Source organism: Scyliorhinus torazame, chromosome 5 (genome assembly GCF_047496885.1).
Source record: "Scyliorhinus torazame isolate Kashiwa2021f chromosome 5, sScyTor2.1, whole genome shotgun sequence".
Classification (NCBI taxonomy): Eukaryota; Metazoa; Chordata; class Chondrichthyes; order Carcharhiniformes; family Scyliorhinidae; genus Scyliorhinus; species Scyliorhinus torazame.
Genome location: NC_092711.1, coordinates 119,601,173 through 119,722,800, shown reverse-complemented (window position 1 = coordinate 119,722,800; position 121,628 = coordinate 119,601,173). Strand labels below are relative to the sequence as shown.

The window sequence follows — 121,628 nt, the reverse complement described above, 5'->3', positions numbered from 1 at the left end:
TCAAAATTCTTGAAGGATTTCTTTGTTTCAACAATTAATGCTCACGCAACAGTGTTGAAGATTCACGTTTATACAGTATTAATTTCTGAAATAAAGATCGAGTCACATGTTAGAGTTTAACATGGCTTCTTTGACCTTCTTACTTCCAACGGTGAAGATCGACAAGTGATTGATTTTAAAAACTAAATCTTATGACAGAAGCACATCCAGAGTTTCTCACATTACAACAGTGACTACATTTCAAAAGTACTTCACTGAATGTAAAATGCTTCAGGAGATCCTGTGGTCATGAAAGGTGCTACAGAAATGTAATTTATTTTTAGAAAAGTCCCCAAACTTGGATAGATCACACTCGGTATAAACATAAGAAACATAAGAACTAGGAGCAGGAGTAGGCCATCTGGCCCCTCCGCCATTCAATGAGATAATGGCTGGTCTTTTGTGGACTCAGCTCCACTTTCCGGCCTGAACACCAAAACCCTTAATCACTTTATTCTTCAAAAAACGATCTATCTTTATCTTAAAAACATTTAAAGAAGGAGCCTCAACTGCTTCACTGGGCAAGGAATTCCAGAGTCACAACTCTTTGGGTGAAGAAGTTCCTCCTAAACTCAGTCCTAAATCTACTTCCCCTTATTTTGAGGCTATGCCCCCTAGTTCCGCTATCACCCACCAGTGGAAACAACCTGCCCGCAACTATCCTATCTATTCCCTTCATAATTTTATATGTTTCTATAAGATCCCCGATATGCTGATGAATATCAGGAATAAAGTCGGTGCCTTTGTGATTTTGTGTAACAACAATGTGTTTCATTCCATTTCCAAGTCCCCTGTGAAAATCCAAACACAGTATATCGGGAAATTATGTGTTTCAAAATGAGCTGTTGTGATTTATAGAAACATAGGAAGTAAAAGCAGGTGTAGGCCATTCGGCCCTTCAAGCCTGCTCTGTGAACATGGCTGATCATCCAACCCAATAGCTTCATCCCGCCACTTGCTGGATGAAGACATTTCTCTTCATCTTAGAACATAAGAACATAAGAACTGGGAGCAGGAGTAGACCATCTGGCCCCGCGAGCCTGCTCCACCATTCAATGAGATCGTGGCTGATCTTTTGTGGACTCAGCTCCACTTTCCGGCCCGAACACCATAACCCTTAATCCCTTTATTCTTCAAAAAACTATCTATCTTTATCTTAAAAACATTTAATGAAGGAGCCGCTACTGCTTCACTGGGCAAGGAATTCCATAGATTCACAACCCTTTGGGTGAAGAAGTTCCTCCTAAACTCACTGCTAAATCTACTTCCCCTTATTTTGAGGCTATGCCCCCTAGTTCTGCTTTCACCCGCCAGTGGAAACAACCTGCCCGCATCTATCCTATCTATTCCCTTCATAATCTTATATGTTTCTATAAGATCCTCCCTCATCCTTCTAAATTCCAACGAGTACAGTCCCAGTCTACTCAACCTCTCCTCGTAATCCAACCCCTTCAGCTCTGGGATTAACCTAGTGAATCTCCTCTGCACACCCTCCAGTGCCAGTACGTCCTTTCTCAAGTAAGGAGACCAAAACTGAACACAATACTCCAGGTGTGGCCTCACTAACACCTTATACAATTGCAGCAGAACCTCCCTAGTCTTAAACTCCATCCCTCTAGCAATGAAGGACAAAATTCCATTTGCCTTCTTAATCACCTGTTGCACCTGTAAACCAATTTTTTGCGACTCATGCACTAGCACACCCAGGTCTCTCTGCACAGCAGCATGTTTTAATAGTTTATCATTTAAATAATAATCCCTTTTGCTGTTATTCCTACCAAAATGGATAACCTCACATCTGTCAACATTGTATTCCATCTGCCAGACCCTAGCCCATTCACTTAGCCTATCCAAATCCCTCTGCAGACTTCCAGTATCCTCTGCACTTTTTGCTTTACCACTTTTCTTAGTGTCGTCTGCAAACTTGGACACATTGCCCTTGGTCCCCAACTCCAAATCATCTATGTAAATTGTGAACAGTTGTGGGCCCAACACTGATCCCTGAGGGACACCACTTGCTACTGATTGCCAACCAGAGAAACACCCATTAATCCCCACTCTTTGCTTTCTATTAAGTAACCAATCCTCTATCCATGCTCCTACTTTCCCCTTAATGCCATGCACCTTTATCTTATGCAACAACCTTTTGTGTGGCACCTTGTCAAAGGCTTTCTGGAAATCCAGATATACCACATCCATTGGCTCCCCGTTATCTACCGCACTGTTAATGTCTTCAAAAAATTCCACTAAATTAGTTAGGCACGACCTGCCCTTTATGAACCCATGCTGCGTCTGCCCAATGGGACAATTTCCATCCAGATGCCTCGCTATTTCTTCCTTGATGATAGATTCCAGCATCTTCCCTACTACCGAAGTTAAGCTCACTGGCCTATAATTACCCGCTTTCTGCCTACCTCCTTTTTTAAACAGTGGTGTCACGTTTGCTGATTTCCAATCCGCCGGGACCACCCCAGAGTCTAGTGAATTTTGGTAAATTATCACTAGTGCATTTGCAATTTCCCTAGCCATCTCTTTTAGCACTCTGGGATGCATTCCATCAGGTCCAGGAGACTTGTCTACCTTTAGCCCCATTAGCTTGCCCATCACTACCTCCTTGGTGATAACAATCCTCTCAAGGTCCTCACCTGTCATAGCCTCATTTCCATCAGTCACTGGCATGTTATTTGTGTCTTCCACTGTGAAGACCGACCCAAAAAACCTGTTCAGTTCCTCAGCCATTTCCTCATCTCCCATTATTAAATCTCCCTTCTCATCCTCTAAAGGACCAATAGTTACCTTAGCCACTCTTTTTTGTTTTATGTATTTGTAGAAACTTTTACTATCTGTTTTTATATTCTGAGCAAGTTTACTCTCATAATCTATCTTACTCTTCTTTATAGCTTTTTTAGTAGCTTTCTGTTGCCCCCTAAAGATTTCCCAGTCCTCTAGTCTCCCACTGATCTTTGCTACTTTGTATGTTTTTTCCTTCAATTTGATACTCTCCCTTATTTCCTTAGATATCCACGGTCGATTTTCCCTCTTTTTACCGTCCTTCGTTTTTGTTGGTAAAAGGTTTACCCCATATCCTTAGACTATGACCCTGGGTGTGGTCACTCTCACCATCGGGGATATCCTTCCTGCATCTACCCTGTCTAGTCCTGTTAGAATTCTATCGATATATATGAGATCCCCCTCATTCTTCTGAACTACAGCGAATACAATTGTAACCAACACAACTCTTATATATCAGTCTCGCCATCTCAGGAATCAGTTGGTTCACCTTCTCTGCACTGACTCGAAAGCAAGAACATTCTTCCTCAGATAAAGAGATCAAAACTGCACACAATATTCCAGATTTATCCTCACCAAGGCCCTGTGCAATTGCAGCAAGACAAAACTGCTTCTGTACTCGAATCTTCTCTCTATGAAGGCCAACATGCCATTTGCCTTCTTTACCGCCTGCTGCACCTGCATGCTTACCTTCAGTGACTGGTGTGTGAATACACATGTCCCACTCCACATTCCGTCTCTCAATTTATAACCATTCATTTAATCATCTTCCTGCCCAGGGCAGCACGGTGGCACAGTGGTTAGCACTGCTGTCTTGTGGCGCTGAGGTCCCAGATTCGATCCCGGCTCTGGGTCACTGTCCGTGTGGAATTTGCACATTCTCCCCGTGTTTGTGTGGGTTTCACCCCCACAACCCAAAGATGTGCAGGCTAGGTGGATTGGCCATGCTAAATTGCCCCTTAATTGGAAAATTATAAAATGAATTGGGTACTCTCAATTTTTCAATAAATAAATAAATAAATTCCTTCCTTCCTATTTTTGTTATCAAAGCGGATAAGATAACATTTATCCAAATTATACTGTACCTGCCATGCATTTTCCCACTCACTCAGCTTGTCCAAATCACACATGAAGCATCTCTGTAACCTCCTCACAGCTCACCCTCCCACCAAGCTTTGTGTCATCTGCAAATTTGGAGCTGTTGAATTTAGTTTCCTCATCTAAATCATTAATATACATTGTAAATAGATGTGGTCCCAGCAGCAATCCCTGCAGTACCCCATCAGTCACTGCCCACAGGTCAGAAAATGACCCGTTAATTCCTACTCTTTGTTTCCTGTCTGCCAATCAGTTTTCTATCCATCTCAGTAACTACCCCTAATCCCATTCACTTTAATATTACACATTATTATTATATTGTTATTATTAATCTCTTAAGTGGCACTTTTTCAAAAGCCTTCTGAAAGTCCAAATAAACCACATCCACTGGCTTCCCCTCTTTAACTCTACTAGTTACATCCTCGAAGAATTCCAGTCAATTTGTCAAGCATAATTTCCTTTTCATAAATCCATGCTGACTCTGTCCGATTCTACCACTGTTTTCCAAGTGCTACAATATTGGGATTATAGAATTCCGACAGTGCAGAAGGAAGCCATTCAGCCCATCGAGTCTGCACCGACCCTTTGAAAGAGCACCCTGCCTAGTTCCACTCACTCGTCCACCTTGCTCTGTCTCCGTAACTCCATAACCTAACCTACACATCCCTGGACACTAAGTGGCAATTTAGCATGCCCGATCCGCCGAACCGCACAGCTTTGGTCTGTGGGAGGAGACCAGAGCACCCGGAGGAAACCCATGCAGACACAGGGAGAACGCACAAACTGCACACAGACAGTGACCCAAGGCCGGAATTGAACTGGGATCCCTGGCTCTGTGAGGTAGCAGAGCTAACCACTGTGCCACCTTGCTGCTCCTCGGCTCATCCCAGCAGCTTGAAAATGGTGCAGGATTCAAATTAAACTATACTTTCAAAAGTGACCTGGACAGATTCTGAAAAAGAATATAAATTTGAAGAGTGATGAATTGTTTGTCCCAAGAGCCAGCATGGGAACGATGGGTGAAATGGCCTCCTTCTGTGCTCTCCAAGTTTCGTTTACCTTTAAAGCACGTGGGAAATAGCTGGAACCTCCTTCCTACAAGGGGACTAGAAGCAGAGATGATGTCTCCCAAAGGAAATTGGATGGGCACTTGAGGGAAATAAACTGACAGAGATACAGGAATAGAACTGGGCAATGGTTTAGCGGCAATGGTCTCAATGGGCCAAATGGCCCCATTCCTGACCCTAATTCCTGTCTGAACCAAAGAGAGAATTTTTTTTTTTTTTTAAATGTTTTATTGAAATTTTTTTCCCAAACAACAATTTTTCCCCTCTTACAAAGCAAACGCAACAATAACAATACAGAAATTGAGAAATTTCAGCTGCTCCAGTCTCTCTGAATAACTGAAGTCCCTCATCCCTGGTGCCATTCTCGTAAATCTCCTCTGCACCGTCTCCATTACCATAGAATTAACAGTGCAGAAGGAGGCCATTCGGCCCATCGAGTCTACACCGGCTCTTGGAAAGAGCACCCTACCCAAGCCCACACCACCCTATCCCCATAACCCAGTAACCCCACTCAACCAACACTAAGGGCAATTTTGGACACGAAGGGCAATTTAGCATGGCCAATCCACCTAACCTGCACATCTTTGGACTGTGGGAGGAAACCGGAGCACCCGGAGGAAACCCACGCACACACGGGGAGAACGTGCAGACTCCCCACAGACAGTGACCCAGCCGGGAATCGAACCTGGGACCCTGGAGCTGTGAAGCAATTGCGCTAACCACTATGCTACCGTGCTGCCCCCGTGCTGTCTCTGAGAACTTCACATCTTTCCGAAAGTGTGGGGCCCACATATAGGGCTCCATTCTAGAGGGATAGAATTGTAAAGCAGGGAGGTTATGTTCAACTTGTTTAGAACCAGGGTTAGACTGCACTGGGAGCACTGTCAACATTTGTGATCTCCATTTAGAAAAAGGAAATCGAGGCACTGGAGAAGGTGCAACAAAGATTCACAAGAATAATACCAGAACTGAGAGCATTTCACCTTCAGGAAAGACTGGGGCTGCTTTTCTCTAGAAAAGAGAAGACTGAAGGGTGACCGGATGGAAGTCTTCAAAATTATGAAGGGATTCAATAATCCAATAGGGATTTGATGAGAAACCTCTTTACCCAGCGAGTGGTGAGAATGTGGAACTCGCTACCACATCGAGTGGTTGAGGTGAACAGCATGAATACATTGAAGGGAAAGCTAGATACATACATGAGGGAGAAAGGAATAGAAGGAGATGCTGATGGGGGAGATGAAGAGGGGTGGGTGGAGGCTCATGTGGAGCATAAATACTGACACAGACCAATTGAGCCGACTGGCCTGGCCCTGTGTTGTAGACTCAATGGAACAGAGACAAATGTATTTATTTTGGATCTACCTGTAGTGGGGGGGAAACAATATTTACTATCCAGGATAAAATAAATGTCCTTCATTAGCTTCTGTGGATCATTTCAGTGGAAATGTGCTCTCCCAGGCTCAAAGAACATCAGCCCACTGGAAGCAAAGTCATGAGACCAGCCAGCAGAACGAAACCCTCCAATCCTCCCACTTCACCAAGTATCTGAATGAACATGGTTCAATCTTGGATGTGATTAACAGCAGCAATAACAGCAGAATCCAACCCCTGTCATCACTGGTGAACTCTCTGGTGGCTCGACAGGTGGGCTGAGTCACCGATGATGCCATCACAGATCAATGTGGTATCAGTGAGCACTGCACTCTCAAAGTGGTTGCTCGATTGTTGGGTGGCAAGGACCATGGATCCCTTACTCGAGCTGGTGCCTCAACAGACAGAATGACTGAGTGAATCCCTTCCCACACTCAGAACAAGTGATGGGTCTCTCCGCAGTGTGAACACGCTGGTGTGTTCGCAGGGCTGATGCTGTTCAGAACCTCTTTGGACAGTGAAAGCAGCTGAACGGCCTCTACTCAGTGTGGATGCATTGGTGGACCATCAGGCCAGCAGAGCTTATAAAGTTACTCCCACAATAAGAGCATTTAAAGGGTTTCTTGTTGGTGTGTCTGCCCCGGTGTCTCAGCAGGTTCAATGACTGAGTGAATCATGTTCCACACACAGAGAAGGTGAACCTTCTTCCCCCAGTGTGAACTGGCTGGTGTCTCAGCAGGTTGGATAACTGAGTGAATCCCTACCCACACTCAGCACAGGTGAACGGCCTCACCCCCGTATGACCTCTCTGGTGTTTCCAAAGAGCTGATAAATCACTGAATACCTTCCCACACTTAGAATAGGTAAAAGGCCTCTCTCTGGTATCAACTCCTTGATGGTTTTGCAGGATGGATAACAGTGAATCCCTTCCTGCACTCAGAACAGGTAAATGGGTGTCTCACCGGTGTGACTACAGTGATGAATCTCCAGCTCACTTGGGCATCTGAATCCTTTCTCACAGTCCCCACAGTGCCTCAATGGGTTTCTCAATGGTGTGGGTGATCCTGAGGCTCTACAGATTTGATGATCAGTTGAAGCCTCGTCCACACAAGGAACACAGGGTACGATCTCTCCCCGCTGTGAATGGTGTGATTATTTTTTTTCAGGCTGTGTGCTCTTTCCACACTCTCACTCAGTTTTGTGTGTCTCGGTGCTTTTCCAGTCACACTAATGTTCAAAATATTTTCCCACAGACAGTATATTCTCTTTCCACATTCACAGGCCAATGTTATTCAGGTCCTGATGAATGGAGTGACTGTTAATTCTTGCTGAATTTCTCATCTGTAAATCCTACCCACGGTAGCACAATGTATGCGCTGTTGCTTCACAGCACCAGGGTCCCAAGTTTGATTCTCGGCTTGGGTCACTGCCTGTGCAGAGTCTGCACGTTTCCCTGAGTCCGTGTGGGTTTCCTCCGGGTGCTCCGGTTTCCTCCCAGAAGACCCAAACGACATGCTGTTAGGTAATTTGGACATTCTAAATTCTCCCTCTGTGTAGCCGGACAGGCGCCAGAATGTGGCGACCAGGGCATTTTTACAATAACTTCATTGCAGTGTTAATGTAAGCCTATTTGTGACAATAAAGATTATTATTACCCTTGTAATATCCTGTAAAAGGAATTAACAAAAGTCATCAGTCAGCCCCTGATCGAACTTCAGAACACTAGGTGCTATGTAACGTTTTTTCCTTTCTCGTTCCCTGAAAGCTGTAAATCTCCGTCCCCCACACTCTCCCTTCTCCCTGGGATGAAATCCAAACACATCTCACCACTTCTTTCCTCCACTCCCAGTTCTCTCCCTCCCTCTCCAGGGGTTCAGTTCACCAGCTCCTGTCTGCAGACTGAAAATAAAATGACTCGAATTGGGGACAGTAAGAAGTCTCACGACACCAGGTTAAAGTCCAACAGGTTTGTTTTGAATCACTAGCTTTTGGAGAACTGCTCCTTCCTCTAAGTGGGGGGTTGGGGCCTCCAGCGGATGTTTCTAAATCCTCCCCGCCCACCTGCCAGGGTTTCATAGAACATGTCGATTTCGGCGTGAGAACAGCTGGTGAGTCAGTTTCAGCGGGAGCATTGCGGAAGTGGTTGCTGGGAGGTAAGTCTGTCCTTTAAAAGCACTTGTCTTTGCAGGGGCAGGCCAGTCGATTTCGGCGTGAGAACAGCTGGTGAGTCAGTTTCAGCGGGAGCATTGCGGAAGTGGTTGCTGGGAGGTAAGTCTGTCCTTTAAAAGCACTTGTCTTTGCAGGGGCAGGCCAGTCGATTTCGGCGGGAGTGGAGCTGGCTGGTTAGTCAATTTCAGCAGGAGCTGAGAATTTTTTCTTTTTTTCGTTGGAGAGAAGAAGGTTAAGAGGAGACTTAATAGAGGCATACAAAATGATCATGGGGTTGGATAGGGTGGACAGTGAGAGCCTTCTCCCGCGGATGGATATGGCTGGCAGGAGGGGACATAACTTTAAACTGAGGGGTAATAGATATAGGACAGAGGTCAGAGGTAGGTTCTTTACGCAAAGAGTAGTGAGGCCGTGGAATGCCCTACCTGCTACAGTAGTGAACTCGCCAACATTGAGGGCATTTAAAAGTTTATTGGATAAACATATGGATGATAATGGCATAGTGTAGGTTAGATGGCTTTTGTTTCGGTGCAACATCGTGGGCCGAAGGGCCTGTACTGCGCTGTATTGTTCTATGTTCTATGTTCTATAGAAAAATACAGTGCAGAACAGGCCCTTCGGCCCACGATGTTGTGCCTAACCTTTGTCCTAGATTAATCATTGATTATCATAGAATTTACAATGCAGAAGGAGGCCATTCGGCCCATCGAGTCTGCACCGGCTCTTGGAAAGAGCACCCTGCTCAAGGTCAACACCTCCACCCTATCCCCATAACCCAGTAACCCCACTATTAGCGTGGCGAAAACGACGGTCCTGAGACAAGGTGTAGCATTCCACCATTAATCACACTAAATAAGACCCGAATGGAAGTGGTTACCAAATTCTGCTACCTCGGTTTCACGGTGATCGGCAGCCTGCTCCTTTTTTTTTTAAAACCATTTTATTATGGTATTTGTAATTTTATAATAATGAGAAAACCAAAAAATGCAAATCCAAATATATAAATGTAGTCCATAAATCATCTCCATCCCTAACAAGCTCCTCATACCCTTAACAAAAGATAACCTAACAACCCCCCCCCACTTAGATTTTTGCCTCTGCTGATAGTTAATTTTCCCCAAAGAGGTCGACAAACGGCTGCCACCTCTGGACGAACCCTAGCATTGACCCTCTTAAGGCGAACTTGATTTTCTCAAGACTGAGAAACCCAGTCATGTCACTAATTCAGGTCTCTGATTTTTGGGGGCTTCGGGTCCCTCCACATTAATAGTATCCGTCTCCGGACTACCAGGGAGGCAAAGGCCAAGACGTCAGCCTCTCTCGCCCCCCGGACCTTCCGACACTCCAAAGATTACCACCTCTGGACTCGGCACCACCTGTGTTTTGAGTATCATGGACATGACCTCAGTGAAACCCTGCCAAAATCCTCAAAGCTTCGGGCCTGCCCAAAACATATGGACATGATTTTCTGCCCCCCCCCCCCCCCCCAAAAAAAAAACTTGCTCATCTGGGCCACCGTCATGTGTGCCCGGTGAACTACCTTAAATTGTATCAGGCTAAACCTAGCACATGATGAGGATGTGTCAACTCTGCTTAAGGCATCCACCCACAGACCCACCTCTATCTCTCCCTCTAGCTCATATTCCCACTTGTCCTTTAGCTTCTTGATCTGATTTGATTTATTATTGTCACATGTATTAGTATACAGTAGGGGGGGGGGGAGAGGTTTACTTTATTTTTGTTTATGTTATTTACACTGGAAGGGTCTGAGGGGGTGTATACACCTGTTGTCTTAAGTCGGGGTGTTAATGTAAATTTATTATTTAGGTACGGGGGGAGGGGTTTGGGGGGTTGCTTTTTTAGATTGTGTTTTGTACTTAACCCTGTTGGGTTCTTTTTTCTTTCTCATTTTGTTATTGATATTTTATGAAAACCTTTAATAAAAATTATTTTTTTTTAAAAATGTATTAGTATACAGTGAAATGTATTGTTTCTTGCCTGCTGTACAAACAATGCATACCATACATATGGAAGGAAGGAGAGGCTGCAGAATATAATGTTACAGTTATAGCAAGATGTAGAGAAAAGATCAACATAATACGAGGTAGGTCCATTCAAAAGTCTGATGGCAGTAGGGAAGTCGAGTCGGTTGGTACGTGACCTCAAACTTTGGTCTCTTTTTCCTGACGGAAGAAGGTGGAAGAGAGTATATCCGGGGTGCGTGGGGTCCTTAATTATGCTGGCTGCCTTTCCAAGGCAGCGGGAATTATAAAGTCAATGGATGGGAGGCTGCTTTGCGTGATGGACTGGGCTACATTCAGGACCCTTTGAAATTTCCTGCTGTCTTGGGCAGAGCAGGCTCCATACCAAGCTGCGATACAACCAGAAATAATGCTTTCTATGGTGCATCTGTAGAAGTTGGTGAGCGTCATTGGTGACATGCCAAATTTCCTTAGTCTTCTGAGAAAGTAGTCGCTGGCGGGCTTTCTTAACTATAGTGTCGGCATGGGGGACCAGGACAGGTTGCTGGTGATCTGTACACCTAAAAACTTGAAGCTCTCAACCCTTTCTACTTCGTTTCCACTGAAGTAGACAGGGGCATGTTCTCCACTGCACTTCCTGAGGTCGATGACAATCTCCTTCGCTTTGTTGACATCTGAATTTCCTTCGACTCCACAAGCTCTTTGTAGATATCTGATACCTTCCCCTCTCCCACCCCGATCTGGAAACTACCCTGTCCTATATCCCCCGTGGTGGTAGGAGCGGAAAGGTCGAAACCTGCCTTATCAGAAAATCCCGTACCTACAGATACCTGAATCCATTCCCTGTTGGCAGTTCAAATTTCTCCTCTAAATCCTTCAAACAGGGGAAAGCTCCCATCTATGAATAGATCCCCATTCCTCTCAATCCCTGCTCTCTGCCATCTCCGAAACCAACCCCCCATCTAGCCTCCCCGGAACAAACAGATGATTGTTACAGATCAGGCCCCAGACCGATGCTCCCTCCACTCTCATATGTTTCCTCCACTGCCCCCAGACTCTCAGGGTCGCCACCGAGCCGGCGAGAATGGCAGAGGAGCCATTATCAATGCCCCTAGACTAGTGTCTTGCATGATGCCGCCTCTACTCACTCCCACACCTTATTACCCACATTACCCACTTCCGAATCATGGCAATATTTGCCACCCAGTAATATTGCTGACGTTCGGCAGCGCCAACCCACCCTCCCCCTGCCTATGCTCCAGCAACACTTTCTTGACTCGTGGGGTTTTACCCGCCCACACAAAGCCCCAAATCACCTTATTCACCCGTTTAAAGAAGGCCCGCGGGATAAAGATGGGGAGGCACAGGAAATCAAACAGAACTTTCGGGAGGACCGTCATTTTCTCGGTGTGTACCCTCGCCGCCAGTGACAGCGGGAGCATGTCCCACCTTCTAAAGTCCTCCTTCATTTGCTCTACTAGCCGGTTCAGATTTAACTTGCGTAATGTCTCCCATTCCTGTGCCACCTGGATTCCCAGATAGTGAAAGCTCCCTCCCACCACTCTAAACGGCAGCTCGCCCAGTCTCCTCTCCTGCCCCCTCGTCTGGATCGCAAACATCTCTTTTCCCCATATTCAATTTATACCCCGAAAACCAAATTCGCCTTGGATCCGTATAATCTCCCCCATCCCCCCTAACGGGTCGGAAATATACAGGAGCAGGTCGTCGGCATAAAGCGAGACCGTGTTCCTCGCCCCCCCCCCCCGCCCCCCCCCCCCCCTTCCCCGGACCAACCCTTTCCAGTGCCCAGATGCACTTTAACGCCAATGGCTCTATGGCCAGAGCAAACAACAGCGGGTAGAGGGGACACCATTGCCCCCTCTCTCAGAGGGCATCATATTAACATTTAAGAGTTTTCTCACATTGGCCATAAGTTGCCTGCCCTTCACAAACCCCATCTGGTCTTCCCCTATCACCTCGGAGACACACTCCTCTATCCTCGAGGCCAATATTCTGGCCAACAGTTTGGCATCCACATTCAATAGGGAGATTGGGCTATATGAACCGCACAGCTCAGGGTCCTTCTCCTGCTTCAGATTCGAGGCCTGCAACATTGTTGGGGGAAGGGCACCCCGCTCCCTTGCCTCATTAAATGTCCTCAAAAGCAGCGAGCCCAGCATCTTCGAGAACGTCTTATAAAATTCCACTGGGTAGCCGTTCGGTCCCGGGGCCTTACCCGATGCCTGGACTCCAGCCCCTCTACTATTTCTCCAATTCCAATCGGGACTCCCAACCCCTCCACCAGTCCTTCCTCCACCTTCGGGAACTCCAACTCACCCAGAAACTGCCTCATCCTCTCTACCCCAGCTGGGAATTCCGGCTCATATAGCCTGCTATAAAACTCCTTAAACACCCCGTTCAGCCCTGCTGGGTGCAAGACCACGTTCCCACCTCTGTCCTTCACTCTTCCCATCTCCCTGGCAGCCTCCCTTTTCCACAACTCATGCGCTAGCATCGTACTAGCCTTCTCACCATACTAATATACTGCCCCTCTCACCTTCAAAGAACAAAGAACAAAGTACAGCACAGGAACAGGTCCTTCGGCCCTCCAAGCCCATGCCGACCATGCTGCCCGACTAAACTACAATCTTCAAAATCTTCCTCAGTTGCTCCACCGCCTTCCATGTAGATAACAGCCCAAACTCCATCTGTAGCTTCTGCCGCTCCTTCAATAACTCCGCCTCCGGGGCCTCCGAATATCTCCTGTCCACCTGGAGTATTTCCCCAACCAACCTATCCATCTCTGCTCGCACCACCTTTTCCCAAACGGTCCGTATCAAGATTAACTCCCCCCTAACCACTGCCTTCAGCGCTTCCCAAACCGTTGCTGCCGAGACTTATCCAGCATCATTTATTTCCAAATAGTTCTGGATGGACTCCCTCACCCACCCGCACACCCCCTCATCCGCTAACAGTCCCACATCCAACCTCCATTGCGGGCGCTGCCCTCTCTCCTTACTCACCCGTAAATCCACCCAATGTGGGGCATGGTCCGATACAGCAATCGTCGAATATTCGATATCAATCACCCCCGCCAGCCTAACCTGCACATTTTTGGGTTCTGGGGGCGAAACACACGCAGACACGGGGACAATGTGCAAATTCCACACAGACAGTGACCCAGAGCCGGGATCGAACCTGGGAGCTCAGTGCCGTGAGGCAGCTGTGCTAACCACTAGGTCACCGTGCTGCCTAGTGCTCCTCACAATTCCTGTTGGAGGTGAGGATGGAAGAGTATGAGAGTGAAAGTACTTCAAAAGGAACTAACTTGTGTCAGAGATATTAAAAAGTTTCAACACTGCACATTTAACACAAATCTAATTTATTTGACTTTTAGCCAGAATATTAGCCCCTGTAAATGGGCTGGTGTTTGTTATCAGCAGAAAGAGACCCAAATGAACATGGTTCAGTCCTGAACATGAGGAACAGCAAAATCCAATCACTGTGGTTACTTGTGGCCTTGTTGGTGTCTCAGCAGGTGGGATGAAGTGGTGAATCCCTTCCCACACTTGGTGCAGACGAATGGCCTCTCCCCAGTGTGAATTCGCTGGTGACTTTGCAAGTGAGATGACAGAGTGAATCCCTTCCCACACTCGGAGCAGGTGAATGGCCTCTCCCCAGTGTGAATTCGCCGATGCCTCTGCAGGTCAGATGATCGAGTGAATCCCTTCCCACACTTGGCGCAAGTGAATGACCTCTCCCCAGTGTGAATTTGCTGATGTTCAGTGAGGTAATATGCTTGTATGAACCCAGTCCCACAGTGAGAGCACCTGAACGGTCTCTCGTCAGTGTGAACACGTTGATGGCAAATCAGATCCCCAGAACCTTTAAAGCACTTCCTACAGTCTGGACATTGAAATGGTCTCTCATCAGTGTGAACCTGTTGGTGTCTCAGCAGGTGGGCTGAAACAGTAAATCCTTTCCCACACTCTGAGCAGGTGAATGGTCTCTCCCTGGAGTGAACTCGCTGGTGTGTGGACAAAGTGAATGACTGAGTGAATCCCTTCCCACACTTGGAGCAGGTGAATGGTCTCTCCCCAGTGTGACTGCATCGATGAGTTTCCAGCTGGGATGGGGAAGTGAATCCTTTCCCACAGTCCCCACATTTCCAAGGTTTCTCCCCAGTGTGACTGCATTTGTGTCTTGTGAGGCCTGATGATCGACTGAATCCTTGTCCACACACACAACACGTGTACGATTTCTCCCCACTGTGAACGATGCTTTTTCCTTCCATGTTCAAAATCTCAGGATATTCAGGATATGATAAATTGAGGACGCTGTCAGATTCTGATGTGATGTTTGGTTTGAGTTTCCGGACTTTGAAGCTTCTCCTTTGAACACCCTGTGAAACTGATTTAAAAACAGAAAATAGGGAGTGAGAGAGAACCCACAAAACACAAAGGCAGGTTGTGAAATTAAGCTGAATGAATCTGGTCATTTGTGGGGCAGGCACTCGGGAAAAGTGACCATGAAAAAGGCTGGATTGTTACAAAACCCAACTGGCCTCTTAGGGAGGAAAGAGAAAGAGGTGAAAAAGGATTTTGTATATCGGCAAGACATATTAAGAGTAGTTGGCAAAGCAAATTTGATCTTGAGCTTCGTAAACAGTAATATTGATACCGCGAAAGGGAAGCTTGGCTTCTGGTGGCACAGTGGTTATCATAGAATTTCATAGAATTTACAGTGCAGAAGGAGGCCATTCGGCCCATCGAGTCTGCACCGGCTCTTGGAAAGAGCACCCTACCCAAGGTCAACACCTCCACCCTATCCCCATAACCCAGTAACCCCACCCAACGCTAAGGGCAATTTTGGACACTAAGGGCAATTTATCATGGCCAATCCACCTAACCTGCACATCATTTGGACTGTGGGAGGAAACCGGAGCACCCGGAGGAAACCCACGCACACACGAGGAGGATGTGCAGACTCCGCACAGACAGTGACCCAAGCCGGAATCGAACCTGGGACCCTGGCGCTGTGAAGCAATTGTGCTATCCACAATGCTACCGTGCTGCCCGTTAGCACTGCTTCCTCACATCGCTAGGGACCTGTGTTCGATTCCGGCCTTGGGTGTATCTCTGTGTGGAGTTTGCATTTTCTCCCCGTGTCTGCGTGGGTTTCCTCTGGGTGCTCCGGTTTCCTCCCACAGTCTAAAGATGTGCAGGTTAGGTGGATTGGCCATGATAAATTGCCAATAAATGTCCAAAGGTTCGTTGGGATTACTGGGTTACGGGGACAGGGTGGAGGCGTGGGCTTAAGCTTAAGTAGCGTGCTCTTTCTAAGCACCGGTACAGACTCGATGGGCCAAATGGTCTCCCTCTGCCCTGTGAATTCTATAATACTGCACTGTAGGAATTCTATGAAGCTTTATAAAGGTCTGGTCACCACGCTTCAGGAAGGATGTGAAGGTGCAGAGGCGATTTACTAGAATGGTTTCAGCAAAGGAGGTTGAGGGGTGATTTGATTCAGGCACACAAGGTTATGCCAGGTTTCCATCAGGTGGACAAATAAACTCTGTTTCCATTCACTGATCGTACAAGCAGTCGGGACACAGATTTAATGTTTTGGTAAAACAAGGGGAGCAGCGAGGGAGATAGGGGGGGTGAGAGATGAGGAGGGAGAGATGGAGCGGGGAGCAGAGAGAGTGAATGGAGTGTTCAAGGCATTTTATGAAAGATTATATGAAGCTCAGCCCCCAGATGGGAAGGAGAGAATGATGTGCTTTCTGGATCAGCTGGAATTCCCTAAGGTGGAGGAGCAGGAGAGGGCGGGACTGGGAGCACAGATTGAGATGGAGGAAGTAGTGAAAGGGATTGGGAGCATGCAGGCGGGGAAGGCCCCGGGACCAGACGGATTCCCAGTTGAATTCTATAGGAAATATATGGACTTGCTGGCCCCGCTACTGATGAGAGCCTTTAATGAGGCGAGGGAAAGAGGGCAGCTGCCCCCGACTATGTCAAAGGCAACGATATCGCTCCTCCTAAAGAAGGAAAAAGACCCGCTGCAATGCGGGTCCTATAGGCTCATTTCCCTCCTGAATGTGGATGCTAAGATTCTGGCCAAGGTAATGGCAACGAGGATAGAGGATTGTGTCCCGGGGGTGGTTCATGAGGACCAAACTGGGTTTGTGAAGTGGAGACAGCTGAATACAAATATGCGGAGGCTGCTAGGGGTAATGATGATGCCCCCACCAGAGGTGGAAGCGGAGATAGTGGTGGCGATGGATGCCGAGAAAGCATTTGATAGAGTGGAGTGGGATTATTTGTGGGAGGTGCTGAGGAGATTTGGCTTTGGAGATGGGTATATCAGATGGGTACAGTTGCTGTATAGGGCCCCGATGGCGAGCGTGGTCACGAATGGACGGGGGTCTGATTATTTTCGGCTCCATAGAGGGACGAGGCAGGGATGTCCTCTGTCCCCGTTACTGTTTGCACTGGCGATTGAGCCCCTGGCCATAGCATTGAGGGGTTCCAGGAAGTGGAGGGGAGTACTCAGGGGAGGAGAAGAACACCGGGTATCTCTGTATGCGGATGATTTGTTGCTATATGTGGCGGACCCGGTGGAGGGGATGCCAGAGATAATGCGGATACTTGGGGAGTTTGGGGATTTTTCAGGGTATAAATTGAACATGGGGAAAAGTGAGTTGTTTGTGGTGCATCCAGGGGAGCAGAGCAGAGAAATAGAGGATTTACCGTTGAGGAAGGTAACAAGGGACTTTCGGTACTTGGGGATCCAGATAGCCAAGAATTGGGGTACATTACATAGGCTTAATTTAACGCGGTTGGTGGAACAGATGGAGGAGGACTTTAAGAGATGGGACATGGTGTCCCTATCACTGGCAGGTAGGGTGCAGGCAGTTAAAATGGTGGTCCTCCCGAGATTCCTTTTTGTGTTTCAGTGCCTCCTGGTGGTGGTCACGAAGGCTTTTTTCAAAAGAATTGAGAAGAGCGTTATGAGTTTTGTGTGGGCCGGGAAGACCCCGAGAGTGAGGAGGGGATTTTTGCAGCGCAGTAGGGACAGGGGGGGCTGGCACTACCGAGCCTAAGTGAGTACTACTGGGCCGCCAATATTTCAATGGTGTGTAAGTGGATGGGAGAAGAGGAGGGAGCGGCGTGGAAGAGATTGGAGAGGGCGTCCTGCAGGGGGACTAGCCTACAAGCTATGGTGACGGCACCGTTGCCGTTCTCACCGAAGAAATACACCACAAGCACGGTGGTGGTGGCTACATTGAAAGTTTGGGGGCAGTGGAGACGGCATAGGGGAAGGACGGGAGCCTCGGTGCGGTCCCCGATAAGAAATAACCATAGGTTTGTTCTGGGGAGAATGGATGGGGGATTTGGAGCATGGCAAAGAACAGGGGTAGCACAATTGAGAGATCTGTTCGTAGATGGGACGTTTGCGAGTCTGAGAGCGCTGATGGAAAAATATGGGTTGCCCCAAGGGAATGCATTTCGGTATATGCAACTGCGGGCTTTTGCGAGGCAACAGGTGAGGGAATTCCCGCCGCTCCCGACGCAGGAGGTGCAGGATAGAGTGATCTCAGAGACATGGGTGGGGGATGGTAAGGTGTCGGACATATATAGGGAAATGAAGGACGAAGGGGAGATCATGGTAGATGAGCTGAAAGGAAAATGGGAAGAAGAGCTGGGGGAGGAGATTGAGGAGGGGCTGTGGGCTGATGCCCTACGTAGGGTAAACTTATCGTCCTCGTGTGCCAGGCTAAGCCTGATACAATTTAAGGTGTTACACAGGGCGCATATGACTGGAGCACGGCTCAGTAAATTTTTTGGGATAGAGGGAAGGTGTGCGAGATGCTCGAGAAGCCCAGCGAATCACACCCACATGTCCTGGTCATGCCCGGCACTACAGGGGTTTTGGGTGGGGATGGCAAAGGTGCTTTCGAAGGTGGTGGGGGTCCAGGTCGAACCAAGCTGGGGGTTGGCTATATTTGGGGTTGCAGAGGAGCCGGGAGTGCAGGAGGCGAGAGAGGCTGATGTTTTGGCCTTTGCGTCCCTAGTAGCCCGGCGCAGGATATTGTTAATGTGGAAGGAAGCCAAACCCCCGGGTGTGGAGACCTGGTTAAACGACATGGCAGGGTTTATAAAGTCAGAACGGATTAAGTTCGTACTAAGGGGTTCGGCTCAAGGGTTCACCAGGCGGTGGCAACCGTTCGTCGACTACCTCACAGAATGATAGAGGGAATGGAAAAGAAGAAGACAACAGCAGCAACCCAGGGCGGGGGGTGGGGGGGGGGGGGGGGGGGGGGAGGAATCGGACGGACTCTCAGGGATGTTATTGTATATGTATAGACACTTGTTTTTGGTAATGTATATTGGACTGTTGGATTGTATCTTTGGAGAGTATTTATTTTTGACAAGGCAGTTGCCATTTAGTTTGTTTTTTGTTTCTGTTCATATATTATTTATTTATTTGTTTAAAACTGGCCACTGTTATTTATATTGCTTTATTGTTGTTTAAAAGAAACACTACGTACTGTTATGTTTGGCCAAAAAATAGAATAGTTTAAAATTGTTAATTAGCGGCACTGTGGTTGACACTGCTGCCTCACAGCGACAGAGACTCGGATTCGAATCATTGCTTGGGTGGCTGTCGTTGTGAAGTTTGCACAGTCTCCCTGTGTCTGCGTGGGTTTCTTCCGGTGCTCTGCAGTCCTCCCACAACCCAAATATCTGCAGGTTAGGTGAAAAAAAAAGTAAATCGCTTATTGTCACAAGTAGGCTTCAAATTAAGTTAGCGTGAAAAGCCCCTGGTCGCCACATTCCGGCGCCTGTTTGGGGAGGCTGGGACGGGAACTGAACCGTGCTGCTGGCCTGCCTTGGTCTGCTTTAAAAGCCAGCAATTTAGCCCTGTGCCAAACCAGCCCCAGGTGGGGTTATGGGGATAGGGTGTGGGTTTAGGCAGGATACTCTTTGAGAAGGTCAGCTTTACTGCACAGAGGGGTCTCGGCTACTCGGAGCGGAGGGTCTGCTCCTGATCTGTTTAAAACACCAATTTGTAGATCCAGATGGGTGAGCCCTGTGGGGGAGAATGTGGGGATTCCTCTGGCTGCTGGCCTCTCTTCCGTGGTCTTGTCCATGTTCAGGTGGCCCTGGTGTGGGACCACGAGGTGTCCACCAGGACGCTTGACACCTTCCACAGCTGTTGTTACCTCAGGGTGCAGAGTGTTTCTGAGACACTGAAAGCAACATTCTGGTTTAGTTAAAAAACTTTCCTTTGTTTTTTTCCAAATTTAGAGTATCCAATTCTTTTTTTTCCAATTAAGGAGAAATTTAGTGCGCCCAATCCACCTACCTTCCACATCTTTTTTGGGTTTAGGGGGTGAGACCCACGCAGACACGGGGAATATGTACAAACTCCACATGGACAGTGACCCGGGGCTGGGATCGATCCCCCGTCCTCAGTGCCATGAGGCAGCATTGTAAACCACCGTGCCCGAGCTTTATTTTGTTTTTGTTGGGATTTTGCTTTCTTTTACTTTGATTGGGCAGCGCGGTAGCACAGTGGTTAGCACAGTTACTTCAGAGGTCCAATGTCCCAGGTTTGATTCCAGGCTTGGTCACTGTCTGTGGAGTCTACACGTTCTCCCTGTCCAGAGACGTGCAGGTTAGACGGATTGGCCATGGAAAATTGCCCTTGGTGTCCAAAAAAGGTTAGGTGGGGTTATGGGGATAGGGTGGGGTGCACTTTCCAGGGGCCGGTGCAGACTTGGTGGGCCGAATGGCCTCCTCCTCCACTAAATTCTATGATATTTGGGGAAACGAGATGGAAGAATATTTCACAGTAATTAGAATTATTTGCTCTGAATTTCTAATCTTGAAGAAAGTGATACCGACACTGTCAACTCCTTTTACAGGGGATTGGAGGGCGAGGATTTGACACATTCATCAGAATCTCAATAGGATCAGCCTTTGAATGTGGAAGGAGAAATGTTTCTCTTCTGCCTGTGGGAAAGGATCTGAAACATCAGTGTGACTGGAAAAGCACCAAGACCTTCAGAACACACACCCGAGTGAGAGTGTCCCAGTGAACTGACTGTGGAAAGAGGTTTAACCAGTTACACAGCCTGAAAACACATCACACCGTTCACAGTGGGGAGAGACCGTACACGTGTTCTGTGTGTAGAGGAGGCTTCAATTGATTATCCAGCCTGTTTTTTTTTTCATTTGTTCATGGGATGTGGGCATCGCTGGTTGTGGAAGCATTTATTGCCCATCCCTGAGGGCATTTAAGAATCAACCACATTGCTATGGATCTGGAGTCATGTGTAGGCCAGATCTGAAGGACATCAGTGAACCAGATGGGTTTTTACAACAAATGATAATGATTTGATGGTCATCATTAGACTTTGAACTCCAGATCTTTATTGAATTCAAATTTTACCACCTGCTGCGGTGGGATTTGAACCTGGGTCCCCAGAGCTTTACCCTGGGTCTCTAGATTATTAGTCCAGTGACAATACCACTACGTCACTGCCTTGGTAACACAAGGACGCCGGCAGCATGGGGAAACCGTGGAAATGTGGGGACTGTGGGAAGGGATTCAGATCCCCATCAGGGCTGGAAATTCATCAACGTAGTCACACCAGGGAGAGGACTTTCAACTGCTCTGACTGGGAAAAGTTATAAGAATACTGGGGGTCTAATTATTCTTCAACGTGTTCACATGAGAGAGAAGCTGTTTACCTGCTTCACCTGTGGAAAGGAATTCACTTCAGCATCCAGCCTAATGACACACCAGCAAGTTCACACTGGCGAGAAACCGTACGTTTGCTCTCAGTGTGGGAAGAGCTTCCGGTCTTCATCTAACCTCACTGAACATCTACGGGTTCACACTGGGGAGAGACCATTCCAATGCTCTGAATGCGGGCAGAGATTCACTTGTTCTTCCCATCTCACTCATCACAAGCATGTCCACACTGGTGAGAGGCCATTTGTCTGCTCCGTGTGTGGGAAGAGATTTATTAGATCAACATTCCTTCTTAGTCACCAGCATGTTCACACTGAAGAGAAAGCATTCACCTGCACGGAGTGTGGGAAGAGTTTCACTCGTCCATCTAATCTTCAGAATCGCCAGCGAGTTCACACTGGAGAGAAACCCTTTACCTGCACTGAGTGTGGGAAGGGATTTGCTTTGAAATCGCAGCTTCGGACACATAAACTTGTTCACACTGATGAGAGACCATTTCAAAGTTCTGACTGTGAGAAGAGCTTTAAAAGCAGAAGGGAGTTGATGAACTACCAGCGAATCCATTCCAGGGAGAAGCCGTTCATCAGCCCCGCGTGTGATAGAGGATTCACTCAGCCATCCGCTCGTCTGAAACACCAGAGAGTTCACATGTGATTACAGGGATTGGACTCTGTTATTAAACCCAGAAATGAACCATCTTCATTCTGACAGTTCTGATTTATTTCCATTGATGTTAAACACCAGCCCAGTTAAAGGGATTGATAGAGTGGACATGAATTGCATTAAATGCACCGTGTTCACCTCGATGGGTGAGGATCTACGGAGGGTGGCGGAGGTGAACAAAGTGCTCAGGGCCAAGGTGCAGGACTTGGACAACAGGTCGAGAAGGCAAAATTTGAGAATTGTGGGCCTGCCCAAGGGGGTGGAGGGTCTGAGGATGACCAAGTACTTTGTGAGGGTGTTTAAGGAGTTCATAGGGGAGGGGGGAGATCCCTCCCGCTATGAGTTGGACAGGGCACATTGGTCGCTCAGGCCAAAGCCTAAGGTGAATGAGCCACCAAGGGCGAGTATATTCTGCTTTCACAGCCATCACGTGAAGGAGAGGGTTTTGAGCTGGGCGAAGCAGAGGTGAGATGTGGGAAGACGTTGGCACATGAATATACCAAGACCTGATGGCGGAGCTGCAGAGAAGGCGGGTGGCCTTTGGCGGGGAGAGGCGGCATTGTATGGCAGCGGAGTGAGATTCGGAGTGGTCTAACCTGCGAAGTTGAGAGTGACTCACAATTTGAGGGATTTTTATTTTGAGGCGGTGGAGGCCTTCGTTAAGGCTGAAGGACTGAGATGAGTTTTGGATTTGGTTGGTGGGGAAGGGGATAGAGTTTGTCTTATGGAGGGCTTTCTCTTTGATTGGGAGTTTTGTTTTCTGCATCTTGAATTGCGGGGGGAGGGGGAGGTTTTATTTCCATTTATTTGGGGTTTTGCTTTTTCTTGTTTCTTTCTGGGTGAGGTTCAGTATTGTTCTTTGGTTTAAGGAAGGTGGGTTTTTGGGCCTGCAAGAGGTTACTGAGGAAGGGGTGGGGAAGAGGGGTGGCTCTGGTGGGGGTCAGCACACTAGTTAACGAAGGTTGGCTAGTGAACATGAGTGGTATGGCAGGGGCCATGGCCGAGTAGATTTCGATGGAACTGGGAGGTGTGAATGGTGGGAGGAGGGGATCGATAGTGGGGGTGAGGTGTTTGCAAGAGAATGTGAATGGGGGGATTCTGGGTGGGGGGAGGGGTTTGATGGTAACAAAAGGGTAACGGATCAGGTGAGGTTTTGGAAGGGCTGGTGAGTCAGTTGTTTCATTCGGGGTTTGATAGTCGGGCTCGGTGGGGGGGGGGGGGGGGGGCGATATTGGTGGGGAAGGTGGTAAAGTTTCAGATGGAAAAGGTGGTGGCTGGTCGGGGGGGCAAGTATGTGATAGTGACGGGTGCATTGGAGGGGAGGATGGTGGTGCTGGCAAGTTAATATGGCCCCGATTGGGATGATGCGGGGTTTGTGAGGAGAGCGCTGGGTGCCATCCCGGATCTGGATGCCCATCAGCCAATAGTGGGGGGGGGTGGATTGCAACATAGTGTTGGAACCAAAGGTGGACAGGTCCCAGCCGCGCTCGCTGACTCAGCCGGGGGAGGGGGCGGGGTGGAACATAGTGCTGGAACCAAAGGTGGACAGGTCCCAGCCGCGCTCGCTGACCCAGCCGGGGGAGGGGGCGGGGTGGAACATAGTGCTGGAACCAAAGGTGGACAGGTCCCAGCCGTGCTCGCTGACCCAGCCGGGGGCGGGGGTGTGGAACATAGTGCTGGAACCAAAGGTGGACGGGTCCCAGCCGTGCTCGCTGACCCAGCCGGGGGTGGGGTGGAACATAGTGCTGGAACCAAAGGTGGACGGGTCCCAGCCGCGCTCGCTGACCCAGCCGGGGGCGGGGTGGAACATAGTGCTGGAACCAAAGGTGGACGGGTCCCAGCCGCGCTCGCTGACCCAGCCGGGGGAGGGGGCGGGGTGGAACATAGTGCTGGAACCAAAGGTGGACAGGTCCCAGCCGTGCTCGCTGACCCAGCCAGGGGCGGGGGTGTGGAACATAGTGCTGGAACCAAAGGTGGACGGGTCCCAGCCGCGCTCGCTGACCCAGCCGGGGGAGGGGGCGGGGTGGAACATAGTGCTGGAACCAAAGGTGGACGGGTCCCAGCCGTGCTCGCTGACCCAGCCGGGGGCGGGGGTGTGGAACATAGTGCTGGAACCAAAGGTGGACGGGTCCCACCCATGCTTGCTGACCCAGCCGGGAGTGGGGGGAATCGTTGGTTGGGCTCATGAAGGAGTTGGTGTTGGGCGGGGGGAGGGGGGGTTGACCCATGGAGGTTTTTACATTCGAGGGATCGGGAGTTTTCATTTTTCTTCCCGGTGCACAAGGTGTTTTTGAGAATTGCTGTTCGCTGGAAATGAGAGGTCGGAGTACTCGGCAATAGTGATCTCAGACCACGACCCACAGCACAGTGGGTAGCACAGTTGTTTCACAGCTCCGGGGTCCCAGGTTCGATTCCCGGCTTGGATCACTGTTTGTGCAGAGACTGCACGTTCTCCCTGTGTCTGCGTGGGTTTCCTGCGGGTGCTCCGGTTTCCTCCCACAAGTCCCGAAAGACGTGCTGTGAGGTAATTTGGACATTCTGAATTCTCCCTCTGTACCTGAACAGGTGCCGGAATGTGGCAACTAGGGGCTTTGCACAGTACCTTCATTGCAGTGTTAATGTAAGCTTACTTGTGACAATAAAGATTATTATTGCATTGGATGGATGTAGTTTTGGAGAAGGGGGAAACCCAGAGGCCAGGGTAGAGAATGGGTGAGGGGTTACTGGCAGACCAGAACTTCTGTGACAAGATAGGGGTGGTGATTGAGTATGTGTGGTTTAATTTCATAGGCAGGTCTCACGGTCGGTGGTCTGTGAGGCTCTGAAGGCAGTGGTGAGGGAGGAGGTAATCCCGTTTGAGGCCAAGGTGGAGAGGGAGGAACACCAATGACCGATAGAAGAGACTTTGGAGGTGGATGGGAGGTATGGGGGGGACCTGGACCCGGGTCTCCTGGCAGAGAGGAAGGAGTTGCAGACGAGGTTTGATCGATTGTCCACGGGGAAAGCGGTGCGTCAGTTGAGAAGCGCGAAGCAGGATTTCTATGAATACGGGGCGAAGGCAGGGTGTATGTTGGTAGGTTAGTAGGGAGGCTGTGGCGAGGGAGATAGTTTGGGCGTGGGACAAGTCGGGGGAGTTGGTGGTGGCTCGGGGACAGAATAATAAGGTGTTTGAGGAGTTCTTTGGGACCTGTGTAAGTCTGAGCCACCGCAGAAGGAGGGGGAGATGAGGGAGGTTTTGGGTGGACTAGAGTGTCTGAGGTTGGGGGAGATGGAGAAAGCAGGGCTGGAGGAGTTGGAAGAGGAGGTGAAGGTGATGATTGGGAGAATGCAGGCAGGGAAGGCGGTGGGGCCCAATGGGTTTCAGGTGTAATTTTATAAAAGATTTAAGGGTGGCTGGCGCCGTTGATGGTGGGAATGTTTGCGGACGCGATGGTTAAGGATGTCTTACTGCAATCAATGGGCAGGCCTCCATCTCGCTGTTGCTGAGAAGGAAAGGAGCCGGTGGAGTGTGGGTTCTACAGGCCCATATTTCTGCTGAATGTAGATGCCAAGACACTGGCAACGGTGTTGGCGTTAAGGTTGGAAGGGTGCCTCACAAAGGTGATTGGGGAGGTCAGACGGGGATCGCAAAGGGAAGACAGCTGTTCCCTAATGTAAGGAAGTTTTTAAACGTGGTGTTCTCTCTGGCAGAAGGGAGGGAGATGAGGTGCTAGATGCGGAGAAGGCTCAATCGAGTGGAGTGGAGTTATTTCATGATGGGATTGGGCTGAAGTTTGTGGCATGGGTGCAGCTGCTGTATAAGGAGCCAATGGCAAGCATGCACACCAATAGTATGAACTCTGGATATTTTGCGTTGCACCGGGGAATGAGGCAAGGATGCCCCATGTCCCTTCTTCTGTTTGTAATGGCTATAGAGCTCTTGTCCATTAAGCTGAGGGTTGTGGAGGGTGTCCTGTGCAGAAGATTTGTTGCAATATATTTCAGAGCCGAGCTCTTTGGTGGGGAGTATAATGAGGTTGCTCCAGAGATTTGGAACATTTTCAGGGTACAAATTGAATTTAGGGAATAGTGAGTATTTTGTGCTCTCACCTCTGGGGGTGGGAGACCTGCCATTTTGCCTGGCAGTGTCTCATTATTGGTATTTGGGGGTGCAGGTGGCCCGAGATTGGGCAGGCCGTCGGAAGGTTAACTTCACTAGTTTGGTGGGGAAGGTGAAGGCTGATTTGTTGAGGTGGGACAATCTCCCTGTCGTTGGCAGGCCAGGTGCAGGCAGTAAAGATGAATGTTTTTCCGCGATTCCTGTTTTTGTTTCAGTATCTGCCGGTCTTTTTGCCCAAAGCGTTTTTGACTGACGGGAGAAGACGGTGACGGGAGAAGACTGTGAGTCCAGTGGTGGTTGCCACGTTGCAGATCTGGAGGCAATTTAGACAGCATTTTTGGTTGGGAGTGATGCCAATCAGAGGGAATCATGGGTTTGAGCCGGGGAGGATGGATGCAAGGTTTCAAAGACGGGAAGAGAGTGAGATTAAGAAAATGAAGGATTTTTTGGGAGGGCGATTTGCGAGTTTGGAGGAATTGGGCGAGAGGTTTGGATATATGGCAGGTGGGGGACTTTGTGAGGGAGGTCTTCCCGACCTTCCTGATAGCGTCTGTTTCCTCGTTGCTGGAGGCGGTGCTGTCAGAGGAGGGTTGCCTTGGCAATTTACGGGAGGATCTTGGAGGAGAACTGGGTGCCCATGGAGGGGGTTAAGGCAAAGTGAGAAGAAGAGTTAGGGTGGTGGTGGAGGAGAGTCTGTGGTGCGAGGTGCTGTGGAGAGTAAATGCCTCGACTCTGTGTGCAAGGCCGGGGCTGATACAACTAAAGGTAGTGTACAGGGCGCACCTCACAACCCTGAGGTCTGTGATGAGCCGGCTGTTCGAAGGGGTGGAGCGTGCCTGTGAGCGATGTGGGAGGGCCCTACGAATCATGTTTGGGCAGCACGGTAGCATAGTGGTTAGTACAGTTGCTTCACAGCTCCAGGGTCCCAGGTTCAATTCCTGGCTGGGCCACTGTCTGTGTGGAGTCTGCACGTTCTCCACCTGTCTGCGTGGGTTTCCTCCGGGTGCTCCGGTTTCCTCCCACAATCCAAAGATGTACTGGTTAGGTGAATCAGCCATGCTAAATTGCCCTTAGTGTCCATAGATACGTGGGCTTGAGTAGGGAGCTCTTTATAAGGGCCGGTGCAGACTCGATGGGCCAAATGGCCTTCTTCTGCACTGTAAATTCTATGATCTATGATGTACGTATCTTTTGGGTTTGCTCGAAACTGGAAAGGTTTTGGAGGACTGTGTTCAGCACCATTTTGGTGGTTTTACATGCGGACATGGAGCCCGGTCCCCTGGACCCATATTTGGGGTTTGGGAACAGCTGGAGCTGCAGGTGGGTGCAGGGGCAGATGTTCTAACCTTCGCCTTGCTGGTTGCTCGCAGGCGGGTCTTGTTGGGGTGGAGGTCAGCTTCCCCACCCTGTGCCTCGGTGTGACGGGGGACCTGCTGAGGCTTCCGACCCTGGAAAAGGTGACGTTTGCTCTGAAAGGGCCGACTGATGGGTTCTACAATTGTTGGGGTTTGTTCATCATACATTTTTGGGAATCAGTTACCGTTGACTGTTGTGGGGTGGGGGTTTGTGGGGTTTTGTATTGTAAAACTGTTGAAAATTTGTTGAATAAAAGTATATATATTTTTTTAAATCACCACAGGAAATATAGAGAAATCTAGAATTCTGATCAGATTCTGGGAACATAAGGGCAGCACGGTGGCGCAGTGGGTTAGCCCTGTTGCCTCATGGCGCCGAGGTCCCAGGTTCGATCCCGGCCCCGGGTCACTGTCCGTGTGGAGTTTGCGCATTCTCCCTGTGTTTGCGTGGGTTTCGCCCCCACAATCCAAAGATGTGCAGGGTAGGTGGATTGAACACGCTAAAATTGCCCCTTAATTGGAAAAAAATTAATTGTGTACACTAAATTTTTAAAAAAAGATTCTGTGAACATATAAAACACTGAGATTGCTGAAGTTTGTGAGGCGAGGATATTAAGGGTAAGCGAATCAAGGGGAGCTGGATGGATTTAACAGAGTCAGACATCATCACACTGGAGCTTAATATCTGAGGTTGGGCTGATTCTGGTTTTGTTTTGAAGGTGGTGTCGGTTTCCTGTCCTGTCGATTATCTCCACACCCGTGGGTAATTTTCTGCAAGTGAGATACAGAGAGGAAAATGGGGAAGAGGGTTTGTGCAGTGACACATCCTTGTCTGATCCCAGTCTTCACCGAGATAGGGTCTGGGGTGTTTCCATTGATGAGGATCATGGCTTGCGTGTCATCATTGTGCAGGCGGAGGATGGAAGCCAATTTCTGAGGACAACCAAATTTGAGGTACATACTGAATAAAACATCACTTTTGGCAGTGTGAAGTGCTTTTATGAGGTAAAAAAGAAAGGCTAAGAACTGCGATTGGTGCTGTTCCTTGCATTTTTCTTAGGTTTGGCATGCAGTGTAGATCATGTCTTTGTTTCCTTGCGAAGGGAGAAAACCAAACTGACCTCCAAAGGAGCAGCTTGTTTTAGCGTCTGTTTTTCCAGAGGGTTGAAAACTCTCGACCATCTCACCAGAATGAGACATAGATTCAGGTGCTGATGGACATTCTGGTGCATCCTCAGCCACCGATAGTAATTATGTAAAATATCATGGACTCAAAAAGAGAAAAATGCCCTGTTTCGATCTATCAACAATAGATTCTTTTCTAAGCCATTAAAATGTGACCAAAGTGAAATTTAAACCATCCTTGTGCTAGAAAATCTCATCATGTAGGAAGAATGAGTCCTGCCTTGCTATGAGGGAAAGTCTTTCCAATAGTGTATGGCATCTTTGATCATAGTCACATCAGAGTCAGTGTCCTGACTAGTTTTTCAATGAGGTTTAGCTGGAGTCTGTCATACCGGTGGATCCCATTGAATCTCCTCCAGAGCAGTTTTCCTGGTGAGTCAATTTGCCTGGTTATTGCCATCACCCTCTTCACTAAATCCTGCTGATGTCCCTTCACCTTACAAATAGAAATATGCCCTGGACACTTACCAGCATAATCCGAAATCATTTATATATTGGAGTGGTGGGCGAGTGATTTCCTTTCTGCTGTGGAGAAGCTGTGTTTCTTTCTCCCAGAGAGGTAGGTTTTCACTGAGGAAGCTAGAACCAAAGCAGCTTTCGGAATACAGAATGAATCTGTCGGTAACTGTTTGAGGGGCTGTGACCACAACAATATCAGATTTCTGGGCTAATTATTATGGTTTGTATTTACTTTGGATACTACAACTGTTATGGTGAATCAAACACACAGCTCCAGTCTGATACTACCTTGTTCATAAAACCGAGACCTGATCACGTATACCCAGCCCAGTCTTACAGTGGTTTGGATTTAACAGGTCCATCGGACATGGCCTCTGACAAGTACATGGGAGTTTTTTATGCTGAAACATCCCAGTCAAGTGATAATTCTGAAGATTCAGGATATCAATGCCTTTTCTTTGTAATTCCACAATTCACCCAGTCTGAACACACAAATCCTCCCTTGGCCCTTTGTTACCGCAGGGCAAGAGTTATATCTGGGGAAAAGGCAATTATGATTCGATGAGGCAAGACTTAGGATGCGTCAGATGGAGAGGAAACCTGCAGGGGATGGGCACAATGGAAACGTGGAGCTTGTTTAAGGAACAGCTACTGTGTGTCCTTGATAAGTACGTACCTCAGGCAGGGAGGAAGTGGTCAAGCAAGGGAACCGTGGTTTACTAAGGCAGTCGAAACACTTGTCAAGAGGAAGAAGGAGGCTTATGTAAAGATGAGACATGAAGGTTCAGTAAGAGCGCTCGAGAGTTACAAGTTAGCTAGGAAGGACCTAAAGAGAGAGCTAAGAAGAGCCAGGAGGGGACATGAGAAGTCTTTGGCAGGTAGGATCAAGGATAACCCTAAAGCTTTCTATAGATATGTCAGGAATAAAAGAATGACTAGGGTAAGAGTAGGGCCAGTCAAGGACAGTAGTGGGAAGTTGTGCTTGGAGTCCGAGGAGATAGGAGAGGTGCTAAATGAATATTTTTCGTCAGTATTCACACAGGAAAAAGACAATGTTGTCGAGGAGAATACTGAGATTCAGGCTACTAAACTAGAAGGTCTTGAGGTTCATAAGGAGGAGGTGTTAACAATTCTGGAAAGGGTGAAAATAGATATGTCCCCTGGGCTGGATGGGATTTATCCTAGGATTCTCCGGGAAGCTAGGGGGGAGATTGCTGAGCCTTTGGCTTTGATCTTTAAGTCATCTTTGTCAAGAGGAATAGTGCCAGAAGACTGGAGGATAGCAAATGTTGTCCGCTTATTCAAGAAGGGGAGTAGAGACAACCCCGGTTACTATAGACCAGTGAGCCTTACTTCTGTTGTGGGCACAATCTTGGAAAGGTTTATAAGAGATAGGGTGTATAATCATCTGGAAAGAAATAATTTGATTAGACCTAGTCAACACGGTTCCGTGAAGGGTAGGTCGTGCCTCACAAACCTTATTGAGTTCTTGGAGAACGTGACCAAACAGGTGGATGAGGGTAAAGCAGTTGATGTGGTGTATATGGATTTCAGTAAAGCATTTGATAAGGTTCCCCACGGTAGGCTACTGCAGAAAATACGGAAGCATGGGATTCAGGGAGATTTAGCAGTTTGGATCAGAAATTGGCTAGCTGGAAGAAGACAAAGCGTGGTGGTTGATGGGAAGTGTTCACACTGGAGTCCAGTTACTAGTGGTGTACCACAAGGATCTGTTTTGGGGCCACTGCTGTTTGTCACTTTTATAAATGACCTGGAGGAGGGCGTAGAAGGATGGGTGAGTAAATTTGCAGATGACACTGAAGTCGGTGAAGTTGTGGACAGTGCAGAAGGATGTTACAAGTTACAGAGGGACATAGATAAGCTGCAGTGCTGGGCTGAGGTGGCAAATGGAGTTTAATGCAGAAAACTGTGAGGTGAGTACTTACTTTAAAAAGCCTTACCTGGTCCCGTGTCTGTTCTTTTCTGTTTTATTTGTTTTTATATAAGGCGGGAACCGGAAGTTCGACCAGCGGACCTCTGGGAAGTCCCCCCCCCCCCACCAACCAATAAATTCTGGTGGAGAGGAAACCCGAGACACTACACGTCTAGTGTCTCCCACCCGCCCTCCTCCTCTAACCTAATAATAAGACCCATTGGTGTAAGGTAAGTGCCATATTATATTATTATTATATTATTAGCATTGTGCAGGTCAAGGTTCGGAGGTGGAGGAGCAGTCTCTGTCAGCGAGAGAACCTGAGAACATCTAAGACACTCAGAAGGTAAGAAGGTAAGTAAGTGATTTTTACTTATTTTTACTTTTATACCTTTTTTTTCAAATTGTGTGTCGGGGGGAAACTGAAGTGACATCACAGAAAAGCTGTGGCCAGAGTGGCTGGTTGGGATTCTACCCTAAATTTAAAAAAAAATTGAGTATTTGGTAACTAATTAAACATAATAACTTAATTATAATTGAGAGGGATATCTAAGCCAGAGATCGGAGAGTACTATAGTTAGCTATCGCATTTCTATTAGAAATCTAGTGCTAGGAAACAGATAGTTGACAGTAACTTTGAATTTTTTTTAAAAATATTAAAAATAAAAGACAAACTTTAATTTTAATTTTAATTAATTGACGCAATGTCAGTTAGAGGGGTGCTGTGCTCTGACTGTGAGATGTGGCAGGTCCGGGAGGCTTCCAGCGTCCCGGATGGCTTCATCTGCAAAAAGTGCACCCAACTGGAGCTCCTCACAGACCGCATGGTTTGGTTGGAGCAGCAATTGGATGCACTTAGGAGCATGCAGGTGGCGGAAAGCGTCATAGATCGCAGTTATGTAAATGTGGTCACACCCAAGGTGCAGGCAGAGAAATGGGTGACCACCAGAAAGGGCAGACAGTCAGTGCAGGAATCCCCTGTGGTTGTCCCCCTCTCGAACAGATATACATACCCCTTTGGATACTGTCGGGGGGGATAGCCTATCAGGGGAAAACAGCAGCAGCCAGAGCAGTGGCACCACGGCTGGCTCTGATGTTCAGAAGGGAGGGCCAAAGCGCAAAAGAATAATAGTAATAGGGGACTCTATAGTCAGGGGCACAGATAGGCGCTTCTGTGGACGTGAAAGAGACTCCAGGATGGTATGTTGCCTCCCTGGTGCCAGGGTCCAGGATGTCTCCGAACGGGTAGAGGGCATCCTGAAGGGGGAGGGCAAACAGGCAGAGGTCGTTGTACATATTGGTACTAACGACATAGGCAGGAAGGGGCATGAGGTCCTGCAGCAGGAGTTCAGGGAGCTAGGCAGAAAGTTAAAAGACAGGACCTCGAGGGTTGTAATCTCGGGATTACTCCCTGTGCCACGTGCCAGTGAGGCTAGAAATAGGAAGATAGAGCAGATAAACACGTGGCTAAACAGCTGGTGTAGGAGGGAGGGTTTCCATTATCTGGACCACTGGGAGCTCTTCCGGGGCAGATGTGACCTGTATAAGAAGGACGGGTTGCATCTAAACCGGAGAGGCATAAATATCCTGGCCGCGAGGTTTGCTAGTGTCACACGGGAGGGTTTAAACTAGTATGGCAGGGGGGTGGGCACGGGAGCAATAGGTCAGAAGGTGAGAGCATTGAGGGAGAACTAGGGAATAGGGACAGTGTGGCTCTGAGGCAGAGCAGACGGGGAGAAGTTGCTGAACACAGCGGGTCTGGTGGCCTGAAGTGCATATGTTTTAATGCAAGGAGCATTACGGGTAAGACAGATGAACTTAGAGCTTGGATTAGTACTTGAAACTATGATGTTGTTGCCATTACAGAGACCTGGTTGAGGGAAGGGCAGGATTGGCAGCTAAACGTTCCAGGATTTAGATGTTTCAGGCGGGATAGAGGGGGATGTAAAAGGGGAGGTGGAGTTGCGCTACTTGTTCGGGAGAATATCACAGCTGTACTGCGAGAGGACACCTCAGAGGGCAGTGAGGCTATATGGGTAGAGATCAGGAATAAGAAGGGTGCAGTCACAATGTTGGGGGTATACTACAGGCCTCCCAACAGCCAGCGGGAGATAGAGGAGCAGATAGGTAGACAGATTTTGGAAAAGAGTAAAAACAACAGGGTTGTGGTGATGGGAGACTTCAACTTCCCCAATATTGACTGGGACTCACTTAGTGCCAGGGGCTTAGATGGGGCGGAGTTTGTAAGGAGCATCCAGGAGGGCTTCTTAAAACAATATGTAGACAGTCCAACTAGGGAAGGGGCGGTACTGGACCTGGTATTGGGGAATGAGCCCGGCCAGGTGGTAGATGTTTCAGTAGGGGAGCATTTCGGTAACAGTGACCACAATTCAGTAAGTTTTAAAGTACTGGTGGACAAGGATAAGAGTGGTCCGAGGATGAATGTGCTAAATTGGGGGAAGGCTAATTATAACAATATTAGGCGGGAACTGAAGAACATAGATTGGGGGCGGATGTTTGAGGGCAAATCAACATCTGACATGTGGGAGGCTTTCAAGTGGCAGTTGAAAGGAATACAGGACCGGCATGTTCCTGTGAGGAAGAAAGATAAATATGGCAATTTTCGGGAACCTTGGATGACGAGTGATATTGTAGGCCTCGTCAAAAAGAAAAAGGAGGCATTTGTCAGGGCTAAAAGGCTGGGAACAGACGAAGCCTGCGTGGAATATAAGGAAAGTAGGAAGGAACTTAAGCAAGGAGTCAGGAGGGCTAGAAGGGGTCACGAAAAGTCATTGGCAAATAGGGTTAAGGAAAATCCCAAGGCTTTTTACACGTACATAAAAAGCAAGAGGGTAGCCAGGGAAAGGGTTGGCCCACTGAAGGATAGGCAAGGGAATCTATGTGTGGAGCCAGAGGAAATGGGTGAGGTACTAAATGAATACTTTGCATCAGTATTCACCAAAGAGAAGGAATTGGTAGATGTTGAGTCTGGAGAAGGGGGTGTAGATAGTCTGGGTCACATTGTGATCCAAAAAGACGAGGTGTTGGGTGTCTTAAAAAATATTAAGGTAGATAAGTCCCCAGGGCCTGATGGGATCTACCCCAGAATACTGAAGGAGGCTGGAGAGGAAATTGCTGAGGCCTTGACAGAAATCTTTGGATCCTCGCTGTCTTCAGGGGATGTCCCGGAGGACTGGAGAATAGCCAATGTTGTTCCTCTGTTTAAGAAGGGTAGCAAGGATAATCCAGGGAACTACAGGCCAGTGAGCCTTACTTCAGTGGTAGGGAAATTACTGGAGAGAATTCTTCGAGACAGGATCTACTCCCATTTGGAAGCAAATGGACGTATTAGTGAGAGGCAGCACGGTTTTGTGAAGGGGAGGTCGTGTCTCACTAACTTGATAGAGTTTTTCGAGGAGGTCACTAAGATGATTGATGCAGGTAGGGCAGTAGATGTTGTCTATATGGACTTCAGTAAGGCCTTTGACAAGGTCCCTCAGGGTAGACTAGTACAAAAGGTGAAGTCACACGGGATCAGGGGTGAGCTGGCAAGGTGGATACAGAACTGGCTAGGCCATAGAAGGCAGAGAGTAGCAATGGAGGGATGCTTTTCTAATTGGAGGGCTGTGACCAGTGGTGTTCCACAGGGATCAGTGCTGGGACCTTTGCTCTTTGTAGTATATATAAATGATTTGGAGGAAAATGTAACTGGTCTGATTAGTAAGTTTGCAGACAACACAAAGGTTGGTGGAATTGCGGATAGCGATGAGGACTGTCGGAGGATACAGCAGGATTTAGATTGTCTGGAGACTTGGGCGGAGAGATGGCAGATGGAGTTTAATCCGGACAAATGTGAGGTAATGCATTTTGGAAGGTCTAATGCAGGTAGGGAATATACAGTGAATGGTAGAACCCTCAAGAGTATTGAAAGTCAAAGAGATCTAGGAGTACAGGTCCACAGGTCATTGAAAGGGGCAACACAGGTGGAGAAGGTAGTCAAGAAGGCATACGGCATGCTTGCCTTCATTGGACGGGGCATTGAGTATGAGAATTGGCAAGTCATGTTGCAGCTGTATAGAACCTTAGTTAGGCCACACTTGGAGTATAGTGTTCAATTCTGGTCGCCACACTACCAGAAGGATGTGGAGGCTTTAGAGAGGGTGCAGAAGAGATTTACCAGAATGTTGCCTGGTATGGAGGGCATTAGCTATGAGGAGCGATTGAATAAACTCGGTTTGTTCTCACTGGAATGAAGGAGGTTGAGGGGAGACCTGATAGAGGTATATAAAATTATGAGGGGCATAGACAGAGTGAATAGTCAGAGGCTTTTCCCCAGGGTAGAGGGGTCAATTGCTAGGGGGCATAGGTTTAAGGTGAGAGGGGCAAGGTTTAGAGTAGATGTACGAGGCAAGTTTTTTACGCAGAGGGTAGTGGGTGCCTGGAACTCGCTACCGGAGGAGGTAGTGGAAGCAGGGACGATAGGGACATTTAAGGGGCATCTTGACAAATATATGAATAGGATGGGAATAGAAGGATACGGACCCAGGAAGTGTAGAAGATTGTAGTTTAGTCGGGCAGCATGGTCGGCACGGGCTTGGAGGGCCGAAGGGCCTGTTCCTGTGCTGTACATTTCTTTGTTCTTTGTTCTTTGTGATTCATTTTGGAACGAAATACAGGAAGACAGAGTACTGGTCTAATGGTAAGATTCTTGGCAGTGTGGATGAGCAGAGAGATCTTGGTGTCCCTGTACATAGATCCCTGAAAGTTGCCACTCAGGTTGAGAGGGTTGTTAAGAAGGCGTACGGTGTGTTAGCTTTTATTGTTAGAGGGATTGAGTTTCGGAGCCATGAGGTCATGTTGCAGCTGTACAAAACTCTGGTGCGGCCGCATTTGGAGTATTGCGTGCAATTCTGGTCGCCGCATTATAGGAAGGATGTGGAAGCATTGGAAAGGGTGCAGAGGAGATTTACCAGAATGTTGCCTGGTATGGAGGGAAGATCTTATGAGGAAAGGCTGAGGGACTTGAGGCTGTTTTCATTAGCGAGAAGAAGGTTAAGAGGTGACTTAATTGAGGCATGCAAGATGATTAGAGGATTGGATAGGGTGGACAGTGAGAACCTTTTTCCTCAGATGGTGATATCTAGCACGAGGGGACATAGCTTTAAATTGAGGGGTGATAGATATAAGACAGATGTCAGAGGTAGGTTCTTTACTCAGAGAGTAGTAAGGGTGTGGAATGCCCTGCCTGCAACAGTAGTGGACTCGCCAACACTAGGGGTATTCAAATGGTCATTGGATAGACATATGGACGATAAGGGAATAGTGTAGATGGGCTTTAGAGTGGTTTCACAGGTCGGCGTAATATCGAGGGCCGAAGGGCCTGTACTGTGCTGTAATGTTCTATGTTCTAAAGTCACTGCAGTAGGTGGGGTCTGTAGACATATTCAATTAAACTCTATCAGGTTCTGACACTGCTAGCCGATACGATGAGCCAAATGGTTGCCCTCTGTGCATTATCATTCAAAAAACAATGAATATTCAGTATCATGGCCAGAGAGAGAAATTAGTAACGCTGCAATTGAACCCAGCCAGAGTTAGCACCGTCAGGGTAGAGAGAAGAAACAGTAGAAAAGCTTTAAAACCTCTACATGGACACACAGGAGAACTCTTGACAAATGTAACATAGATCATCAATTGATAATCATTTATGATTTTTGAAAATTAATTTAGGTCAAATGGCAAAATTGTTATTTTGTATTAGTTATTTGAGGTTTCAATGGTGCTGATATTACCCAACATCCATGGCGACTGTGAATGTGCCCTATTAACGCCACAGGAGCCCAGCGCGCATGCGCAGTGTTGAATCTGGAGCATGCGCACTGTCATCCTGCTCGAAGCTCTGCGAGTGCCGAAGGGGCTGTTTCCGCGGGTGAGCGGCGGTGGGACGGAGGGCGGAACGGAGCCGGGAACCGGGGGAAGGGGAGGGAGCGGAGGGTTCAGAAACACCCGGGCAAGGCCCTCGGCAGAAAGAGACCCTGCAGGCCCCGCGATTGCAACTGCGGGGCTTTTATCCAGATCAGGCCCAGTTTTATCGCTGCCATCTGCGTTCAGCTGGGAGCGAAGCGCATGCGCGGCTATCTTGGTGCCGTGACGGAAAGTAGGAGGAGCTTAAGGGTTCTGGTGACCAGGAGAGAAAATGTTTGACTCATTGATTGAATGGTCCGGGAGAACGGGCGCCCTCTTTTCAGGAGGGGGGGGGGGAATGCTGCAAAGCGCATGTGCGTCCATCCCAATAACAGAAGAATAAGATTATCATAATTATTGGCATTAAGAGGCCACTCGGACAATCGTGGCTCATTTGAACAGTGTCTTAACTCCATTTTCTTTCACAATGAATCTCCCTCACCTTTTACCCCCCCCTGCCGGTAAAAATGTGTATAACACAGCCTTGAATAAATTCAATGGGCACACTACTCACTCGGTAGAGAATTCCACCGGCTACTGGCCCTCTGAGACAAGCAATTTCTCCTCATCTCTGTTTTAGACACTCATTTTTAAACTTTTACATAGAATTTACAATACAGAAGGAGGCCATTCGGCCCATCGAGTCTGCACCGGCCCTTGGAAAGAGCACCCTACCCAATGTCAACACCTCCACCCTATCCCCATAACCCAGTAACCCCACCCAACACTAAGGGCAATATTGGACACTATGGGCAATTTATCATGGCCAAACCACCTAACCTGCACATCTTAGGACTGTGGGAGGAAACCGGAGCACCCGGAGGAAACCCACGCACACACGGGGAGGATGTGCAGACTCCGCACAGACTTCTTGCAGTTGCAGATTCCCTGTTGAGGAGAAACATCCTTTCAGCACCTGTCAAGCACCCTCAAATACTTTCAGCTGCTGTAAGATTACCTCTCATTTATCTAAAATACAGATCAGTATATGCGCACCCTGTCCAACGTTCTCTCATAAAACAAACCCCTTCATGCCAAGAATCAGCTGAGTGAACCTTGTCTGAACTGCTTCCAATGTAAGTATCCCATCTTAAGTAATCCTAGGCCAGGAAATGGGGAGAGAGTTTTATGAATTTATATCCTGGACTTTGGAAACTCCGTTTACAGGGAGATAGATGGGCAGGATTTACACACAGCCATCTGAGAGAAAGAAAAAATGTTAATCTCTGACCACAATTGACACATGACTCTTGTAATCTCATTTTACAGGGAGTTAGAAGATTTGAAGCCTGAATTTTCTCTGATTCCAGTGCTTCTGATATCTTTCCAGCTGCAGACTCCATAGGAGGTTTTACATTTGAAAACAGTGAAATTGTTCCAGAGTTGCGTATTATTGAGCATTCATCTATAATTTAGAGTTTTTAGTGTTGTGCTTTGTTATCTGTGCTCTGGTTTCAGGGCTCTGGGGCAGGTTTGTCTCCTTTACTGTGGATTTGAATTCATGTTCACCCATTGCTCTGTTTCAGCACTGCCCTCCCTCATCACCTCTCTGCCATTGTTTAACATCTGCCTCTAATAGGGTATTTATTTTAACCATGTTTGGCATTTTACTGTTATTTCTTCCAATGTGTCTGAATGAAGTTTTCACTGCTGCCCATCCCTTGGTTACGTGCTGCTGATTTACCATCTTTATCTTCCCATTGTCAGGAATTGTTTTTCCTGCACTCTTCTGTTCATCAGCTGATACTAACCATCAAATTCTGCTCCATATTTATTCCCTGTAATTGAAGATTTGAGATTATACCAGACAAGCCATGAACTTATTAAATGACGGAGCAGACTTGATGGGCTGAATGACCGTCTCCTGCTCCTATTTCTTGGGATATCACGATATCTCAGTCAAGATCAGGAAATGCTGAGTGTTGATCACCATGAATTAGCAGCTTCAGGCGAATAGGGAGGGTGTACATGGAGTAAGAATGGATGGACCAAGAGAGAGAGAGAGTGTGTGTTTGTACAGATACATGCGTGGAAATTTAGAGCTTTTGGGGAACGAGGGAGGAAAGCATGTTCCACAGCGACTAGAATTGTCTGTTCTGAATTTCTGAGCTGTACTGACAGTGATGACATTTGTAAACTCCTTTAACAGGAAATTCAAAGGGGAGGATTTGCAGTAAGAAATCTCAAACCAAACCAAACTTCACATCAAGATCTGACAGAGTCACTCGATTCGTTAGCACGGGGGAAACCATCGGCCATTTTACCATCAGTGTGACTGGAAAAGCACCAAGACACACCATGGGGAAACCGTGGAAATGTGAGGATTGTGGGAAGGAATTCATTTTCCCGTCTGAGCTGGAAACTCATCGACGCACTCACACCAGGGAGAGACTGTTCATTTGCTCTCAATGTGGGAAGGGATTTACTGCTTCATCCAACCTGCTGACACACCAGCGAGTTCGCACCGGGGAGACGCCATTCACCTGCTCAGTGTGTAGGGAAGGATTCATAGATTCATCCAGACGGCTGACACACCAGCGAGTTCACGCTGAGGAGAAGCCATTCACCTCAATGTGTGGGAAGGGATTTAGTAATTCATCCAACCTGCTCACACACCAGCGAGTTCACACCGCAGAGAGGCCATTCACCTGCTCAGTGTTTGAGAAGGGATTTACTGCTTCATCCAATCTGCTGACACACCAGCGAGTTCACACCGCAGAGAAGCAATTCACCTGCAAAGTGTGCAGGAAGAGATTTATTAATTCATCCAACTTGGTAACACACCAGCGAATTCACACTGGGGAGAAGCCGTTTACCTGCTCTGTGTGTCGGAAGAGATTTGTTAATTCGTCCAACTTGGTAACACACCAGCGACTTCACACGGGGGAGAGGCCATTCACCTGCTCTGTGTGTCGGAAGGGATTTGTTAATTCATCCAACCTGCAGACACACCAGCGACTTCACACTGGGGAGCGACCATTCACCTGCTCTGTGTGTGGGAAGGGATTTGTTAATTCATCCAACCTGCTGAGACACCAGCGAGTTCACACTAAGGAGAAGCCGTTTACCTGCTCCGTGTGTGGGAAAGGATTCAGCAGTACTTCCTACCTGCAGAAACACCAGCAAGTTCACAAGTAATGACAGGGGTTGGATTCTGCTGATTTCTGCTGCTCTTGATCACATTCAGGACTGAACCACGGTCATTCTGACAGTGGGTGAAGTGGGAGATCAGAAGGTTTCTCTGTGGGCTAGCCAGTCTTCCAATGTTCACTCCAGTGGGCTGATACTCTTTCAGCGAGAGCACTTTTCCACTGAAATGATGCACAGAAGCAGATGTAATACATTAATTTTATCCTGGACAGTACAAAGGAACATAAGAATGAGGAGAAGTACACAATTCGGCCCTACGAGCCTGCTCCGCTATTTAATCAGATCACGGCTGAACTCTTCCTGGTCTCAAATCCACCTCCTCACCTGTTCCCCATATCCTTTAATCCATTTTTAAAATCAGAAATATGTCTATCTTGAAACCATTTAATGACTCCAATTCCACCGCATATGGGTCAGCGAGTTCCACAAACTCACCCAGATCCCAATGTCTAACACATCTTGAATCTGCTTTCCATTTAGATAATTGTTCTTTCTATATTTTCAGCCTGAATGGATAACCTCACACTCATCTACATTAAACTCCATCTGCCAAATTTGGCCCAATATCCTAGACTATCTATATCCAACTGTAGAATCTCCAGGACCTGATAATCTTCATCCCAAACTACTTAAGGAAGTGGCTCTGGAAATAGGAGATCCAATGGTGGTCATTTTCCAAAATTCTTTGGACTCTGCAATTATTCCTACAGATTGGAGGATGGCGAATGTAACCCCGCTATTCAAAAAGGGAGGTAGAGAGAAAACGGGGAACTATAGACCAGTGAGCCTGACGTCAGTAGTAGGGAAGTTGCTGGAGTCCATTATCAAGGATTTCATAGCACAGCATTTGGAAAGCAGTGGTGTAATTGGACAAAGTCAGCATGGATTTACAAAAGGAAAATCATGTTTGACAAATCTACTGGAATTCTGTTGAAGATGTAACTATGAGAGTTGACAATGGAGAACCGGTGGATGTGGGTTATTCAGACTTTCAGAAGGATTTCAACAAGGTCTCTCAGAGCTGATTACTATGTAAAGTTAAGGTGCAAGGGGGCGGCATGGTGGCAGAGGGTTAGCACTGCTGCCTCATGCCGCCAAAGACCCAGGTTTGATCGCAGGGGAAGCAGATTGTTAGATGAGTGGATGCAAATTGAGAGAAGTGGATATTCAGCGAGACCTTGGTGTCCTCGTGCATCAGTCACTGAAAGTAAGTGCAGGTACAGCAGGCAGTAAAGAAGGCAAATGGTACGTTGGCCTTCATAGCGAGAGGATTTGAGTATAGGAATAGAGATGTTTTACTGCAATTGTACAGGGCATTGGTGGGCACACCTGGAGTATTGTGTGCAGATTTGGTGTCCTCATCTGCGGAAGGATGTTCTTGCTGTGGAGGGAGTGCAGTGAAGATTTACTAGGCTGATTCCTGGGATGGCAGGACTATGTCAGTTAGGATTATATTCATTTGAGATTAGAAGAGTGAGAGGAGATTTCATAGAAACTTAGAAAATTCTAACAGGATTAGGCAGAGTGATTCAAAGAGAATTTTTCCGATGGGGGAGTCCAGAATTAGGGGTCATAGTTTGAGGATAAGGGGTAAACCTTTTAGGACTGCGGTGAGGAGAAATTTATTTTCAGAGGCAGCACCGTAGCATTGTGGATAGCACAATTGCTTCACAGCTCCAGGGTCCCAGGTTCGATTCCGGCTTGGGTCACTGTCTGTGTGGAGTCTGCACATCCTCCCCGTGTATGCGTGGGTTTCCTCCGGGTGCTCCGGTTTCCTCCCGCAGTCCAAAGATGTGCAGGTTAGGTGGATTGGCCATGATAAATTGCCCTAAGTATCCAAAATTTCCCTTAGTGTTGGGTGGGGTTACTGGGTTATGGGGATAGGGTGGAGGTGTTGACCTTGGGTAGGGTGCTCTTTCCAAGAGCCGGTGCAGACTCGATGGGCCGAATGGCCTCCTTCTGCACTGTAAATTCTATGTTTATCTCTTCTTCTCCCAGAGAAGGGTGAATCTGTGTAACTCACTACCACAGAAAATATGGCCAAAATTGTGTGATTTCAAGACGGAATTAGATGTAGTTCTTGGGGCTAAAGTGGTCAAAGATATGGGGAAAGGCACAATCAGGGTATTGAATTTGATGTTCACCAATCGTCATAATGAATGACAGTGCAGGCTCAAATGGCCGAATGGCCTACTCCTATTTTCTATGTATGTGAGGTCATGCACTTCAGTAGGAGGAATCAAAAGGCAGATTATTGTCTAAATGGAGAGACTGCAAGTGAGTGACGGACAGCGGGATCGAGGTGTTCTAGTGGATGAATCACAAAAAGCTAGCAGGCAATCCAGAAAGTGGTTAAGACAGCCGGCGGACCTCCGGTGGAGTTTGTGATAGAGGGAGATGCACGTGGAGGCTCGCCGCTCGGAAATCGACGTGTAAAGCCCAACGATCTTTCGTAAAAATAAAAAAAACCTGACTACTCGACAGACAAATACACAAACTTCAAGATAATGCCGAGAAAGGAGAAGAATAGAAAAGAAACAGGCCACACTTACTCCTGGGATTCCGAGGCTTCACAGGACTCGGCGGGCTACAAGCTGGCGGGGGCGAGTCCTCCTTCTCCAACGCTGAAGACGCTGCCGACGGCTGATGACACCAGCCGTGTTGTAGCGGCTGAATTAGGAAAACCCCGTTAGGGTTTGGCAGAGGAGCTGAAGAAGTCAGTGGACGAATGTCTTGCTCATATGTCCGTGAAAATCATAAATATGAGCAAAATTCTAGAAGCACCTGGGTCCCAGTTTAAAAATATTGTGTTGTATTTGTAAAACCTCAGATACTTCCGACCAGTGTATTAGTCAAAGGTTTCACCCAGATCTTTATTATCGAGGCAAACAAAGGACAACACAACATAAAATCAAACCAACTTTATTAAACAACAATATTAACCCTTGCATTAACCAATAACATTTACCAAAGATTCCCAAGATTGGTTATACTACCAGTAAAGATGACTCCGGTTGAGCCGTGGGTTTGATTCTCTTGCTCTTTCAGGTCGGTCGTTGTGAAAGTGGGTCTCGCACGCTGCTTCCTTCCGCCTCTGGTCAGACGTCTCGATTGTCTCTGCGTGGAGTCTTCGCCGCTGGTGTGTTTTGGGACATCTACCTTTATCCTCCTCCCTCCCCACCTTTCCAGAAACATCTCTGGCTTCCGGCCAATGAGATCTCGAGAGGGTCCCCAACACCCAATGGGCTTCTTGATGTCTGCGTGACAGGACACCGGGGCCCGCCCCCAGGTGTCCATCTCCAGTGGTGATGCTGCACAGAACCTGTTCCATAAGCTAATGGCAGGGACTTTGGGTGTCCGAGAGTCTGGCTCGGTCTGGGCTACCCAAAACAAATCGGTGTGCATCAAAGGATTGATGATATCCTGATGTTTATTGACAGGGCATCTCCAGACATGATCTGGCAGTTTGTGGGTCGTGTATTTGACTTTGGCCAAGTCCGAATTCCCATCAGCCTGCCAGAAGTTTGGACTGTAGGTTAATTCCAGTGTTCAATTCTTTAATTTAAGGTATCCAATTTCATCGGGATCAAAACTAGGCCCTGTCAGGTTACCACAATGAACATTCCTGATACAATCACAGCGATCGGATTTCTTCATTTGAAACCAGTCTATCCTCAGTGGTGGAAATTAATAACAGTCTAAGGGCAAAGTTGAATGACTTAGAAAATCATTCGTGGAGGCAAAATACCCTGATCATGAGTCTGACTGAGGCGGTGGACCCCTTCGCGGAATACTTCACCAACATGATTTTGAAAATGATGGGTGAAAATGTGCTCTCCCTCCCCCTCGGAGCTAGATCATGCGCCTCGTTCATTGCGATCGACACCTCATGCTGGGGACCCCCGCTTGCGATTATTGTTCAGTTCTATAATTTTAAGAAGGAGGAACAGGTCCTTTGCTGGGCCAGAGAGCACCAGGAAGGCCTCTCCGTTCGGTTACAGCAGGACCTGAGCGCAGACCTGGTGAAGAAAAGGGCAGCCTTTAATGGAGTGACATCTGTTTTATATAAACGTTTCTTTGATTTGGCTTGATCTATCCAGCCACCTCTGTGTGTCGGGGAAAAGGAACAATTCTTCAACTCTCCTGAAGAGGCAAACTAATTCATTCAGAATCTCAATTTGAACTCTGTTTGATTCTCCTTATTGGTGTTATTCTGCGTTATGACGTTCAGGAGTTCTTACTGTGTCTGCATATATTAGAGTTACTCTGTGTTTTGAGGTTCAGGAGTTTTACATTGTATAAAATTTAGGGTATGAAGTTATTGTTGGGTTTTACACGTGTTGTACTTTTTCTTCACACTCTGGTTGCATTGTGAATTATATCCGTCTAAGAGTTTTTCTTTGAGTCTATGGTTGAGTGGAGAGCCTCCCAGCTCAGGATGAGATGAGCTGACGGGAGGTACAAAAGTGGTTCACAAAAGTGGTACAAAAGGAGTTCACAAACACGTTGTGAATAGGAGCTCAGAATATTGTTGTGGTTGGATTATGTTATGTAGAGATTTAGAGATAAGGGATTGTTGGGTAATATTACTAATGGGTGTTGTTGGGTAGGGAGGGATGGGGAGGGTGTTAGTTGTTTGACGGTGTCACTACTCTGTGTCTGTCTGGTCATTGGACTGGGCTTGGGCTGGATGGATCTCCTCACCTTTGGCATGTCAAGATCCCTTGCTTGATATTCTTCAGACGTTATGGCTGACCTGGGTGTTGGAATTAATGGGAGATCTCCACTTGGCCTTGTGACCTGGAATGTTTGGGGTCTAAATGGTCCAGTGAAGCAGACTGGGGTTTTTGCTCATCTTAACGGTCTAAACTCGGGTGTCGTATTTCTACAGGAAACCCACCTGTGTGTGAAGGACCAGATCAGGCTTCGCAGATATTGGGTGCAACAAGTCTTTCATTCAGGCTTTAATGATCGGGTTAGAAGCACAGCAATACTAATCCATAAATAGGACAATTTACCCCCTCTCGGATTATGGACGATCCCAATGGTCGCTGTATTATTGTCTGTGGTTCATTTGAAAATACTCCGGTGATTTTAGTAAACATTTCTGCTCCCAGCTGGGATGATCCGAATTTTGGAAACTCTTTGGTGAACCTCCTCCCTGACTTATATTCACATTGGATGATTCTAGGAGGTGATCTGAACTGTGCCTTGGGCCCGAAATTGGACCGTTCCATGTCTAAATCTCTGACCCCATCTGGGATGTCCAGGGCACGGCCCTCATTTATGGGATGGATTGGTGGAGGAGGGGGGTGGGGGTGGGTCCGTGGCCTTTTCTGCATCCAAACAGGAAAGAATTTTCCTTTTTTTCTCATGGTGACCGTGCCTATTCCCGAATTGTTGTTTTTATTGTTAAGTCCCTCCTCCCTTCAGCGGTGACAGCCGAATACTCGGCGATTGCCATCTCTGATCATGCCCCTCATTGTGTTGATTTTTGATTAGATTTTGGTCCTTCAAACACCCACCTTGGAGACGAGACGCCACTTTGATGTCTGATGATAAATTTTGTGAGCATTTGGCTGCTGCCATAACAGACTTTATTAAGCTCAACAAAACAGAGTCAATATCTCCTTCGACACTCTGGGAAACCCTAAAGGCCGTCATAAGGGGGGAGATTATCTCATATCAGGCTCACATCATGAAAACGGAGAGAATGGAACGACAAAGGCGGGTGGATTCCATTTTGGAAGTTGACCGTCAATACTCACTTGCCCCAATGCTGGATCGACTGAGTCACAGAACAAATTTACAGCTCCAATTTGAATTGATATCTAAAGATAAGGCCGTACATCAGTTGTGGCGTTCCAGGGCACCGTGTGTGAACATGGGGAGGAGGCGGGTTGACTTCCTGCACATCAACTCGAGGCAGACTGCCTCTCGAGAAACCCCCTTTTGTTCGGAACAAGAACTTGGTTTCAGCTCCTCTTCAGGTTAATGCGGCTTTCAGCTCGTATTACCCTGAGCTGTATGAGTGAGAGCATCTCCAAACACTTCAGATGTGAAGAGTTTTCTGGATGGTCGACACATCCCGACCATAGAGGAAGGCAGGGGTCGGGGATTGGACTCCCCATTATTCCCAGGAGAAACACTGAAATGTATTGGCGGCTGCAATCTGGCAGAAGGGACCCAGCAGAATGTGGGTCAAACCGACCCATTTCACTTCTTAACACAGATGTTTAACTGCTGGCTCAGGTCCTGGCTTCCCGAATGAAGCCCTGTCTCCCAGTTATAGTGGCTGAGGATCGGACAGGCTTTATTAAAGGCCAACAGTTGTCTGCCAATGTCCGACACCTTTTAAACATTGTCTTCTTCCCCATCACTACTCTGGGACCTGAAGTCATTGTATCTTTGGATGCAGAGAAAGTATTGGATAGGGTGGAATGGAACTACCTCGGGAGATTTTGGGGAGATTTGGTTTTGGCCCTAAATTTACCTCTTGTATTCCTCTGATGTACAATGTCCCTGAAGCCAACATCTGTACGAATACAGTATCTTCAGAATACGTTCCATGAGGCAGGGACACTAGACAGGGCTGTCCCCTTTCCCCGCTGCTCTTTGCATTTGCTATTGAGCCTCTGTCGATAGTGTTGAGGTCATCCGATGAGTGGAAGGGTATCTGCTGGGATGGAGTGGAGCACCAGGTATCTACTTCTACGCCGATGATCTACTTCTGTATATTTCAGCTCCGGACTCCTCAGTAGACAGTGAGGATACTCACAACATTCGGCACCTTGCTATCTACTGGGTTTCCTTTTTTATACAATATATAAGATTTTACGGTGGCCCGAGAACCTTGCCCACTGGCAGCAATATTTGGAGTCTCGGACTTACCGGCATTCCATTCGGGGGTTGGGGCGGACGTTCCCACCTTTGCTTCTTTGATAGTCAGGAGGCGAATATTGCTCAGTTAGAGATTTCCCACTCCATCTAAAGTATCCACGAGATTGGGGGAAATGATATCATTCCTATATCTGGAGAAGACCAATTATACCATTAGGGGCACAGTGGGGAGGTTCTACCAGAGGTGGCTGCCATTCATCTCAATCTTTAAAGAACTGGACACGGTCGAGGGTTAAGGGGGTTAGGGTAAAATGGGGATAGTTTGGTTGTTGCTATAAAGACCGATGTATATGTAGAAGACTTTTCTGAATCTTTACCTATATATTCTGTATACTTGTCTGTTGATATTGTTGTTATTGTTCATCTTTGGAAATTCAATAAATATATTTTTCAAAAACGAAGTACTTTGTATCTGTGCTCACCAGGGAGAAGGACATGAGGTCAGTGATAGGTGTGTGAACTCTCTTGAGAATGTCAATATATCAAAGGAGGAAGTGTTGAGTATCCTCAATTGCATTAAGGTAGACAAGTCCCCAGGGCCGGATGTGATCTATCCCAGGTTACTGCAGGAGGCAAGGGGAGAAATAGCTGGGGCCTTAACATATATCTTCACATTCTCTTTGGTCACAGGCGAGGTTCCAGAGGACTAGAGAATAGCCAATGTTGCTCCCTTGTTCAAGAAAGGAAGCAAGGAAAATCCAGCAAATGATAGGCTGCAGAGCCTGACATCAGTGATGGAGAAGCTTTTTGGAAAAGATACTGGGGAACAGGATATATGCACATTTGGACGAAAATGGATTATTTAGTGACAGGCAGCATTGTTTTAGAACATAGAACATACAGTGCAGAAGGAGGCCATTCGGCCCATCAAGTCTGCACCGACCCACTTAAGCCCTCACTTCCACCCTATCCCGGTAACCCAATCACCCCTCCTAACCTTTTTGAACACTAAGGGCAATTTAGCATGGAGAAACCACCTAACCCGCACATCTTTGGACTGTGGGAGGAAACCGGAGCACCCGGAGGAAACCCACGCAGACACTGGGAGAATGTGCAAACTCTGCACCAACAGTGACCCAGCTGGGAATCGAACCTGGGACCCTGGAGCTGTGAAGCAATTGTACTAACCACAATGCCACCGTGCTGCGAGTGAAGCATGTGCTGTGCGGGTCACTGTTCATTCATCATCACTGGGTGAATGACCTGTAACTCCAGCATTGTGGCAGCACCTTCACCACACAGACTGCAGCGGTTCAAGAAGGTCAAACATCATCTTCTCCACAGGTAATAGGGGATGGGGAATATTTGCTGCTGGTCTTGTTGGTGAAAGGACAGGGGAGTGGGAGGAGCTGATTGGCTCTGGCAGAGAGAGCCAGCACAGACAGGATGGGCTGAATGGCCTCAGTCTGTATTGTAACCATTCAATGATTCACTGATAAAGAAGCGACGCTGGAGACCAGGGAACAACCTCTGGAACCAATGGCCAACCTGATACAAAGCAGCTCTTCATTGACCTGGGAGCTGCGGCCCTGGTCGGTGTAAACGGGGGGAGGGGGAATCTGCTCAGTTTATTCCCGGGGTTTCCGGAGCCTCTCTGTCCGCCCGCCAGACCCTCCTCCCTGCTATCCCCCCCTTTACCCATTGTGGACCCGTCTGCCCATCACCCGCACTGCGCATGCTTCACTCACAGTCCAACCCCGCCCCTCATTCACTTCCATTGGTTGGGAGACCCGCCGATCCTGTCCTGTCCTCCAGTTATGCCCCCTCTATTTTTATTGGTCTGGAGCGGCCGCCAATCACTCCCTGAGCATTGTGACGGTTCGGGCTGTGCCCAGCGCATGCGCAGTTCAGGTTGTCGCTGACGGTGCGAGGAGCGGGGAAGAAACAATCGAGCAACTTTCAGGATTGGATCCGGTGGGTGGCTGGGGAACAATAGAAGCTGCGGAGTGAGCCGGGAGGCTTCATAAATACCCCGTGGAGGCTTCAACTCCCGAGTAAAATGTTAACGGTCCCGTCTTAAACAGCACCGAACAGAGTGAGAGCTGAGCGGTGACAGGCCCGGGTTACCGACCACCATCTTTACAGAGGACAAGGTGCCGCTGGGCGCATGCACTGCGAGACTGGACTGGTTGCCAACTCTCCCGGATTGACTGACTGGAGTCTCCAGAAATTTGATTTTATTCATTTGCGGGAATTACTGACCGGTCCATCATTTATTGTCCTTCCCTAATTTCCCTCAAACTGAGCAGCTTGCTCGGCCATCTCGGAGGGCATTTAAAGAGTCAACCACATTGCTGTGGTTTGGAATCGTGTCGGCCAGACCAGGTAAGGATGGCAGATTTTCTTTTCTGTTCGTTCACTGGATGTGGGTGTCGCTGGCTGGGCCAGCATTCACTGCCCAGCACTAATTGCCCTTGAACTGAGGGCATCTCAGAGAGCATTATAAGAGGCAGCCAGCTGACTGTGAATCTGGAGTCATATGTAGGCCAGACCAGGTAAGGTTGGAAGATTTCCTTCACTGAAGGACATCAGTGAACCAGATGGGTCTTTGCAACAATCGGCAATGGTTTCATGGTCATCAGTAAACTTTCAATGAATTCAAATTTTACCTTCTGCCTTGGTGAGATTCATACCTGGGTGTCTGGAAAATCATGAGGACAGTAAAAAAGATTTTGGGGACTCTGAAGAAAATAGTCGGCCCCTCGAGCCTGCTCCTTACACACAAACTAGGAGTCGCCACTCGAGCCTGCTCCTTACACACAAACTAGGAGTCGGTCCCTCGAGCCTGCTGCTTACACACAAACTAGGAGTCGCCACTCGAGCCTGCTCCTTACACACAAACTAGGAGTCAGCCCCTCGAGCCTGCTGCTTACACACAAACTAGGAGTCGCCACTCGAGCCTGCTCCTTACACACAAACTAGGAGTCGGCCCCTCGAGCCTGCTCCTTACATACAAACTAGGAGTCGGCCCCTCGAGCCTGCTCCTTACACACAAACTAAGAGTCGGCCCCTCGAGCCTGCTCCTTACACACAAACTAGGAGTCGGCCCCTCGAGCCTGCACCTTACACACAAACTAGGAGTCGACCCCTCGAGCCTGCTCCTTATACACAAACTAGGTGTCGCCACTCGAGCCTGCTCCTTACACACAAACTAGGAGTCGGCCCCTCGAGTCTGCTCCTTACACACAAACTAGGAGTCGGCCCCTCGAGCCTGCTCCTCACACACAAATTAGGAGTCGGCCCCTCGAGCCTGCTCCTTACACACAAACTAGGAGTCGCCACTCGAGGCTGCTCCTTACACACAAACTAGGAGTCGGCCCCTCGAGCCTGCTCCTTACACACAAACTAGGAGTCGGCCCCTCGAGCCTGCTCCTTACACACAAACTAGGAGTCTGCCCCTCGAGCCTGCTCCTTACACACAAACTAGGAGTTGGCCCCCTCGAGCCTGCTCCTTACACACAAACTAGGAGTCGGCCCCCTCGAGCCTGCTCCTTACACACAAACTAGGAGTCGGCCCCTCGAGTCTGCTCCTTACACACAAACTAGGAGTCGGCCCCCTCGAGCCTGCTCCTTACACACAAACTAGGAGTCGGCCCCTCGAGCCTCCTCCTTAATTACAAACTAGGAGTCGGCCCCTCGAGCCTGCTCTTTAATTACAAACTGGGAGTCAGCCCTCGAACCTGCTCCTTACACACAAACTAGGAGTCGGCCCCTCGAGCCTGCTCCTTACACACAAACTAGGAGTCGGCCCCTCGAGTCTGCTCCTTACACACAAACTAGGAGTCGGCCCCTCGAGCCTGCTCCTTAGACACAAACTAGGAGTCGGCCCCTCGAGCCTCCTCCTTAATTACAAACTAGGAGTCGGCCCCTCGAGTCTGCTCCTTACACACAAACTAGGAGTCGGCCCCTCGAGCCTGCTCCTCACACACAAATTAGGAGTCGGCCCCTCGAGCCTGCTCCTTACACACAAACTAGGAGTCGCCACTCGAGGCTGCTCCTTACACACAAACTAGGAGTCGGCCCCTCGAGCCTGCTCCTTACACACAAACTAGGAGTCGGCCCCTCGAGCCTGCTCCTTACACACAAACTAGGAGTCTGCCCCTCGAGCCTGCTCCTTACACACAAACTAGGAGTTGGCCCCCTCGAGCCTGCTCCTTACACACAAACTAGGAGTCGGCCACCTCGAGCCTGCTCCTTACACACAAACTAGGAGTCGGCCCCTCGAGTCTGCTCCTTACACACAAACTAGGAGTCGGCCCCCTCGAGCCTGCTCCTTACACACAAACTAGGAGTCGGCCCCTCGAGCCTCCTCCTTAATTACAAACTAGGAGTCGGCCCCTCGAGCCTGCTCTTTAATTACAAACTGGGAGTCAGCCCTCGAACCTGCTCCTTACACACAAACTAGGAGTCGGCCCCTCGAGCCTGCTCCTTACACACAAACTAGGAGTCGGCCCCTCGAGCCTCCTCCTTAATTACAAACTAGGAGTCGGCCCCTCGAGCCTGCTCTTTAATTACAAACTGGGAGTCAGCCCTCGAACCTGCTCCTTACACACAAACAAGGAGTCGGCCCCTCGAGCCGGTTCCTTACACACAAGTCGGCCCCTCGAGCCGGCTCCTTACACACAAACTAGGGGTCGGCCCCTCGGGCCTGCTCCATCATTCAATAATTTTAACCTCTACTCCACATTCCCTTTTAAAATAAATTTATAGTATCCAATTTTTTTTTTCCCGATTAAGGAGCAATTTAGCATGGCCAATCCACCTAACCTGCACACCTTTGGGTTGTGGGGGGTGAAACCCACACAGATATGGGGAGAATGGGCAAACTCCACATGGACAGTAACCCAAGGCCAGGATTCGAACCCGTGTCCTCAGCAGCGCAGTCCCAGTGCTAACCACTGTGCCATCATGCTGCCCAACGCCACATTCCTGGCTACCCCGATAACCTTTCACCCCCTTGCTTATCAAGAATCTATCCATCTCTGCCTTAAGAATATTCAAGGACTCAACCTCCACTGCGTTTTAAGGACGGAAGTTCCAAAGAATCCCTACAGTGCAGAAGGCGCCCATTCAGCCCATCAGGTCTGCACCAACCCTCTGAAAGAGCTCCCCAAACAGGCCCACCCCACCCCACCCTCATAACCCCACACAAGGTGCACATCCTTGGAGACAAGGGGGCAATTTAGCATGGCTAATTCACATCTTTGAACTGTGTGAAGAAACTGGAGCACCTCGAGGAAATCCACACAGACACAGGGAGAACTTGCAAACTCCACACAGTCACCCAGGGTCAGAATTATACCCGGGTCCCTGGTGCTGTGAGGCAGCAGTACTAAGCACTATGCCACCCCCTGTCTTACAACCCTCAAGTGAAAAAAAAAATCCTTATCTCCATCTGAAATGGGTGACCCCTTATTTTACAACAGTGACGCCTCGTTCTCGATTCTCCGACAAGAGGAAACATCCTCTCCACACCCACCCTGTCAAAACCCCTCAGGATCTTATATAGTTCAGTCCAGGTTGTACCCAAAAGTTTAAATCTGTGTCCATGATGCTTGTATGATCAGTGAATGGAAGCAGAGTTTCTTTGTCCACCCGATGGAAATCTGGCATAATCTTATGTACCTGAATCAAATCTCCCCTCAACCTCCTTTGCTGGAACCATTCTGGTAAATCTCCTCTGCACCTTCTCAAGAACCTTCACATCCTTCCTGAAGAGTGGTGACCAGAGCTTTATAAATATTCATAGAATAGAATTAGAAGCATAGAATTCCTACAGTGCAGAAGGAGGCCATTCGGCCCATCGAGTCAGCACCGATTCTCTAAAAGGGCACCCTGCCTAGGCCCACACCCCAACCCTGTCCCTTTAACCCCATAGCCCCACCGAACCTGCACATCCATGGACACTAAGGGGCAATTTATCAAGGCCAATCCACCTAACTTGCCATTCTTTAGACTGTGGGAGGAAACCTGAGCACAGGGTGGGAACCCACGCAGACATGGGGACAAAGTGCAAACTCCACAGACACACAGTCACCAAGGCTGGAATTGAACCCGGGTCCCTGGCACTGTGAGGCAGCAGTGCCAAACACTGTGCTGCCGGAAGCATAGCTTCTTTGTTTCGGTGTCAATATTTTATGTTTGTGAAGCTCAAGATCAAATTTGCTTTGCCAACTGCTCTCTTAATATATCTTACAGATATACAAAATCCCTCTTCACCTCTTTCTCTCTTCTCCCAAAGAGGCCAGTTGGGTTTTTACGACATAGAATATACAGTGCAGCAGGAGGCCATTCAGCCCATTGAGTCTGCACCGACCCACTTCAGCCCTCACTTCCACCCTATCCCCGTAACCCAATAACGCTCCAAACCTTTTTGGACACTAAGGGCAGTTTAGCATGGCCAATCCACCTAACCTGCACATCTTTGGACTGTGGGAGGAAAGCGGAGCACCCGGAGACAACTGACGCAGACACGGGGAGAACGTGCAGACTCCGCACAGACAGTGATCCAACGGGGAGTCGAACCTGGGACCCTGGCGCTGTGAAGCCACAATGGTAGCACTTGTGCAACCTTCCTGCCCAGCAATCCAGCAGTTTTCATGGTCATTTTTTCCCAGTGCCGGCCCCACAAATAACCAGATTCATTGACTCAATTTCACAACCTGCCTTTGTATTTATGTGGGTTCTCTCTCACTCCCTATTTTCTGTGCTCCAAAAGCTAGTGATTTGAAACAAACCTGTTGGACTTTAACCTGGTGTTGTAAGACTTCTTACTGTTCCCTATTTTCTGTTTTAAATCAGTTTCACAGGGTGTTCAAAGGGGAGGCTTCAAAGTCCGGAAACTCAAACCAAGCAACACATCAGGATCTGACAGTCCTCAATTTATCATAACCTGAATATCATGGGATTTTGAACATGGAAGGAAAAAGCATCGTTCACAGTGGGGAGAAACCATATTCGTGTTGTGTGTGTGGACGAGGATTCAGTCGATCATCAGGCCTCACAAGACACAAATGCAGTAAGACTGAGGAGAAACCATGGAAATGTTCGGACTGTGGGAAAGGATTCACTTGCCCATCCCAGCTGGAAACTCATCGACGCAGTAACACTGGAGAGAGACCATTCACCTGCTCCAAGTGTGGGAAGGGATTCACTCAGTCATCGGCCCTGTGGAAACACCAGCAGGTTCACACTGATGAGAGGCCGTTTCAATGTCCAGACTGCGGGAAGTGCTATAAACGTTCCGGGGAATTGATGCGGCATTTAACTGTTCACACTGACGGGAGACCGTTTAGGTGCTTTCACTGCGATACTGGGTTCAGACAATCATCTCACCTCACTGCACCTCAGCGAATTCACACTGGGGAGAGGCCATTCTCCTGTGCCAAGTGTGGGAAGGGATTCACTCAGTCGTCCGCCCTGCTGAGTCACCAGCGAGTTCACATTGGGGAGAGACCGTTCACCTGCTCCGAGTGTGGGAAGGGATTCACCGCTTCAATCTCCCTGCTGAGACACCAACGAGACCACAAGTAACGACAGTGATTAGATTTTGCTGTTCCTCACATTCAGGACTGAACCATGTCATTTGGGTCTATTTCTGCCGATAACAAACTCCAGCCCATTTATCGGAGCTAATGTACTGGCTAGAAGTCAAATAAATTAGATTTATGTTAAATGTGCAGTGTGTTGAAACTTTTTAATATCACTGACACATCTACAGGGCTAAAGTCAAATAAATTAGATTTGTTTTAAATACGCAGTGTGTTGAAACTTTTTAATATCTGTGACACTAGTTAGCTCCTTTTGAAGTCTTCTCGCTCTCCCCTGTCTCTTCCATCCTCATCTCCAACAAGAAGTGTGAGGAGCTTGTGGAGCTTCTTTGTGACTGAGATTGAGTAAATCCGATCAGGTGCCTCTGCTGCTTCCCTCCCTCCCACAAGCCTTTAATTTTTTTGATATTGAGTGGAGATCCCTTGGGGCGAGGGGTCTGGATGGTGAGGAATTTGTTAGTGTGTCCAAGATGGTTTTTTGGAGCAATATGTGGATAGTCCGACTGGAGAGGGGCCTGTATTGGACCTAGTACTAGGGATCGAGCCTGGCCATGTCATCAAAGTTGTAGTGGGGGAACATGTGGCGAACAGTGACCACAATTCCGTAAACTTTTGGATATTCATGGAAAAGGACGAGTGTTGTCCTTGGGTTAAGGTGCTAAATTGGGATCAGCCTAACTACAACCAGATTAGGCAGGATTTGGAGGCTGTTGTTTGGGAAAGGCTGTTTGAGGGTAAATCCACATTTGACATGTGGGAGTCTCTTCAGGAGCAGTTGATGGGCGTGCAGGACAGGCATGTGCCGGTAAAAAGGAAGGACCGGAAAGGCAGGATTCGGGAACCATGGATGACCAGGGAAATTGAGAATCTTGTCAAAATGAAAAAGATGCATATGTGAGGTACAGGCAGCTAAAAACAGATGAAGCACTTGAGGAATACAAGGCAAGTAGAAAACAGCTCAAGCAGGGAGTAAGGAGGGCAAAAAGGGTCACGAAATGTCCTTGGCAGACAGGATTATGTAGAATCCCAAGGCATTTATACATATATTAGGAACAAGAGGGTAGGTAGAGAAAGAGTTGGTCCATTCCAGGACAAAGGAGGGAAATTATGTGTAGAACCAGAGGAAGTAGGTGAGGTCCTTAATGAGTATTTTGCATCGGTATTCACAAAGGAGAGGGACACGTTGATTGGTGGTGTCTCACGGATGTGTAAACACTTTAGAACAGGTCATCATTACGATTGAGGAAGTGTTAGGTGTGTTAAAAAGCATTAAGGTGGACAAGTCCTCATGGCTAGATGGCATCTATCCCAGATTACTGAGGGAGACAAGAGATGAAATCTCTGGATCTCGAACATAAATCTTTGTGTCCTCATTGGTCACAGTGAGATCCCAGAGGATTGAAGGACAGCCAATGTTGCACCGTTATTTACGAAGGGTTGCTAGGATACTCCGGGTAATTATAGCCAGTGAGCTTGACGTCAGTGATAGTGAAATTGTTGGAAAAGATTCTCAGAGATAGGATCTATGGTCTTATTAGCGAGACAGCATGGTTTTGTGTGAGGGAGGTCATGTCTCACTAATTTGATTGAATTTTTTGAGGAGGTGTGTAGAAGCCAGGTATTTCGAATACAGCTAGTATAGGTAAAAGATAGCTGTTTAAGCATAAATATTAAGCCCCAGTTTTAAATACCCATTTATACAGCATAGTTCACTTTTACTGAGGTCCGTTGTTCTGGCAAATGCATATTTTCAAAGTCACTGTGACATTAAAACAGCACAGTTGCAAGACAATTTGACACTGCTTGTGCTAATTGTCAAGGACAAGGACTGAATACCATAGCAACATGAAGGCACCATTGTTCACAATGCAGATAACAGCTAAGTCAGAAAAGCTAATGTTGCACATTGAAGATGGACGGCTTGCCATCAAATCAAATGTGTTTGAGTCTAACCCAAACCAATTAGGATTATATTGGGGTGTGATTGGATGACTTGAGACAGATATGAAAGTGTATCACTAAAAGGTTTCCCCCTGCCATTTTAGTGTCTTTCTGTAGTGTCTTTGTGTTGTGTTGTCTTTCTGTTAGTTTAGTCAGTTTTGTCCTTAATAGTCTTTCTGTTAGTTTGTGAGTTGTCTTTTGGGGGTTCTGTCTTTGTGTTAGTCTGTGTCAGTGATATAGTGTACTTTTGACTTTGAGTTTGAGTTTAGCTGAAGATTAGCTCTCTCTCTCTTTTCATGTTTCATTGCCAAACTTTGACCTTTTAAAAGTTACTTTCGAGCTGTCTGCCTAAGCAAAAAAAGATAATGTCTGTAATTCTCTGAAAGCTTCGAATTGTCTACGAATTGCCTTTTAAATGACTTTCAAATTGTAATCAAGCAACTACAAATAAAACAATTATTTTTGGCACCTGAGAAGTTTTAACTGAAGTTTCTGCTGAGTCCCAGTATTCGCAAAGTGCTACTGTTAACCGAATAGCAGAGATGATATAAATTCCTTCAACTTTACAGTCGAATAATACTAGGAATCCATCAACTTGGCATAGTCCAGAAATATTACAAATCTTACAACTTGTCGTTGTGCGCCAGGACTTTGATTCATCAACTAAGCTTCCCCCAACTTGGTGTAGTTCGGCAGGTTAAGATCCCTTCAAATTAAAGATTTCAACAATTGGCGATACAGCCAGGAGTTAACATTCTTTCAAATACAGATTCTAACATTGGCATAGTCAGGCAGGAGGGGAGCAGTGCTGAATGACCTTCAGAGGCCCAGCTGACGACGGAAAGCTTCGAAGATAATCGGAGGAGATCCGGAAACTTCGGGAAGCTTCGGAGATAATCGGAGGAGGCCCAGAAGACAGCCGGAACCCACGGATAGACTAGGGTAAGAAATATCTTTTTCACCCATTAAAAGTCTTAAAGCTGCATCAATCAGTACTTTGACCCTTGAAAAGAACATTTTTTATAGACTGTGTTAAATAAATCAAGTGCCAGCCGTTGAGACTAACGTAGACGTGGCTGGAAGATTAGTCACTGCAGTAACTAAAATAAAACGGGACTAAAAAAAAAAAATAGTCACGGCAGTCAGCGATCAAGAAAATTTATGGCTGATCCAAATCAAAGTGTAGATTCAGAGCCTTTAGCAGGCAGAAAATTACTCCCCACTACATCCAAGGGGGGTGCTGGAATACCAGATGTTTCTGTTGAAGATATGTTGGGGGATTTTAGATCTTTCATTCGTAGACAATTTGGACTGTCTGAAGTTGCCACAAAAATTGAATCAAAATATAATATCCCCAAAGGACAGTGGTCCCTTGATAATGTCAAGAAGGCATGGGGTAAGACCACACGGTTAAATGGTGGAAGACGTATGAAATGGTCTTTTGCAGTAATGGTACAGCTCCAAAAACATCAAGAGACAATTGCAAAAACTAAATTTGATCATGAGTATAGGTCCACTAAAGACCAACTAATTGCAGTTGTTGAAGAATTGCAAGATGCAAAATCCAAACTTGAGCATTATGATGAAATTAAAACAGATTTGCAAAACAAAACCTCTGAACTCCAGCAGTTATCTTTTCAAATAACAGAATTCCAAAATCAAGTTTTTGAAGTGGAGTCAAAATACCAACAATTGCAATTGAAAACTGAGCGAATTGAACTTGAAAATTGCAAGTTAATGAAAGAAATATGTGTTATAGAAAGAGATATAAACAACGTAACTGAACACTGCAATTCTTTGACAAATAGGCTTTCTGTGCAGAAAATTGAACAAACTCAGAAAGCAGCCCAAGTACCCCACCTAGTGGCACAATCAGCAATTGCACAGCAAAAAAATAGAAGAAGATGGTGAAACTATCACTAAAAACATATTTGACCACCAATGGGTCCATGAACAGATTTATCCTTCGAAAATTGACGAATGGTCCAAAGATCTTCCACACCCTAAAAAGGGTGGTATGACCACATGGGATGGAATTCACAGATTACAAGCCATTTACAGTCTCCACCCATTTGATGGAGTACAAATTCTGACTATCATGCTAGGAACTCGTGTAATTTCAACCCTTAGAAATGAAGTAGAAGTTGCCCTTGGAGACAATTTGCAAAATTTAGAAGCTGGTTGGCTAGCAGTCAAGAATTGGCTATTAAAATTTCACCCCCCGAGGACCAATTGGTCTAAGATCACATCTTGCATTCAAAAAAATAATGAAGATATTCAGGATTTTGAGGAAAGATTTTTACATACTTGGATGGAATATTCAGGGATAACACTCGACCAGGAAAATGACACATGGGATGCAAGCACTTTAAATCCATTAAAAACGGCTTTTATAGCCGGTGTTAAACCTGATGTTTCTGCTGCCTTGAATTTGGTTTTACCAGCTTGGGCCACAGCTGGCACATACCGAGACATAGTTGACCGATGCATTCAGATAGATCGTGGTTTGCACAATCAGGCAACTTTTAACACTGCAGCTGCTCAAATGCAGCCTATTGCTCAAATCCAGCCCATGTTACCTGCTGCTCCAGCGGCGGCTGTTGCAGCACCTGCAGGAATATCAGCAGTAACTACAATTTCACCACCAGCGCCAGGGCAAACATGTACCCTTGCTCCATTAAAATCATGTAAGAAAATACCACAATGTCTTTTCTGTGGTAGAGTAGGACACTGGATGGCAAAATGCTATCAAAAACAACGGATGGATTTGAGAGATGATAATGAAGTAGACAATGTTCACTACAATACATTTCCACCTCGTGGTCAACGATGTAACACGTACCAACAAGACACACCCAGTATGGCTTCTGGTACTGGCTGAGCAACTACAACCATGGTTTGCTTTTACAGTTAATCAACAACAGTATCATAATAGCCCAACTGTTTACCACATGGCTTTACAGAATCATCTCAGGCAACTGCCTGTTCGGCCTTCCACCATTATCCAATATGAAGATGATGTTCTGATAACCTCCATCAATAAAGATGATCATGACAAAGACTTACGGGTAGTCTTGAACCACCTCAGTACTAACAGTCGCAAAGCTAGCTTTCACAAAGCACAAATTGCCCAGAAAGATGTTTACTTGGGACAGAAAATTTCCAAACGAAAAAGGGAACTTACTCAGAACAGAACGGCTGCCATCAAAGCAGCTAAAGAACCCTCAATGTATCGCTAAAAAGTTGCCAAGAACTGTCAACTTAAGAAAACTGTCATTATTCTGAACGTTGCTTTATTAATTTAAAGAAATTAACATATCTTGTTAGCTGTGTTTCCTTTAACAGAATCGACAAATTCATCTACAGAAAATCAAGATACAGCACAAGATTGGTTCAGTTATATATTTAATAAGTTATTGTATTTGATATTTTAAAATAAATGTTTAAAATTAGCCTGGAAATTAAAACTTCAAACAATGTGGAAGCTGTTTTTTTTTTTAAAAACCAACTCAAATCTATATTCGAAAAGAACAGATCGTTCAAAGACATTTGATAACGGGAATTTGGCAGCAATCCAACTTTTATTCCCAGTCCATTTGAGTGACAAAAAAAAAGTTTAGAGATGCGAATGGCAGCATTCCAAGCTATACGCCCCTTTTTTGTCTCTGTAAGAAAATTAACACTTTCAACAAGCTTTTGTGTATAATCCAGAGGATGTCAATTTTGATAATCATTTTACCATTTATTACTCGATCATATGTTCAACTTTTTATTGTATAATCATTTTATTTGTATGCATGAAGTTATTATTAATTGTTTATTGCTGAATTATGTAATCATGATATCAATTTTCAATCAGTATATCAATGTTAAGATCTGTAAAATGTTAACCGTAGTATTACAAAATCGAATGGCACTTGACTATGTGCTAGCTGAAAAAGGTGGCACCTGTGCCCTGATTGGTGCAGAGTGTTGCACTTTCATTCCCGATAACTCTAAAGAAGTTAAAGATTTGGCATTACATATCCAAAACAAAATCAAAAAACTTGATCCACCCCAATTTATCTCTCTCTGGGATAAAATTCGTGGGTGGTTTGGACACACTGGAATGTCCACAATAAGAATAATCCTATTCTCCTGTGTAGCTGTATTCATCATTTACATAACATACCAATGTGATCAAATTTGATTAATTTATTAATTATAATAATTATTTTGAAAATGCCTGTTGCAATGCTCAGTGTCCATTCTATTGTTTAAAACTGCAATGACAATATGAATGAGTTATTCTTTGCGCTTTTACCTATCCTATCGCAGTAATGATGTCTTTTATCTTATGGTGATATATCTCACTTAATTTTTCGATTTATCAAAGGGCCGACTGTAGAAGCCAGGTATTTCGAATACAACTCGTATAGGTAAAAGATAGCTGTTTAAGCATAAATATTAAGCCCCAGTTTTAAATACCCATTTATACAGCATAATTCACTTTTACTGAGGTCCGTTGTTCTGGCAAATGCATATTTTCAAAGTCACTGTGACATTAAAACAGCACAGTTGCAAGACAATTTGACACTGCATGTGCTAATTGTCAAGGACAAGGACTGAATACCATAGCAACATGAAGGCACCATTGTTCAGAATGCAGATAACAGCTAGGTCAGAAAAGCTAATGTTGCACATTGAAGATGGACGGCTTGCCATCAAATCAAATGTGTTTGAGTCTAACCCAAACCAATTAGGATTATATTGGGGTGTGATTGGATGACTTGAGACAGATATGAAAGTGTATCACTAAAAGGTTTCCGCCCGCCATTTTAGTGTCTTTCTGTAGTGTCTTTGTGTTGTGTTGTCTTTCTGTTAGTTTAGTCAGTTTTGTCCTTAATAGACTTTCTGTTAGTTTGTGAGTTGTCTTTTGGGGGTTCTGTCTCTGTGTTAGTCTGTGTCAGTGATATAGTGTACTTTTGACTTTGAGTTTGAGTTTAGCTGAAGATTAGCTCTCTCTCTCTCTCTCTCTCCATGTTTCATTGCCAGACTTTGACCTTTTAAAAGTTACTTTTGAGCTGTCTGCCTAAGCAAAAAGATAATGTCTGTAATTCTCTGAAAGCTTCGAATTGTCTACGAATTGCCTTTTAAATGACTTTCAAATTGTAATCAAGCAACTACAAATAAAATAATTCCTTTTGGCACCTGAGAAGTTTTAACTACAACTTTCTGCTGAGTCCCAGTAATCGCAAAGTGCTACTGGTAACCAAATAGTAGAAATAATATAAATTCCTTCAACTTTACACAGTCGAATAATACTAGGAATCCATCAACTTGGCGTAGTCCAGAAATAATACAGATCTTACAACTTGTCGTAGTGTGCCAGGACTTTGATTCATCAACTAAGCTTCCCCCAACTTGGCGTAGTTCGGCAGGTTAAGATCCCTTCACATTAAAGATTCCAACAATTGGCGATACAGCCAGGAGTTAACATTCTTTCACATACGAGGGAAGGGCTGTAGATGTTGTTTATACGGACTTTAGTAAAGCATTTGATAAGGTCCCTCATGGCAGGTTGGTGCAAAAAAATAGATCACATAGGGTCAGGGGTGAACTAGCTGGATGGATCCAGAACTGGTTTGGTCATAGACGACAGCGGGTAGCAGTGGAAGGGTATTTTTTTGAATGGGGGTCTGTAACTGGTGGTGTTCTGCAGGGATCAGTTCTGTGACTGCTGCTCTTTGTAATATATATATAAATGACTTGGAAGAAAACGTAGCGGGTCTGATTAGCAAGTTTGCGGATGATACTAAGATTGCTGGAGTTGCGGACAGTGATGAAGATTGTCAGAGAATACAACAGGATATAGATAGGCTGCAAAATTGGGCAGAGAAATGGCAGATGGAATTTAACCTGGGCAAATGTGAGGTGATGCATTTTGGTAGATCCAATTCAGGTGGGAGCTATAAAATAAATGGCAGAACCATCAGGAGCATAGAGACACAGAGAGATCTGGGCGTGCAGGTCCACAGATCCTTAAAAGTGGCAGCACAGGTGGAAATGGTGGTAAATAAAGCATATGCCATGCTTGCCTTCATAGGACAGGGTATTGAGTATAAAAGCTCAAAAATTATGTTACAGTTATATAGAACTCTCGTCCACGCACACAACGTGTGCTTTTCCAGTCACACTGATGTTTGAAATCTTTTCCCACAAACAGAACAGAGAAACATTACTCCTTCCACAGTCAAAGGCCGATGATATTCAGGTTCTAAAAAATTGAGTGACTCTGTCAGATCTCAATATTTGGTTTGAGTTGTCTGTCAGCCAATCCTCCACTTCCAATATCCTGTAAAAGGAGTTTATAAAAGTCATCACTGTCAGTCCAGGAAAGAAATTCTGAACAGACAATTCTAGTTTCAAGGAACATTTTTTCCTCTCTTGTTCCCCCAAAGCTGTAAATCCCCGTCCCGCACACTCTCCCTCCTCCCTGGGCTGAAATCCAAACCCATCTCACCATCTCTTTCCTCCACTCCCAGTTTTCTCCCTCCCTCTCCTCTGCCTGGGTTCAGTTCTCCAGCTCCTGTCTGCAGACTGACAATAAAACCAATGGGTCTTATTGGGGGTTTGGGACCTCCACACCCGCCTGAGTCTAGCTTCATACCAGCACTGTGCATGCTCCAACTCAAAATGACTGGGGAGTGATGATGGCGGCTCCAGACCAATAGGAAGCTGGTAATCCAGGTCTGGATTTACCCTGGAAACCGGCCGCCATCTTGGGGGAGGAGCTTGTTTTGTTCAGAGATTGGAATGCTGGGTGGGGGTGGCTATCTTGGTATGGGCAGAGGGTGTGGGTGGGACTTAATCCCAGGTGACAGGCCCCGTGCACCCGGCGGCCGCCGCCATCTTGTGGCGGTGATTCTCTATCCGGGTCTTTAGTGAAGGACAATGAGCTGGAGCTGAGGTTGAAAAGTGTTCAGAGGAAAGTCTGAAATCAGATTTACAGCCAGATATCTGTAAGACCCACAAAGTTCACATTCAGTATGTTTGGAAAATGAACCCACAATGCTGCAAACACTCAGTTCTGAAGAAGAATCAGATTGCATTGGAAATGTTAACTCTCTTTCTCTCTCTTCACAGAAGCTGCCAAACCTGCTGAGGATTTCCACAACTTTCTGTTTTCACTTCACATTTCCAGCTTCTGCAGAGTTTTACTCAAATTATTATGTTTTTGAAATTATGTTACATAAACCAGTTCAGAGTAAAATAATTGTCATTATTTAAATGTCCAAATCAGTGATATTTATTTGTTTAACTGAGACTGGGCTGTTCAGGAGCAAAGTCAGAAATCACTTCACAGAAAATATAGTGAAATCTGGAATTCTGTCAGATTCAGTCAATATAAAAAAATTAAAGAGCTGAGATTGCGAGTAATTTGTGAGGCGAGAGTATTAATGGCTATAGAATCAATGGAGCTGGGTGGCTTAAACAGAGTTCAGGCATCTGCAAAGTGGAGCTCAGTGTAAGGTAAAGGTGGTGTAGGTTTCCTGTCTGTTCTGTAGCAGCATGGTGGCAGACTGGTTCGCACTGTTGCCTCACTGCGCCAGGGATTTGGGTTTGATTCTAACCTCGGGTGACTATGCAGATGTTACATTTCCCCCATGTGTCTGCATGCGTTTCCTCTGGGTGCTCCGGTTTCTGCCCACAGTCAAATGATGTGCAGATTAGGTGGATTGGCCAAGCTAAATTATCCCTTAGGATGGGGTAGCAGGAATACGGCAGGGGATTGGTAAGGGAGTCTTTCAAAGGGTTGGTGCAGACTCGATGGGCCGAATGGCCTCCTTCTGCACTGTAGGGATTCTATGATTTTATGAAGAATTTGAGTGGCACCATTCAAATCATTGGATGAGATTCTCAGTGAACCGACATCATTTGCTCAGAGAGAGGAAGGTTTATGTTACAGCTGATGAGAAGCAGCAGATAGTCTGCAGACACACACACCTTTGAATACACAACCACATTCTCAAACACAGAGAACTACAGTTACACACAATAACACAGGAATACCTCCTGTCCCATACGGTGGACAGTCCCATCCAACCTGACTAATACTGGGGTTAAATACCTGTAAAGACCACAACGTTAGGGAAATTATAATAATCTGTATTATTGTCACAAGATGCCTTACATTAACACTGCAATGAGGTTACTGTGAAATCCCCTAGTCGCCACACCCTGACACCTACTCGGGTACACTGAGGGAAAATTCAGAATGTCCAATTCACCTAACAAGCATGTCTTTCGGAATTTGTGGGAGGAAAGTGGAGCACCCAGAGGAAACCCACGCAGACACGGGGAGAACATGCAAACTCGCACAGACAGTGACCCAAGCGGGAATCGAACCCGTGTCGCTAGTGCTGTGAAGCAACAGTGCTAACCGCTGTGCTACCATGCCGCCCTCAATTTCAAGTAAAAATTCAAGTAAACAGGTTCCAAGGGGAAAGAATACAATGGAAATGTTTACACTGAGCAAGAGAAAACTCTAAAGTTACAAAAGGAAGCACCTTATTGAGCCTCGAGGTGGGGAATGTAGACAGAGGGAAGCATCGCGAGATCTGAATAACTTTAATACACATTTTTCAACAGTAATGTCACTTACACACATTAAAACTAAGGACCTACAATACAAACCGATTCTCAGAGGTCAGACTGAGGATAAGATTAGACATGAAGAGATCAATGATCTGAAAGGACAGACAATGGGCTGAATGGCCTGCTTCAGCACAGTTGGGATTCTATGATTCTATGAATGTAAGTTCTCAACACTGAGGCAGAAGGTCAGGAGATGGACTCAATACAAAGACATTATTACGTCCTTCAGAAAAAGATGAGATATTCAAGTACAAACCATGAAAAAGGTAATGACAGGGACTGGTTTAGCACAGGGCTAAAGAGCTGGCTTTTAAAGCAGACCAAAGCAGGCCAGCAGCACGGTTCAATTCCCGTACCAGCCTCCCCGAACAGGTGCTGGAATGTGGTGACTAGGGGCTTTTCACAGTAACTTCGTTTGAAGCCTACTTGTGACAATAAGCGATTTTCATTTCATTTCACAAGACTGCTAAAGAGCATATCATTTATCAGCTGAATTAATGGGTTAACATATTCTGTTTTGATAAACAGTAACCAGAATTTATTGAGATGTTATCGTCAAGTTAACACAACATTACGAATGGTGGGACCTGTAAGGGAGGGAGACAGCTTTTGCACTATGTTTATAGTTTCATGTACATTGATTATTTTGTTGTTGTTATACCAAAAATACCTCAATAAAATGTTTATTAAAAAAAACCACAACATTACTAAAGTGAAAAAGGATCAATACACAAAAGCTCGGTGTTCCTGACCAGATCTATCTTCGACCAGATTGATCAGATTAGATTAACGTGCTCACAGATCTTTCTGATGAGACCTCCCGTCAGTATCCAGTAATCTCATGGTCTCTGTCTGGAATGGATTATGTGATAGAAATAAAAACATTGAACCAATGTCTCATTGTTGCTTGTTTAAAGCAATAAATCATTGTGTAAAAACAGAAAAGTATATTTAGTCTTTAGAGACCAAGTCTGCAACAATTTGAAATGAATTCCAGGATCTCTGATCAATCCGATATCCATTCTCAGGAAATGTGTTTGCAGACAGGAAGCAGGTGAATATCCTCTCTCCACTTTGTAATTGACAATTTTACAGTTGTGATGATGATCAAATCCTTTTACACAGACACACAAACACCCTCTGTGCAGTGTGAACTCACTGAGGAGTCAGAAGTTTAAACGACTGAGTGAATCCCTTCCCACACATGGAGCAGGTGAACAGTCTCTGGTGTGTCCACAGATTGGATGATTAATGAATCAATCTCACGTCATATCACTGCTCAGCCTTTCCCCAGTGTGAACAAGTTGGTGATTTATCAGGTCAGTTGAAACATTTCCACACATGGAGAAAGGAGTCCATCAGGAGACTGTGATTGAGTGAATCCCTACACACACACACATCTTTTCCCCAGTATGAACTCACTGGTGTCTCAGAAGGGTGTATGTCTGATAGATTCTCTACTCACACAGAGCATCAGACAGCTCCCCGGTGTGAGTGCGCTGGTGTGTCAGCAGGTTGGATGACTGAGTGAATCCCTTCCCACACTGAGAGCAGATGAAAGGCCTCTCCCCAGTGTGAACTCGCTGGTGTGTGAGCAGGTGGGATGACTGAGTGAAACGCTTCCCACACAAAGGGCAGCTGAACGGCCTTTCCCCAGTGTGAAGTCGCTGATGTGTCAGCAGGTAGGATGAGGTAGTGAATCCTTTGCCACACACAGAGCAGGTGAATGGCCTCTTCCCAGTGTGAATTCGCTGATGTACAGTGAGGTCAGATGATCGCCTGAACCCAGTTCCACAGTCAGAGCACCTGAATGGTCTCTCATCAGTGTGAACACGTTGATGGGACATGAGTTCCTCAGAACTTTTATAGCACTTCCCACAGTCTGGACATTTAAAAGGTCTGTCCTCACTGTGAACCCGCTGGTGTCTCAGCAGGTTGGATGAATGAGCAAATCCCTTCCCACACTCGGAGCAGTTGAATGGCTTCTCCCCAGTGTGAGTTCGCTGGTGGGTCTGCAGGTGGGATGAACAAGTGAATCTCTTCCCACACCAGGAGCAGCTGAACGGTCTCTCCCCAGTGTGAGTGCGCTGGTGGGTCTGCAGTTGTGATGAGGCACTGAATTCCTTCCCACACTCGCTGCAGGCGAACGGCCTCTCCCCAGTGTGGATTTGCTGGTGTTCCAGAAGACTACATCTTTGAGTGAATCTCTTCCCACAATCTGAGCAAGTGAACAGCCTCTCCCCAGTGTGAATGTGCTGGTGTCTCTGGAGGTTGTGTGAGTGAGTGAATCCCTTCCCACACTTGGAGCAGGTGAATGGTCTCTCCCCAGTGTGAACCCGCTGGTGTCTCAGTAAGTAGGCTGTACAAATGAATCCCTTCCCACACTTGGAGCAGGTGAATGGTTTATCCCCAGTGTGAATGCGTTGGTGTGTCAGCAAGTTGGATGACTGAGTGAATCCTTTCCCACATTTGGAGCAGTTGAATGGTCTCTCTCCAGTGTGAACTCGCTGGTGTGTCAGCAGGTGGGATGACTGAGTGAATCCCTTCCCACATTCAGAGCAGGTGAATGGCCTCTCCCCAGTGTGAATGCACTGGTGTGTCAGCAGGTAGGATGAGGTAATGAATCCTTTCCCGCACTCAGAGCAGGTGAACGGCCTCTCTCTGGCATGACTGCAATGAAGTACAGTCAGATCAGATGATCGCCTGAACTCAGTCCCACAGTCAAAGTACCTGTACAGTGTCATGTCAGTGTGAACACGTTGACGGGACATCAGTTCCCCAGAACCTCTACAGTGCGTCCCGCAGTCTGGGTATTTAAAAGGTCTCTCGTGAGTGAGAACACGCTGGTGTCTCAGCGGGTTGGCTGAGTGAGCTAATATCTTCCCACACTCGGAGCAGCTGAACGGTCTCTTCCCAGTGTGGACTCATTGGTGTCAATAGGTGGGATGAGGTAGTGAATGTCTTCCCACAGTCAGAGCAAGTGAATGATCTCTCCCCTGTGTGAGTGCAACTGTGAATTTCCACTTCAATGGGTAATTGTCCCTTCCCACAGTCCACACGTTTCTACGTTCTCTCTCTGCTGTAACTGTGTTTGTCTCAACAGGACAGATGATCAGCTGAAATCTCATCCACACACAGAACCTGTGCACAGTTTCTCTCCACTATGAACAGTGTTTTTCCTTCCTTGTTCAAAATCCGACAGTATTTGGATGATGATGAATTGGGCGACTCTGTAAGATTCTGATGTGATGTTGAGTTTCAGTTTCCCAATGTCCAACCTCCTGTGAAATTGACAGAAAACAGAAAAGAGCTTGAGTGTGAGAATGAAATTGAGCTGAATGAATTTGGTCATTTGTGGGACGGCACTCGGAAAAAGTGACCATGAAAACTGCTGGATTGTCATAAAAACCCAACTGGTTCAGTAATGTCCTTCAGAGAAGGAATCCTCCAACTGGTCTGGGCCAACACAAGATTCAGACTCCTGTAGGAGGAGCGAGAATGGAAGAGAGAGTGAGAGCGAGAATGATAGAGAGGAGGGGTGGGAGAGGTAGGGAATGAAGGAAAGAGTTTTTATACATCTACAGCTTGACCAGACGTTTACAAATCTCTCACACCTTCAGCCTCCATCACCATAAAGGACCAGGGCAGCATGTGTTTGAGAACGCATTCACCTACAAATTCCTCTCCCAGTCACACACTGTACTGACATCCTGTACTGGATGAGCAAACATTTACTGCATTTAAATATTGCAAAAAATGATCCCATTGTCTTTGCTTCTCTGCTACAAACTCCATTTCCTCAGCATCGGCTCCACCCATCTCCCCGATAACAGCCTGAGACTTATCCATGGTTCATACATATCCCAAAATATTTTGTCACAAGTAGAGCTGTCAATCACATATCCACATCATCACCAAGACCGCCTATTTCCACCTCAGTAACATCACCGACTCTCTGCTCATCTGCTGCTGAAACCTTCACCCATTCCTTTGTTCCCTATAGACTGAACTGTTCTAATACAGTCCCGGCTGGTCTCCCACATTAAACCTCCCTGTGAACCTGAGATCTTTATTACTTAATCACACCAAGTTGCATTCATGCTCACAGACCTACAAAGACTCCCAGTTAAGAACCAGATACATTTAGAAATTCTCATCCTTGTTTTCAAATTTCTCCAAGCTCTTGCCCCCTCCCTCCCGCATCTCTCTAATCTCCTCCATGCCCTTCTCTATCTCTCTGTAATCTGCCCCATGCTCTCTCTGTGTCTGTAATCCCCTCCATGCTCTTTTTTCTCTCTGTCATCTCCTCCATGCTCTTATCTGTCCCAGTCTCTGCAATCACTGCCCCTATTAAAGATGCGATTTTTAACACGGGCCGGTGAGGACGTGTTCGGTTCAAATGGGAGACTAGGAAGTCCTTTTCCCAAGATTGTGCACAACATGTTCACAAAAACACTCCACACACCCGGCAGATCGACCGGTGCCTGCTTTCCGCAATTTTCCGCTTATCGATCGCCCGCACTGCGCATGCGTCCGTCATTGCCGAGCCCCGCCCCCTCATTCACTCCGATTGGCTGGAGGACCAGCTGCTCCCGCTCGGTCCTCCGGCCCCGCCCCTTCCATTCTTCCTATTGGTCCGCAGCTGCCGTCAATCATTCTCCGGGTATTGTGACGTTGCCAACGTGCTGGGAAAGACGCTTGTTTGTCAGATCCACAGGCGGAATGGAGGGAGAGGCGGAGCCGAGCGGTGGACGGGGAGGGTCCGTGAGTCCCCGATGCGGCTCTGACACCGGAATAAGAAGCTGCCGGTGCCGGGTTTGTATCTGTGCGGCGGAGGCGGCGGGGCCGCATCTGGAGTGAGAGGCCCGGGTTAAGGGCGCATGCGCGGTGCTCCCTGTCAGCAGGAGGAGAGAATGTTGTGAATTTCTCTCCTGGACTGACAGGGATGGATTCTGCAAACTCCTTTTACAGGGGGTTGGGAGGCTGGATTTACACAGAAAACTCAAATCAGAGATCACATCAAGATCTCACAGAGTCACTCTGTTCATCAGAACCTGAACATGATCACATTAGGGGGTGAGTGGTGTCTCCTGCCACAGACAGAAAGGTTCACTTTGCTCCTGGAGTTTGAGACAAATCAGTTTTCAAAATGATGCAATTTCCGCCAATGAGAGAGATCCGGGCCCAGCCCCGCCCCTCATTCGCTCTGATTGGTTGGAGGACCAGCTGCTCCTGCTCGGTCCTCCAGCCCCACTGCTGCTTCTTATAGGTGCAGAGATGCCGTCAATCGCAACTCGGGCATTGTGATCTGGAACACGCGCAGTGCGGGTTCTTGCTCTGGACTCAGGTGGGTAAGAGGAGACCCCAAACCCCCCCCCCCCCCCCCCCCACCACCATAAGACCCATTGATTTTATTGTCAGTCTGCAGACAGGAGAACTGAACCCAGGCAGAGGAGAGGGAGGGAGAAAACTGGGAGTGGAGGAAATAAATGGGTTTGGATTTCAGCCGAGGGAGGAGGGAGAGTGTGTGGGACGGGGATTTACGTCTTTGACTTTGGTAATCACCATTTACAGGATATTCGAAGGGGATGATTTACAGACGGGAAATTCCTAAGCATCACATCAAGATTCAACAAAGTCACTCGATTATCAGGACCTGAATCTCATTGGCCTTTGGATGTGGAATGAGAAATGTTTGTCTTCTGTCTGGGAAAAGATTTCAAATATCAGTGTGACTGGAAAAGCACCGAGAGACACACACACACACACCCGGGTGAGAGTGATCCAGTGAACTGACTGTGGAAAGAGCTTTAACCAGTTACACAGCCTGAACAAAAATCACACCATTCACAGTGAGGAGAAACCATACACGTGGTCTGTGTGTGGACAAGGCTTCAACTGATCATCGAACCTGGAGAGGCAAAAGGACACCGGCACCATGGAGAAACCGTGGAAATGTGGGGACTGTGGGAAGGGATTCAATTACCCATCCCATCTCGAAACTCATCGACGCAGTCACACAGGGGAGAGGCCGTTCACCTGCTCCTTGTGTGGAAAAGATTTCATTCAGTCACAACACCTGCAGTCACACCAGCGTGCTCACTCCAATAAGAGACCTTTAGAATGTTCTGACTGTGGGAAGAGCTTTAAAAGCAGAAAGAACCTGATGCAACACCAACACACTCACACTGGAGAGAGGCCGTTCACCTGCTTCATGTGTGGGAAGGGATTCACTCAGTCATCCACCCTGATGAGGCACCAGCAGACTCACACTGGAAAAAGGCCATTTGCCTGCTCTGTGTGTGAGAGGAGATTCATTCAGTCATCCACCCTGCTGAGGCACCAGCGGGTTCACACTGGGGAGAGGCCATTCACCTGCTCTGTGTGTGGGAAGGGATTGACTCGGTTAAGCACCCTCGCTGCACATCAACGTGTTCACATTGATAAATGAACTCTTGTTATGAATATGAGAAGTACACGTGAGGTGCAGACGCACCAACGCACTCACGTTGGTGAGAGGCTGGTCACCTGCTCTGTGTGTGAAAAGGGTTCACTCAGTCACAGCACCTATTGTGAGAGCAGTGAGTTTACATGTGGTTGCAGGGGTGGGACTCTGCTGTCCATCACTTTCACTGTTTGTTTCTGCTGATGGGAAACTCCAGCCCCGTCATCAGGGTGATTAAAATTCGAGATGAATGTCAGCTAAGTCAGTCTTTGTGCAAATACACAGTGTTATGTTCCATGTTCTCCAATGTAAGAGGAGATTAATCAATGTCCTGTTGCTGCCTGCTTCATTTTCTATTCTCTTTCCTATCTCTATATTATGTCAGTTCTCATAGCTTCAGTTACTCTCATGGACAATTCCCAGCTCCCCATATCTTCAAGAGTGTGTCTCCTGGTTTAGGGGGCTAGGTTCAGCACAGTGGGCTAAACAGCTGGCTTGTAATGCAGAACAATGCCAGCAGCACGGGTTCAATTCCCGCACCGGCCTTCCCGCACAGAAACCGGAATGTGGCAACTAGGAGCTTTTCACATTAACTTAATTGAAGCCTACTTGTGACAATAAGCGATTATTATTATCCTACCACTAGGGTCCTGGGAAGATATTGGAAACACTCCTGGGATCAATAAATTCGAAATTGAGTTGGTTAGTTACTCTCAGCCTTTGGACTTCACCCTCTGTTACACTGTCAATGTGCTCCTGTACTGCTCTGTATTTAACAGGAGCCTGCAGACTGATGAGACTCTGTTACACTGTCAATGTGCTCCTGTACTGCTCTGTATTTAACAGGAGTCTGCAGACTGATGAGGCTGTGTTACACTGTCAGTGTGCTCCTGTACTGCTCTGTATTTAACAGGAGTCTGCAGACTGATGAGGCTGTGTTACACTGTCAGTGTGCTCCTGTACTGCTCTGTATTTTACAGGTGTCTGCAGACTGATGAGACTGTGTTATACAGTCAGTGTGCTCCTGTACTGCTCTGTATTTAACAGGAGCCCATGATACTCTGTTACACTGTCAGTGTTCTCCTGTTCTGAACAAAGAAAAGTACAGCACAGGAAAAGGCCCTTCAGTCCTCCAAGCCCGTGCCGACCATGCTGCCCGACTAAACTAAAATCTTCTAGACTTCCTGGGTCCGTATCCCTATATTCCCATCCTATTCATGTATTTGTCAAGATGCCCCTTAAATGTCACTATAGTCCCTGCTTCCACCACCTCCTCCGGCAGCCCGGTTCCAGGCATCCACTACTCTCTGTGTAAAAAAACTTGCCTCATACATCTCCTCTAAACCTTGCCCCTCACACCTTAAACATATGCCCCCTAGTAATTGACCGCTCTACCCTGGGCAAAAGCCTCTGACTATCCACTCTGTCGATGCCCCTCATAATTTTGTAGACCTCTATCAGGTCGCCCCTCAACCTCCGTCGTTCCAGTGAGAACAAACCGAGTTTATTCAGCCGCTCCTCACAGCTAATGCTCTCCATACCAGGCAACATCCTGGTAAATCTCTTCTGCACCCTCACTAAAGCCTCCACATCCTTCTGGTAGTGTGGCGACCAGAATTGAACACTATACTCCAAGTGTGGCCTAACTAATATTCTATACAGCTGCAACATGACTTGCCAATTCTTATACTCAATGCCCTGGCCAATGAAGGCAAGCATGTTGTATGCCTTCTTGACTACCTTCTCCACCTGTGTTGCCCCTTTCAGTGACCTGTGGACCTGTACACCTAGATCTCTCTGACTGTCAATACTGTTGAGGGTTCTACCATTCACTGTATATTCCCTACCTGTATTAGACCTTCCAAAATGCATTGCCTCACATTTGTCCGGATTAAACTCCATCTGCCATCTCTCCGCCCAAGTCTCCAAACAATCTAAATCCTGCTGTATCCACTGACAGTCCTCATCACTATCCGCAATTCCATCAACCTTTGTGTCGTCTGCAAACTTACTAATCAGACCAGTTCCATTTTCCTCCAAATCATTTATATATACTACGGACATCAAAGGTCCCAGCACTGATCCCCCAGCACTGATCCCTGCGGAACACCACTAGTCACAGCCCTCCAATTAGAAAAGCACCCTTCCATTGCTACTCTGCCTTCTATAACCTAGTCAGTTCTGTAGCCACCTTGCCAGCTCACCCCTGATCCCATGTGACTTCACCTTTTGTACCAGTCTACCATGTGGGACCTTGTCAAAGGCCTTACTGAAGTCCATATAGACAACATCCACTGCCCTACCTGCATCAATTATCTTTGTGACCTCTTCGAAAAACTCTATCAAGTTAGTGAGACATGACCTCCCCTTCACAAAACCATGCTGCCTCTCACTAATACGTTCATTTGCTTCCAAATGGGAGTAGATCCTGTCTCGAAGAATTCTCTCCAGTAATTTCCCTACCACTGATGTAAAGCTCACCGGCCTGTAGTTCCCTGGATTAGCCTTGCTACCCTTCTTAAACAAAGGAACAACATTGGCTATTCTCCAGTCCTCCGGGACATCACCTGAAGACAGTGAGGATCCAAAGATTTCTGTCAAGGTCTCAACAATTTCCTCTCTAGCCTCCTTCAGTATTCTGGGGTAGATCCCATTGGGCCCTGGGGACTTATCTACCTTAATATTTTTCAAGACGCCCAACACCTCGTCTTTTTAGATCTCAATGTGACCCAGGCTATCTACACACCCTTCTCCAGACTCAACATCCACCAATTCCTTCTCTTTGGTGAATACTGATGCAAAGTATTCATTTAGTACCTCGCCCACTTCCTCTGGCTCCACAGATTCCCTTGCCTATCCTTCAGTGGGCCAACCCTTTCCCTGGCTACCCTCTTGCTTTTTATGTACGTGTAAAAAGCATTGGGATTTTCCTTAACCCTATTTGGCAATGACTTTTCGTGACCCCTTCTAGCCCTCCTGACTACTTTGTATTTAACAGGAGTCTGCAGACTAATAAGACTGTGTTACACTGCCAGTGTGCTCCTGTACTGCTCTGTATTTAACAGGAATCTGCAGACTGATGAGACACTGCTACACTGTCAGTGTGCTCCTGTACTGCTCTGTATTTAACAGGAGCCTGCAGACTGATGAGACACTGCTACACTGTCAGTGTGCTCCTGTACTGCTCTGTATTTAACAGGAGCCTGCAGACTGATGAGACTGTGTTACACTGTCAGTGTGCTCCTGTACTGCTCTGTATTTAACAGGAGCCTGCAGACTGATGAGACACTGCTACACTGTCAGTGTGCTCCTGTACTGCTCTGTATTTAACAGGAGCCTGCAGACTGATGAGACTGTGTTACACTGTCAGTGTGCTCCTGTACTGCTCTGTATTTAACAGGAGCCTGCAGACTGATGAGACTGTGTTACACTGTCAGTGTGCTCCTGTACTGCTCTGTATTTAACAGGAATCTGCAGACTGATGAGACTGTGTAACACTGTCAGTGTGCTCCTGTACTGCTCTGTATTTAACAGGAGTCTGCAGACTGATGAGACTGTGTAACACTGTCAGTGTGCTCCTGTACTGCTCTGTATTTTGCCTGAAATAGAAAATGACTGGAACCTTTGCTAATCTGAATTGTGGGTGAATATTATTGAGCCTCACATCCTTGCTCATATTGCTGCAGTTATGTAGAAAGGGGATGTGTAAAGGGCTGCTCTCTGTGTGGCGATGTGAACCAAGGAAATGGTATTTGTGTGTGACAGAGACACAGCCTTGTGCTCACACTCAGAACAAAGATATCCTTGTGGTGAGGATTTGAAAGGGTCAGATCACAGATGTAGTGGAAAAGTTAAATATAAATATCTCCAGTGTGGCAGCTTGTTCGATCAGAGTTGAGGAAAAGGGAGCTCTGAATCCCTGTATTATCTCTGTTCTCCAGAACAAGTAATTACTCGCTCTGTATTCTTGCAGAGCTGTTAATAAAGTCAGTAAAATACAATCTGTTGCTGGGAGTTTGATTCTCTGGTGTCTGAAACCACAAGATTCAATGTTTAGAGGCAACAAGATGAACAAGGAAACACATCAGGGCCCAAAACTCCAGCTGGATATTCACAGGAGAAAGTCTGTTATCAAACACCTCGAATGGACAGAACAGAGAAAGATCCCAACTGTAAGAAACTCTCGAATCATTTGTAAATATCTTTCAAATGCTGACAGGCTCCTGCAGTCAGTTTCCATTCAATTGAAATTAATGAAAGATGAGAGAGAGGCTGAGTTGGAAGCAGAGCTGAGCCCACTTGTACTGAGACCCCAAAGCCGGAGATCACTTACTCTGACACAGCAAATCCAGGGACAACTTACACTGAAACACCAAATCGAGTGGCCACTTACACCAAGACACCAAATCCAGGTGCGGCTTATGCCGAGACACCAAATCTAGGGACCACTTTTGACGAGACAGTAAACCCAGGGACCACTTACGCCGAGACACCAAATCCAGGTAACATTTACATTTTGAAGTTGATTTATGGGGTACAGATTATTTGCAATAAATCCCCAACTTTCAATTAAATCAGATTATGCAAGATTTAACTATCTGACAGAATGATCACTTTAAATGGTAAATTCAAAATATTTTTAAACCATTAAAAGGTAGGAAGGTAACACTTTGGGGGCGGCATGGTGGCATAGTGGTTAGCACTGCTGCCTCATGGCGCCGAGGACTCATGTTCGATCCCGGCCCGGGTCACTGTCCGTCTGGAGTTTGCCCATTCTCCCTGTGTCTGCATGGGTCTCACCCCCAAAATCCCAAAAATCTGTACAGGGTAGGTGAATTGGCCACAGTAAATTGCCCCTTAATTGGAAAAAAATAATTGGGTTCTCTAAATTTTCAAAAAAGGTAACAAGTCAGAAAGATAAAAAGCAAAGTTTAATGGACAGTAATTTACAGAGAAGTTTATCTTTAACAATTAAACAGACTTCTTACAACTTTCCTCAGTTGAGCAGGTGAAAGACATGAAGTAAAAACGTGGTAACATGTTAACAAAATGGTTCATCTAAACATTAGTTTTATCCCCTCAGCTCAACTTTTCTAATCTCTAATTAGCCAAAGTGTCAACAATAATTGGTTAACTTAATGGTCTGCTGATTTATATTTGGCCCAACATCAGCTTGTGTACAAAATGGCATTTTAACCTTTCATGACAATGACTCTAAAGTGAATTAAACTGAAAATGGTTGGATTACGTTAAAACCATCGATTTCAAAACTACCAACACAGCGCAGTGAAGTGATTAGAGTTCTGTGACCAGGCTGCCTGTACAGATGGAAATGAGCGGCCATGTAGAGTTGACAAGAGACTCCGTGAAAGATCAATTTAGGATTGAACTGAAAGTTCATAATTTTGTGAATGAGTTCTTGTTGAGACTTTTTTTAAAATCCTTCATGGGATGTGGGTGTCGCTGACTCGGTCAGCATTTATTGTCCATCCCTAATTGCCCTTGAAAAGATGGAGGTGAGCAGCCTTCCTGAACCGCTGCAGTCCAACCATGTTAGGAAGGGAACTCCAAGGTTTTGATCCAGCTGCAGTGAAGGAATGTCGATATAATTCCAAGTGGAGATGGTGAGTGACTTGGAGGTGAACTTCCAGGTGGTGGCGTTCTTGAATCAAAGGAAAACATCACAGATGGTGCTTTCAAAAAGGGACATCACAGCCCCAAAGATCAGTGACATGTCTGAAGGTATTTAAATGCCAGCCATTTATCGGATTTGTTAACATCAGCAGGAGCAAACCAAATACTATCAGACTAACAATCCTAGATGTGATTAACAGCAGTGAAACTAATGAATCCAACCCCTGCAGTTACTTATGAATTCGCTGGTGTGTCAGCAGGTTAGATGGCTGAGTGAATCCCTTCCCACACACTGAGCAGGTGAACGGCCTTTCCCCAGTGTGAGTGCGTTGGTGTATCACTAGGTTAAAGGACTTGGTGAATGCCTTCCCACAGTCGGAACAGGTGAATGGCCTCTCCCCTGTGTGAGTTCGCTGGTGTATCAGCAGGTTCGATGGGTGAGTGTATTCCTTATCACACACAGAGCAGGTGAATGGTTTCTTCCCAGAGTGAACCCGTTGATGTGCAATGAGGTTGGGTGAAGACCTGAACCTCTTTCCACAAGTGGTGCAGCTGAACGGCCTCTCCTCGCTGTGTGTTTGCTGGTGTTCCAGCAGATGGGAGGACCGAGTGAATCCCTTCCCACATACAGAGCAGCTGAATGGTCTCTCCCCAGTGTGAACTCGCTGGTGAGCAGTGAGGTTGGATGAAGACCTGAACCTCTTTCCACAGGAGGTGCAGCTGAACGGCCTCTCTTCGGTGTGGGTTTGTTGGTGTGACTGGAAGCAGGATAACTGAGTAAATCCCTTTCCACACACACAGCAAGTAAATGGTTTCTCTCCAGTGTGAATGCGTCGGTGGTTTTCCAGCAAGGATGGATAATTGAATCCTTTACCACAATCTTCACATTTCCATGGTTTCTCCATGGGACTCGTGTCCGTGTGTCTCTCCAGGTTGGAGATCAGTTGAAGCTTCGAAGACACACAGAACATGTGTACGGTTTCTCCCCACTGTGAATGGTGATGTTTTTTCAGACTGCGTAACTGGTTAAAGCTCTTCCCACAGTCATTTCACAGGAACACTCACACCTGGGTGTTGTGTGCATCTCGCCGCTTTTCCAGTCACTGATGCTTGAAATCTTTTCCCAAAGACAGAACAAACATTTCACCTTCCATGTTCACATTTTGATGATGTTGAGGTTGTAATGGATTGAGTGATTCTGTGAGAGCTCGATGTGAAGTTTGTTTTGAGTTTTCTGTCGGCCAAACCTCCACTTCCAATATCCTGTAAAAAGAGTTTACAAAGGTCATCACTGTCAGTCCAGGATATAAATTCTGAACAGGCAATTCTAGTTTCTCTGGAACATTTTTTCCTCTCTTGTTCCCCCAAAGCTGTCAATCCCCGTCCCACACACTCTCCCAACTCCCTGGGCTGAAATCCAAACCCATCTCACCATTTCTTTCCTCCACTCCCAGTTTTCTCCCTCCCTCGCCTCTGCCTGGGTTCAGTTCTCCAGCTCCTGTCTGCAGACTGACAATAAAATCAATGGGTCTTATTGGGGGTTTGGGTCCTCCAGCGGGTGTTTGTGAATCCTCCCCGCCCACCTGCCAGGGTTTCCTTCCTTGTCAGAGATCAGAGTCCTCATTGATTTGAGTGCAAAGTGTGAGCTCTTATTTCTTGACCCCTCCCCCATCCTCTGATGATTCTCCAGTGTCTGAAGCAGGATGGTGCCCGTTAACCTGGGCCTGTTCCCGGGAGGGAGGGAGAAGCCCTGCAGCTGCAAACCAGGGAGCTGACAACTGTGAAGGGTTTGCGGATCCACAAAGTGTTTCCAAATCCTCCCACCCACCGCCTGACGCTGACTTTGCTTCTCTGGGACAAATAAGCGCCGAAATCCATGTCCAGCAGCCACACTGCGCATGCTCCGCATCACAATGCCCTGGGTGTGATTGACGGCAGCTGCGGAACAATAGGAAGAGGGGGCAGCATTGGAGGACCTAGCGGGAGTGGCTGATCCTCTAACCAATCAGAGTGAATGAGGGGCGGGGCTGATCCCGATCTCCCTCATTGAGACTCTGCATCATTTTGAGTTCTTCCCATTGGCCACGTGGGAGCGAATTCCAAAACCTCATTTTCTGTCTGAGTGGTGTTAACCAATGGGAAGATTTGGAGGACCGGATGGACACTGGTCCTCCAGCCAATCAGACTGCAGGCTGTGAATGTAGATTGAGCTTCACACTCATAATAGCTTTCTATTACTTTTCACTTCAATGGACTTTTTAAGATTCCATTGACCCTTCCACCGAACTGTTACAACAAGCAACAACAAACATTAACTCTGTTTCTCTCGCCACAGATGTGGCACGGTGGTTAGCACTGCTGCATCATAGCGCCAGCGACCTATGAGACCATAAGACATAGGAGCAGAATTAGGCCACTTGGCCCATCGAATCTGCTCCGCCATTCAATCATGGCTCATATTTTCTCATCCCCATTCTCCTGTCTTCTCCCCATAACCCCTGATCCCCTGACCTGGTTTCAATTCCAGCCTTAGGTGACTGTGTGGAGTTTGCACAGTCTGTGTGTTCCCTCTGGGTGCTCCAGTTTTCGCCACCGTCCAAAGATGTGCAGGTTAGGTGGGTTGGCTATGCTAAATTGCCCCTTAGAGTACCAAAAAAAAGATTAGGTGGGTTACGGGGACAGGGTGGAGGCATAGACTGAAGTAGGGTGCTCTTTCCAAGGGTCGGTGCAGGCGAGATGGCCCAAATGGCCTCCTTCTGACTTGCAAATTCTATGATTCGTCCGGATTTTCTCTCTCAGTTTGATCTGATGGGTCTGTCTGGTGCTATTTCCCTCGTACTGTCCATGTGTTTGGGTATTTTAGGGAGCAGGTAGAACTTCCTTAGTTCTACCTGTTGTTTTTGGTTAATGTGTCTGGAGTCTTTGAGTTCTTCCAGTCCGCCTCCAATTCTCCTTCCTGTCTCGGGTGTATGGGTCTAGGTAGCTTGGTGTTGTGATTTGTGTTGTTTAGTTGTCTGTCTGTCTCCAGCAGGTATTGTTGTCTCTTGATAATGACAGTGCTGCCACCCTTGTCTTCTGGTCGTATGAACATATTTCATTTACTGTGACATGGCAGAGACCTGTTTGAAAGATTCAAACATGGGAGTTCTGGGAAAGATGGGCAAGGATTTAGGAGGTGACAACATGTTCAAAAAGTTTGGAGAGGTTGAAGATGGGGCAGTAATTTGTAAGGATGGCAGAGTCAAGGGTTTGTTTTATTGAGGAGGGGGGTGATGATGGCAGATTTGAAGGACAGAGGGACAGTACCTGAAGAGAGAGCAATGTTGACAATATCCATGGACACAGGGTAGTTGGCTGATCAGTAGCTCAGTGGGAATAGGGTTGATGGAGCAGGAGCTGGGTCTCATGGACAAGATGAGCTCTGAGAGGGCATGAAGGGAGATGAGAGTGAAACTAGAGAAAGATGTGGGTTCAGGGCTCGGGAAAGGATGACATTTAGAGACAGTTTGGTCCGGTGGGCTCGTGGAAGGGAGGGAAGCAGCAGAGGCAGCTGATCGGATTTACTCAATCTCAGTCAGAAAGAAGCTCCACAAGCTCCTCACACTTCTTGTTGGAGGTGAGGATGGAAGAGACAGGGGAGAGCGAGAGTACTTCAAAAGGATCTAACCTGTGTCAGAGATATTAAAAAGTTTTAACACACTGCGTATTTCACACAAATCTAATTTATTTGACTTTTAGCCAGAACATTAGCCGTTGTAAATGGGCTGGAGTTTGTGGCTGAAAGAGAGCCAAATGAACATGGTTCAGTCCTGAATGTGAGGAACAGCAAAATCCAATCACTGTGGTTACTTGTGGCCTCGTTGGTGTCTCAGCACGTGGGATGAAGTGCTGAATCCCTTCCCACACTGAGAGCAGGTGAACGGTCTTTCCCCAGTGTGAATTCGCTGATGGTTCTGAAGGGCAGATAACTGAGTGAATCCCTTCCTACACTTGAAACAGGCGAATGGCCTCTCCCCAGTGTGAATTCGCTGATGTACAGTGAGCTGAGATGAGTGTCTGAACCTCGTCCCGCAGTTAGAGCACCTAAACGGTCTCTCGTCAGTGTGAACACGTTGATGGCTCATCAGTTCCCCAGAACTTTTATAGCACTTCCAGCAGTCTGGACATTGAAACGGTCTCTCATCAGTGTGAACTTGTTGGTGTCTCAGCAGGTTGGCTGAAATAGTCAATCCCTTCCCACACACTGAGCAAGTAAATGGTCTCTCCCTTGAGTGAACTCGCTGATGTGTGGACAGAGCAGATGACTGAGTGAATTCCTTCCCACGCTTGGAGCAGATGAACGGTCTCTCCCCAGTGTGAAGTCGCTGGTGTCTCAGCAGGTCCGATGAATGAGCAAATCCCTTCCCACACTTGGAGCAGGTGAATGGTCTCTCACCAGTGTGACTGCGCCGATGGGTTTCCAGCTTGGATGGGGAAGTGAATCCTTTCCCACAGTCCCCACATTTCCACGGTTTCTCCTCAGTGTGACTGCATTTGTGGCTTGTGAGGCCTGATGATCGACTGAATCCTCGTCCACACACACAACACGTGTACAGTTTCTCCCCACTGTGGACGATGCTTTTTCCTTCCATGTTCAAAGTACGATGATATTCAGGATGTGATAAATTGAGGACTCTGTCATATCCTGATGTGATGCTTGGTTTCAGTTTACAGACCTTGAAGCCTCCCCTTTGAACACCCTGTGAAACGGATTTAAAACAGAAAATAGGGAGTGAGAGAGAACCCACAAAACACAAAGGCAGGTTGTGAAATTGAGCTGAATGAATCTGGTCATTTGTGGGGCCGGCACTGGGAAAAAGTGACCATGAAAACTGCTGGGTTGTCATAAAAACCCAACTGGCCTCTTTGGGAGGAGAGAGAAAGAGGTGAAGAGGGATTTTGCATATCGACAAGACATAATAAGAGAGTAGTAGGCAAAACAAATTCTATCTTGAGCATCATAAACAGTAATATTGATAAAGAAACTATGCTTCCAGTGGCACAGTGATTAGCATTGCTGCGTAACAGCGCCAGGGACCCGGGTTCAATTCCGGCCATGGTGACTGTCTGTGTAGAGTATGCACCGTCTCCCCGTGTCTGCGTGGGTTTCCACCCGGTTCTCGGTTTCCTTCAACAATCCAAAGAAAAAAAAAGTCACTTGGATTGGCCTTGATAAATTGCCCCTTAATGTCCAGGGATGTGTAGGTTAGGTGGGGCTATGGGGTTACAGCGACAGGGTAGGGGTGTGGGCCTAGGCAGGATGCCCTTTCAGTGAATCAGTGCAGCCTCGATGGGCCAAAGGGCCTCCTGCTCTGTAGGATCATCCCCACATTGGATGGATCTACGGGTTAGTATGGAGAGAGGGCAGCGTCCGTTATGGAGGTTGGATGTGGGACTATTCGCAGATGAGGAGGTCTGTGGGCGGGTGAGCAAGTCCATTCTGAAAGATCTGGAAATAAATGATACAGGGGAAGTCTCGGCAGCAGCGGTGTGGGACGCTCTGAAGACAGTGGTTAGAGGGAATTAATTTTGATACGGGCCCATAGAGAAAAGGTGGAACGAGCAGAGAGGGATAGGTTGGTTAGGGAGATACTCCAGGTGGATAGGAGATATGCGGAAGCCTCGGACGGGGGGGTTATTGAAGGAGCGGCGGAGATTACAGATGGAGTTTGGGCTGTTATCTACGGGGAAAGCGGTGGAACAACTGAGGAAGGCAAAGGGAGCGGTGTATGAGTATGGGGAAAAGGCCAATAGAATGTTAGCTCACCAGCTGAGGAAAAGGGAGGCAGCCAGGGAGATAGGGAGAGTAAAGAACAGAGGTGGGAATGCGGTCCTGGACCCAGTGGGGGTGAATGAGGTGTTTAAGGACTTTTATAGCAAGTTATACGAGTCGGAACCCCCAGCTGGGGTGGAGGGGTGAGGCAGTTCTTGGGTCAGTTGAGGTTCCCGAGGGTGGAGGAAGAACTGGTGGAAGGGCTGGGAGCCCCAATTGAAATTGAGGAAATAATGGAGGGGCTGGAGGTCATGCAGTTGGGCAAGGCCCCGGAGCCGGACGGCTACCCAGTGGAATTCTACAAGAAGTTCTCGGAGATATTGGGCCCACTGCTGGTGAGGGCATTTAATGAGGCAAGGGAGCGGGGAGTCCTTTCCCCAACAATGTCGCAGGCCTCGATCTCATTGATTCTGAAACGGGAGAAGAACCCTGAGCTATGCGGGTCATACAGACCAATCTCCCTATTGAATTGGATGCCAAACTGCTGGCTAAGATATTGGCCACAAGGATAGAGGACTGTGTCCCGGGGGTGGTAGGGGAAGACCAGACGGGATTTGGAAAGGGCTAGGAACTCACGGCTAATGTTAGAAGGCTCTTAAACGTTATCATGATGCCCTCAGAGGGAGAAGGCCTTTTGTCGGGTGGAGTGGAATTATTTGTGGGAGGAGTTCGGAAGGCTCGGGTTTGGTCAGGGCTTCATTGATTGGGTACGGTTGCTGTATCAGGCACCAGTAGCAAGTATGCTTACAAATCGGCTGATGTCGGGCTATTGTGACGGTTACAGAAAGCGGTGAAATGATGAAAGCGGCCACAGGCTCAGGCTGACTCGCTGATTGTCCAATACTAACAGTGAGAGTCTCAGTGGGACAGTCAGACAATAACAGTGGAGATGGGGCCCAGAGGAGAAACAGCAAAGTATTCACTCACTTTGAGAGGAACATAGTGTCTGTTCCAATAAGTCAGGCTGCAGCGTGTGCGTGAACACATCATTGGATCCAATGTAGAATCATAGATTCCCTACAGTGCTGAAGGAGGCCATTTGGCCCATCGAGTCTGCACCGACCCTCTGAAAGAGCATCCTACCGTGACCAATCCCGTAACTAACCCCGTAACCCCACCCAGGGAGAATTTAGCACAGCCAATCCACCTAACCTGCACATCTTTGGACTGTGGGAGGAAATCTTTGCAGCCAAGGAAGAATGTGCAAATTCCACACAGACAGTGACCCAAGGTCGGAATCAAACCCAGGTCCCTGGTGCTTGAGGCAACAGTGCTAACTACCGAGTCACCCCCCCCCCCCGTAACTCTCATGATGAGACAATAACCTGCCTGTTATTCCAATTCTGGTGTACGTTACTCTGTCACTATTATTATTAGACAACCTATCTGATATTCCAATTCTGGTGTGTGTTACTCTGTTACTGTTATCATTAGACAATAATAGGAGGGCAAGATGCAAGGTAGCAATGATATTTTGAGGTTTCTGTGTTACAATGAGTGTCACTGGGAGGTGTGTGATTAAATAGGAATGGAAACATCATGACACAGGGTGGCACGGTGGCAGTGGTTAGCACTGCTGCCTCACGGCGCTGAGGACCCAAGTTCAATCCTGGCCCCGGGTCACTGCCGTGTGGAGTTTGCACATTCTCCCGTGTCTCCATGGGTCTCACCCCCACAACCCAAAGATGTGCAGGCCAGGTGGATTGGCCACTCTTTTGAGGTCCACCAACAAAATAGAACAAAGGAAACAAACTTAGGGACAAAGCAAAAAGGGCCGCTCCCGTTAGGGGCACTGCCCGAACGTAACAAAGATCAGCAGAAACTTAAAACATCTAATGAGAGTGCATTAAAAGGGGTCAATAAAGCACCCCAACCCCTGCGGTGCCCACTGGGCATGGAAGGCTTTGATGGTGCCCATGGACACTGCGTGCTCCCTTTCTAGGGCACCCAGCTGCGAATGTAGCCGCGGAAAAGGAGTAAATAGTCTGATCGGATGACCCCCTCGGTCGCCAGCTGCCTGGACCTACAAATGACACGCTTCACCAGGCCGAGAGCAGGTTCACAAGGAGGTAAGTGGCACTAGTTCACGAGGTCTTCGGCCCAAATAGGACTCAGCAAAAACACAGTCTGTGCTGCAACCCTGGAACGACCACCCAATAGAATCCACCTCCTCCCTGCTGGTGTGTGGAGTCTTCAGTCCGGGAGGGGGCTCAGCAAACACGCTGCCCACTCTATCCCTCTGCCCTGGAACAAGCACACTGGTTAGAATAAGGAGGATTTTGTCCTTGCTGAAGGCAGATGTTATCAGTTGAGAAGACTGGGCCGGGCCCTCAACCCGGGAGAGGCCCAGCAAACAAGCAGTCCAAAGGGCTTTACTCACATCTTGTTTTTGAAGTTACCTCCTTGTTGTTGTCCTTCTCTCCTCTCTCCGTCCTTCTCTCCCCTCTCCTTCCTCCAGGCAGCAACCAGCACTGGACACAGGCAGAAAACTGAGCAACAGCAGCAGCAATAGATAGGTAGGTAGGTAGAGAGAGAGAGAGAGACAGCAGCAACAGCAACTCTCCACCACGGCAACAAGCTCATAACACCAAAGTCTGCACTGGGGGTTCTGGCTTCGGATTGGCCATGCTAAATTGCCCCTTAATTGGAAACAAATAATTGGGTACTCTAAATTTATCATAAAAAATAATAATAATACTCCCCTCTGTCACAATTTCAGTGTTTTCAAGTTTACAATCTCCTGCTCCAACCTTCGGCTGGAAAGATATCAGAAGCTTTGGAAGCAGCTGTAAAAGGAAATTACAATGGTCAGAAATGGTAGTCGAGGTTAGAAATTAAGATCAGACAAACATTTATCTTGGTTTGAGTTTACTGGGTGTAAATCCTCTCCTAACCCCCGGTAAAAGGAGTTTCCAAAATCCATCACTCTTCGAGTCCAGGATAGAAGTTCCAAACATTCTCTCCCTTTGTTGCCAGTCCCAGGATTACTTTAAAAAAAAAAATTTAGAGTACCCAATTCATTTTTTCCAATTAAGGGACAGTTTAGCGTGGCCAATCCACCCACCCTGCACATCTTTGGGTTGTGGGGGTAAAACCCATGCAAACACGGGGAGAATGTGCAAACTCCACACGGACAGTGACTCAGAGCCAGGATCGAACCTGGGACCTCGGTGCCGTGAGACAGCAGTGCTCATGTCCCAGGATTACTTAATAAGGGTTTTACTTGCTTTGGAGGCAGTTCAGTGAAGTTTCACTACTCTGATTCCTGGGATGGGAGAGTTTTGTTTTATGGAGCAAGATTGAGCCTGTTTGGTCTGTACCCGGTGGAGTTTAGAAGAATGAGAGGTGATCTTATTGAAACATCTAAAATTCTGAGGGGTTTTGATGAAAGAATATTTTCCCACGTGGGGATTCAAGAACTAAGGGGGACAGTTTAAAGATAATAATTCTCCAATTTGACACTGAGATAAGCAGAAATGTCTTCCCCCAGAGGGTCATCAGTCTGGATAAAAGTAAATTACTGCGGATGCTGGAATCGGAAACAAAAACAGAAAATACTGGACAATCTCAGCAGGTCTGACAGTATCTGTGGAGAGAAAAGGGAGCTAACGTTTTGAGTCGATGACTTTGTCAAAGCTGAGTTTGTGGAATTCTTTCCCAGAAAGCAGTGGCGCTGGGTCACTGAATATACTCAAAGCTGCGTTGGTGTTTTTTAATCTACTGGGCAGTCAAACGTTTTGGGTGCAGGCAGGAAAATGTAATTAATGGCACATTCGGATCAGCGTTTATTGAATGGCACAGCAGTGTCAATAGGCCGAATGGCCTACTCCTGCTGCTAATTCTGATGTTATTCTTCTGTTCTTCGGATTGCCACACATGGCAGTCCCACCTCCCCCCTCTGGAGGGGCCTGTCAATCATCGAGAAAATGATTTTCTCTCCTGGTCACCGGGAACCTGAAGCACCACCTGTTACGTCATCAAGATGACCCCTCGGCCGCGCCGCTAAACAAAGATGGCGGCCGTGGAACTGGGCCGAATACCGGATAAAAGCACCGCAGCTGCAAACGCGGGATTTGCAGGGTGTTTTTCCGGTCTTGTGGCCAGCAGGGAGTGTTTATTAAGCCTTCACTCCCTCCCCACCCCGACTCCCGGCTCCATTCCTCCCTCCACCTCACCACCCAAAACAGCTGCTCCCGCAGTCGCAGACCTCCGAGCAACGTGACACTGCGCATGCTCCAGATACAACCCAACATTGCATCTGCGCACTGGGCTCCGTGGAATGAATAGGGCACATTCACAGACGCAGGGAATGTTGGGTAATAGCCGCACCATTGAAACAGTTAATACAAAATAACTTGGTCACCAATTGTGAAAATAATCAAACAATTTATTGTCAATGGGTATTCTGCTATTCTCCATTTCTCAAATTGATCAAATGCTGCTCTCCTGTGGAACAATGCAGAACTTAAAGGTTTTTATCCCCAATGGGTCCTTCCTCTCTCCTCCCAGAAGATGCAAACTCTAGCTGTGTTCAATTCCAGAATCAGTAATTCCTGTATCTTCTTCCCTCTTGCTCGTCATATGTTCAGTGTTTTCTAGAATGATCCAGCACAGATGGAAGTCACTCGGCACAAAGTGTGAGGTGGTCCATTTTGGAAGGACAAATATGAATGCGGAATACAGGGTTAACGGTAGGATTCTTGGCAATGTGAAGGAGCAGAGAGATCTTGGGGTCTATGTTCAAACATCTTTGAAAGTTGCCACTCAAGTGGATAGAACTGTGAAGAAGGCCTATGGGATGCTGGCGCTCATTAACAGAGGGATTGAATTTAAGAGCTGTGAGGTGATAATGCAGCTGTACACAACCTTGGTAAGGCCACATTTGGAGTACTGTGTACAGTTCTGGTCGCTTCATTTTAGGAAGGATGTGGAAGCTTTGGAAAAGGTGCAAAGGAGATTTACCAGGATGTTGCCTGGAATGGAGAGTAGGTCTTATGAGGAAAGGCTGAGGGTGCTAGGCCTTTTCTCATTGGAACAGAGAAGGATGAGGGGCGACTTGATAAGGGTTTATAAGATGATCAGGCGAATAGATGAGTAGACAGTCAGAGACCTTTTCCCCGGGTGGAACAAACCATTACAAGGGGACATAAATTTAAGGTGAATGGTGGAAGATATAGGGGGATGTCAGAGGTAGGTTCTTTACCCAGAGAGTAGTGGGGGCATGGAATGCACTGCCTGTGGAAGTAGTTGAGTCGGCAAAATTAGGGACCTTCAAGCAGCTATTGGATAGGTACATGGATTACGGTAGAATGATATTGTGTAGATTAATGTATTCTTAATGGCAGCATGGTAGCATTATGGATAGCACAATTGCTTCACAGCGCCAGGATCCCAGGATCGATTCCGGCTTGGGTCACTGTCTGTGTGGAGTCTGCACATTCTCCCCGTGTGTGCGCGGGTTTCCTTCGGGTGCTCCGGTTTCCTCCCACAGTCCAAAGATGTGCAGGTTAGGTGGATTCCTTCCTGCGAGACATTTGACATTTATAAAATATTGACCTGTTATATTTTCTTTGATAATTTACTTTCGTGATGGAGGTGTCACTGTCAGTAAGGATTGTCAGTGAGGATTGATCAGCATTTTCTAATTGGAGATGTTAATCAGTGGAATTGCAGAGTTTTTTTACAAAAACAATTTAGGACTGAAGTAAAAATTCATAATTTTATTGTTCACCAGTTTCTTTGGGAGTTCTTAAATCGAAGGATAAGATCACAGATGATGGCTTTTAAAAAGGGACCCTGCCATCACAAAAAACAACATATATCTTGAAGATTAAACTGCAGCCAGTTAATGTTAGGAGGAAAGTAAATAATAATAATCCTTCTTGTCACATAGAGGCTTACATTAACACTGCAATGAAGTTACTGTGAAATGCCCCTCGTCGCCACATTTTGGCGCCTGTTCGGGTACACTGAGGGAGAATTCAGAATGTCCAAATTGCCTCACAGCACGTCTTTCGGGGCTTGTGGTAGGAAACCGGAGCCACCCAGAGGAAACCCACACAGACACAGGGAGAACGTGCAAACTCCGCACAGACAGTGACCCAAGCCGGGAATCTATCCTGGGACCATTCCGCATTAGGGAGCATTAAGGTTCAGACAGGATAATACCTCTAGGAACGATACAGAAATAACAGAAATATTAAATCATTACTTTGCATCATTGTTTCCCAGGGAGATAGAACAGGTCAACAGGACATTGAATGATGAGGTGATTATTGATTACACTAATCAAACTCAAAGGGGATATAACCCCTGATCCAAATGGATTACATCCACGTATTTTAAAAGGTTCGCAGGGAGAGACATTACTGCTCATATTTAATAATTCATTAAAAAGGATCAGTTCTAAAAGACTGGCTGCTCAGTAATGTAATTTCTATATTTAAAATGGTGGCCAGAACATGCCCAGGAAATTATGAAACAATTAGCTTCACATTGGTAAATAATCGAATTCTGAGTAAAGGAGGGAACTTTTAAAATCTGGAAAAGGTAAACATAACAATGAATAGTCAATATGGATTTCAAATGGGAAAATCTTGTCTGACCAAAGTTATGTGTTTTGCTGCTTGTGCGAGTGCTGCTTATCATTAGGTGTAAGAAACCTTCCTCCCCAATGTGGATCCTGAGAATTCCATTGATTTGAATGGTACGATTAGAGCCAGAGTTTTTCCAGGAGTGAAAGAGGCACTTTGACCCATCGGGTCTCCACCAGCCATCAAGCACCTATTTACTCTAATCCCATTTTCCAGCACTTAGTCCGTAGCCTTCCATGCAACGGCATTTGAAATGTTCATCTAAATCCTTCTTAAATGTTGTGAAGTTTACATTCTCTACCACACTTTCAGACAGTGAGTTCCAGATTCCCACGACCCTCTAGGTGAAAAAAGTTTTTCTTTGCATCTCCTATAAACCTCCTGCCATTACCCAAAATCTATGCCCCTGCTTATTGACACCTCCGGTAAGGGGAAAGTTTCCTCCTATGCCCACTGGTTATTGACTCTTCCACTCAGGGGAAAGGTTCCTTCCTATTCACCCCTAATTCACTGAATAATTTTATACCTCAATCAGGTCCCTCTCAACCATCTCTGCTCAAAGGAAAACAATCCCAGCCGATCCAGTCTCTCTTGTTAGCTGAAATACTCCAGCCCAGGACATCCTGGTGAATCTACTCTGCATCCTCTCAAGTGCAATCACTTCCTTCCAGAACTCCGCACACTACTCCAGCTGTGGTCTAACCAGCATTTTATACAGCTCCATTATAACCTCCCTGCTCCTATATTCTATGCCTTAGTTAATAAAGGCAAGTATTCCATATTCCTTTTTAATCACCCTATCTATCTGGCCTCCTGTCTTCAGGGACCTATGGATATGCCCGCCAAGGTCCCTCTGATCCTCTAGGGTCCTACCATTAATTGTTTATTCTCTTGCCTTGTTTGCAGATTCTTTACCCAGCGCAAAACTGCAGGCTGACTGTGTGCTGTGTAAAACCTAACATTCGACAGACCTCACTTTCCTGCAACAACATGAAGAACCTGTTTAAAGCCACAAACAGAAAGGTCCAGTTTTCTTCTGGAGTTGAGACAAATCAGTTTTCAAAATGATGCAGACTTTCAGCCAATGAGGGAGATCCGGGCTCAGCCCCGCCCCTCATTCACTCCGATTGATTGGAGGACCAGCCCTTCCCGCTCGGTCCTCCACTCCCGCCCCCTATTCCAATTGGCCCGGAGCTGCCGTCAATCACTCCCCGGACATGACGATTTGGAGTATGCGCAGTGCCTGGAGTAGCTCCTGTTGAGGCGGTTGTTTGGAAATTCTCAGTCGATCTGATATCGGGTAAGTCATGAGGGAGGGATGGAGCCGGCGCATGTGTTCGGTGGCTTCATAAAAACCCCGTCCAAGCCCAGAATGCGAAGCCCGGATACAGCAGCTGAACCGGTGAAAGCTGCTCGGGCTTTTCCCCGACACAGGCCCGAGTAGACGTAGTGTGGGGCAGGGCGCTCTGTCCCTGGACATAAGCCGCACTGCGCATGCCCACAACACAATGCCCGGGGAGTGATTGACGGCAGCTCCGGCTGAATAGGAAGAGGGGGCGGTTTCTGGAGGACCGAGCGGGAGCGGATGATCCTCCAACCAATCGTAGTGAATGAGGGTGGGTGGGTCTTCGAATAAAGCATGCGCAGTGCGGGTAATGGCGATGGAGAGATTTTATCTCGGATCCACAAAGCGTAAGAGGAATATTGTGCAACGCAGGGAGCGATAGGTCTGGCTGGTGGGTGTGAAAGTTTTTTAAACTTGTTGTGCAAGCCCATTACGGAAAAACTACTTCCTAGTTATCCCATTTCACGGAGCGGGACTGAGAGGGTCCAGTGATCAGTTCGGAATAACGACCGCCATCTTTACTCGGGACAATGAGCAGGAGAGCGCATGTGCGGCCGCCATGTTTGTTGGGGGCAATATTTTCAATTATTGGGAGAAGCTTATTCCACATTGCTCAGAATGGAGACAACCTGGCCAGCAAACTGCAATACCCTTTGTCTTGGAACTTGACCGCCCCGGTTTTCACAGACCCAAATATCTAATTGCTGATCGGAGTAGCAACAGAGAAGGAAAGAAACAAGCAAATTCTGCTCCATGGTTCCCACTAACTCAACGGATACCTGACCACATGTGTGGCTCTGTTCAGTCACAATGAGACCCATGTCAGAAACACAACCCTAGGGGTGGCAGGGTAGCGCAGTGGTTAGCACTGTTGCCTATGGCGCTGGGGATCTGGTATCGATGCCGGCCCCGGGTCACTGTCTGTGTGGAGTTTGCACAATCTTCCCGTGTCTGCGTGTGTCTCACCTCCACAACCCAAAGATGTTCAGGGTAGGTGGATTGGCCACGCTAAAATTGCCCCTTAATTGGAAAAATAAATTGGGTAATCTAAATTTATTTTCTTCAGAAGAAAATCTTTTCCTACAGACAAACATTTCTTCTTCCACATTCACAGGCCAATGATATTCAGGTCCTGATGAATGAAGTGACTCTGTTAAATCTTGATGTGAAGTTTGATTTGAGTTTCCATCTGTAAATCCTCCCCTTGTAATATCCTGTAAAAGAAGTTTACAAAAGTCATCACTAGGGGCAGGAACGGTGGCTCAGTGGTTAGCCGAGGATCCGGGTTTGATCCTGTCCCCGGGTCACTGTCCATATGGAGTTTGTGCATTCTCCCCGTGTCTGTGTGAGACTCACCCCCGCAATCCAAAAAGATGTGCAGGGTCGGTGAATTGGCCTTGCAAAAATTACGCCTCAATTGGGAGAAAGAAAATTGGGTAATCTTAAATTTTTTAATTAAAAATAAACAAATGCCATCACTGTCAATCCAGTATAGAAATTCTGAACAAACAATTCTTGTTTCTCTGGAACGTTTTTCCCCATCCCACATATTCTCCCTCTTCCCTGGGCTGAAAGTCAAACCCATCTCACCATCTGCACCATTTTTTTCCTCCACTCCCAGTTTTCTCCCTCCCTCTCCTCTGCCTGGATTCTGTTCTCCAGCTCCTGTCTGCAGACTGACAATAAAACCAATGGGTCTTATGGGGGTTTGGGGCCTCCAGCGGGTGTTTGTGAATCCTCCCCTCCCATCTGCCAGGGATTCCTTCCTTGCCAGAGATCAGATTGATGATTTGAGCCAAAACTTATTATGAGAAATAAATATTTCCATGTAGGTTCGCGGCTCCACAAAGTGTTTCCAACTCCTCCCACCCATCTCCTTAACAGGTTGATGCATTTATTTGTCTGACAAAAAGATTGGTCTCTGCTCGCACCATGGTTAGCATTGCTGCCTCACGGCGCCAAGGACCCGTGTTCGATCCCAGCCCTGGGTCACTGTCCGTGTGGAGTTTGCACATTCTTACCGTGTTTGCGTACGTCTCACATCCACAACCCAAAGATGTGCAGGGTAGGTGGATTGGCCACGCTAAATTGCACATTAATTGGAAAAAAATAATTGGTCACTCGAAATTTGGGATTTCTTCACTCGAGGATGTGGTGAAGCTTTGGAATTCTCTACCCCAGAGGAATGCGCAGCCTCAGTCATCAGGTATGTTCAAGACAAATATTGATAGGTTTGTAGATATTGAAGATATCAAAAGATATGGGGATCGTGTGGGAAAATGGTGCTGAGGTAGATCGGCCAAGGATCTCATTGAATGGTTGAGCAGACTCGGTGGGCCGAATGACCTATTCTTGCTCCTATTATAATCTCTGTGTCCTGGTCAGGATGCAGTGACTTGAGCTTGGATGTGTCTATCAACATGAACCAGCACCTTCAAGAGAATTGGGAGGGTGAATATTACATACAGCAGAGTGAGAATGGAGGGAGATTGTGTGCGAAGGAGATTTACAGACTTTGGCGAACAAGATGTTAGGAATGGGTTAACAGACTTTCCAATTAAATACTAATTTGATGTCAATTATCCAATAGAAGCCACTGATACATAAAGGGGTTACAGGTGGCACTATTTGTTCATAGAGATTTGTGTGTGAAGTGGGATCAAAGAAACAAAGGTGTTTGTGGAGAAGCAGAGCTCTTGCCTCCTTTCATAGAATTTACAGTGCAGAAGGAGACCATTCGGCCCATCGAGTCTGCACCGGCTCTTGGAAAGAGCACCCTACCCAAGGTCAACATCTCCACCCTATCCCCATAACCCAGTAACCCCACCCAACACTAAGGGCAATTTTGGACACCAAGGGCAATTTATCATGGCCAATCCACCTAACCTGCACATCTTTGGACTGTGGGAGGAAACCGGAGCATCCAGAGGAAACCCACGTACACACAGGGAGGATGTGCAGACTCCGCACAGACAGTGACCCAGCGGGGAATCGAACCTGGGACCCTGGAGCTGTGAAGCAATTGTGCTATCCACAATGCTACCGTGCTGCCCTCTGTTATTCTACAGCAACGGGCAGCACGGTAGCACAAGTGGATAGCACTGTGGCTTCACAGTGCCAGGGTCCCAGGTTCGATTACCCGCTGGGTCACTGTCTGTGCGGAGTCTGCACGTTCTCCCCGTGTCTGCGTGGGTTTCCTCCAGGTGCTCCGGTTTCCTCCCACTGTCCAAAGACGTGCAGGTTAGGTGGATTGGCCATGCTAAATTGCCCTTAATGTCCAAAAAGGTTAGGAGGGGTTATTGAGATGGAAGTGAGGGCTTAAGTGAGTCGGTGCAGACACGATGGGCCGAATGGCCTTCTGCACTGTATGTTCTATGTTATGACCCAGAAGCTCGAACACGAGAGGAAATAATGTTCCATAGAAACTCGAATTGTCTGCTCCGAATTTCAATCCTGTACCAACATTGATAACTTTTATAAATTGTTTTTAAAGGATATTGGAAGACGAAGAATTGCAGACAGAAATATCAAACATCACATCAAACTCATGACAAACTCAAATGATTCCTTCTGATCTGAATATCATCAGGCTCTGAATATCATCGGCGAGAAGGGGAAAGGATTGTCCGATCTGTCGACTTCAAAAGATTTTAAACGTGAGTGTGACTGGAAAAGCACCGAGACCCACACAACACACACCCGAGTGAGAGTGTTCCAGTGAACTGATTGTGAAGAGAGCTTCAACTATTACGCAGCCTGAAAGAACATCACACCATTCACAGTGAGGAGAGACAGTGCACATGTTCTGTGTGTAGACAAGGCGTCTGCTGATTGTCCAATCTGGAGACACACGAGGAGATGCAAAACATGGAGAAACCGTGGAAATGTGGGGACTGTGGGAAGGGATACAGATTCCCATCTGAGCTGGAAACGCATCGACGCAGTCACACTGGGGAGAGGCCGTTCACCTGCTCTCAGTGTGGGCAGAGATTCTGTGCTTTATCCAACGTTCGGAAACATCAGCAACTTCACACTGGGGAGAGGCCGTTCACCTGCTCTCAGTGTGGGAAGGGATTCCATACTTTATCCAACCTGCAGTCACACCAGCGAGTTCACACTGGGGAGAGGCCATTCACCTGCTCTCAGTGTGGGAAGGGATTCAGTGATTTATCCACCCTGCGGAGACATCAGCGCGTTCACACTGGGGAGAGACCGTTCACCTGCTCTCAGTGTGGGAAAGGATTTACTCAGTTATCCATCCTGCGGTCACACCAGCGAATTCACACTGGGGAGAGACCATTCATCTGCTCTCAGTGTGGGAAGGGATTCCGTGATTTACCCAACCTGCGGATCCATCAGCGAGTTCACACTGGTGAGCGCCCGTTCACCTGCTCTCAGTGTGGGAAGGGATTCACTCAGTCATCCAGTCTGCGAACACACCAGCGAGTTCACACTGGGGAGAAGCCATTCACCTGCTCTCAGTGTGGGCAGAGATTCCGAGCTTCATCCAACCTAAGGAACCATCAGCGAGTTCACACTGGGGAGAAACTGTTCACCTGCTCTCAGTGTGGGGAGAGATTCAGTGATTTATCCAGTCTGCAGACACACCAGCGAATTCACACAGGGGAGAGGCCGTTCACCTGCTCTCAGTGTGGGAAGGGATTTATTGATTCATCCATGCTGCAGAGACATCAGCAAGTTCACACTGGGGAGAAGCCATTCACCTGCTCCCTCTGTGGGAATGGATTCACACAGTTATCCAGTCTGCAGACACACCAGCGAGTTCACACTGGGGAGAGGCCATTCACCTGCTCTTAGTGTGGGAAGGGATTACATCGAAAATAGGAGCAGGAAGAGGCCATTTGGCTCTTTGCGCCTGCTCCGCCATTCATTATGATCATTGCTTATCATCCATAGCCTAATCCCGCTTTCCCCTCCATATCCTTAATTAATAATCTTTCTTGTCACGAGTACTCTTACATTGAAATGAAGTTACTGTGAAAAGCCACATTCCGGCGCCTGTTCGGGTACACAGAGGGAGAATTCAGAATGTCCTACTTGCCTAACAGCACGTCGCTCGGGACTGGTCGGAGGAAACCGGAGCACCCGGAGGAAACCCACGCGGAAACGGGGGGGGGGAAAGTGCAGACTCTGCACAGACAGTGACCCAGACGGGAATCGAAACTGGGATCCTGGTTCTGTGAAACCACAGTGCTAACCACTGTGCTACCATGCTGCCCTTTGATCCCCTTCGCGCTCAGTGTTATATCTAACTGCTTCTTGAAAGCATATAATGCTTACTATTTCCAGTGGTAAGAAATTCCACAGGCTCCCCACTCTGTTTGAAGACATTTCTCCTCATCTCTGTCTAAATGGTCTACCCCGTATCCTCAGACTGCGGCCTCTGGTTCTGTACACTCCCACCATCGGGATAACCTTTCTTGCATCTACCCTGTCCAGTCCCCTTACAATATTATAGATTTCTATGAGATCCCCCATTCTTCTGAACTCCAGCGAATACAAACCTAACTGATTCAATCTCTCATAAGACAGTCCCACCATCCCAGGAATCAGTCTGGTAAACCTTCGCTGCACTCCCTCTAGAGCAAGAACATGCTTCCTCAGATAAGGAGACCAAAACTGCACACAATATTCCAGGTACGGCCTCGCCAAGTATAATGTATAATGACAGCAAGATATACCTGCTCCTGTACTCTAATCCGCTCGCAATGAAGGCTAGCGTACCATTTGCCATCTTTATCGCCTGCTGTAGCTGCATGCTTTCCTTCAGTGACTGGTGTACGAGGATACCCAGGTCTCGTAGCACATTCCCCTCTCCTAATCTATGGCCGTTCAGATAATAGTCTGCCTTCTTGTTTTTGGTATCAAAGTGGACAACCTTGCATTTCTACAAATTAAACTGCATCTGCCATTCATTTGCCCACTCACTCAACTTGTCCAAATCACACTGAAGGATCTCTGCATCCTCCTCCGAGCTCACCCCGCCCCCACACGCAAAGTCATCTGCAAATTTGGAGATGTTGCATTTTGTTCCCTCATCTAAATCGTTAATATATAAGGTGGTGCAGTGGTTTGCACTGCTGCCTCACTGTGCTGAGGACCAGGGTTCAATCCTGCCTGGGTCACTGTCCGTGTGGATACAAGTGTCTCCGTGGGTCTCGCCCCCATAACCCAGGATAGGTGAATAGTCTGCTCCGAATTTCTATCCTGTACCAACAATGATAATTTTTATAAATTCTTTTAAAGGATATTGGAAGAGGAGGAATTGCAGACGGAAGTCTCAAACATGACATCAAGCTCATGACAAACTCAAACGATTCCTTCTGATCTGAATATCATCGGGCTCTGAATATCATCGATGAGAAGGAGAAATGTTTGTCTGATCTGTCGGCTTCAAAAGATTTTACACAGGAGTGTGACTGGAAAAGCACCGAGACCCACACAACACACACTCGAGTGAGAGTGTTCCAGTGAACTGACTGAAAAGAGCTGCAACTATTACACAGCCTGAAAAACCATCACGCCATTCACAGTGAGGAGAGACACATGTTCTGTGTGTAGACAAGGCTTCCACTGATTGTCCAATCTGGAGAGACATGATGAGATGCAAAACATGGAGAAACCGTGGAAATGTGAGGACTGTGGGAAGGGATACAGATTCCCATCTAAGCTGGAAACTCATCGACGCAGTCACACTGGGGAGAGGTCATTCACCTGCACTCCGTGTGGGCAGGGATTCACTCGGTTATCTCACCTGCAGGTACATCAGCGAGTTCACACTGGGGACAGGCCATTCACCTCTCAGTGTGGGAAGGGATTCCATACTTTATCCAACCTGCAGTCACACCAGCGAGTTCACACTCTGGAGAGACCATTCACCTGTTCTCAGTGTGAGAAGGGATTTATTGATTCATCCACCCTGCGGAAACACCAGCGAGTTCACACTGGAGAGAGGCCATTCGCCTGCTCTGTGTGGGAAGGGATTCATTCACCCTGCAGAGACATCAGCAAGTTCACACTGAGGAGAGGCCATTCACCTGCTCTCGGTGTGGGAAGGGATTCACTCAGTCATCTAGTCTGCAAACACACCGAGTTCACACTGGGGAGAAGCCATTCACCTGCTCTCAGTGTGGGAACGCATTCAGTGATTTATCCAGCCTGCAGACACACCAACGAATTCCACTGGGGAGAGGCTGTTCACCTGCTCTCAGCGTGGGGAGGGATTTATTGATTCATCCATCCTGCAGAGACATCAGCGAGTTCACACTGGGGAGAAGCCATTCACCTGCTCCCTCTGTGGGAATAGATTCACACAGTTATCCAGTCTGCAGACACACCAGCGAGTTCACACTGGGGAAAGGCCATTCATCTGCTCTTAGTGTGGGAAGGGATTACATCGAAAATAGGAGCAGGAAGAGGCCATTTCGCTCTTTGCGCCTGCTCCGCCATTCATTATGATCATTGCTTATCATCCATAGCCTAATCCCGCTTTTCCCTCCATATCCTTAATTAATAATCTTTCTTGTCACAAGTACTCTTACATTGAAATGAAGTTACTGTGAAAAGCCACATTCCGGCGCCTGCTCGGGTACATAGAGGGAGAATTCAGAATGTCCAAATTACCTAACAGCACGTCGCTCGGGACTGGCCGGAGGAAACCGGAGCACCCGGAGGAAACCCACGCAGAAACGGGGAGAAAGTGCAGACTCCACACAGACAGTGACCCAGCCGGGAATTAAACCTGCGATCCTGATGCTGTGAAACCACTGTGCTACCATGCTACCCTTTGTTCCCCTTTGCTCTCAGTGTTATATCTAACTGCTTCTTGAAAGCATATAATGCTTACTATTTCCAGTGGTAAAAAATTCCACAGGCTCACCACTCTGTTTGAAGACATTTCTCCTCATCTCTGTCTAAATGGTCTACCCCGTATCCTCAGACTGCGGCCTCTGGTTCTGTACACTCCCACCATCGGGATAACCTTTCTTGCATCTACCCTGTCCAGTCCCCTTACAATATTATATATTTCTATGAGATCCCCCATTCTTCTGAACTCCAGCAAATACAATCCTAACTGATTCAATCACATACGTCAGTCCCACCATCCCAGGAAGCAGTCTCGTAAACCTTTGCTGCACTCCCTCCAGAGCAAGAACATCCTTCCTCAGATAAGGAGACCAAAACTGCACACAATATTCCAGATATGGCCTTGCCAAGGCCCTGCATAATGACAGCAAGATATTCCTGCTCCTGTACTCTAATCCGCTCGCAATGAAGGCTAGCATAGCATTTGCCTTCCTTACCGCCTGCTGTAGCTGCATGCTTTCCTTCAGTGACTGGTGTACGAGGATGCCCAGGTCTCGTAGCAGATTCCCCTCTCCTAATCTATGGCCATTCAGACAATAGTCTGCCTTCTTGCTTTTGGTATCAAAGTGGACAACCTTGCATTTCTACAAATTATATTGCATCTGCCATTCATTTGCCCACTCACTCAACTTGCCCAAATCACACTGAAGGATCTCTGCATCCTCCTCAGAGCTCACCCCGCCCCCACACGCAAAGTGGTGTCATCTCCAAATTTGGAGATATTGCATTTTGTTCCCTCATCTAAATCGTTAATATATAAGGTAGTGCAGTGGTTAGCACTGCTGCCTCACTGTGCTGAGGACCAGGGTTCAATCCTGCCTGGATCACTGTCCGTGTGGATACAAGTGTCTCCGTGGGTCTCACCCCCATAACCCAGGGTAGGTGAATTGGCCACGCTAAATTGCCCCTCAATTGGAAAAAAGGAATTGGGTACTTTAAATTTTTTAAAACATCATTAATGTATCTTGTGAATATCTGGGGTCCTCTCACCGATCCCTGCGGTACCCCAATAGTCACTGCCTACCAACTTGAAAATGACCCATTAATTCCTACTCTTTGTTTCCTGTCTGCCAACCAGTTTTCTATCTATCTCAACACACTACCCCTAATCCCATGTCCTTTAATTTTACACACCAATATCTTATGTGGGACTTTGGTCAAAAGCCATCTGAAAGCCCAAATATACCACATACACTGGCTCCCCCTCATCAACTCTACCAGGTACACCCTCGAAGAATTCCAGTCGATTTGTCAAGCATGATTTCCCCTTCATCAATCCATGCTGACTCTGTCCGATCCTGCCACTGGTTTCTAAGTGCTATGCTATAAAATCTATGAGAATGGATTCTAGAATTTTCCCCACTGCCGATGTCAGGCTTACTGATCTATAATTCCCTGTTTTCTCTCTCATTTTAAACAGTGGAATTACATAAGCCACCCTCCAACCTGCAGGAACTGTTCCAGAGTCTGTAGAATCCTGGAAGATGACCACCAATGCATCCACTATTTCTGGAGCCACTTCTTTAAGTACTTTGGGTTGCAGATTATCAGGCCCTGGGGATTTATCAGCCTTCAATCCATCAATTTCCCCAACACTATTTCTCTCTTAATATTGATCTCTTTCAGTTCCTCCCTCTCACTAAATCCTGCGTTCCCTAACATTTCTAGCATCTGATTTGTGAAGAAAGAAGCAAATTATGTATTTCCTTGCTCACCCATTTCTTTGTCCCCTGTTATACAATCAGCCTAATTTCCTGTTTTATGCCATTCCCAACATCACCACTGCAGTTTGGGGTCTGTGTACGATGCCCACTAATTATTTTGCCCCTTGGTGTTTCTCAGCTCTACCCATACAGATTCCACGTTGTCGGAGCTAATATCCTTCCTCACTATTGCATTAATTTCCTCGTTAACCAGCACTGCCACTCCACTGCCTTTTCCTTTTTGTCTGTCTTTCCTAAATACTGAATATATTCAGTTCCCATCCCTGGTCATCCTGCAGCCATGTCTCCATAATCCCGATGATCTCACTCCCGTTAACGTCTATTTGCGCAATTCACTCGATTATGCCATCTCCAGTCACACCAGGGAGTTCATACTGGGGAGAGGCCGTTCACCTGCTCTCAATGTGTGAAGGGATTTTGTAATTTATCGCAGTTTCTGAGACACCGACAGGTTCACAACTGATTACAGGGATTGGATTCTGCTGTTACTGTTTCTGTTCTCAACTACATCCAGGACTGCATTTTGTTCATTCTGTTGGTCAATGGGGATGGTCAGAGGGTTTCTTTCTGCTGGACTGGCCGGTCTCACGATTTTGTCTCCAGTGGGCTGATTCTTTCTGAGCCTTCTTGCAAATATCTGGTTGCACATTTCACTAGGATCAAAGAGCGAAAGGGTGTTTGGAGGTTTTAAGATGTTTCATTCTCTTTGGAAACCCCAAAATTCATGCCACATTGCCATGAAGATGGGCTATGGTGGTTACACGGTTCTTTTTAATTTATCTTGGTGTTTCTCACAGAAGAAAACTATCAGAGTATGAGGGGCAAGTTGTCTGAGGTACACTGGGAAACTACATTAAATAGTATGGTGGGAGACAGGCAATCACTAATATTTAAGGAATTATTACAGATTTACACGGGGATGGTTAGCTCAGTTGGCTGGATGGCTGGTTTGTGCTGAGTGACACCAACGGCACAGGTTAAATTCCCAAACCGACTGAGGTTAGCCATGGTTTGTGTCACTGTCAGTCTTCTCTTTTCCATAAAAAAACAGTCCCAGCCTTTCCGGAGTGTTAAATGCTCTCAGTTCTGTATATTATGAATCTTTGTTGCACCTTCTCCAGTGCCTCTATTTCCTTTTTCGAAATGGAAATCACCAATGTTTATAATGCTCCCAGTGTTGTCTAACCCTGGTTCTAAACAAGTTGAACGTTTCCTCTGAGCTTTTCAATTCTATCCCTCTGGAATGGAAGCCTATATATGGGCCCCACACTTTAGGAAAGATGTGAAGTTCTTAGAGAGGGTGTAGAGGACATTTACAATAATAATCTTTATTATTGTCACAAGTAGGCTTTCATTAACACTGCAATGAAGTAACTGCGAAAATCCACTAGTCGCTACACTCCGACGGCTGTTTGGGTACACAGGGAGAATTCAGAATGCCCAATTCACCTAACAAGCATATCATTCGGGACTTGTGGGAGGAAACCAGAGCACCCGGAGGAAACCCACGCAGACACAGGGAGAACGTGCAGTCCCAGCACAGACAGTGATCCAAACCGGGAATCGAATCTGGAGCAACAGTGCTAACCATTGTGCTAGAATGGCACCAGGGATAAGTGACTCCAGTCAGTTAGAGTGACAGGAGCAGCTGAATTTCTCCCCTGAGATCACAGCATCTGGATGGTAGAGAATGATGTCATTCTGCCCTTTGGGACCGTGTCGGCTCCCTGTGGAGCAATCCAGTCAGTCCATTGCCCCGTTCTATCCCCAAATCTGTGCAGGTTTATTTCTCTCAGTGTCTGTCCAATTTCCGATTGAAATCCTTCTGTCGTCTCTGCATCTCCTACCCTCATAGGCAGGAGGTTCCAGGTTGTTATCACTCGCTTTACATGTACACAAGTGCTCCCAGAGCACAGAGGCATCTATTTGGCCCATTTTTCCCGTACCAGCTCTTTGTACAGCGACCCATTTAATCCCAGAGTTCGACTATTTTTTCTTTTTCAGAATGTATCAAATTATCTTTTTGAAGTTACAGTCCAATGAGACTCGAACACTATTTGTAGACAGTGTATTCCAAATCACAACAACTCGCTGTATTTTCGAACAAATAGTTGTGCTTATGGTTTGGGGTTTCGCAGAGTATTCAAAATGGTGTCAATGACATGGTTATTACACAAAATTAAGATTCAATCTTTATCAATGATTCTGGTGAGGTCACCAAGTGCAAGATATCCTAGTTTGCGGACAATTAGAACAAATGTACATTTCTATAAAACTTGATTTCCACTGGAGCTCCTAAAGTGTTTTAAAGCCAATGGAGTACTTTTGAAATATATTCACTGTTGTAATGTAGGAAACTAAGTACGCATGTGGAATCATATTCAGTTTTAAAATTGTTATTTTCATAGTGTATTCATTGCCATTGGTAACAAGGTCAAGGAAGCCCTTTTATACCTCTCACATGTAGCTTCCTGCAGCCATTTCACCTTCTGTACCTTTTCTATATTAATTATGTATTGATTTCATGGCAAAAATACAATTACATTCATGATTATTCAGTGGTGAACATTGATTATCATTAGTGAATTGGTGTATTAGTTAATTATATTGCAAAGACTAGATCTTTATTTTAAAAAATAACACTCAACTAAAATGTTTCCAGAAACTGCAGAGCTATCAGAATTTGGTTGAAAAACTAAATTACCTCATAATTTTGAGAAGTTACGAGTTGTGATGATAAGCCTGTATATAATGTTACATGTACTGGTTTAGCTCCGTGGGCTAGACAGCTGGTTTGTAATGCAGAACAAGGCCAGCAGCACAGGTTCCTTTCCCATACCAGCTTACCCGAACAGGCGCCGGAATGTGGCGACTGGGGGCTTTTCACAGTAACTTCATACTTGTGACAATAGAAGATTATTACTATTACTCAGCAGTGTGACCTCCCACCAGCAGGTGGCGTCAGACATCAGTCAGGTGATATCCATCTACCAGCAGAAGATTGTAAGGCATAAACGAGGACAGTCGCACATCAGTGTAGTTCCAAGAGAGTCTAATGTAACTCTGCGATAACTTGGTCTGTATAGCTTTCTAATCGTTACCTTACCACGTGTACATTAATAAATCATTGTTCTGGCTAGGTAACCAGCAGTTCTATAGAATCATTGCAAGACAAGATCACAGAACACAACACTAGACATCATATTCTGCCAACACTGGGCTAGGCATTGGAGAAATGGTATTGCTCCTGGGCGAGTAATCCAGAGACCCAGGTTAATGTTCTGGGGATCTGGGATCGAATCTGCGATGACAGATGGTGAAATTGAAATTTAATAAAAGTATTGATTTAAAAGTCTAATGATAACATTCTTGATTGTTGTAAAAACTCATCTGGTTCACTAGTGTCCTTCAGGAAATCTGCTGTCATGTGGCCTGGCCTACACGTGACTCCAGATCCACAGCAATGTTGTGGTTGATTTGTAAGTGCCCTTTGAAATAGCCTCACAAGACACGCAGTTCAAGGGCAATTGGAATGAGCAGTAAATGCTGGCCCAGCCAGTGATGTCCACCTCCCATGGATGAATAATTTTTAAGGCGGCTCATTGTTCAATCTGAAGACGAGTAAGAAACTGTCTTTGATTGGATTTGATTTATTGTCACGTGTACCGAGGTACAGTGAAAAGTATTGTTCTGCGTACAGTCCTGACAGATCGTTCCATACATGAAAAAACAAAGTGCGGATCTTGGCAGTTTGCTCAGTTCACAAAATAATTTAATGGCTTTGTAGACGCAGATTCACATTTTAATCACCATCCGAAACATACCTAATGGTAATGTGTGCTCATATAGACAGACACAAACGATACTGTAACTGAATTAGAGGAAATGGCCGAGATTAAAATGAACCACATTTCTGAAAAATTCGGTCTTCCTGATAGAGAAACAGGAAAAGCCACTCAGGGAGATGAGGAAATCCAGGCTCAGAGCGGATTTGCTGTCACCCCTCCTTTCTTATACATGAATGGTATTTAGGCTTCAGAATGTTTTTTTTTTAATTTAGAGTACCCAATTCATTTTTTCCAATTAAAGAGCAATTTAGCGTGGCCAGTCCACCTACCCAGCCCTTCTTTGGGTTGTGGGGGTGAAACCCACGCAAACACGGGGAGAATGTGCAAACTCCACCGGACAGTGACCCAGAGCCGTGATCGCACCTGGGACCTTGGCGCCGTGAGGCAGCAGGGCTAACCCACTACGCCACCATGCTGCCCTGGCTGCAGAAAGTTACACACCAAAACACAGAGGGATCAAATATAAGCAACACATAATTCTCAATTCGCTTCCATTTAACTATATTTTACAGAGCAGTGGCACTGCGGCTGGCTCTGATGTTCAGAAGGGAGGGTCAAAGCACAGAAGAGTAATAGTAATAGGGGACTCTGTATACAGTCAGGGGCACAGATAGGCACTTCTGTGGACGTGAAAGAGACTCCAGGATGATATGTTGCCTCCCCGGTGCCAGGGTCCAGGATGTCTCCGAACGGGTAGAGGGCATCCTGAAGGGGGAGGGCAAACAGGCAGAGGTTGTTGTACATATTGGTACTAACGACATAGGTAGGAAGGGGCATGAGGTCCTGCAACAGGAGTTCAGGGAGCTAGGCAGAAAGTTAAAAGACAGGACCTCTAGGGTTGTAATCTCGGGATTACTCCCTGTGCCATGTGCCAGTGAGGCTAGAAATAGGAAGATAGAGCAGCTAAACACGTGGTGAAACAGCTGGTGTATGAGGGAGGGTTTCTGTTATCTGGACCACTGGGAGCTCTTCCGGGGCAGGTGTGACTTGTATAAGGACGGGTTGCATCGAAACTGGAGAGGCATAAATATCCTGGCCGCGAGGTTTGCTAGTGTCACACGGGAGGGTTTAAACTAGTATGGCAGGGGGGTGGGCAGGGGAGCAATAGGTCAGAAGGTGAGAGCATTCAGGGAGAACTAGGGAATAGGGACAGTGTGGCTCTGAGGCAGAGCAGACAGGGAGAAGTTGCTGAACACAGCGGGGCTGGTGGCTTGAAGTGCATATGTTTTAATGCAAGAAGTACTACAGGTAAGGCAGATGAACTTAGAGCTTGGATTAGCACTTGGAACTATGATGTTGTTGCCATTACAGAGACCTGGTTGAGGGAAGGGCAGGATTGGCAGCTAAACGTTCCAGGATTTAGATGTTTCAGGCAGGATAGAGGGGGATGTAAAAGGGGTGGCGGAGTTGCGCTACTGGTTAGGGAGGATATCACAGCTGTACTACAGGAGGACACCTCAGCGGGCAGTGAGGCTATATGGGTAGAGATCAGGAATAAGAAGAGTGCAGTCACAATGTTGGGGGTTTACTACAGGCCTCCCAACAGCCAGCGGGAGATAGAGGAGCAGATAGGTAGACAGATTTTGGGAAAGACTAAAAACAACAGGGTTGTGGTGATGGGAGACTTCAACTTCCCCAATATTGACTGGGACTCACTTAGTGCCAGGGGCTTAGACGGGGCAGGGTTTGTAAGGAGCATCCATGAGGGCTTCTTAAAACAATATGTAGACAGTCCAACTAGGGAAGGGGTGGTACTGGACCTGGCATTGGGGAATGAGCGCGGAAAGGTGGTAGAAGTTTCAGTAGGGGAGCATTTCGGGAACAGTGACCACAATTCAGTACGTTTTAAAGTGCTGGTGGACAAGGATAAGAGTGGTCCTAGGGTGAATGTGTTAAATTGGGGAAGGCTAATTATAACAATATTAGGCGGGAACTGAAGAACCTAGATTGGGGGCGGATGTTTGAGGGCAAATCAATATTTGAAATGTGGGAGGCTTTCAAGTGTCAGTTGAAAGGAATTCAGGACCGGCATGTTCCTGTGAGGAAGAAGGATAAATACGACAATTTTCGGGAACGTTGGAGAACGAGAGATATTGTAGGCCTCGTCAAAAAGAAAAAGGAGGCATTTGTCAGGGCTAAAAGGCTGGGAACAGACAAAGCCTGTGTGGGATATAAGTAAAGTAGGAAGGAACTTAAGCAAGGAGTCAGGAGGGCTAGAAGGGGTCACGAAAAGTCATTGGCAAATAGGGTTAAGGAAAATCCCAAGTCTTTTTACACGTACATAAAAAGCAAGAGGGTAGCCAGCGAAAGGGTTGGCCCACTGAAGGATAGTGAAGGGAATCTCTGTGTGGAGCCAGAGGAAATGGGTGAGGTACTAAATGAATACTTTGCATCAGTATTCACCAAAGAGAAGGAATTGGTAGATGTTGAGTCTGGAGAAGGGTGTGTCGATAGCCTGGGTCACATTGAGATCCAAAAAGATGAGGTGTTGGGCGTCTTAAAAAATATTAAGGTAGATAAGTCCCCAGGGCCTGATGGGATCTACCCCAGAATACTGAAGGAGACTGGAGAGGAAATTGCTGAGGCCTTGACAGAAATCTTTGGATCCTCACTGTCTTCAGGTGATGTCCCGGAGGACTGGAGAATAGCCAATGTTGTTCCTCTGTTTAAGAAGGGTAGCAAGGATAATCCAAGGAACTACAGGCCGGTGAGCCTTACTTCAGTGGTAGGGAAATTACTGGAGAGAATTCTTCGAGACAGGATCTACTCCCATTTGGAAGCAAATGGACGTATTAGTGAGAGGCAGCATGGTTTTGTGAAGGGGAGGGCGTGTCACACTAACTTGATAAGAGTTTTTCGAAGAGGTCACAAAGATGATTGACGCACTACCGATCTCACCTAAAAAGTTTACCACGAACCCGGTGGTGGCGGCAACATTGAATATCTGGGGACAGTGGAGGCGACAGAGAGGGGTGCGGGGAGCCCTGGTGGGGTCCCCAATCAGGAACAACCATAGGTTCGCCCCAGGAAGAATGGATGGAGGATTTCAGAGCTGGTTCCAGTTGGGAATTAGGAGGGTGCGAGATTTATTTATAGATGGGACTTTTGCGAGCTTGGGAGCATTGGAGGAAAAGTATAAGTTGCCCCGGGGAAATTTCTTGAGATATATGCAGGTGAGGGCATTTACTAGACAACAGGTGAGGGAATTTCCGTTGCTCCCGACACAGGGGATACAGGACAGGGTGCTTTCAGGGGTGTGGGTCGGAGAGGGCAAGGTGTCAGAGATTTACCGAGAGATGAGGGAAGAGGGGGAGGAGTCGGTGGGCGAACTAAAAGGAAAGTGGGAAGAAGAACTAGGGGAGGAGATAGAGGAGGGTATGTGGGCTGATGCCCTAAGCAGGGTAAATTCCTCTTCCTCATGCGCCAGGCTTAGCCTGATTCAATTTAAGGTGCTACATAGAGCACACATAACGGGAGCAAGATTGAGCAGGTTCTTTGGAGTGGAGGACAAATGTGGGAGGTGTGGCGGGAGCCCGGCAAACCACGCACATATGTTTTGGGCATGCCCGGCACTGGAAGGGTATTGGAAGGGAGTGACGGGAGTGATTTCGCGGGTGGTGAAGGCCCGGGTCAAACCAGGCTGGGGGTTAGCTCTATTTGGAGTTGCGGAAGAGCCGGGAGTGCAGGAGGCGAAAGAGGCCGACGTTGTGGCCTTTGCGTCCCTAGTAGCCCGGCGCAGGATCCTACTCATGTGGAAGGAGGCGAAACCCCCCGGACTGGAGGCCTGAGTAAATGATATGGCGGGGTTCATTAAACTGGAGCAGATAAAGTTTGCCCTGAGAGGATAGGCTCAAGGGTTCACCAGGCGGTGGCAGCCATTTCTCGACTACCTAGGGGAACGTTAGAGGGAAGACAGATGACCAGCAGCAGCAACCCAGGGGGAGGGGGGGGGGTTAGTTTAGGTCAAAGATAAAGGGGTTTTGTTACTTGTGTATTGTTTGAAATTTCTGTATTGTTATTGTTGCGTTTGCTTTGTAAGAGGGGAAAAATTGTTGTTTGGGAAAAAAATTTCAATAAAACATTTATAAAAAAAAAAAAAAGATGATTGATGCAGGTAGGGCAGTGGATGTTGTCTATATGGACTTCAGTAAGGCCTTTGACAAGGTCCCTCATGGTAGACTAGTACAAAAGGTGAAGTCACACGGGATCAGGGATGAGCTGGCAAGGTGGATACAGAACTGGCTAGGTCATAGAAGGCAGAGAGTAGCAATGGAAGGATGCTTTTCTAATTGGAGGGCTGTGACCAGTGGTGTTCCGCAGGGATCAGTGCTGGGACCTTTGCTGTTTGTAGTATATATAAATGATTTGGAGGAAAATGTAACTGGTCTGATTAGTAAGTTTGCAGACATCACAAAGGTTAGTGGAATTGCGGATAGCGATGAGGACTGTCAGAGGAGACAGCAGGATTTAGATTGTTTGGAGACTTGGGCGGAGAGATGGCAGATGGAGTTTAATCGGGACAAATGTGAGGTAATGCATTTTGGAAGGTCTAATGCAGGTAGGGAATACACAGTGAATGGTAGAACCCTCAAGAGTATTGAAAGTCAGAGAGATCTAGGTGTACAGGTCCACAGGTCACAGAAAGGGGCAACACAGGTGGAGAAGGTAGTCAAGAAGGCATACGGCATGCTTGCCTTCATTGGACGGGGCATTGAGTATGAGAATTGGCAAGTCATGTTGCAGCTGTATAGAACCTTAGTTCGGCCACACTTGGAGTATAGTGTTCAATTCTGGTCGCCACACTACCAGAAGGATGTGGAGGCTTTAGAGAGGGTGCAGAAGAGATTTACCAGAATGTTGCCTGGTATGGAGGGCATTAGCTATGAGGAGCGATTGAATAAACTTGGTTTGTTCTCACTGGAACGAAGGAGGTTGAGGGGAGACCTGATAGAGGTATATAAAACTATGAGGGGCATAGACAGAGTGGATAGTCAGAGTCTTTTCCCCAGGGTAGAGGGGTCAATTGCTAGGGGGCATAGGTTTAAGGTGAGAGGGGCAAGGTTTAGAGTAGATGTACGAGGCAATTCTTTAAAATAGAGGGTAGTGGGTGCCTGGAACTCGCTACCTGGAGGAGGTGGTGGAAGCAGGGACGATAGGGACATTTAAGGGGCATCTTGACAAATACATGAATAGGATGGGAATAGATGGATATGGACCCAGGAAGTGTAGAAGATTGTAGTTTAGTCGGGCAGCATGGTCGGCACGGTCTTGGAGGGCCGAAGGGCCTGTTCCTGTGCTGTACATTTCTTTGTTCTTTTGTTTTTTGTTGTTTAAAAGCTGGCTGTGGTCTAATCTCAACAAAGATTCATGGGATTTGTATTACCCAGTGACACGCTTTCTTTTGTTGGTCAGTCACATTTGCAATTCAATGGTGTATATTTCAGAGTGACGCCTCGAGAGTTATTCAATTCAAAATGAAGTCATATATAAGAAATAAATATACTGAGGTTCAAAGTTGAATAACAAAACAGGTATTGAGTAAAATTGGTGGAAAGTTTCTGTAGGAAGATAAGAATGATGCATTAATGATTGAACAGAGAGCATTGTTCCGTTAGATATTTGCTGAACAAATGCTTAAGTTCAATATAAGTTCTATATCTTACGGTCTTACAAGTTGAGACATCTGTTTTAAAGGAACAGACGTCTTCTTGTAATCAGTGACACGGTCTCCCAGCTGAACCATTGACAGCTGCAGCAAGACTGTGCAGTTGAACATTGCACAGGTCCATTAGGTCCTGTGCTGCCAGCTCTGTAGCAAAGAGGTAGGTTATCACAGTCAACTAATATATGAAAGGTCCCCGGTTTGAAACTGGCAGAAGCATTAAATGCTTCTCATTTAGTCTGAGAAAACTTTCCACACATACATTTGTCCCTGAATATTAACTGCATCTCGTATGTGAGAGGAATAGGAGATTTAGTCTCACATCAGGCACAAAAATTGATTCAGTAAGTCTGAAGTGCTGCATTTTCAGGAAGCAATGAAATGATAAAGATTTTCCTGCTTTGACACAGTTCTGATATCAGCAGTTTGTTCAACCACAACAGAATTTAATGTGTTTAAAGATGCAGATGAACATAATAACTGTCTCAAACATGTCTAATTGTAAGATAAAAGCACCTTACTGCGGATGCTTCAATCGGAAACAAAAACAGAAAATACTGGACAATCTCAGCAGGTCTGACAGCCTCTGTGGAGCGAGATGGCAGCTGATGTTTTGAGTCTGGTTGACTCTTTGTCAAAGCTGGAGAACTGGAAATAGGGTCAGATTTAGACTATTGTGGGTGGACAGTGGATGGGGCGGGGTGGGGGGGGGGGGCGGGGAGGCAGGGGATTTGTGGAGAAGTGGAGCTGGATAGATGGCCAGCGATAGGTGGAGAATGACTAAAATGACTTGGACAGAAAGAAAAAGGGAATGTAAATGGTTAATAAAGGCTAAGAACAGTGCTGAGAGAGGCACGTTTAAGAGATTAGAATATCAACAGCAGAATAAAAGTAAGCAGTGAGTGAAAGGAAGACTAGGAACGGGGAGCAGATTGTCCAAGTGGGGTGGGGTGGGGGTGGGAGGGGGGACATTGGTGGAGGAAAAACAGATTGATGGAAAAAATGAAAACAAGTTGCTAGAAATAAACATGTGGGGAAGGTAGGGGAGAGTAATAAGTGACATGGTCTCTCAGCCTAACCATCAGAAGCTGCAGCAAGACACTGCAGTTGAACATAGCACAGGTCCATTGGCTGCTCCGCTGCCGCCTGTTTCTGTAGTGTAGTGGTTATCATGTTCATCTAACGCCGCAAAAGGTCCTCCATTCAAAACTGGGCAGGAACATTGAATAGTTCTCGCTTAGTTTGAGGGAAGTTTGGATAACATGCGTTTGTTTCTGCATGTCATCTGAATCCCATATATTAAATATATATTTGGTCTCATCTCGGCCTCAAACATCATTCAGAGAAGTCGGAGGTAGTGAATATTGAAGAAGCAAAGATCAGAAAAAGATGATCCCATTTTGACACAGTTTGGATATTCTCAGTTTGTTCAGTCCACAACAGAATTTAATGGATTTATGGATGTAGATGAACATTTTTAATCACCATCTGAAACATATCTAATGGTAATGTGTGCTCATACAATCAGACACGAACGATACTCTAACTGAATTAGAGGAAATAGCAGAGATTTAACTAAAACACCGTTTTGAAAATCGGCTTTGTGGTAGAGAAACAGGAAAAGCCATTCAGACAGATGAGGACATCCAGGCTCAGTGTGGACTTGCTGTCACCCCTCCTTTCATTAACATGAACGGGATTTAGGCTGTGGAATGTTTCATACCCAGAACAAAGAGGGTCAAATATAATAAACTTATCATTCTTTAATCTCCTACCTGTGAAGATATTTGACTGCGTTTAAAAACTGACGTCGCCAATCTCAAATGAACTCGACAGAACTTGTAATACCCAATGACTCGATTTATTTTCTTTGTCAGTCATGATATAGATAAGCTGCAGAGCTGGGCTGAGAGGTGGCAAATGGAGTTTAATGTAGAGAAGTGTGAGGTGATTCACTTTGGAAGGAATAACAGGAATGCGGAATATTTGGCTAATGGTAAAGTTCTTGAAAGTGTGGATGAGCAGAGGGATCTAGGTGTCCATGTACATAGATCCCTGAAAGTTGCCACCCAGGTTGATAGGGTTGTGAAGAAGGCCTATGGAGTGATGGCCTTTATTGGTAGAGGGATTGAGTTCCGGAGTCGGGAGGTCATGTTGCAGCTGTACAGAACTCTGGTACGGCCGCATTTGGAGTATTGCGTACAGTTCTGGTCACCGCATTATAGGAAGGACGTGGAGGCTTTGGAGCGGGTGCAGAGGAGATTTACCAGGATGTTGCCTGGTATGGAGGGAAAATCTTATGAGGAAAGGCTGATGGACTTGAGGTTGTTTTCGTTGGAGAGAAGAAGGTTAAGAGGAGACTTAATAGAGGCATACAAAATGATCAGGGGGTTGGATAGGGTGGACAGTGAGAGCCTACTCCCGCGGATGGAAATGGCTGGCACGAGGGGACATAACTTTAAACTGAGGGGTAATAGATATAGGACAGAGGTCAGAGGTAGGTTCTTTACGCAAAGAGTAGTGAGGCCGTGGAATGCCCTACCTGCTACAGTAGTGAACTCGCCAACATTGAGGGCATTTAAAAGTTTATTGGATAAACATATGGATGATAATGGCAGAGTGTAGGTTAGATGGCTTTTGTTTCAAAAGAACAAAGAAATGTACAGCACAGGAACAGGCCCTTCGGCCCTCCAAGCCCGTGCCGACCATACTGCCCTTTCGGTGCAACATCGTGGGCCGAAGGGCCTGTACTGCGCTGTATTGTTCTATGTTCTATGTTCTATGTTTGCAATTCAAGGTTATATATTTCAGAGAGTCTCAATTTCAGTCGAGTACATAAATATCAAATAATATCAAGTTTTGAGTAATGGAACAAATACTGAGTAAAATTGACGTTTTTCGAAGGAACATAAGAATGATGTTATCACTGAATGAGAGGAAATATTTGCTGGACGGACATTTCTACATTTCATAATTCATTTGAAATCTAATAAAGTAAACTACTTCAGCAAAGTGATCTCTAGAGGGCTTTGTTAAGCTTCACAAATCCCTCTCTAATAGACAGACTCTGTAAACAGGATGTAGATCAAATTAATTAGATTTTGTTATCAACTCAGAAATAATGACAAGATGCATCAGCAGAAAAATATACTTTTGTAAATTCAGTATGAAACAATTGCATGATTACATAATGTTTACATTGTAAACTACACCATCTTCATGTCCAAATCTTCTGATCATTGGACCAGGGGAACGTTGTCAGTAAATCAAACTGATCAAGGATTCTACAGAAACTCCTTTTCCAAAAGCTAATTGGAAGAATAATTGGAATAGAGAAACTTCAACATCACGAAACAGAGAAGGACATTGAGACGAATCGATTTGCTCTTTTTCAATCTATATTTTTATTCGACTTTTATCATTTTTACAGATAACACAACATATTTTCAAAACACCAGTACAATGGGCTCATTGCCAATCAGCTGTTTTTTCAGTGTACTGGTTATCACGTTCCCCTCACATACCAAATGTCCCATATTATTATTCAAAACATTATTGATGTTACACATTTAAATTTGCAGCTAAGTTGTATCATTGTTGTTTGTTGTTCAATAGTTAAACAAATGCATTACCTTACACCCGCAAAGTTCCAAATGATGCTCTGCAAAATCCTCTGTGATGGAGAATGGCAGGAATCGCAGTCAGAGTTCACCCGTGCAGGTTGAGTCCGTAATTAAGAAAGCAAATGCAATGTTGCCATTCATCTCAAGAGTCTTGGAATATAAAAGCAGGGATGTACTTCTGAAGCTTTATAAAGCATTAGTTAGGCCCCATTTAGAATACTGTGAGCAATTTTGGGCCCCACACCTCAGGAAGGACATACTGGCACTGGAGCGGGTCCAGCAGAGATTCACACGGATGATCCCAGGAATGGTAGGCCTAACATACGATGAACGTCTGAGGATCCTGGGATTATATTCATTGGAGTTTAGGAGGTTGAGGGGAGATCTAATAGAAACTTACAAGATAATGAATGGCTTAGATAGGGTGGATGTAGGGAAGTTGTTTCCATTAACAGGGGAGACTAGGACCCGGGGGCACAGCCTTAGAATAAAAGGGAGTCACTTTAGAACAGAGATGAGGAGAAATTTCTTCAGCCAGAGAGTGGTGGGTCTGTGGAATTCATTGCCACAGAGGGCGGTGGAGGCCAGGACGTTGAGTGTCTTTAAGACAGAAGTTGATAAATTCTTGATTTCTCGAGAAATTGAGGGCTATGGAGAGAGAGCGGGTAAATGGAGTTGAAATCAGCCATGATTGAATGGTGGAGTGGACTCGATGGGCCTAATGGCCTTACTTCCACTCCTATGTCTTATGGTCTTAATTCTCATCCTTGTTTTCAAATCCCTCCATGGCCTTGCCTCTCCCTGTGTCTGTATCTCCTCCAGCCCCACAACCCCCTGAGATATCTGCACAGCTCTGATCCTGAACTCCTGTGCACCCCCGATTCTAATTACTCCGCCATGGGTTTAAGTTCCCTCGGCCCCAAAGCACTGAATTCCCTCCCGAAACCTCCCCGTCTCCACCTCACTCACCTCCTTTCAGACTCTTTAAAACTCACCTCTTTGACCAAGTTTTTGGTCACCTGCCCTAATATCTCCTTTTGTGTCTGGGTGTCTCACTTTGTTTTATAATGTTCCTGTGAAGTTGACTGGGATGATTTATGATGTTAAAGGTGTTATATAAATAGAAGTTGTTGTTGTTGACTGTAACCCTGACCTCCTGCTTTACAATATCCCATTGGTTTCACAACAAACTCTCTCTCTGATGTTTTGCCCCCTGCGGGTTTGCAGCCTCTATAAAGACGGCGGCCGTTAACTCAGGCCTGTCACCGGGAGCAGGCCGCAGCTGTCCCCCCGCTCGATGCAAACCCGGGCCCGGAAACTTCTTGTTGGGGTTTGGAGTCTGCACCAGGTTTCAGTGAAACCTCCAAGCCTGGTACATCATCGGCATTGCGCATGCTCCAGTTCACAATGCCGGGTAGTGATTGACTGCTGCTCTGGACCAATTGCAAGAGAGGAGCGGATCTGGAGGACCCAGCAGATCAGCTGGTCCTCCAACCAATGGGAGTGAATGGGGGCGGGGCTGAGCCCGGTCTTACACGTTGACTGGAGCATGCGCAGTGCCGATGACAGTTCAGAATTCAGGCGGTCGGGTGGAAATCTTCAGCCGGTCAGATCCCGTGCGATGAGTTCTCAGGGAAGGATCGGGCCGGCGGGTAGATCGGGAGGCCTCATGAACACTCCGTGTCGACCCCAAGCTCCGAACACCAAGTTCGGATACGGCAGTTCAACCGGCGAAAGTTGCTCGGGCTTTTCCCCGAGACAGGCCCGAGTGGCCGAAGAGAGCCCCGGCTTTGCTCCGCCTCCCATTCACTCTAATTGGTTGGAGGACCAGCGGCTCTTGTTCGGTCACCCAGCTCCGTCCCCTCTTCCTATTGGTCCGAACCTGCCGTCAATCAGTCCCCAGGCATTGTGAGCTGGAGCAAACCCTTCACCATCATTGTCAGCTCCCTGGTTTGCAGCTGCGGAGCTTCTCCCTCCCAGGAACAGGCCCAGGTTAACAGGCACCATCCTGCTTCAGACACAGAGGATGGTTCACATCAGAGGATGGGGGAGGGGGACAAGAAATAAGAACTTACACTTTGCACTCAAATCAATGAGGACTCTGATCTCTGGCAAGGAAGGAAACCCTGGCAGGTGGGTGGGGAGGATTCACAAACATCCGCTGGAGGCCCCAAACCCCCAATAAGACCCATTGGTTTTATTGTCAGTCTGCAGACAGGAGCTGGAGAACTGAACCCAGGCAGAGGAGAGGGAGGGATAAAACTGGGAGTGGAGGAAAGAAATGGTGAGATGTGTTTGAATTTCAGCCCAGGGAGGAGGGAGAGTGTGTGGGACTGGGATTTGCAGCTTTGGGGGAACAAGAGAGGGAAAAATGTTCCAGAGAAACTAGAATTGCCTGTTCAGAATTTCTATCCTGGACTGACAGTGATGGCTGTTGTAAACTCCTTTTACAGGGGGTTGTAATTGTAGAATTTGCACACAACAAACTGAACCCAACAGAAAGGCTTGTCTCTGCGAATTCTATCCTGCATTGACAGTGATGACTTTTGTAACATGAGAGATGACAGCAATCAGGAAAGATTAATTGGAGTGGGACCTTTTTTCTATCGACAACAAAAAATTAAGCAGTGACCTGCTATAAATCTTTTAAATTATCAGTAGTTTGGAGAGGGGCGATGTGAAAGAGTGACTATCAATAAACAACAATTCATAAATACAAGATAGTTACGAATAAATCCAAGCGGACAATACAGACAAAATTATTTATCACAGGTTCAGAATGTGCAACTCATTACCATGGAAATGAATTGAGAAAAGTGCTGAGATGTTTTCAAAAGGAAACGGGACAAGCACATGAGAGAAAATGGAATCAAAAATCAGCTGAAAAGCTGCGATGAGATAGGTGTGACAGTCGGGATGTGTGCCGAGTATTGAAAGCAGCAGAATCTGTGACAGAATGGCCTGTTTATGTCTAATATATTCACAGTATTTCAATGTAATCTCCTTTTACAGAATATTTGCAGATGCAAACATCATGTCGAGATCTGACAGTCACTTGATTCATAAGGACCGGCCTTTCAACGTATTTGTGTTTTGTCTTTCGGAAAGAAATTCAAAAATCACTGTTATTGGAAAAGCACCGAGACACAGACATCTAAGTAATTTTCCACAGGTAGCTGGAACTGAGCTTTAACCAATCACACAGCATGTTCCACCATTTAATAACATCATGGCTGATCTGATAGTGACCTCAAATCTGCATCCCACCTACACCTGATAACTTGTCGATAACCATGGAGAAACCGTGGAAATGTGGGGACTGTGGGATGGGATTCAATTACCCATCTGAATTGGAAACCCATCGACGTATTCACACTGGGGAGAGGCCATTCACCTGCTCTGTGTGTGGGAAAGGATTCACTCGGTCATCACACCTCCTGACACACCAACTTGTTCATACTGATCAGAGACCATTTAAATGTGCTGACTGTGAGAAGCGGTTTAAAAGCAGAATGGATTTACTGACACATCAATGCACTCACACTGGGGAGAGGCCATTCACCTGCTCCGTGTGTGGGAAGGGATTCACTCTGTCATCCGAACTCCTGAGGCACCAACTTGTTCATAATGATGAGAGACCTTTTAAATGTGCTGACTGTGAGAAAAGCTTTAAAAGCAGAAAGGATTTACTGTTACATCAACGCACTCACACTGGGGAGAGGCCATTCACCTGCTCCGTGTGTAGGAAGGGATTCACTCGGTCATCCCACCTCCTGACACACCAACTTGTTCACACTAACCAGAGACCGTTTAAATGTGCTGACTGTGAGAAGAGCTTGAAAATCAGAAATGATTTACTGATTCATCAACGCACTCACACTGGGGAGAGGCCATTCACCTGTTTGGAATGTGGGAAGGGATTTCATGATTTGCCAAACCTCCGGGCTCACCATCAGATCCACTCTGACCAGAGACCGTTTAAATGTGCTGACTGTGAGAAGAGCTTTAAAAGCAGAAAGGATTTACTGTCACATCAACGCACTCACACTGGGGAGAGGCCATTCACCTGCTCCGTGTGTAGGAAGGGATTCACTCGGTCATCCCACCTCCTGACACACCAACTTGTTCACACTAACCAGAGACCGTTTAAATGTGCTGACTGTGAGAAGAGCTTGAAAATCAGAAATGATTTACTGATTCATCAACGCATTCACACTGGAGAGAGGCCATTCACCTGCTCTGTGTGTGGGAAGGGATTCACTCTGTCATCCTACCTCTTGACACACCAGCTTGTTCATACTGATCAGAGACCGTTTACATGTTCTGACTGTGAGAAGAGCTTTAAAAGTAAAAATAATTTACTGTCACATCAACGCACTCACACTGGGGAGAGGCCATTCACCTGCTCCGTGTGTAGGAAGGGATTCACATGTTCATCCTACCTTCTGATACACCAGCGAGTTCACACTGGGGAGAGACCGTACACTTGCCCCGTGTATGAGAAGAAATTCACTCGGTCATCCTATCTGACTTCACACCAACTTGTTCACACTGATCAGAAACCTTTTAAATGTTCCGATTGTGAAAAGAGCTTTAAAAGTAAACTGAATCTGCTGAAACACCAGCGAGTTCACACGGAAACAGAATCATAGAATTTACTGTGCAGAAGGAGGTCATTTGGCCCATCGAGTGCACTGGCCCTTGGAACGAGCTCCTTACTTAAGCCCATACCTCCAACCTAACCCATAACTCCACCTAACCTTTTTGAACACTCAGGGCAATTTAGCATGGCCAATCCATCTAACCTGCACATCTTTGGACTGTGGGGGGAAACCGGAGCACCCGGAGAAAACCCATGCAGACACTGGGACAACGTGCAGACTCCGCACAGACAGTGACACAAGCCGGGAATCAAACCTGGGACCCTGAAGCTGTGAAGCAACAGTGCTAACCACTGTGCTACTGTGTCACCCAAACGTGGGAGCGGTACTTGGGAGAGGTTGTTCAACCGCTCCGTGCGTGGGAGGAGAGTCACTCAGTCAAACAACCTGAACAGACATCAGCAAGTTCACACACAACAGCAGGGTTTGGATTCAACTGTTGTTGCTGCTGTTAGTCACATCTAGGACTGAATGATGCCTGGACGTCAGTTCCAATGGGGCTCTACAGTTTCCGGTATATATCAATGATTTAGACTGAAATGTATGCACCAGGATTATACAAAAGTTGCTCATGAATTTTAGACAACGAGGGAGAAAGCCATGGACTGGGTCAGGTGGACAGAAAAATGGTGAATGGAAATTTAGATGAGAGGTTAGGAACATACTTCAGTTAAATCCCGATTAAAATAAGGTCACTTCACGATAATGGAACTGATTGGTGGGGAAGCTACAAATAATCCTTTTTTTTTTAAATAAAAAAATTCGAGAGTACCCAATTATTATTATTTTTTCCCAATTAAGGGGCAATTTAGCCTGGCCAATCCACCTAACCTGCACATCTTTGGGTTGTTGGGGTGAAACCCATGCAGACACGTGGAGAATGTGCAAACTCCACACGGACAGTGACCCAGGGCCGGGATTCAAACCCGGGTCCTCAGCGCTGTAGTCCCACTGCTAACCACTGCTCCACGTGCTGCTCTAGCTACAAATAATTCGAATAACTTTATTGAACAGTTCTCAAATGGAAAGGCACTTGACCATATTAAAACTAAGGATTTGCAATAGATGTTTGATCTAGCAAATCATATTGAAGGCAAGATTAAAACAGAGGGCATTCATTTAAAGTGATTAGAAAAAGAAGCAATGCTGAGCAAGGCTGGGAGAGTGGGCAAAGAAGTGGCAGATGGAATACAATGTCGAAAAGTGTGAGGTTATGCACTTTGGAAGGTGGAATGGAGGCATAGACTATTTTCTAAATGGGGAAATGCTGAGGAAATCACAAGCACAAAGGGACTTGGGAGACCTTGTTCAAGATTCTCTTCAGGTTAATGTGCAGGTGCACTGCAGCCTCACGGCGCTGAGGTCCCAAGTTCGATCCTAGCTAGGGTCACTGTCCGTGTGGAGTTTGCACATTCTCCCCGTGTTTGCGTGGGTTTCACCCCCACAACCCAAAGATGTGCAGGGTAGGTGGATTGGCCACGCTAAACTGCCTCTTAATTGGAAAAAATGAATTGGGTATTCTAAATTTTTTTTAAAAGTTGAATAAAAAAGGTTAACGTGCAGGTTCAGGCGGCAGTTAGGAAGGCAAATGCAATGTATTCATGTCAAGAGGGCTAGAATACAAGACCAGGGATGTACTTCAGAGGCTGTATAAGACTCTGATCAAACACCATTTGGAGTATTATGAGCTGTTTTGGGCCGCATATTAAGAAGAATGTGTTGGCCTTGGAAAAGTTCCAGAGGAGGTTTACAAGAATGATCCCTGGAATGAAGAGCTTGTCGTATGAGGAACGATTGGATTGGATTTGTTTATTGTCACGTGTACCAAGGTACAGTGAAAAGTATTTTTCTGCGAGCAGCTCAACAGATCATTAAGTACATGGGAAGAAAAGGGAATACAAGAAAATACATAATAGGGCAACACAAGATATACAATGTAACTACATAAGCACTGGCACCGGATGAAGGATACAGGGTGTAGTGTTAATGAGGTCATGAGGTTGAGGACTCTGGGTCTGTACTTGTTGAAGTTTAGAAGAATATGGGGGGTTCCTTATTAAAACTTACGGGATACTGTGAGGCCTGGGTAGAGTGGACATGGACAAGATGTTTCCACTTGTCGGAAAAACTAGAAGCAGTGGACACAATCTCAGACTAAAGGGGCGATCCTTTAAACAGAGTAAGAAGTCTCACAACACCAAGTTAAAGTCCAACAGGTTTGTTTCGACTCACTAGCTTTTGGGGCACAGTTACTTCCTCAGGTGATGAGGAGGAATTAAAACAGATGAGGAGGAATTTCTTCAGCCAGAGGGTGGTGAATCTGTGGAACTCTTTGCCACAGAATGCCGTGGAGGCCAAATCACTGAGTGTCTTTAAGATAGAGATAGGTTCTTGATTAATAAGAGGATCAGCGGTTATGGGGAGATTGCAGGAGGATGGAGATGAAAAAAATATCAGCCATGATTGAATGGCAGAGCAGATTTGATGGGCCGAGTGGCCTAATTCTGTTCCTATGTCTTATGATGTGAAGAAAAACATTCTGTGCTGCATGTGGGATCATGAATGCACTGCTCGAAAATGTGGTGGAGGCAGATTCAATTGATGCCTTGAAAAGAGAATTGGACAACTATCTGTTACTATCAGATCAGCCACGACCTTATTAAATGGTGGAGCAGACTGGGTTGAATAGCCAAGTCCAGCTCCTTGGTCACCTGTTCGTATATTTTGAGGAGAAAAATATCTGCAGAGTTCAGAGCCAATGACAGCGGATTGTGTCTGTTGCAGAAAGTTGGCACAGAGACAAGTTGTTGAGTGCCTTTGTTTTGTGCTGTCACCTTTCTATGCACCTGTGTTATGAGGGAAATGCAGTGCACCAATGCAAGAGAGGCAGATTGCTCCCTCGATTTGGATTGGATTTGACTTTTGTCACGTGTACCGAGTCACAGTGAAAAGTATTATTCTGCGAGCAGCTCAAACAGATCATTTCGTACATGAAAAGAAAGTAAACTAAGAAGAAAATACATAATAGGGCAACATAAGGTACACAATATAAATATATAGACAAAGTAAGAAGTCTTACAACACCTGGTTAAAGTCCCACAGGTTTGTTTTGAATCACAAGCTTTCAGAGCGCTGCTCCTTCCTCAGGTGAATGGACAAAGGCATTGAGTGCAGCATACAGGAGTGTAGTATTAATCAGGTCAGTCCATAAGAGGGTAATTTAGGAGTCTGGTAATAGCGGGGAAGAAGCTGTTTTCAATCTGTGCGTGTTC

General features: G+C 46.6%; 2 protein-coding genes and 3 long non-coding RNA genes across 8 annotated transcripts; 3 read left to right on the top strand and 2 right to left on the bottom strand.

Moving 5' to 3' along the window:
• The first annotated feature begins 36,856 nt into the window (after window positions 1-36,856).
• On the top strand, window positions 36,857-47,395 carry LOC140419640 (uncharacterized). Of its 2 annotated transcripts, XR_011945939.1 has the most exons (3): window positions 36,857-36,909; window positions 38,214-38,326; window positions 39,094-47,395. It is a non-coding gene; the product is annotated as an uncharacterized lncRNA (long non-coding RNA). The 2 variants fall into 2 exon arrangements; XR_011945938.1 differs by lacking the exon at window positions 36,857-36,909 and having other exon boundaries at window positions 37,834-38,326.
• A 17,305-nt stretch (window positions 47,396-64,700) lies between these two features.
• On the bottom strand, window positions 64,701-69,654 carry LOC140419639 (uncharacterized). The gene is made up of 2 exons (XM_072503562.1): window positions 69,588-69,654; window positions 64,701-68,403 (listed from the first exon to the last, which is right to left on the bottom strand). Exon 2 carries the CDS (start codon window positions 67,891-67,893, stop codon window positions 66,580-66,582), a length of 1,314 nt encoding a protein of 437 aa, XP_072359663.1. The 5' UTR covers window positions 67,894-68,403; window positions 69,588-69,654; the 3' UTR covers window positions 64,701-66,579.
• Window positions 69,655-69,824: 170 nt separating this feature from the next.
• Window positions 69,825-75,568, top strand: LOC140419638 (uncharacterized). The gene is made up of 2 exons (XR_011945937.1): window positions 69,825-69,937; window positions 70,697-75,568. It is a non-coding gene; the product is annotated as an uncharacterized lncRNA (long non-coding RNA).
• A 911-nt stretch (window positions 75,569-76,479) lies between these two features.
• On the bottom strand, window positions 76,480-85,387 carry LOC140419636 (uncharacterized). The gene is made up of 2 exons (XR_011945935.1): window positions 79,713-85,387; window positions 76,480-78,464 (listed from the first exon to the last, which is right to left on the bottom strand). It is a non-coding gene; the product is annotated as an uncharacterized lncRNA (long non-coding RNA).
• A 5,438-nt stretch (window positions 85,388-90,825) lies between these two features.
• On the top strand, window positions 90,826-103,920 carry LOC140419634 (uncharacterized). Of its 3 annotated transcripts, none has more exons than XM_072503558.1 (2): window positions 90,826-90,906; window positions 94,445-103,920. In XM_072503558.1, exon 2 carries the CDS (start codon window positions 94,810-94,812, stop codon window positions 95,767-95,769), a length of 960 nt encoding a protein of 319 aa, XP_072359659.1. In that variant the 5' UTR covers window positions 90,826-90,906; window positions 94,445-94,809; the 3' UTR covers window positions 95,770-103,920. The 3 variants fall into 3 exon arrangements, with proteins under 3 accessions (XP_072359659.1, XP_072359660.1, XP_072359662.1); XM_072503559.1 differs by lacking the exon at window positions 90,826-90,906 and adding an exon at window positions 91,255-91,342; XM_072503561.1 differs by lacking the exon at window positions 90,826-90,906 and adding an exon at window positions 91,368-93,157.
• The last annotated feature ends 17,708 nt before the right edge of the window (window positions 103,921-121,628 follow it).

Excerpts from the sequence above, each read along its gene's own strand:
- LOC140419634 (XM_072503558.1), top strand. The coding sequence starts at position 94,810 with ATGCAAAACATGGAGAAACCGTGGAAATGTGGGGACTGTGGGAAGGGA.
- LOC140419639 (XM_072503562.1), bottom strand. The coding sequence starts at position 67,893 with ATGTCCCGTCAACGTGTTCACACTGACATGACACTGTACAGGTACTTT.